The 101515-nt window shown below is 48.5% G+C and overlaps 32 protein-coding genes across 32 annotated transcripts; 16 read left to right on the top strand and 16 right to left on the bottom strand.

Moving 5' to 3' along the window:
* Nucleotides 1–13789: 13789 nt before the first annotated feature.
* FTJAE_8328 (GABA permease) lies at nucleotides 13790–15613 on the bottom strand (the record flags this gene model as incomplete). Its single annotated transcript, XM_037355132.1, has 5 exons — nucleotides 13790–13962; nucleotides 14013–14584; nucleotides 14644–14843; nucleotides 14905–15185; nucleotides 15262–15613. The coding sequence occupies 5 exons, from the start codon at nucleotides 15611–15613 to the stop codon at nucleotides 13790–13792; spliced, it is 1578 nt and encodes a 525-aa protein (XP_037204629.1).
* A 1485-nt stretch (nucleotides 15614–17098) lies between these two features.
* Nucleotides 17099–17539, bottom strand: FTJAE_8327 (adf-like domain protein; the record flags this gene model as incomplete). The annotated part of the gene is made up of 1 exon (XM_037355131.1): nucleotides 17099–17539. One exon carries the CDS (start codon nucleotides 17537–17539, stop codon nucleotides 17099–17101), a length of 441 nt encoding a protein of 146 aa, XP_037204628.1.
* A 3808-nt stretch (nucleotides 17540–21347) lies between these two features.
* FTJAE_8326 (pantothenate transporter liz1) lies at nucleotides 21348–23001 on the bottom strand (the record flags this gene model as incomplete). Its single annotated transcript, XM_037355130.1, has 3 exons — nucleotides 21348–22530; nucleotides 22585–22643; nucleotides 22690–23001. The coding sequence occupies 3 exons, from the start codon at nucleotides 22999–23001 to the stop codon at nucleotides 21348–21350; spliced, it is 1554 nt and encodes a 517-aa protein (XP_037204627.1).
* A 1278-nt stretch (nucleotides 23002–24279) lies between these two features.
* FTJAE_8325 (uncharacterized protein) lies at nucleotides 24280–24489 on the top strand (the record flags this gene model as incomplete). Its single annotated transcript, XM_037355129.1, has 1 exon — nucleotides 24280–24489. The coding sequence occupies one exon, from the start codon at nucleotides 24280–24282 to the stop codon at nucleotides 24487–24489; it is 210 nt and encodes a 69-aa protein (XP_037204626.1).
* A 690-nt stretch (nucleotides 24490–25179) lies between these two features.
* Nucleotides 25180–27356, bottom strand: FTJAE_8324 (uncharacterized protein; the record flags this gene model as incomplete). The annotated part of the gene is made up of 2 exons (XM_037355128.1): nucleotides 25180–27082; nucleotides 27142–27356. The coding sequence occupies 2 exons, from the start codon at nucleotides 27354–27356 to the stop codon at nucleotides 25180–25182; spliced, it is 2118 nt and encodes a 705-aa protein (XP_037204625.1).
* Nucleotides 27357–30554: 3198 nt separating this feature from the next.
* On the bottom strand, nucleotides 30555–31103 carry FTJAE_8323 (uncharacterized protein; the record flags this gene model as incomplete). The annotated part of the gene is made up of 1 exon (XM_037355127.1): nucleotides 30555–31103. The coding sequence occupies one exon, from the start codon at nucleotides 31101–31103 to the stop codon at nucleotides 30555–30557; it is 549 nt and encodes a 182-aa protein (XP_037204624.1).
* Nucleotides 31104–32118: 1015 nt separating this feature from the next.
* On the bottom strand, nucleotides 32119–34086 carry FTJAE_8322 (uncharacterized protein; the record flags this gene model as incomplete). The annotated part of the gene is made up of 1 exon (XM_037355126.1): nucleotides 32119–34086. One exon carries the CDS (start codon nucleotides 34084–34086, stop codon nucleotides 32119–32121), a length of 1968 nt encoding a protein of 655 aa, XP_037204623.1.
* Nucleotides 34087–35397: 1311 nt separating this feature from the next.
* On the top strand, nucleotides 35398–36675 carry FTJAE_8321 (UDP-glucose 4-epimerase; the record flags this gene model as incomplete). The annotated part of the gene is made up of 1 exon (XM_037355125.1): nucleotides 35398–36675. One exon carries the CDS (start codon nucleotides 35398–35400, stop codon nucleotides 36673–36675), a length of 1278 nt encoding a protein of 425 aa, XP_037204622.1.
* Nucleotides 36676–37593: 918 nt separating this feature from the next.
* On the bottom strand, nucleotides 37594–40658 carry FTJAE_8320 (family oxidoreductase; the record flags this gene model as incomplete). The annotated part of the gene is made up of 5 exons (XM_037355124.1): nucleotides 37594–38241; nucleotides 38294–38798; nucleotides 39414–39719; nucleotides 39769–40255; nucleotides 40301–40658. The coding sequence occupies 5 exons, from the start codon at nucleotides 40656–40658 to the stop codon at nucleotides 37594–37596; spliced, it is 2304 nt and encodes a 767-aa protein (XP_037204621.1).
* A 195-nt stretch (nucleotides 40659–40853) lies between these two features.
* FTJAE_8319 (uncharacterized protein) lies at nucleotides 40854–42344 on the bottom strand (the record flags this gene model as incomplete). The annotated part of the gene is made up of 1 exon (XM_037355122.1): nucleotides 40854–42344. The coding sequence occupies one exon, from the start codon at nucleotides 42342–42344 to the stop codon at nucleotides 40854–40856; it is 1491 nt and encodes a 496-aa protein (XP_037204620.1).
* A 433-nt stretch (nucleotides 42345–42777) lies between these two features.
* On the bottom strand, nucleotides 42778–44347 carry FTJAE_8318 (alcohol o-acetyltransferase 1; the record flags this gene model as incomplete). The annotated part of the gene is made up of 3 exons (XM_037355121.1): nucleotides 42778–42824; nucleotides 42872–44253; nucleotides 44301–44347. The coding sequence occupies 3 exons, from the start codon at nucleotides 44345–44347 to the stop codon at nucleotides 42778–42780; spliced, it is 1476 nt and encodes a 491-aa protein (XP_037204619.1).
* A 2350-nt stretch (nucleotides 44348–46697) lies between these two features.
* FTJAE_8317 (lysine decarboxylase) lies at nucleotides 46698–48215 on the top strand (the record flags this gene model as incomplete). The annotated part of the gene is made up of 2 exons (XM_037355120.1): nucleotides 46698–47551; nucleotides 47606–48215. 2 exons carry the CDS (start codon nucleotides 46698–46700, stop codon nucleotides 48213–48215), a joined length of 1464 nt encoding a protein of 487 aa, XP_037204618.1.
* Nucleotides 48216–48496: 281 nt separating this feature from the next.
* On the top strand, nucleotides 48497–50112 carry FTJAE_8316 (cytochrome P450 monooxygenase; the record flags this gene model as incomplete). The annotated part of the gene is made up of 5 exons (XM_037355119.1): nucleotides 48497–48920; nucleotides 49022–49207; nucleotides 49277–49563; nucleotides 49625–49749; nucleotides 49800–50112. The coding sequence occupies 5 exons, from the start codon at nucleotides 48497–48499 to the stop codon at nucleotides 50110–50112; spliced, it is 1335 nt and encodes a 444-aa protein (XP_037204617.1).
* A 1127-nt stretch (nucleotides 50113–51239) lies between these two features.
* FTJAE_8315 (capsule polysaccharide biosynthesis) lies at nucleotides 51240–52475 on the top strand (the record flags this gene model as incomplete). Its single annotated transcript, XM_037355118.1, has 2 exons — nucleotides 51240–51796; nucleotides 51848–52475. The coding sequence occupies 2 exons, from the start codon at nucleotides 51240–51242 to the stop codon at nucleotides 52473–52475; spliced, it is 1185 nt and encodes a 394-aa protein (XP_037204616.1).
* A 1650-nt stretch (nucleotides 52476–54125) lies between these two features.
* FTJAE_8314 (uncharacterized protein) lies at nucleotides 54126–55050 on the top strand (the record flags this gene model as incomplete). The annotated part of the gene is made up of 5 exons (XM_037355117.1): nucleotides 54126–54210; nucleotides 54320–54452; nucleotides 54505–54526; nucleotides 54577–54899; nucleotides 54942–55050. The coding sequence occupies 5 exons, from the start codon at nucleotides 54126–54128 to the stop codon at nucleotides 55048–55050; spliced, it is 672 nt and encodes a 223-aa protein (XP_037204615.1).
* A 476-nt stretch (nucleotides 55051–55526) lies between these two features.
* Nucleotides 55527–56171, bottom strand: FTJAE_8313 (uncharacterized protein; the record flags this gene model as incomplete). The annotated part of the gene is made up of 3 exons (XM_037355116.1): nucleotides 55527–55817; nucleotides 55873–56094; nucleotides 56154–56171. The coding sequence occupies 3 exons, from the start codon at nucleotides 56169–56171 to the stop codon at nucleotides 55527–55529; spliced, it is 531 nt and encodes a 176-aa protein (XP_037204614.1).
* Nucleotides 56172–60218: 4047 nt separating this feature from the next.
* Nucleotides 60219–60494, top strand: FTJAE_8312 (uncharacterized protein; the record flags this gene model as incomplete). The annotated part of the gene is made up of 1 exon (XM_037355115.1): nucleotides 60219–60494. The coding sequence occupies one exon, from the start codon at nucleotides 60219–60221 to the stop codon at nucleotides 60492–60494; it is 276 nt and encodes a 91-aa protein (XP_037204613.1).
* A 1056-nt stretch (nucleotides 60495–61550) lies between these two features.
* Nucleotides 61551–62198, bottom strand: FTJAE_8311 (uncharacterized protein; the record flags this gene model as incomplete). Its single annotated transcript, XM_037355114.1, has 1 exon — nucleotides 61551–62198. The coding sequence occupies one exon, from the start codon at nucleotides 62196–62198 to the stop codon at nucleotides 61551–61553; it is 648 nt and encodes a 215-aa protein (XP_037204612.1).
* A 1191-nt stretch (nucleotides 62199–63389) lies between these two features.
* On the top strand, nucleotides 63390–64329 carry FTJAE_8310 (uncharacterized protein; the record flags this gene model as incomplete). Its single annotated transcript, XM_037355113.1, has 3 exons — nucleotides 63390–63478; nucleotides 63565–63978; nucleotides 64104–64329. 3 exons carry the CDS (start codon nucleotides 63390–63392, stop codon nucleotides 64327–64329), a joined length of 729 nt encoding a protein of 242 aa, XP_037204611.1.
* Nucleotides 64330–65045: 716 nt separating this feature from the next.
* Nucleotides 65046–66616, top strand: FTJAE_8309 (murein transglycosylase; the record flags this gene model as incomplete). Its single annotated transcript, XM_037355111.1, has 2 exons — nucleotides 65046–65199; nucleotides 65250–66616. 2 exons carry the CDS (start codon nucleotides 65046–65048, stop codon nucleotides 66614–66616), a joined length of 1521 nt encoding a protein of 506 aa, XP_037204610.1.
* A 452-nt stretch (nucleotides 66617–67068) lies between these two features.
* Nucleotides 67069–68821, top strand: FTJAE_8308 (hexose transporter; the record flags this gene model as incomplete). The annotated part of the gene is made up of 4 exons (XM_037355110.1): nucleotides 67069–67252; nucleotides 67305–67720; nucleotides 67773–68382; nucleotides 68445–68821. 4 exons carry the CDS (start codon nucleotides 67069–67071, stop codon nucleotides 68819–68821), a joined length of 1587 nt encoding a protein of 528 aa, XP_037204609.1.
* Nucleotides 68822–69195: 374 nt separating this feature from the next.
* FTJAE_8307 (uncharacterized protein) lies at nucleotides 69196–69952 on the bottom strand (the record flags this gene model as incomplete). The annotated part of the gene is made up of 2 exons (XM_037355109.1): nucleotides 69196–69609; nucleotides 69656–69952. 2 exons carry the CDS (start codon nucleotides 69950–69952, stop codon nucleotides 69196–69198), a joined length of 711 nt encoding a protein of 236 aa, XP_037204608.1.
* Nucleotides 69953–72100: 2148 nt separating this feature from the next.
* FTJAE_8306 (amidohydrolase) lies at nucleotides 72101–73499 on the bottom strand (the record flags this gene model as incomplete). The annotated part of the gene is made up of 2 exons (XM_037355108.1): nucleotides 72101–73303; nucleotides 73353–73499. The coding sequence occupies 2 exons, from the start codon at nucleotides 73497–73499 to the stop codon at nucleotides 72101–72103; spliced, it is 1350 nt and encodes a 449-aa protein (XP_037204607.1).
* Nucleotides 73500–73866: 367 nt separating this feature from the next.
* On the bottom strand, nucleotides 73867–75856 carry FTJAE_8305 (uncharacterized protein; the record flags this gene model as incomplete). Its single annotated transcript, XM_037355107.1, has 3 exons — nucleotides 73867–74280; nucleotides 74339–75513; nucleotides 75790–75856. 3 exons carry the CDS (start codon nucleotides 75854–75856, stop codon nucleotides 73867–73869), a joined length of 1656 nt encoding a protein of 551 aa, XP_037204606.1.
* A 580-nt stretch (nucleotides 75857–76436) lies between these two features.
* Nucleotides 76437–78325, top strand: FTJAE_8304 (vitamin H transporter; the record flags this gene model as incomplete). Its single annotated transcript, XM_037355106.1, has 7 exons — nucleotides 76437–76564; nucleotides 76636–76729; nucleotides 76792–76916; nucleotides 76970–77231; nucleotides 77289–77552; nucleotides 77636–78043; nucleotides 78110–78325. The coding sequence occupies 7 exons, from the start codon at nucleotides 76437–76439 to the stop codon at nucleotides 78323–78325; spliced, it is 1497 nt and encodes a 498-aa protein (XP_037204605.1).
* A 1922-nt stretch (nucleotides 78326–80247) lies between these two features.
* On the top strand, nucleotides 80248–82562 carry FTJAE_8303 (alcohol dehydrogenase; the record flags this gene model as incomplete). The annotated part of the gene is made up of 4 exons (XM_037355105.1): nucleotides 80248–81170; nucleotides 81499–81587; nucleotides 81713–82121; nucleotides 82175–82562. The coding sequence occupies 4 exons, from the start codon at nucleotides 80248–80250 to the stop codon at nucleotides 82560–82562; spliced, it is 1809 nt and encodes a 602-aa protein (XP_037204604.1).
* A 1076-nt stretch (nucleotides 82563–83638) lies between these two features.
* On the top strand, nucleotides 83639–84398 carry FTJAE_8302 (uncharacterized protein; the record flags this gene model as incomplete). The annotated part of the gene is made up of 2 exons (XM_037355104.1): nucleotides 83639–83997; nucleotides 84047–84398. The coding sequence occupies 2 exons, from the start codon at nucleotides 83639–83641 to the stop codon at nucleotides 84396–84398; spliced, it is 711 nt and encodes a 236-aa protein (XP_037204603.1).
* Nucleotides 84399–85149: 751 nt separating this feature from the next.
* Nucleotides 85150–87030, top strand: FTJAE_8301 (beta-lactamase 2; the record flags this gene model as incomplete). The annotated part of the gene is made up of 4 exons (XM_037355103.1): nucleotides 85150–85669; nucleotides 85717–85833; nucleotides 85879–86137; nucleotides 86184–87030. 4 exons carry the CDS (start codon nucleotides 85150–85152, stop codon nucleotides 87028–87030), a joined length of 1743 nt encoding a protein of 580 aa, XP_037204602.1.
* A 270-nt stretch (nucleotides 87031–87300) lies between these two features.
* On the bottom strand, nucleotides 87301–88515 carry FTJAE_8300 (uncharacterized protein; the record flags this gene model as incomplete). Its single annotated transcript, XM_037355102.1, has 1 exon — nucleotides 87301–88515. One exon carries the CDS (start codon nucleotides 88513–88515, stop codon nucleotides 87301–87303), a length of 1215 nt encoding a protein of 404 aa, XP_037204601.1.
* Nucleotides 88516–89419: 904 nt separating this feature from the next.
* Nucleotides 89420–89623, top strand: FTJAE_8299 (cytokinin dehydrogenase 3; the record flags this gene model as incomplete). The annotated part of the gene is made up of 1 exon (XM_037355099.1): nucleotides 89420–89623. The coding sequence occupies one exon, from the start codon at nucleotides 89420–89422 to the stop codon at nucleotides 89621–89623; it is 204 nt and encodes a 67-aa protein (XP_037204600.1).
* An 82-nt stretch (nucleotides 89624–89705) lies between these two features.
* Nucleotides 89706–94558, bottom strand: FTJAE_8298 (uncharacterized protein; the record flags this gene model as incomplete). The annotated part of the gene is made up of 3 exons (XM_037355098.1): nucleotides 89706–93145; nucleotides 93207–93333; nucleotides 93404–94558. The coding sequence occupies 3 exons, from the start codon at nucleotides 94556–94558 to the stop codon at nucleotides 89706–89708; spliced, it is 4722 nt and encodes a 1573-aa protein (XP_037204599.1).
* A 5821-nt stretch (nucleotides 94559–100379) lies between these two features.
* FTJAE_8296 (uncharacterized protein) lies at nucleotides 100380–101299 on the top strand (the record flags this gene model as incomplete). The annotated part of the gene is made up of 2 exons (XM_037355097.1): nucleotides 100380–100620; nucleotides 100677–101299. The coding sequence occupies 2 exons, from the start codon at nucleotides 100380–100382 to the stop codon at nucleotides 101297–101299; spliced, it is 864 nt and encodes a 287-aa protein (XP_037204598.1).
* Between the last annotated feature and the right edge of the window lie 216 nt (nucleotides 101300–101515).

Here is a 101515-nt window from a genome sequence, read left to right as displayed (position 1 = left end):
AGGCAGCGGCAGGTGTGTATAAGGGGCAGGTAGGGTTGATTGATAGAGGGAGGGGGTGGGCATCATGTTCTGACTGTCTGTTCTGTCTGTCGTGCACTTACGAGATATCTGTTCTGTTACAGTAATCTTATCCGTACTCTTCTTGTGCCTTCTGTTGTATGTTTGACGTTGTATTATTGATTCTGTGCAGGATCCAATAGATAGACTCTCTCAATGCGGTGGAGTTCAAGTCGGGGTCGGGGACGACCACAATTCTGTTCTCTGGGGGGTGGGATCGATGTGGATAGAATCGAGCTCGAGTATGGAGTAGTGGAGAGGAGGAGGAGGAAGGATGGATGGTTTGATGAAATGAAGCTACAGTTCAATTCGAGAGAATGAGGCTTTTGATATTCCCTCAAAATGCGTGAATTGAAGTAATCCCCAAGATTATCAGAGGCGGCGGCGGCAAAAAAAATCAGGACCCCCCAACCAAGCCAGATCAAGACTTGGTGTTGTGGATTTTTTGTGTGGTGTTTTTTGAGTTGGGATGGCGGAGATTGGCGTCTGCCGATTTGCTGAAGATTTACAACTGGGCTTGACGGACGGGCAATAATATAAGAAAAGAGAAAAAGCAAGACTAATAAGGAAATAGAAAAAAGATTGACGATTATGATAATCAGTGTGTTGGTTTTTTGTCTTATGTATGTACGTTTGTAGATGGATGATGTTACCGGATGCTGATGGTTACCGGATGTGTAAGGATGCTTTGCAGGAAAACGTCAGATGGCGGCGGGACAAAGGAGAGAGGCGAAACCTGAGCGTGGGATGAGATGAGAATGGGAAATATCGGCAATTGATGTGAAACGCAGAAGCCGATGAAAGCATATGACAGACAAGACAGACAATGAAAATGAGATGATATGAGGTTTGTGGTGAGAAATGATTTGCACTGAACCTGATTGTAGAGAGAGTGGATATGATCTGAGCAAGGCAGTTCCAGTAGCGCAGATAGGTATCGTATCAAAATGCGAATCGAAAGATAAAAAAACGAAACTGCTAGGATGGCTACAGTCGAGGCGGAGATCCAATGCTACCGCTACCGGGGCATGGGTATCAAGTTAACGTTAGCAGATGGGGGGGGGCTCTCGCTGCTCTCTCTTGGTTTGGCCTGCTTCGGTTTGAGGATGCGCCGGAGGGTTTTTAGTGTATGGAGTACCGAGTGGTGAGTGGCTGAATAATTGAAAGCAAAATAGAAGAAAACGGTCAAAAAGAGAGTTAGTTGTTGTAAGCAGCAGTAAGAAAAGTTGAATGAATGTAGTAATGGTGACTGAATGAATGAATGAACGGATGGCTTTTTTGGCACAGCAATGATTTACAATGATGAGTAACTGAAAACAGAAAAGAAAAAGAGGAAGAAAAGGAAATGGGGAAAGTCAAGTCTATACAAATTCACAGAGACAATTGTTGGTCGTCATGGTGAGGATTCAGAAATAGTGAACCCAGAAAGTCAAACAGAAACAGAAACAGACCACTCTCAGTCTCTACTTAGGGGAGGAAAGAAAACACAGGACCTTGATTCTAGATGATAAAAATACTTAGGTAATATAGCCTAAGATTAGGATAACTTTTGATGAGTTTATTTTGACACTACATCTTAAGGTTCGCTGTTTTCTTGCCCCCCGAGGGTCTCCCCAAGGTTGCTCCCAAGGCCGTGTCAGATCATCGAATGAGAGCTCCCCGTGGCGCACGCCAAGTGAACTGAGCATTCTTGGGACGAGGTGGGGAAGCCAGAAATGTCTCTGAAAGAGAGTGTTGCATCCCAGTTAAGCTGACCTGACTTGCTTCAATGGTGAGAGTTTGATATCACCACGATGACGATAGAGCACGGTCTGGAGAAATGAAGCAACGTGGGGAACAGAAACACAGCTCTGGACCAGAGAAATAATAATGTGGACAGAGCATAAAAAAAGTGTCAAGGCTATCAACTGAGAGGTGGAGTCGCCCGTCGGTGACACACAGTGAGCCTAGAGCTAGAGCTTCAGCTTCCCACGCCTTTCCCCAATTGCTTGCGTGCGTGCCTCACGATCCAAAATACCTTACCTATTCCCTGGGCGCCCCCCATGTCCTCCTCCGTATCGTCCGCTCCGTATCATCCGGACGCGCCGGTCAGGGCAATGAATCAGGGCATGGCCTGTGTCAACTACCATTGCAGGAGCATTAGCTCTCGGTAGATGGGTTTAACAGAAAATCGTCAATCTCGATGTGTTCAATACGACATGGACAATCCTTCAAACAAAATAAAAAAGGCTTCACCGACATTGTGAGGCTTGCCATTCCGTATGTGCCATACGGGTGAGTTCCATGGCTTGCACCGCAGCCTTGAGTCTGAGCCTGTATCACTTGGGAAATTTCTGTGTGTTTATTTCCAAGGCAGAGCCCCAGCACGCACGGGGCAGAGCCTGTAGCACGGTAGCGAGGGCATTGATTCGAAGCTTCTTTCGGGTGCAGTACCATTGGAAATTCCGTGCATAAATTGAAGCAAGAAAAAAGAAGCCAGGCCAAGCTATTCGCTTACGAGGATTTTCATTTTGATAAGGGGGGGAGCACAACGTCCGTCCGCCAGGTCAACAAACGCAGTGCATGGTAACTCGTGACATCTTTGTCGTCAATGACGTATGTCGTCACAGAAACCACGCGCTCATTCTTTCATTGTCTCACCACACACGCTTTTTCTTTTCTTTTTCCTTCTCTTTTTTCTGTCTTGGAAGAAAACGAATGCTCCCAACCAACACATACACACACAGAATCTCGAGATGGTCTCAGCCGGGAGCCTCCCCCAGACTTTTCCGGTGCAACTGCAACACTGGTCCTGGGCCAATTACTAAGATCTACAAAACAGGACCTGAAGCTCCATAGCATGCCATTTGCCCAGATGCTGATCCATGTCAACAAACCATGACCATGCCGTGATACAGTATCATCCGTGCTCATCCATACCCGCTGTTATTTTCAGTGGGCGACGGACAAACCCCACGTCCAAACGTCTCACGATGCTTGTCGCCCACTGATTCCCCCCCAAATGAACGTGCGAAGTTCAAGTCCAAAAGGGCGGAGAATCGAAACTCCAAGACAAAGAAAGCAAAAAAAGCAAAAGCCCAACGCTCGTGGCTGACACACTTGGAGAGCCTCCAGATTGTTCGTTCGCGTATGTGGGTCTCAGCCATAGAAAGCTAGAGCCTCTTGTTCTCTTTTTTTTTCTGGCACTCTCCAAGATGAAGCTCTGAACACGGTCATGTCTCTTCACCCAGACAACTGAGCGCATGATTCATGTTGTCATGAACAAGTCTAAAGAGGCAGACTCGAAGTCAAAGAGTCAAGACCGCTTCTTTCCCGCTTCAATAGTGTCCAGACGATGGCGGCTGTCTTTTTGCAATGCAGATTACACCATCCCCAGACGAGACTACATCCGACATGCACGGCTTAGTCAATAGCGACTAGCATGTCAAAGCTTCCTGTCATGATTTGACAGAAACACGTAGAGGGCGGAAGACAGCCTCGCACTGGTATTGGCTGCACGAGTTTTTTTTTTTTTTTCTTTCTCTCCCTATTTCTCCACGGAGCTGCTACTGTAAAACATAATTGTCTGGCGCTTTGGGCGGGATACGCAGAGGGAAGAGAGATCCCCCACGTACTACGCACAGTAGTGTTGAGCTTGTTTATCCTACCGTTACGAAAAATTGAACTGAGCGAGATTAAAAAGAGTCAAATCCTAGATCGAGGCTCCAAGGGCGAAGCGAGGACATGGATAAGACCTGCACTGAAGTGGTATAGCGTTGGAGATTGCAGAGAGATAACGGGCCATGCACAGACCAGATCGCCCACTCACACTTCTCAGCCTCTCCTTAGGATGCTATTTCTGTATTGGTCCAGAAAATTTTCAACACCTCCAGGGTTGTATCCGAAAGCCTCCAATTGCTCCCCGTTATCAGCTTCAAATTTCACTTCCCGAGTCCGTCCCAGTCCAAATCGTTCTCGCCTATACTGACTAACAGACCGGTCGGTAGGTGGAGACAAATTCCACTCACATCTTTTCTCAATTATAATAAATATCCTCAAATGCCTCAAATACAACCGAATCTAAACGGCAACTAAGGCAACCCGTCTATTTCCCCCAAGAAGCTTGTCTTGTTCTGACTATTAATGGAATGACAGTAGGGTGAGAGAGTGAGTGACAGCGCTAGGGCCATATCGAGAGGATGCTAGACCCAACAGTGGGAAACGCCCCCAGAAGCTAAAATCATGGTGTTTTTTGTGGTTCGTTTGTCTTAACAGTTCTGGGTATGTTGTTGGGTACGCGAGCGTTAGCGATCTCACCGTGGCTTGCATCTTCACATGTCAATGTGCGCAACCGCTCATCGATGCTATCCCCATCAGTCACTTTACATACAAAGGACCCTGATCCCCAACCAACCATCAAAGTCCCCTGCAATGATGCGATGCCCACCATTCGAGACTCAAGGCGGTTACTGTTACAGTTTAAACGAAAGCTGACAGTCGCATCGCCACCGAATATGCTCTGCAACCGTTCACTATCCCCCCCAACAAGTGAAAGAAAGGGTCAGGCAATAAAAGCGCAACAACACCAAGAGTTTTCATCGCCACCCATTAGTCACATACTACCACCAACAAGTAAATAGCTTCTTCCCTTTCCGTCCTGTCGCATCCCCCAACTTACAGTATTTGCCTCAACCTTTATAATTCTGTTTCTGCCTTTTCTCACCGGGGATCCATTCTCGATGCACACCAACTCTACGGCAAATGTAATGTCGCACTCAGCGCATCGCGCCCGTAACGTACGGTTTTGCAAGACAACTGCAGGACGACCGTTTCTGTTTTACGAGATGTGATGATGATCCTTCAGACGGGGCTACGTTTCCCAGAGCGTCTATTTTGGAAACATGCCGAATATGCAATAAGCCATGTTTGTTCAACTCACCTGTTTATGACTGATCTGCTTTTAAAGTACCCTTGTCGTATGATAATGCGCGGGAGAGCGACAAGATGCGCAGCCAGATCATCAAAGACGATTGATGGGCGACGATAATCAGACCGGAAAAGGCCATCACAATATCTTGTGTAACTCACGCCAGAGCCTCTATTCATCACGTAACATACCGGTCCGATCTCGCTCTGGTCTTCTCACTCTGATGCCATCCAACCGCTGTAATGACATTGACACAACCTCCAACAGCGCGATGATTATCAGACTATCACACCGATAAAAGCACAGATAGCCAAACATACCTCAAAGCAGATCCTTATCAGTACTCGCACTCACTATCAATTGGCCTGGGCTCCTGCGCCCCGCGAATGCAATGAAGACATCTCCTGCGTTTTTCTCGCACGCCACACCCAGTAGCACGTAGCAGTAGCAGGGGTGGGTGTCAGCGTGCGCACACTGCATCGTCGATGTGTGTGAGCGAAACGGCGAGGATCTCTGTGGCTTGATTGGCTTTTTGGCAGCAGCGGTTCGCAGGGAGTTTCGCTAAGCATGCAAGCGTGGGCGCCATCCTTGAAGCTTGGACAGGCTTGGACAGGCTTGGACAGGGAATTGAGGGCAGGGATGAAGCATTGACCAGGGCGACATTCAACTTTGGTGGGACTGAAGCTGCAGACCGAGATTGAATGGAGTTTTGGAGTTGGAGTCGATGAGGCCAGGACATGGATCATAGGTGACAGAAATACGTACACAATCTTACAATCAAAAATGCACAGTGGCTGACTGACTTATTCTCGCACCTAGCTCCAAGATCTCGCCTTTTAGACCCCAACACGCTCTGAAGCTCAATATCAATCGCATCGTATTCAGTGACCCACACTAGACGCGCACGGTCTTCGAGGCGATGATTTGCAGTGAATGCCATTAATGGCATGATAGCAAGACACTCCAGTAACATTATGGTCTGGCGCCTCTGACCATGATGGCTTCCAGAGGCGTCTTCAATCCAGCCAACAATTGCCCTTTGATCTCAAGGGTCTCCCGCGTATCGAAGGAAGATCAATTACCGTCTCAGTATAATATAAAAAATCTTCAACACTTGTTCGCCACCTATGTTGTGTTGCATTGCACCCAATGAATCTAGACGCCTGCCGCTGTCCCCCAGGAAGCAGATATCCGAGCAATCACTGCCTATACTGCTATTAATTGTCTCGATTATAAGAACTAAACTGAATATGCAACTATCTCCAGCCCCTTGGGTATCAGAACATCATCCACCGGGCGGTTAGGTGGGGTCAAGGGTTCTCTAGGTTCGAGTTCATGGTGTTAACAGGACCCACGGGCCAAGAAAGCAAGCACAACATCAATGATCTGATTGAGTTGAGGGTATGCCAAGTAAAAACCTTCATCTCATCATGCCATGCCGAGGCCGTCCTTTCCTCTTGGTGTTTTGCATGATAGCCAAGCCTCGTGGGTCACAACCGCTCATCTTCAACACTTTCTGAGGGGATCTTCAAAGGGGTCCAGCCTCAAAGATGATGTCTGCTACCCTGATCGTCCGGCCCATGATAATGCCCAACCAAAAAGAGAGCTTGTGTGAGTGGATATACATATGTACCAAAAACCATTCCCGTACATTACGGAGTACAGTGATCTTCGTTGCAGTTTTGTTTCCGTGTGTACGCCCTCACCCTCACGGCTGGGAATAAGGGGAGACCCTTTATGTGGCGATAAAAACAAGGCAGAGAGCAGAAACGGGCAGGCGAAAAAGGACCCTTCATACATTCCACCTACGTAGAAGGAGAGAAATATCTCCGGAGTAGAGAAGAAGGGTCTGTCCAAATTGAGTTTACTTTTGTCTACGCTGCTCACCGACGTTACCATGGGAGAATGACGGTCGCCTCAAAAAGATACGCCATATACGCAGCCACATCCGCAATCAGAAGGATAAGATGAGAAAGTGAAATGAGATGTGCATCAGCTACATTACATTACAACACAACTCGTTTGACTAGAAGGGGGAGATGGATGATGAGAGGGCAGGTCTAACGATGATGACGCTGCGAGGCATGCTAATTGCGTGGTATTGCGTATGCTGTTGATGCAAGTCACCTCGTTTCTGAGAGTCATCACGCATATCTTGGCCTGCCGTCTTATCATTTGCTCCCCTCCGCCTCCATACGTACGTCTCGTTATCTGCCGAGCATCTGGGGAGATTTTGACGAGATGGAATTGGTCCAACACGAATGCGGGGAACGTTTTCGTGTTTCTTCTCCCTTCAATGTGATCTGCAACTCATTCTTCAACATCCCCAGACGCCGCTCGTCTCGTCTTATCGGTACGACTTGCGGAGTTGCACAGTCACCGTACAATGAGTGGAAGCAATTGGAGGAGACGGGTTTTTTAGCACTGCGATGTGCCCTTAAGCTTTACCGGATCTTCCGCCCCGGACGCTACCTGTTCGGAGTGGGGTGATGCCGATTGAGCCCCCCCCCCCAGCTTACGGAGTACAGTACCATTGAGCGAGATGCTAGGTAGCAACAAGAGATGCCTGCCGTGGTTTTCGTTTCACCAATATTGAATTGGTGATGGTTCATTCTTGGGAACTCTTTTTGCTCTTCGGGTGTCATCATCCAGAAGTAACCTGCACGTCACCCTACTTTACGGATACAGGAGCTCTCTCTCACTCTCTGCGCGTCTCGACAAAACGAGCATCGTTTCTCCAACCCCGCGCGAACCCCCTCTTTACAAGAGCAAGCCATGGCATGTTATTGCTAACGCACTATCGATGACTTTGCGCTGTAACCACATTTGGATGGAACAAGAAACGACTACTGCATGGTCATGTTACTTTACACATGATGTGCTATTGCCTCTCTCTCGGCCGACATCAAGAACCCGATATCCACGTGATGGCATTTCCAAGACGTGATTTATCGGACGTTTCGGAACCTGATATGATGATATGGGAAAGTTTGCTCCCCCTGGTAAATTTGCTTTTGCTTGGTATTAGTCTCTCATCTTGATGCGACATGATCTGAGTATGACAGTCCTTTGATACTCAAACATCGACTCATGGTGCGGGGAAGCTATTCATAGGCCGTACAAGTAGGTAAGTTCATTCGATACCAACTCAGCTGCCAAGAGTAATCCAGGGTCTTTATCAAGCATAATATCACTGATTTAGAAGTCGGTAACTACTCAATTGGTCGCTATTCGAGCTCTGTCAGAATTAAACACTTCCATAGAGAGCTTCCTACATCAAGAGCTGTAACTGCAACTGGACTGAGTGCACACAAACGCTCCCCCTCTCCGTTTCCCCCTCCCTGCAACCCTCCCCGTTATCATGGCTCGCTAAGCAACGGCCCCCTCCTCCACACCACCTTGGATGAGATCCTGGCTGTCTGGCTGCCAACCAGGCAGGGGGATCACAAGCAGAAACTGGGACCTCAACACCAACACCACGAGTTTGGCTGTTTGGCAAAAATACCACTGCCCTGTTGGTGTCTCGAGACTGCTTTCGACTGGTTTAATATCCCCGCTGATCGACCCTTGTCGCGTCCCCCTTGTGCAGTCGGTCAGATAAGGCCGGTGAATCGTGCTGTCTTGTATTGATGCTAAGCAGGTGCCGGGTTTCGAAGATGCCTCGAAAGATGGCTTGTCTTTCGCACGAGTCGTTAAAGCTCCTTCATAACGGGGCATGTCACATTAAGAATCCACAGTATTATTCACAGAGGCGCCGTCCGATAATATGGGCACTTTTGAACGCCCCCCCATGGATATGTTTGCTCAATTCGAACAGCTTCAAGGCAGCCACCAAGTCTCGAGATGGTTGCCCACCACTTGAGGCTCGGCCCTCTGATCAGCAAAACTTGTTCAGTTGTGGATAGTTTACCTCTCTTCTCGTCCAGGCACAGGGACTTGGTTCCCGACTTTGGTGTTTTATTCCTGGTATTATTCCCCCGACCACCAACTCAACAGAATTTGATGCTCGCCTCGCCTCAATTCTCTTTTTCCCCAGACCTGGTCCTCCCATCCCCTCCCCCGTGCTCCCACGGGGTAAGAGGAAAACTCAGACGTTTTGTGAAAAAAGTGACTGCTTTATGACGTATTCTGCACAGATGCTGTGATCACCACCATCGAGGTCTAGTATGCAAATCGTTCAAATAGTCGGATCAAGTGGAGTTTGTTGGACTGGGTGTGCACGGTTCTCTGCCTTGCAAGCAATTTCAACGCCAAGCATTTGTTTTAACAATCGACGAGGAGAAGCAACGAGCAAGTTGGAAAAGGCTGACTGATCCTAGAGGCTGGAAACTAGCTAGCTAGCTAGGTAGTCAGGCTAGCAGAAAGCAAGGGAGCCTGGTTGGTGCCGGAGGATCGTACAAAGAGCCTCTCTCGACGTTCCATTTATCTCGCTACGATACGATGGAGACATAGAGTAGAATCCACTTTCCGCCCCCTGTGAATGAGCCGCAGCTTTACTATCACATCAATGGTATGGGAGAATAGGAGTTAGAGTCAGAGTCAGAGTCAAATAACTAAACTAACCGCCATGACATACATGTCTCCGCTATGGAAGAGCCCTCTCATCTCCCTTCAACAGGTTAAACTCACGAGAAGTGGACTCCTGGTGAGTAGCAATATCCCTCATCCTTATCCCTTTTCGCTCAAGGACTGCTACGTAATTGTTGCTATTCGTAAAAAACGAACGTTGAGATATTTCACGCACTGTCACTGAGATGTGAGTGATTGAGATTCCACTTTATTTCTGTTGGCCTCGCTCTCGCACTCTCACCCCGCGCCATCAAGTAACCTTCCCCTCAATATCCAACGCGTGGACGCGGAGTTGAAGGTCCAAAGTTTGAAGTGGTGGCATACAGCATCACATCGTGCCAAAAAGCCACCACACGAAATCGGAGCTCGCTTCGCCGCCACACACCAATAACATAACACACAACGGTATTAGTCTACACACGCTATGCCAAAGTAAACGGCCGCCTCACTTGGTTGGAAACTGCTACTGTAACCTCTTCACCGCCTCAGCCATGCATCTCTGTTCTGCGTCCTCATGAGTCGCCCACATTGCATTTTCTTACTGTAGGTACAGAGTGGCCTACATACAGTACACACTACCGTACACTGCGCTTCTGTACATGCTCACACATACATGCAGGGAGGAACTGCTCCCCCCCGAGAAGGCGTGTCCCGCATTGCATTGTCTTGCAATATCGTGCATCTACCGTTTGTCAAATGACTGGTCGTGCTGACTTGACTTGTTCTGTCGTAAAGGGTCCCCCTCCTCGGAGGTGTTGCCCTCAGCTGCGGAGCTTATCTATCCCTTTGAACTCTACGTGCTGCTGTAGGGTAGTACTGTCACGAAAGTGTGCACCGTAGACAATAGGGTAACCACCACCACCAGTAGCAAACAATATTGAATATTGAGATCTCACATACATAAACGACCTTCTGTGCTGTAACGACGGCTCGTGTCATGTGCTAGAGCATATGACAAGTCTGCTCTTCCCCGGATGCCCCAGACTCCGTAACTTCCCCATCCGAGCGCTCAATGCACAGTCGGACTGACTCTCGGTCAAGAAAGTGAGGCGCTAGTAGGTGTTGAAAACTGTACGGTAGGTATTATCTTACCAAGTTCTAGATCTGCCTCTCATCACACCCACTGACAACGGCCCGGGCCATTCTGTGACTCCTCACAGAGGCCGCTGCGAGTGTCAGTTCAATGGCGACTGTTGTGCCACTCTGATAGCTAACCGTGAGGCGATGCTGGGGGCTCGACTGGACGAGAGTTTTGGTGGCGGCTGATGAAACTTTCCGTGGAGAATGCCCATTTCTCGTGTTTTCTTTGTGTTATCTCTACGTACAGATAAGGGTTCTGCTTAGTCTATCTTCCTGTCGGAATTTGCATTCCTTGTGTCCCAAAATCCTGATTTTGATATGTTGGTGTTCAGCTTTGCAGTTCGTTTATGTTCCCCAGATTTCGGTAGTATCGGCTCGTTGCTACCCCTACAGTACAAGGACACTTTGCCGTATCCTCTTCCCTGATTCGGCCGACCAAACTGGGAAGCCATCCATCTCGAAGAAACCCGGTGTAGCGTTTCCCAGTATCTGTAAGCATGGCGTGGGTTGCACCGACACGAGGGGCTAGAAACGGCTTTTCTTCTGTCTCAGGTAACCCAATCTGCATAAGAACTCTTCATCAGAGCTCGAGCGTCAGGAACGTATATAACTTTGGGTGGCACGGCATATGCACGGCAGCAGCCCCCTTCAGGCTTTGACCGGTTGAGTTCCACGGCTTTATGGGATGATAGTGGTGATTTGCTGGAGGGGAGAGCTGACGCTGATTTCAAAGGAAATCACCTGTTCTTTTCTGGAGAGGAGCGATACATCCTACGCACTTCTACCGAGAGGCGAGGGAGACCGACGTAACTCCGCTTGAGGGTGATATCATTGCTGGGGAAGTAACATGATCTTGCCACGCCGCTGTACATATCTTGGGAGTGCACGACAGTGGGTAAAGACGACAATGAGAGGCTCGTGAATGACTACCGTGTAACACTGACTGAGAAACACTAGCAATGACTGACTAATTCTAGAACGTAGTAACGTTGTTCTGTCACATGAGAGATTAATTCTCTGAAAACCCGGCAACAGTACCCAGGGAGTTGTCATTTCAAGTGATACAGGGCAATACAAGCCAAAGGACTCATTTCACGATCGGCAATAGTATAGGTAGACTACTGATGGGTCAGAGACGGAGATACTCATTGCTATGGACTAATGATCGGCATGTGACGGATGAGAAGCTCCGGAGAACTTCCAGTCGTGAGTCACGATCAGTCATGCCGGAAAGAACTGAACAAGGATCCTAAGAATGCTCCGGGAAACAGCAAGGATAGGGGCATTAGATCGAACTAAGTGTCTCATAATACCGCAGGAAACAAGAGTGTTGAATAACGATACATGAAGGACTTGTTGGGTGCCTGAGGCTGTTTGATATTGGTCTAGGTCGTCACGACAAAGCAGAGTCTGGATGAAATGTACCTCAAGTCTCTGCTATAGCAGTAGCATGGACATGGCAATATCAAGTTTTGGAGCAACAGTAGAGGCAGCTAAAATGTATTGACTTTGTCATTTTCCCCTGTAAAGCCCTAGGGGCTTGATGGATGTAAGATTCACGGGTCACCGTGGAAGGTTTGGGCAGAAGCCATATCATGAAAGGGAAGTATATATTGCTGTGATATGTTTTGGTAGCCTAGATTTCAAATTTGTGGCCAACTAGCAGGTCTATAACTGAAAGCTGGCAATGATTTGACTGCTCAAGTCGTAGACTGGCTGTTCGTGATTTTATATCGTGGAATACATGTATTCGAGACACTATAGATGCCCGAGGACCACCAATAGGGCTGAGTGAAAGTACAGGAAGGGCTTTACTGCGTTATGATCAGCCTTGATAGAGAGAAATGGTTTCTTGGACCGGTTGCGTGATCGTGTTCGATATCCTCCTAGAAAGATATACTGTCAACACACACGAGTCTGGACAACCACCAACTCTAAATTAGAAGATCACCTGGGAAATATGATATGAGAAAATGTAACAGTATCTGGAAGTTGTAGAGTTGAGCACAGTCGCGCTTGTAGTCGGCTGATGAAGCTCAACGCCCGTTACGTGAACAGTATCGCCCTGCTTGCAGCCATTCCACAAGCTTAGAAGCGACAAGATAAGTTTCAAATAGTATAAAGACTGAGAGAAGAAGTTCCGTACCCGAGACTACTACTGAGATATCCAATAATATCTTCGAGGAAGTCTAGTTCTGACAATGAGTGCTGGAAAGGTAGAAACTGTGCACTCTTGATTCTATATAGAATGGAATATAAGGCCAGCAATTAATAATACTCTGCTGAAAAAGAAGAAAGAAATGAGCTCTTCATGATATATGAAATAACGTTGCTCGACAAATTGTATCTGTACTGAACTCAGGTGCCAGCGTCGGTATGTTGAGTATGAACCAGACGGCCCCAGCATGACACTACAATCGAGCATTCTTTGTATCAGTAACTTCGTATTATATCTATATAAAGTTTAAGCATAACAAATATATCAGAGATGCCGTCATGCGAGGATTGGGATATCATTCTGTTCTAGATTCTGCACATCTCCGGTGCTCGACGTCGATGTTGGCGTGACGATAGCCTCGTCTTTGGGCCTACCACTTCCCAATGAGATCCTCACACAACCTCAAGAGTTTCAGAGAGATTGAGCGAGAATGATTAAAGTGAAGTGGGAGAGTTTACGTTCAGATTGAGAATGAAGATGCAACCTGTGGACAATCTGGGAGGTCGACCAGCGCGCATGACTCAATTGAAGGATCTGGCTCAAGAGAAACACATGAAGGACCGACTGTACATTGCATCAAGACTGTCAATGCCAGTCGTAAGGGTATACCCACGCCGGTCCAGACAGCTCCAGGTCTACGACACGGCTGCTCGTCAGTTAAGCATGCAACAGGCGGCGCACAAGACTACGAGCTACTAGATCTACTACAACTAAACAGCGTAATGAGACAATTATGTTGAAGCTTAACAATATTGAATTATGGATATCTTCTAGCTAATACCAAGAGCATCACAGACCCTGAGTACAGGCCGGGCGGGGGTATCAAGCACATCGCGCTGGCAAGCATAGGCACGAATTAAACTGTCGCACATATATACTGACTGATATTGATATGAAATGTCAAAGGAAGCGAAGCGCACTGCACTGTCAAGCATCTAGATCCTGCTTGCTTCAACAGCTTAGTCCTCGTGGGTAGGAGGACCAGCGTAGTTCTTGTGACCCCAAGCCCAGTACCAGATACCAGAAACCATGCACGCAAAGACGAAGACGACGGGGGCGTAGTTGACGGATTCGGGGGTAACGGGGATGGCGGAGGGCATGCAGAAGAGAGGCATAGCCAACAGAGACCAGGCTGATGAGGAGTTAGCAAGACATATCACGATAGAGGAAAACTACACATACCCAGAGCGATCCAGTTGGCGACAGCACCCCACTTTCCGAGGTAGAACTGTCCAGTCTTGACCTGCTTGCGACCAGTAGCGAGACTGATGGCAATGGGAGTGGCATAAGAAGCAGTCAAGCAGATGACACCGACACCAGAGAAAGCGTTGAAAGCAGCGTAAGAACCGAAGTAGATGACACCGAGGACGATCTCGACAACCATGCAGAGCATCATAGCGTTCAGTGGAACATCGAGAGAGGTGTTGACCTTGGACCACATCCTGGCACCGGGAATAGCACCATCACGAGCGAAAGCCCAAGCGCATCGAGAACTGGCAGTTGTGCAGCCGATACCGCAGATGATGGCGAGAACGATGAGAGGAATGAGGAGACCGAAGGCACCGCCGGAGCTGCCAACAGCGCTCTTGATAATGAGAGGCACAGGCTGGGCGGAGACGATGACGTCCTGGATTTCGGGCATGACGAACATGAGAGGGACGAGGAAGAGGAGACCGGCGAAGGTGTTGATGAAGATGGTGGCGACCATGGCCTTGGGGACCTGGACCTGAGGGTTCTGAACCTCCTCACACATGCTATACCATGTTAGCACGGTTGTTACGAGGTTGAGTTAGTTGGTAGACTGGGAACTCACGAGATAATCATTCCAGTAGAAGAAGTAGCATAGGCAGCGTGGAGGAGACCGACACAGAAAGACCATCCCTTGGGCCAGCCAGAGTTGTCCTCGAAGTGTGTGAAGACCCAGTTAGCATCACGGCGTCCGTTCTTAGCGATGGCAAGGATAGTAGCGATGATGGCGATGAGACCAGCGAAGGTCCAGAAGATGGCGGCGGTCTTTGAGCGAGGTATCAGCAACAATTACGTTCACAAGCAGAGGAACGGAGGGCAAGCATACATCAATCCAGGGAAGCCACTTGTTACCGAGCGCAGAGACAGCATTGCACAGGATAGTCAGGGCAAGGAAGATCAGGAAGACCTGGTAAGCCTCTCCCGACAGGACACCAACGCCAGGGCTCTTCTCGAAGACATTGACACAGCCGACGATGAAGAGGGCGGTACCGAAGTTGACGGCGAGAGTGATGGTGATGTTTCCAACTAGATAGAGCCAGCCACAGATCCAGCTAGCAATGCGACGCCATCGGGGAGGAGAGAGCATAAAGGCCTGGTAGTAAACACCTATAGTATCACGCGATCAGTTACAAGTTCACATTGGGACGCAAGCAATTGGGAGGAATAATATGTTTTTGTTTACCTCCAGCAGTAGGATAGACACTGGTGATTTCACCGAGAGAGCAAGCAACACAGACAATGATGAGGGAGACGGCGAGCCAGCCCCAGATGACGTTGACGGGACCGCCTCCAATCAGAGGGTAAACCAGGGTGGTAGCGAGACCGTAGGGGATGGAAGCGAGGACGAAGGACATGAAGGCGACCTGGAAGGTAGAGCGGTTACGCGACAGCTCAGCCTTGTAGCCCAGGTTCTCGAGGAGCTGGTCGGCGCCATCAGTGTTTCCGAGCGAGGCCTTTGAGCCTCGACGAGGCTTCTGCTCTGCGACGGGGTCCATGACTCCGGTGCTTGTGCTGGCCGAGTCGTGCTTAGACATAATCGGGAGGGAGAGGATGAAAGAACAACTACAACAAGGGTGTTGTTGTAGAGGGAGAGAGGTGAGAGGTGAGAAGAAAAGAGAGTGACACGCGATGCGAAAAGGCGTGGGAATGTGAGGGGATTTAAAAAGAAAGGAATTGAATCTGGGGAAGAGTGACCATTGAAGAGATTTGGAGTACTCCGTATGTTTAGTTAGACCGAACCTAGACAAGCAATCAAGGCATGGGAGAGGGGACAGAGAGAGAGTGAGAGTGGGCAAACGCTAAATTATCTACTGCAGTGTCGCTGCGGGAGTGGAGTTCTCCATGTGCGTGGGTGCGTGGTGGCAATCAACAGCCATCCACGGGGGCAGGGATTGCTCAAGCCAACGTCTGAAAGAGGAAAAGGTGAGAAAGGGACTGGAGACGGATGGAAAGCCAAGGGTCAGGTTCTAGATACGGGCCAAGGAACAGGGGGGGACGAGTGACTGATTGCAGCGACTGACAGCCAGACAGTGAAATTGTTAGTGAGTACAATGCTTACTCTCCTGTAATACAATGAGTGTACTCGAAGATGACAGCTCTCCTTAACAGTGGCTACAACGCCATCATCAACTCTCCCACCGAGCATCCACCGTCTGATAGGCTAACCGCGGGGCTGAAGAGGAAAAAGCGATTCATTCAACGACCGGGGAAACACGATGCGATAGGTCCCCTACGTCATGCTACTAACCTCTAAAGTGGGTGCACAAGACGGCCAAGCCGATACAAGGTTTCGGCGTCGACAGCTCAAACTGGAAGGAGATTAGTTCTGCCAGAGTAAAATACCGCGTTTCATAGGTTGGATCTGAGAGTGCCAATTACTGAGCCAAGCTTTCAGCCGTCTTTCATTTGCTAACTGTTAGCTACTGGTTAGGCGGTGGTGGTAGGTGGTGGTTGGCTGGTAGGTTTCACCCGAGGACTGATACAGATATTGGCAGACATGTGCTGCGAGCTTTGACGGTCGAAGAGGTTGCTTGTGAAACAGGCAGATCATGCACATTCACCTTACAAACTCACCCATCATATCTATCAAACCCCGAATGCCGGGATTGAATTGAATGCACCATCGATGCATCCCCAATCTCCAACTTTACCTAATCTGGTGAATATCCAGTATGTGATCGTCAGGGTATCAGCACCCGCGCCCTGCCCCGGCAATCCTGGCATCTAAACGTGGTTTGAGGGAGGGATTGATAGCCTTGGCCTAGTTATCACAAAGTTTGGGGTATTCAAGCTTCAAGAATCGTCAAAACATCGTTACCCCTCGTTTCCTTGATCCCTCGCCTTATTCCTATCTAAGAAGTCCGGCGACATTTCCGTGATAGATAACGAAAACCTGTCTATCTCCCGCACGCACGTGACCGGTTCGTCCAAGATAACGAGCCGCAAGAACGCTGTGTATTATTGATATGTACGGGTGCAAGATATGTACTCCGTGATGTTGAAGCTATCGTCGCGTATCTTCAACCCCGACCGCCGTTGTAATCAGCACCACCGGCCTTCCTCAACCGCACGACGATGTCCCCCTCATCCAGCTCGGACCGATCCCCCGTGGTGACCGCGATGCTGTGATGCGAGAGCACCCGCTTCACATCGCCGCTCTCGATGCTGACGCGCGCTTTCCGCATGACTTTGGTGTTCTCGCCGATCCAGACGACGAGCGCAAACTTGACGCGCTTGCTCTCCTTGTCGTTGGCGTACTCGACGCGCACGTAGCCGTACTGCACCTGCCCGTCGTCCAGCTCCTCGACCATCTCGGCCAGACCGCCCGTTCCCGTCTTGGTGAGGCTCAGCTTGTTCCCCACGGCGGACGCGTACGAGATGAGCAGCCAGTTTGTCTCGTCCTTGTCTGAGCGCACGGCGTCGTACGCTGCGCTGACTTCTGGTGCGTCGAGGCCTGACATTGTGATAGGTAGGTATGTTGCAGATATAGTAGAGATTTGGGGATCGGTGTCGGTGCGAATAGAGGGGGAGGCTCGGCGCGAAAGAGGGAATAAACTGGGCCTGGGGTACGTAGTGTGAGTGAGATCAACCAACAAAAGCTCTGTATCGGAAGACGGCAGAGGAATACATACCTGGAGAAAAGGGTTCAACAAAGCTTGGATCAGGCCTCAAAAGACAAGACAGACTCAGGAGTTCAGGGGCCCTCTCTCTCTGCTCGCTCTCTGCCTCTGCCTCTGCGGTTTGTTAGCCCCCCTGCACATGAAAAAAAGCCACGGCTCTACTGGGAAAAGCTCGGCTATGTACGGAACGCACTCTAGAAGCCCGCCGATCCATATTTTGTGCATTTGGCGCTAGAAGAGAAACGGAACAACTCCGTTCTGTTGGTCTCACGCCAAGAGCTTTGGTAGTCCAGGATTCTGACACGGTCAGTCACTCGTGTAAAAAAAAAAGGAGCATATCGTGAGGGAAACGTTGCAGCTTCAGCTCAGGGGCTGATCCGGCTCCTCTTACCGGAGACCCGTTCTTCTCGTCTGTCGTAACCTCCACGATTATAATCGTCGGAATATTTAAATATTTGCTTTTGTTGTACGTAAGAAGCGCGGGTTGACGACAGATTCCCTTTCCCCTCCCCCGTGGGACACTAGGAAGATTCATCTAGGCGACGATGGTAGGGCTTGGTGTGTTTTTGAGGGGGTTCAAGATGATACCAGGCACTGCACTGCAACGTTTTCACAGTACTCGGATACCATTTACTCGTCTGCTTTTTGCATAATTCGTAATGTCTCAAGATAATCACCCAAGGAACCAATAACAGACCCCCAATCAATTCTTTTCAACGACGATCACAAACTGCACTGACTGCTCAAAGAGACGGCAATAATCACTGACAGGACAGCAACAATCGGGCCGAGACCGTAACATTTGCGGGGGCTGCTTACGGTGCTCCAGCGCTGTAAAAAATCCACCGTCGCCCGCCGTTTCACTCGGAAAACTGAAGAGTGCCCTGTAGCGAGGCCCTGTAAGTGGATATCCAGCAGGACCGGGATATCCCATGGTCCAGTGAAATTGTTGTATAGAATCTGGGCTTTATGATAACTTTTTCGTAATGAGAAAGACGGGAAAATGTCTCAATTAATGGGACTCGAAAAACGTCAGAAATACGGCGCCCATCGAGATCGTAACGTAAAAAATTGAAGATCTCGGGTTCATCGCTGTAACACAGAGTAAACTCAATCAGGCGCTGATCAGCTTCTGCAAGTGATTTTCTTTACTTTTTCTTTTTTGCTTTTGAAGAAGAATTCTAGACTTTTTCTTTTTGAACAAGGGTCTTTTTTAATATTACCTGTCATATCGAGCTTGATCCTCCGAACTCAGTAATTTACGGAAATTGAGCGACCATTAAATCCTGACAGTCCAATAGTTGACCATTAGTTACTCTGTACCTTGATATCCCGTCTTTCTCGGTAGCCTGAAGAACAATAGTGTCCTTTTACTAGCAGGCTCTGGGGTGGCAATGCATCGTATGATGTGCTTGTGAACCAACTGAGGGATGGGTCTTTTTGCTGTGTTGGTTCGGACGCATGAAATGAACATACGACTACGGTGAGCTTGCGACGGTCTCGGGTTCGGGAGGTTGCTTCCGCGTGAAGCTTGTTCGTATATTTGTTGCCACTGGTGGCATGGATAATCGTGTTGGTTGACTTGAAACATTTAGATGTTAACGTCTGGCCTTTGATGACTTGAAGTCTCTGATTGAACCTTCATATGCTTTCGAACTTCTGCAATAAGCACTAAAGCTGCATGGCGCTTGAATGACCCCTGAGGGCTCATGCTTGGACAATCACATGCTGGGTATTTAAGCTTAAACACATGTGCAAGGTTGACTTGCATTGCTTCATCCTCGGCCCCCAAAGCCTTCAATATGCGAACCCCGAGACCTAACATCAAATGAATTCGGATATTCTTGGCGTTGTGATGCATCATGAACAGATCTCGGCATTGCAAGACCACGAAAGATGAGACAAGTTACTTTCATAACTAGTTGCTCCTCAAAGAGCAAAGAATATCAGGTTTTAATATGGGACATTGCAATACAATAGGTATCCTAAATTTAGTAAAAATAATTCTAAAATTATGCTGATTTACCCAAGTCTTCTTGCCATTGAGGATCAAGCTCCCGAGTTTTATTCCTCCCGTAGCTACTCACTCCTTCGCCCCTGAGGTAAAGAAACCTTAACGAAAGTCTTCTTGAAGTAAGCCAAGGGGACTTCTATTTTTAAAACTGAACCATGATCTTCCGTAGGGCGTTGAAACAAAGTATCATGGTCGAAGCTTACATTTAGCCCCTGATGTCTCGAGAAGAGCCTTGGGCGTTTCAGGGCACTCGTTGAAGTATTGGGCAATCTGGATAAAAAAGAGTTGCTGTAAATGTCGGGGAAAAGCTTGGATCAGTATTTGACCTTGAGGGATGGGTGTTGTGTCAAGTTGTTCTGGACTAAGCTGCTCATATGGACCTAGCTGAGTATTGATGTCTTTCGGCTAACAGGCGGAATCTGGATCCCAAGATCTTGAGTGAACAAATTGAGAGATGACTTAAGAAGCATGTCATGAATGAAGTCGGCTTTGCAAAAAATTGTCATAAAAGTAGCAGGATAGTGTATCTTGACGTTCACCGAAAAGTTGTCATCTGACCAAAATAGTTGAACCATATGCCAGAAAGGCGTTATACTGAGATCAGTACACGCCTAAGAGCTACTTATCGTTATTTTAGAAGCTAAGAGCTAAGTAAGATATGTGAAAGGCACGATTTTGTGTATCTGGCACTTGTTGGAGAGTTCAAGCAGCCTTCAACATCTCCCGTTGGAAACACGAAAGAGTGACCAGGTATTATTCTGGTCCCTTAGTTAACTTGGTAACAAGAGAAGTTACATAATAAAAAGTCTTTAAAGAGTTAGCTGTTACAAATCCTTTCTTGCATGTTGAGAAGTGTCAGAGAGACGACTCTTACCAACATACGACGCAACGATACGACATGTAGACTGGTATCTCAATGCTGGACCACGAAACACATGTTGCTTTATAAGTCTTCATCGGCATTTTGTTTTAGTAATTATCCTCTGGATTAAGTCTGGAAATCTTTCAGTTGCTGGGCCTCGAAACCGACTGAAACGACTGCTTCTGCTGAAGTCGATGTCGTGTCGATTCCACAGAACACTGATTTGAGTTACAGTGAGAAGGATATGACTAAGGAGTGCGGAGGGATAAAAGGAAATATCTTATGGCTTAGTCGCTTTAGAGAAGCTGTGTTCTTCTGATATTGATGCGTAAACCCAAGCAGCTCATACTCCCGCAATGTCCAAAACATCCAATACTTTGATAATAGCTGTAGCATTCCTATGCATGCTGTTATTTCTTGAAAGTCGTCTGTTATGTTCGCATCATCTAACGTAAAGTCTGTAGAATCACTGTGATCAACGTGACTTAGCCGACATGCCTGCGGGCGTTATGTTACACTTGGACCTGGTCGAATTAAGCTTATTTCTTAACCGACCAGTCTCACAGGTTTCATCTAATAGAGTTCATGTAGCTAATTACTTCTTTAGGAAGGAGCATGAACGTTGGCATTCTTTATAGACATGCGTTATTATGTTTGCTATGGCTTCTATCCGATCATATTTGTACTGGAGCAAGATACTGGGAAATTTGCTGTGCTGAGTCGTCGAGGGTATATCTTAAACTGAATTATCTACAAAGAACGACAAGATACTTCTACTGGTTGACCTTTGAAACCACTGAATCTGCAGTCTTCTCTCCATGCACTCCCTCTCGATCACTTGCTCCATCACCGATACTTCCAGAGCTCTCCTCATCAGACACTCTCGAGTCGATCGCAGTACCCTCAAAACCACCTTTGACAAGCTGGGGGTTTCTACGAGCCCACCATAGCAAGCCAAGTTGCACGAAAACCGATGCAAAAGACATTGCTGTAGCCAGTGGAAATCCAATAGGATATTGTGGTGCATCTGCCACTCTGAAAGCACGAAGGGGAATCGTTGCATGGCCGATATACACAATCATAACCGTGAGTGCAACAACAATTGCTCTCGCTTCTGGCTCCTTTCGCATAATTTCCGCAAACCACGCCATCAGCGATGGAGCTCCGGCGTTGGCAGCGTAGGTCATGAAGTAGAATGCCATAACAACCTTCTGATCTGAGGGCCAAGCACAGAGAACGCAAAGGAGGACACCAAAGGAAAATGTAGATCCAGTACTGATCTGCCATCTCCAGTGTTTCCAGTCCGACAAGCCGTTTAGGATAAGATTGGAAACAATCTGCAAAGCATAACCGCCTAGGGGAAGGACGTTGACCTGGTATGTGCTATACATACGGTTCCCAGCTTCATCCTTGAGACTTTCGATATAAAGGACAAAGTAAGAAGTCGCACGGTGTGCCCAAGCACTCAGCGCAAAGGCCACGAGGAAGAAGTACGTCACAGGATGAACGATCAACCTGCGCAGCTTCTGCTTCAAGATAGCCGGAGGAATAAGTTTCGACGTATTCGCGCCAAAGCCCTCCATACGCTCACGAGAGAATCTCTTCTCATCCTCCGTCAACCACTTGGCACGCGTGTACGCAGGCGTATCAGGAATAATAAAGAAACCAACAATCCCCTGAGCAATGGTGATGACGCCCGAAACAATGAACAGCCACTGCCAGCCGGCGATTCCATGAGCGCCGTTTAGGTTACGGTACAGAGCTGCTTGGAGGGCACCGAGAAACATGGCTCCTGCGACGTCGGAGACGTTGAAGCAGGCGATTCGGAAGGCGAGTTCTTTGGGGGTGTACCAGTTGAAGATGAGGGAGACGACGCTGGGCCAGAATACGGCTGAGAAGAGACCGAGGAAGAAGCGGAGGGCGTAGACGGTTGTTGCGTTCTGGGCTTTGCAGGTGCTGTTGTCTATGTAAGTGGACCATGATCACATAGGCGTATGATTAGAGACTTACACGATAACAAAGAGACCCCAGATGATCTCGCAAGTTGGTAAAAACAGAGATGGACGAACCTGAACTGATTAGCGTTACTTGCAGTGCTGAGTTTCTTTCACTCACCCTCGTCTGTGCCAACTGCCCAGGAACAAGACCAATGGCATATCCAATAGAGAAGTAGGTGTTGAAAAAGACCAGCTCATTACCGTACAGACCCAAAGCTTCTCGCATTCCAGAAACATATGCCTGAGTCGTTGCAGACTGATCCATCTCCTTCATGATACCAGCAATAAAAGTCCACGTCAGAAGAAGACAATCAAGCTTGAGAATCAAGACATGTCTAGGATTGCGAAAATAAGGTATCGCTTTAGAGATATGTTTAAAGATGCCCGTTTGAGGAGGATATGTCACAGTCTCAGCTGTATCTGTCGCCATGATCACAGCTATCTCTCAAAGAAATGAGTATATAAACTGATAACAAACAATTCAAAAAATCCATTAACGAAAAGACGGCTCAGGTTATATACCATCACGACCCTGTCTTCACATCACCAAACCATGACAGATGTGAAACTCGAGATAGGAATTTAGCGGGTCACTCCCGCGTCTGCAGTTCTCGCGTCATTCGCCGCCTAAAGAACGACATTCTCCCAAACGGGCGATATCCGTCGGCCAAGACCCGACGCTTGCAGGTTAAGCTTATATCTTTATTACCTGCGATTATGTGCTTTATTATCATGCGACCGTCTGCTCAGATCTATACCTGTTTCACGGGAGGAGGCGGTCCGACTGCGAATGTGAAGGCCTGACTGTGAAAATTAACGGATCTGGTAATTCTGCCGTGTTGTGTGTTTATCTCTTACAAGTGGGGGGACATGGTGTAAGCGAAAAATTATTGCCAAGAACAGGTATGTCGCTTGATATCGCGAGATTGTTCAGGGTTGTGTAGATAAACTCGCGTCCGAGTAAGAAGATGATAAAAGCTGATTGGACCCGAAGCACTTCAAGCTATTGCAGCATCGCAATACTACGGCATTGGCGTAGTCGATACAATGACGGGCATGGCTGCTTCAATCAGATCATCATGATAACAAAGTATTTTATCTTCAAGGGCGTAGAGCCTCACCAATGGTCCAACAGTAAGGCGAAAGTGCAAGTTCTTGTTGTTAGCTCGGATCTTCAATCTTCGTGGCCATCGATGTACAATGGAGACATAACTCATCATATATCCAAGAAGCATATTTTGAGGCCCCCCAGGCTGTGCACTACTCGCATCTCATAGGTAGCCTACTTGCACTTTGCAACACCACTACAAAGAATCGCCTATAGAACCTCGCCCATTTGAAAGTGTAGCTGTAATAGTTGCGCCACAGCGTAGACTATCACGCCCGGTTGATATGTGAAGCCGTAGCTATACCGGGCATCGGCCGATCACAGAGCGGCATCCATCCCGAACCGATTTCTATAAAGTGAGGTTCCTCTTCCTCGCGCAACACGAAGATATTGCTATCACTCATCCCTTCTGTATGTTTGTCATTGCCCATGTATTCCTCTTAAGAAGATATTAGCTAACACTACTGTCTTAGAAGTCAAAGAGCCTTGACTCGAAAAATACTCCGTTATTTACGTTGATAAACCGTCATGTACGTCCCCTTTTGTCCTATGCTCTGAATCTATTGAAGCCCCAGGCTGACTGGAGCTAGTCACACCAAGATGTCTTCAGAATGGACGCCTGAATACCAGAAGGAGGATAATGGTGCTCCAGTCTATGATCAAAAAGAGGAGCAGCCTGGTCCAGCATATGAGGACAACTCCGCTGAGGTTGCTTTCGAGGGAGGTAGCGATTCTGGAAGTGGCTGGAATACCGATGAAGCAAACGAGAGCTTGTCTGACAGCTCGTCCTCTGGTGGCTCCTCTTCTTAGCTGAGGCGCTTGGGAGTCTTTTGAGAAACATGATACATTCTTGTACATGAGGTAAAGGGTGAGAAGAAACAAATGTTATGTATGCATCAGGAGTGAGTGTAGTGCAGTGATAGATGAACCCCATGCTTTTGAAGGTCACGTCACCGGAAGCTGCATTCTTGTCTTGCCAGGCTTGGAAGACTTAGAAAGTTTAGCCTAAGTTTATGAGAGTCTTTGCTGATTTTGGTTTAGCATCCTTTTGTAAAGTCTCATGTTTCCTTGCTCTCTAGGGCTAAGTAATCAACATGGCTGTGAGTCTCATGCGACATCCATAAGGAGAGTCACATTCTTTACATGTTTCAAGGTTCGTCATCTGCATCGCGGTGACTGAGACATAAACAAGGCAAGAGTCAAATGAAACAGAGCATACCAAGCATGAGCCAAAACAAACAAGAAGCAACTGGGCAACATAATTGTCAACAGGTTTGAAGTCACAATGCAGGAAATGATAGTTGAAAGCAAAAAAGAGCGTCATTATTAGTTGACTACAGATAGGCTATTCCCCTAAACCCCAGTAGAATTGAAACTGCATTAAGTCTAACTACAAAGTCAGTGGCACAAGACAATGCCCCCATTTGTATAGTGGATCTTCCCAAAGAGAAAACCAGAAAGGAAGGCAAACAAGATTAGAAACTACTCAAAGCGAGTCGCTTAGAGAAGAGCGGCAACAGCAGCGAGGAGAGCAAGGGCGCTGACGGCCTGCTTGCCAGCGCTGCTGACGGTGACGGGGACGGTGGAACCGCTCTCGCCCTTGGAGCCGGAGCCCTCGGAGCCGGAGCTGCCCTTGGAGCCGGATCCCTCGGAACCGGAGCTGCCCTCAGAGCCAGATCCGCCGTTAGAACCAGAGCCACCGTTGGAGCCGGAGCCGCCGTTGCCTCCGTTTCCACCGTTGCCTCCGCTGCCACCGTTACCTCCAGAGCCGCCGTTACCACCGTTGCCTCCGTTACCACCGTTTCCGCCGTTTCCGCCGGAGCCACCGTTGCCTCCCTTGGAGCCACCACCGTTGGTAGGGCAGGTATCCTTGGTGCAGCTGGGGACCTCAGCCTCGTGGCACTCAGCGGGGGTACCCCAGGTGTTCTCCCAAGGCTTGTAGACGATGTCACCGCCCTTGCAGACCTCACAGTCAGCGGGGACGAAGAAGTTGTCGTGGTTGTACCAGTCCTTGCACTCCTCGGGCTTGTAGACAGTAAGACCGTGGCAGCTGCCGTTGGAGCAGTACTTGGGGACGTATTGAGATCCACCCTGGCAAGAGCAGGCCTCAGGGATGTAGACGATCTCGCCGTCGCAGTCCTCACCGGGGTAACCAACAAAGATGAAGACAACCTTGGAACCACTGCCGTTCTCGGGGTAGCACTTGCCGTTGGTGCAGACGTAGATGGCAGTGACGGTCTCAGTGGAAGTGGCAGTGGCATCAGAGATGGTGGTGGTGAAGGTGGTGGTCAGGGTAGACTGGTCAGTGACGGTAGCAGTGAGGACATCGGTGACGGTGACATCAGGGCCGTTGACAGCGACGTAGACAGTGAGGCGGATGGTGTTGGAGATGGCCTGGCGGGCCTGGATGCGGCTGCGGCGAGTAAGAGGAGCATCGCCACCACAGAACTCAGAGTCGTCACCGGGGCACTCGATGTCACACTGGTCAGAGTCGACACGGCTGGTGTTCTCACCGTCGATCTCGTCACCGGCATAGCAGTCCTCATCGTGGACACCAAAGTAAGCACGGCCCTCGGCAAGGCTGGCGCAGAGGTTGAGATCCATGGAGCCAGAAGATTGAAGGAGCTCGAAGGTAGGGAAGCCCTCGGTGGAACCGACACAGCCGAAGAAAGCAAAGTCAAGGATAGAGCCGGGGAAGCCAGGAGCAGATGTAGCAGAAGAAGTGGCCTCAGTACCAGTCTCAGTACCAGTCTCGGTGCCGGTTTCGGTGCCAGTGGGCTGGATGGTCTCGCCCTCAGAGTTGGTGGTAGCACCCTCGGAGTTGGTAGCAGCGCCAGTCTCAGTCTCAGTGCCAGTCTGGGTGCCGGTAGGGAAGACGGTCTCACCCTCGCTGTTGGTGGTGGCACCCTCAGAGTTGGTAGGAGCGCCAGTCTCGGTGCCAGTAGGCTCGATGGTCTGACCCTCAGAGTTGGTGGTAGCGCCCTCAGAGTTGGTGTTGGTAGGCTCAGCAGTGCCAGTGGTGTCAGTAGAGTCGCCACCGCCGTTACCGCCGCCAGGGTTGCTGGATCCAGGGGGACCGGCAGCAAGGTTGGAGACCTCGAGCTTGGAGGAGGAAGCACCACAAGACTGAACGAACTCGAGGGTGGGGGGGCTGCCAGTGGAAGGTGTGCTATCAGAAGACTTGGAGCCAGATCCGGTGGAGAGACCCTCGGAGAAGATGCTCACACCGTCGGAAGTGACATCAAGAGTGCAGTCGGTCTCAGCACGCTTCTGGGTCTCAATAAGCTCGACGAGAATCTCGAAGAGGATGATGAACAAGTCTCCAGCGGAGAAGCTTGAGAAGACGTCGTTGGGGATGCCAATGGAGAACGAGGCAATGCCATTGGGACCAGCGATGAGGGAGCTATGGGCTGGTTAGAGTTTGAAACTAGGGAGCGGGCCGTTGTAGATGTAGAAACTTACATGGCGATGCTTCCATCAGCGCGAGTGACGAACGAGGCACCGGGTCCGAGTGTTGCACCGCCGAGGTCGACGGGCTGAGCAGGCTCAACAGAGCCGGTGGGAGCAACCTCCGAGGTGGTGGTAGCGGACTCAGTAGCAGGGATACTGGAGTTGGTGAACCGCTGACCCATGACGCTCGAGGCCGCAGCCAGGAGCAGACCGGTGGAGAAACGCATGATTAGGTAGGCTTTTTTGCTTATTGAGCGAATGTATTAAGTGAGTGAATGAATTTGGTTTTGTAAACGAATGGACCTGGTCCTCGATGGGAAGATTGAGAGTGAGGATGAGATGAGAATATTCTGGACAAGAACACCAGCCTCTATATATACAAGATTCTTGCACATCACTTCGACAATTCCTCACTCCATGGTATTTGGAGTACTCACCCTTGGGAATATTGGTCTCCTGCATGCAAACATTCCTCATCCACGGTTGCTAGATCCGAAAACATGCAAGGGCGATACCATCACTCCACCCGGTGTGGACCAAAAGAGAAAATGTCTCACCAGCAAAGGCACGATAAACCAGTCTAGACGATAGTATTCCATTCTTCAAGGTTTCTGTCTAGCTATTTGCAGACTACCGCTCGAGCTACGACTTTTTTTTTGCTTTCGTATTTTTGGAGTGTGTGTTTTTGGATGTTGAAGATATGGGAGCGGCCCCCTATGTCTCCCTTGATAAGGCAATTTCACCTACGAATTCCAACAACGCTTGTTTTTTGGTAAATAATACCAGTATAGAGAAATGCATAAGCTTAAAGTGTTACTTTGTTTTGCAAGGCGTACCAAACTTTTGTTGACCAGCCACACCAAGTCGTTATCAAAGCACCATTGCAATAAAGTTATAACCCGCATATAACCTGTCCCCGACGAGTGATAACAAGAGACAAGCCAAGATTTGCAAGAAATGTACAATACCTTAGTTTAAAGTCAAACAATCCTTCCCGCTTATCACATTTCCCCATTGATGCCCGTGACAACAGGCTATACTGGCAGTACCCCCTCATCTGGTGGCTTCAGCAACAAAATTTCAAAAGGCATGTTCGGGGCTCAGACACGGGCTGTCCAGTTAGGGGAAGAATGCGTGTCACAACTGCACCTAGACGAACACAGCCAGTGAGATACCTGTGCCTTGCAGGAGGTTCGGACGCGTAAGTGGTAATTTACAGTGTTTCTCCTGCAATTGCTTAGCTAGGTATGTGGCTGGGAAATTCTTGTGTGTGGTTGAATGCTGCACTTGCGATCCTGCCGTAAGCCCTTTTGGATTATTGTGTTTGAATGGTTGCGGAGAGATGGTGTGGTTCAGATTACCGGAAACAAGGAACCGGCGATGGAGTCATTTGGTCATGTCTTGGTCTAACATAGTGTGTTGTCTCCAACGATCGAGTGGTGGATGCTTGTCATGAGAGCTATGGAGTATCGATCGGGTTCATTGCCAAATACTATCGTACAACGGTTCTACGACTGTTCATAATACCAAACCAAATAACAGGCCCAAGCTTCATTATTTACTCCGGCTGGTGACATGCATACAATACCATGTTCTGCACATTGAGATCTGGATGTCACTGATGCAAGGGCAAAAGAAATTCCGTGATTATCGACGGGAATCTACCCTACGCTAGTTATTTCAAGAAGACCGCAAGAGTGACAGCGCTTATTCTTTAGCGTTGGGGACTAAACGGCAGCCCAGTTGAGCGCCGTTTGCGGCTTGAACGTTTGGTGGAGCGTTGGAAAGCGTTGGGACTCGTTGGTGTTAGCGCGTCTAAATCACGTCAATCACTCGAAGCAAGGTTTTGTGTTATCACGGTAATCTTCGGATCCGGAAGTCAATTTGCATGTGCGGAATAGAGCCTAGTGATGGGTGCTTACACCTTGATGATTACTCAAGTCGTGATGCTGATTATTAGTTTTGTTAAGCTTATGGGCTACCACTCGGCAACCTGTTGTTCCGTCGTATAGCAGATGTGAGGAATGGGACGAAAGCATGCAGTGAATTGCCCGACCTGTACAGCCCTGTAACCCGCCTATCACAGTAGCATAGGATCGAAGTGAAATGCCCGCCTGCAGGATCTCCCTTTTCAACCCCCAGTCCCCTCCAGCCTTGTAAGGTGCACCTAGCGCCCGAAATCGCACGGAGATCAAACAAAACACACAAAACCCGCAGTAAATAAAAATTCCCCTGCATCGGCCAGCCCTTCATTTCTTGCACATAGGCGGGAATGCATGATATTGTGTCTCAGGAACAAGCTTTGGCTCCCGAGTCCGAGGCTAATTGGCGAACAAGAGAGGTGGTGAGACACTGCAAGGGTGGCCCCCCCCCCCTATGTCAAAGGAATGTGAAGCTGGGGAGAAAGAGGGGGGGAGGACGATTGGTGATCGTTGGAATGGGGTTATGAGATGTCTATGACGATGGGAATAATTGGGGATGATCTAGGGGCAGATTGGGAGAATGCGGAGATAGGAGAAGGAGGCTCTAACAATTACTGAGACATTCTCATCTTGCCTGCGTTTTGCTTGTTTACAATACTAACTTGGAGGAGAGCTCACTGTTGCTAATCGCGACAAAATGAACACTATGCAGTTGTTTTACCGGACATTTTTGCAGTATAAAAAAAGAAAGCTATAAGTAAATGTGCTATGGTAATTAATAGGACACGTTCTGGCTCACCCGGGGAACAACTCGAAGTGACTATTGAGCTACAGAGAATTAATTAATTGATCGATTGCTTCAAAGTATCAAGATTACCCTGTACTCCAACATGGTGTGACATTGTCTTGGAAGCGCGGATATCCGGCAACAGACTCTTGTCAATGACGAAAGTTGATCGCACTTCATTCTTCCAAAGGATCCTTCAAATGAAGCATTTTTGGGCAAGATTACATCCAAAAGCGGCGATATGTTGTGAGCACGAATCCCTCTTATCTTGCTTTGCCGACCCGTCTTCCCGGATTCACATCGCAAACGGCCTCGTGGAATTGACTTTTGGACTGTTTTCCTTGGCAAGCCATTTCCAGTTCGACACATGGTCTACACATGGATTCAATGACGTCGCACGACGTTCCACTGCCTGCGTTCCATTCATCGATCACGATTAAATTTAGTCTGTTTATCGCTTACAAGTGGAGGCTGCACGAGTCACGACAATGGGGTAAACAAGCTGGGGGGAGAGCAATTTGTATATCAAGCGATAGACTGCCAATTAAAGTGTACATTTCCATTTTCCAAAGCACATGAATCCAATTATGATATGATATCCATCAATATTTTACGCACCGCCCAAATGCTAGATGCACGCAAACATTATTTGATCCGTTTCCAAATTATCGACATAGAATGACCGAAGCAATAACATCCCAATGGTAAGTAGCTGCTTACAGCTGGAAAGCACCAGCAGCCATGGATGAGAAGAGCAGAGCACCAATGGCAAGGCCAAGGGTGTTGATGCTAGACTTGGGAGCGAAGCCAACAGCAGCGTTTCCACTCTCAGTAGAAGTCTCTGAGCTAGAAGAGCTGGTACCAGTGCTGGTAGAAGTACCAGAAGCAGTACCAGTAGAGCTCTTGTCATCATCGTCCTTATCATCGTCGCCGGAGATGACGCTAGCCTGGGCGGTAGCGGGGACGTCGGCGTCCTTTGTCTTTGTGGTCTTCTTGCTGCCGCTGCAGAAGACGTCGGCGTCGGGGGCGCCGTTGGCGAAGAGGCACTTTGCGAGGTCGCCGATAGTCTGGTCGAGGGCGACGCAGTAGAGGCCGCAGCCGTTGTAGTAGCTCACGATCTTGGCGTCACCACAGCACTTCTGCATGATCTCGGTGTGGTTGGCCTTGAAGGGCATGGCGCAGGTGTTGTCCTGGTTGGGGGTGTCATAGAGGTTTGTGCAGGCCGTGGGGACGGCGCTGGCGGTGCTGAGGGTTGTGGAAGACATGATGACGGGTTGTGTTTGTGTGTAGAAAAATAGTATATTAAAAGTTGCAAGAATAGATAGCGATTGTAGATGAAGAAAGAATTAACGAATGTTGGGTTTTGGTGATGGTGATGGGAGGAACAAGAAAAAGTTACGCGTCGGCTGAGGGATGGGCTTAGCATGGGACGGGCCAGTTTTTGTCTCTGGCTAGAGGCCGCTAGGACTCGCATTAAGGGGTTAATCCGGGGTCTTGGCCTATCAGCATCGCCACTCCAAATTTAGCAGCATGAGCTAAGGCTCGTATCAAGTGTAAGGATCCATCCATTGTGAGGAGGGAGGATCCAGTTGCTAGGCAACTTGGGAAAGGATCAGAGGCGGGTTTTTGCACAATGGACATACGTAAGCGGAGGAAATCGTTATGAAGACCATTAACAACTCTCCATCGGATGGAGTTGATGTTGATATAGTAGTGACTCTGATGATGGTGATGGTTGATGGTTGATGCAGCTGAAAAAGGCAAATTGGTATGATGTAACGGGACCACTTCCCGCTCTTGGTGGGCATGGAAGATCAGATCAGTTCGGAAATTGGCTGCATCATGCACAGACGATGGAAAAAAGTCAACCAACTTGGAAGCCTGATGGAAGCCTGACAGCGTTTTTGACGTGACGCCATATTGAACGCAGTGACATGTTTGGGGTAACTCTATAGAAACATCCCGAAAAGTTGAGTTAAGAAACGAATAATTGATGGTAACCGAGGAAGCTATTGGAAGCGTGGAGATTGCGATCGCTTACCTTCGAACACGGTGAAACTGCTAGCCTTGTATAAGCGATGCTTATATCATGTGACAGTCACGAACTGCAGCGTGGACTTGAGATCGATATCATTTAGATCGTAAGTAACATTTAAAGAAATATTATTTTATTACATCGCCAGCTGCGCGGTAGTGGCCACACACTGTTCCAAGTTCGATGTCTTTTACTCGGCCAAATTCATTCTGTGTATAGTCAACTCCACGAGCATCACCTCCCCATCAAGATGATCCAACCGCTGCCATTCCCAATTCATCAGCTAGCATCTTCTCCTTCTCATCCGCCAACCAAGCAGGATTTGTCTCAAATCTTGGGTCCAGCCAGAAACAAGCTTCATCTCCATCCTTGAGCATCTTTCGAATAGGTTTCGCTCTAACATGTCCCCCAATATAAAACAGCGCCCATCGAACAGCACCAAAGACTGACACAAAACTGTACAGCTGCTTGTAAACAGGATAAGTGGCGATAGTGACAAGCCCAATTCGCATATCAGGACGGTGCCAGCAACTGAGATAGTTGTAGAGAAGGGGAGGAAGACAGGCGACAAAGGCAAGACCGAAGAAAAAGATCCAGTATTCTTTATGTGCGCCGAGAGCGACCAGGACGGGAATACGAACCCAGTCGATGACTAGACAAGCGAGGATGTAAAGAAAGAGACCCTTTTGCATAAGAACTCCTTGGATGGTTCGTTGACCGTTCATGCGGAATAGGTGACGCATTATCTTCCAGATAAGACTATGTCTTCCCATTTCCCATGACTTGATCCTCTGCTTGCACCAGTTCAGCCCCGGACCAAGCACTGTAGCCGGAACTTCCGTCGCAAGCGTGACCTGCGCATCAAACGCAATGCCCTTCCCAAGGCGCATGATAGAGAACCCAGCATTCGCATCTTCCGCAATAAAATCCATAGGATGATACTTCGAAAGCAGCTCAACGAATATATCGCGATCAACGAACCACCCAGCCCCGTGGGGGAAGTTAACACCACATGTACGATCCTCAGCGAGTTTGACAAGACCAGCCATGCGGTACTCACAATCTTGCCATGAGACCATACCTAGGGGGATGTTACCATCTGCATCAGTGCCTGCTAGAGGAAACGCAACGGCGCGGAGATGGTCGTTCATGAGATGAATTGGATGGCGGTAGTTTTCGGGGAGGGAGACGTCGTCGTCTGTTGTTAGGATGTATTTGTAGTTCTTGGCTGCTAGGGAACCGACGAGTTGAGCTGCGTTTTTTGAACCGATGGGGGACCAGATGTAGACGAGGTCAGGATGCAGATTCTTGAGCCAGTGGCGGAAGGAAAGGTCTTGTGGATGGCGAGATCGGCCGTTATCGATGATGAAGATGTCTTGGGGTCTGAAATGGGGGTATGCGGATTCAATCACCTTTCGTAAGGCTTCGCGGTCTGAGTTGTGGCAAGGAATTACAAAGGCGGTTTCCCAGGCCTCCGTGACGGTCGCCACCACGCCTCGCTCTAGATCGCCAGGGCTCTTCTCATCCAAAGTCTCCTGCATAACCGGAGAAGAATGCGTCTTGGGAGGGTTGTATGGTGGAACTCTCGCAATAGATAAGATTATAAGAAACATAAGAGGTTCAAGAGTAAGAACAATAACGAGAACAGGCAGCATATAGCTTCGCGTCTGAGCAATGGCTTTTCCCATCCAACCAGTGAACCAATTCGATATAACAAGCGCAGCAACACAAGAACAGACGAATGCAAGGGCAGCGCCTTTCTTGAGCGTCATGGGGTAGATGTACTCTTTCGGGTGGATGAGTTCCCAGAAAGCCTTGAGTGAGAACTGATTATTCAACGAACGCCAGAATCTTGTCCATGGTGATGGCTTCTTGGTAGATTTAGGGCGAAGAAGATTGCTGGCGGGTCTTTCGTCGGAGAAGCTGCTTAGGGAGGAAGTGGAAGGACTGTAGATGCCTACTTTGCGAGCGCTTCGGTCTGAGGATATGGCTGGTGGTGGGGTGGATATTGGGCTGATGGAGGGGCTTGGTGGGGGAGTTGCGAAAGGGTTATTAAGAGAGTGTGTAGAAGGGCTGACGGGGAAAGTTGAATAAGGCTGATTTGGGTGAAGGTCTGGGACTGAGGGGTCTAGTCTGGCATTGCAGGGGAGAGTTAGATCTTCATATGAAGGATCTTCAATGCTCCTAAAGGGATTGTTGCTTTTGATAGCCATCTAAACAAATGTACTTCTCAAGTGTGATTATAGAAAAGGTAGGTAAGGAGAGGAGAAGACTGAATAGAGAAAAGAATCAACCAGTGGAAAGAGAGTGACAATATCCAAGAGCACGAGAACTTGTAAATTATCCCACAATAAGACTACCTAATAACTAAAAAGAAACCGAAAAAACATCCCCATCGGCGAACTTTTCCAAAAAAAAGAATTACCAACAGCCTTCATCTTTCCAGCAAAATCGTACGACGAGAAAACATCAAGAGCCGCACTTGCGGATGAGCCGAGGGTATCACAGCTGAACCGCAAGCTCTCCAGATCGGTCAGCATTGCCAAAAGCAGCAAATGCAGACTAGATCACGATGGGTTTTCCGGCAAGTTGAATTTTGCCAAAACCCCCCGATCGGTAAAGTGGGCAAAAGATAAAGTTTCAACGTCTGTCTAGGCCTGAAACCACATGGCGAATCCACCTCGCTTATAACCTTAGCCTTGTTCCCCGGGATGCCCGGCCGTTGAAGAGGTAAATTATCCACCTTCCGAAAGTACCGAGGAACGACGGAATCATGGAGAGCGGATTATTAACGGCTTTTTTCTTTTTCTTCTCTTCATCGGGTTTGGCTCGTGGTGAGGATCTGATTAAGAGTACATACGTCATCGTTTGCTTGAACAATATCTGCTCTTTCGTTGGTACATTGAATCCTTCCAAGTTGAAATACCAGTTAAATTGTCTTTAAAAGAGAATAACTAGCGTAATAAAGTCTTGATTTTTGCAGTTTACAATGACGCAGACTAAGTTCTTGATCATGATAATCGTTACGTCCTATTCCCAGACAAGGCATTAACAAAGTGACTAAGTGGATAAGCCCGTCAACATCACGAGATGAACGTGCACGCTGTTAGTGCAAACGGAACGGTACCGCAACGCATCTAGAACATAGGAGTAGAGGCCTCTGACGTCTGTATCACCTGTTTCATCCGTTCTGTTCGAGGCCGCTATCCCAGTTTCGAGTTACGAACTTCGATTTGCGCTGAAGCTACGATACGATGGGGTTCTCAGTCAGGCTGTGGAATCAATGAAAATTTTCTCGTTGTTAGAAGTTTTAGTCGGAGCTGTTGAGGAAATTGTTGCTGTTCGGCGTTGCTGTTCGAGGGTTGTTGTTCGAGATGGAGGTATATGAACCACTCTTGAGCCGCTTGAATTCAGGTTTGAAATAAGGAGCACCACTTGCACCAGGAAAAGTTCTTGCGTTGGCTGTCAGTTCAGTTATACCGTATACCCAATCTGTGTCTCCCTTTCTTCTCCCCGTCTTCATCATGGATTCCCTTGTACTGTCCTCAGGCACTACAACCCCACTCACAAGCACTGCCCAGTCATTGAAGTCATCTTCCCGACCAAGCACTCCTGCAACTGAAAAAGACATCCTCTTCAGTCGTCCCCCCTCTCCCACCCGTACAACCCCAGATGAGTATGTCCTCGTCGTCGGTGGCCTTGGCTACATCGGCAGCCACACAACCTGGGAGCTCCTCAAAGATGGAAGCAATGTAGTTGTCATTGATAACCTCAGCAATGCTTTTGTTCATGTTCTTGATACACTTAATGACATGACGGACCAACGCTTCAACATGAGTCGTCGTCGTCCTGAGCTTCACTTCTACGAGGCGGACTTTCGAGACGATGCTAAGATCCAGGAGATTCTGTCTCGTTACTCCTCCCCTTCTGGGTCACTTATCAAACGAGTTATTCACTTTGCTGCTTACAAGTCTGTCTCGGAAAGTATTGAGCAGCCACTCAAGTACTACGACAACAACGTCGGTGGACTCATCAGATTCTGCAACACTTTATCAAACTTCAACATTAAGAACCTCATCTTCTCATCGTCAGCTACTGTATATGGCTCACTCGCAGATGCTGGTGGTCGGTTGGTCGAAGAGTCTTGTGCTCACGCTACAACGGAGTGGCGCGATGCTAGCGGCAAGGATCAAACAACTCTTCAGGGGTGCACGGGTCTCACGAATCCATACGGACGAACGAAATGGATCTGCGAAGCTATCCTATCTGACTTGGCTGTTGCGGATCCAGAGTGGACCATCACGGCCTTGCGATATTTCAACCCTATTGGTTGTGACGAGTCTGGTCGGTTAGGAGAAGATCCCCGTGTTGCACCAACCAACTTGATGCCCGTCCTCCTCAAAGTCATGCTTGGCGAGATCGACCACCTGCAAGTGTTTGGTACAGACTGGGACACCCGGGACGGAACAGCTATCCGAGACTTTATCCACGTATCTGATCTCGCCAGGGGTCATCTTGCCGCCCTTGCGGTGAAAGAAGGCCAAGGCTTCCAGACTTTCAACATTGGTACTGGGACTGGCCAGACGGTCTACGAGGTTGTTGAAGCTATGAAGACCGCTTCAGGGAAGGACATCCCCATAGTGAAAGTGGGACGCCGTCAAGGTGACGTGGGAGTCTGTGTCGCTGACCCCGGAAGGGCCATGACTCAACTGGGATGGAAGCCCCAGAAGACATTGCTTGACAGTTGCCAGGACCTGTGTAGATTTCTGGAGGCGAATGGGACCAAGATTCAGCCGCAGTAAACAGACTAACGTTAAAAGGATATGGTTTGGGGCAGGGTACTTTTGTTGGGCCTTATAGATCGGGGACTTTTTTGTCTCACATTGTTTTATTCTTTCTTGTATGATTATGTTTCAGCTGGTCTGAGTAAAATAGAGTTCACTAGAGAGGCGGGTTTAGTAAAAATAGAACAGTCAAATCGGCGTTTTGAAACATTTTATCATTTCCAACTGTTTTTATGCAAGGGTTCCAGATCTAACTTCGGCGATTTTGATCACGCCCTCCACTCTCCAGCTGAGTCCGCATACACGAGTACCCTTCTAGGTATAGGTTGTGATCGAGACTCTTGTCGTGGGTCCATGATCTAGATACCCATGGATGGAGATCTGGCGTCTGGACCACTTGTCGGTCCGCCAGCGTCCAGGGATCCCAATAAGGTTTTATCATGCATAAGGACCTTTGCGAAGCTGAGCTCAAGGGTCTCTTCGGTAATCTCCAGCCGCATCTCACCATGTGGAGCTGAGGGCGGGTTCAAGACCCATGAAAGCTGAGTTAGCCTGTGACGCGTATGCGGTTTTGCCAGATCGGTGTCTTTATAGGGGGAGAAAAGGAATCTAGATACCGGTTTACGGGATATAAGGCCGTGCGTGGGCCGGATATCTGGGGAAGTGGCTTCTCTTGGCATCGGCCTGTCCGGCTTGACTGACACTCTATCGTTGACTCGAAACCCCTGAGTAGTATCCAGCAAGCTTTGCAAGGAACATAACCATAAACAACAGGTCTTATCGATTATAGAATATTATTCTTATAAGCGATCAGAAAGTCTGTATTGCTCAATGTGTTATTAAGAGATCTTGGTAGTCAGTTGAAAATCTCAATGGCGAGCTTTTGAGAACGTGGCCGCCTTTGCCAACGACGATAAGTCTCTGTCACGCTGATGGCTATCCTTTGTTCCTGGATCTGTATGAATTCCTGTCAAGCTCTGCCAAAATTTCCGTCTTCACGTCCTGAACTGCCCAAGAAATTTCCACCGCATCCCTCATCATCTGTACAACATCCTCTTCGGACAAGCCACACAACTGTCTTGCAAGCAGCATATTATGCATAATCCACGCGCCCTCCATGAATGGAGGGTCATCGCTAGAAATGCAAATCTTGACACCTACATCAATCAACGTCCGCATACGCCGTCCAATTTCCTCAAGATTGAAGCGCCGCAGATAAGCCCAAGGACAGATTGTCATGCCGATACCTTGGCTCGTGATAAGCTCTAAGGGCTCTGGTTTGTCTGCTGCGTTTAGGCCGTGGTCAATGCGATGTGTGAGAATTCCCTCTGAGGGCGAGATGAGCTGGTGGATGTTCTGATATGTGTCTTCCTGACCGACATCGCAATGCGCTGTGATTTTGAAACCATCCTTCTTAGCCTGCTGGAAGACTTCCTTGAATAGAACAGGAGGCCGTTTGTGTTCGTTTGAATCGAGACCAATACCAATAATCATGTCTCGATATGGAAGCGCTGCTTTATAGTGTTCCATCGCAGAGTCTGGGGATTGATCGCGAAGAAAGCACATGATCCAAGCGGCTTTGACCTAGCATTCAGCACTTTAGACTTGTACATCAAATCCAAGGTATGACTCTTACATTTAGGGTCCTGGCTGCCTCGTTTTGCGCATCACGAAGTCCTCCCATCATATCATCCCAAGAAACACCACGGCTGGTATGTGCCTGCGGGTCAAAAAACACTTCACAATATCGCACATTCATCTCCGAAGCGCCTTGAAAATACGCCATTGCGACGTCATAAAAGTCCTGTCGCTTTCGGAGGACATCGTGGCTAGAATAGTAGGCTTCGAAGAAGGTAGGTGGGATCAGAGACGGATCGAGATGTTCGTATTGGTGTCGCTGGGAAGATGATATGATGGATGCGTAGGCTTTCTTCAGGTCATCCAGAGATTTGATGATGGGCTTGTTCTTTCCCATGCGCACTTCTAATCCATTTATTTGGGCCAGTTTCCATCGAAGCTCTGGTGTGATCATTCCATCGATGTGGATGTGCATTTCGACCTTGGGGATCTGTCGTATGAACTCATCGTTCGTTGCTAGCAGCTCCTCCTTCAGCCTCTGCCGTTCTTGTGACGTAAGGAGTCTATTAGTGATGTCCATCTTCGCTTGAACTTTCTTCTAAGCCCAACCTACAGGTTTAAGGGTCAGAAAGACGCTCACCGAATTGCTCTGTGCATGCTGAGAGGATGAGTCATCGCAGGCAGTGCGAGATTGCGGAGAGCGGCGTCTGCCGCGGATAAGCTTGAACCTCCGATCTAGTCTTGGCCAAGCGATGGGGATTAGCCACGCCTGTCGGACCTATATATATCCTACTTATGATATAGTAAGTCTTTTATTTGGGTTATATTGGTACGCTTCTCAGCTTCATGAATGTAGGTTTCGTCGATAAGATCTCTAATCTTGCGCAGGGCATCAAGAGCGACTGAGTTAAGGTGGTTTTGGTAAACAGTTCCTCAGTAAATCATCATTGACCAAGTTCACTCCATGCCTCTATCTAGCCTTGTTGCTAGCACTACGAATATATGGCTCCAGCGGAAACACCTGTGCATCTGGAGTCACACCCTCATACAGTTCTGCCCACCTCTCACGCAGCGGCTCCGGAGTCTCCCAAGCATTTTCAGGGTCTCTCAACCATAGACGGAGAAGATGGCGCCTTGCATAGTCAGCTCATATTCAGTAATTTGAGGACTAGACTTACTGATGCGTCGGCGAGTCGGTGAATGCATCTCGAGCGTGGAATACGGCAAGGTTGTTGATGAATTGCATATCGCCTTTTGCAAAGTTTGTTGAAACGCTTAGTTGATCCCCCAAGAAGTGAAGTGCATCGAGTGCTTCGGCTTGAGCTTCTGAGATAGGTGGGATGTCGTGACTCCGTGGCAGTGCACCGAATCCAACAAAGTATCGGCGAGCGTACTGCAGGGCAACTCTCTCAGGTAGTGTATCGGTTGCCTTTTGATGATAGAGAAGCGGCCGAGTCGTAAACTTCTTATTCGGGTTTGCGAAGCTGAAAGTGTCAATCAACAGACCATTAAACATCATCAGAGTCTTCTTACTTCTCAACATCCCAAGTCTGCGACAAGGTATGAATCAAATCAGGCCTCGTTCTCGCCAGCTCATTGTAAACCCTCCACGTACTCGCAATCCTACTCGCACCGCCCTCCAGCGCCGTCTCTAGACAGAACAGCGACACAATATCACCCGAATCAGTATGAAAGACCTGTCTGTCAGTAGTATAAGCTGGACTTCCGATCACGCTTTTATCTTGACCAGCGCTGAGATCCTTGACGTGAGTGAGGACAACGTCGGCGGGTTTGCCGTCGAATTTGCTGTCCTGACGACCGCGCTGTGATGCGATGTGTGATGAGATGCCGACGTAGATTATTGCGTTTTCTTCGCGGGTGTAGTTATCTACGTTGACGCCGCGGATGACGAAGAAGCCGTGGCCTTTGTGTAGCTCATCGGATAACTTGCGGAGTTCTGAGTGTAGCTTGGGTAGAGGGAATGTCTCTGTCGAGATGTGTCCAAGTGAAAGGCCAAGATCTATTCGTGTTAGATGAGGGGTATGTAGCTGTCAATATCGCAGACCTTTGAAATGCCGCAAAGCCTGATCAATCTCGCCGAGCTGTTCCTCAGACAATTTAAAAGTCCAGTCATAACTTTGGCCAACTGAGTCGCCTTCCCAGACAAGATCTCCCGTCAATTGCTTTGGGAAGCCATCCGGGACCGAAGCCGGAAGGTTCCCCTCTTTGAGTCGCTTGGCTGTTCTGGCTTGGTAGTTTTCGTAGTTTGGAGCGTAAGCAATATCTGGCTGACCGGGCGGGGGTGCCGCAGTGACAGTTGTTGTAAAAGACATGATGTTGACGGTCAATGGGAAGTGATGTAGGATAGAGGTGTGAAGGACTCGCCATGATCGCCGGTAATAAGCAAATGGGTTGGAGGCCATTATTAATACGAGGCATAGCAAGTGGTGGTGGGATCTGCATAATGAGGTGATGCGTAACACTGATTGCACCATAGCACATAATACTCTCCAAAGTTATGCGAAAATGGAGAAAAGTTCAGTATGTAACCTTGCATGATGAGAGTTAATTGAAGCATATATCTGCAGTACTCGTTGGCTCTAATCATAGGAATACATTCACTCTCGGAACTCCTCCAACTCGGCCTTCCCATGATATAACGTCCAAGCCCATAGCGAATCCACAACCAGAATTGCCCCAAAACTGAACACAAGACTACCCCCAAACACAAACTTGTAATACCACCACGCGTTGCTGTCATTCAAGTCACTCACCTGACACACGATCGCCCAAGGCAGAACATACAGAAAATTGCTGGCGAGACTCTGATACAAATACCATCTCGGTCGCGTCGCCAGAAGGATCGTGGCAAGTTGAGTTGACATTGCGTAAAAGATATAACACCAGTCCAGACTTTGCCACATGTAAGCTGTGACCTCTGCGACTTCATCTGACCCGCTGATGTATGATGCAAAGGGCTTTGCTCCGAAGAGCGTGAGGAAGATGGCTATCGGGACCTCGAAAATGAGGGCGATAATTAATGATCTGAATGCTGGGCGCGCGATGCCACGAAGGTCTTTTGACGATGCTTGAGGCTTTCGTGTGCTGATGTCGACGCGTCTTCTCCAATCGCCCCAGTTGTGACCGATGAATTGCAGCGCAGTAGCCTCCAATGCCTGAACGGGAACCATGATTAGACCCCAACGGATGGTATTGAATACACCCCAAGCTGTAGCGTATACTGCACCTAGAGCCACGATGGTGCTGACCAGCCAGAGATACAAGGCGTTTCTGACAGCCGACTCGGTGAAGAAGATCAACCCAGGCGGGAGAAGGACTTTGAGTGCGTCAAAGCTTGGGCGTAGCTTCTCTTGAGGATCATGCGGTGTGTGCCTCTTGAATGACCAAGTATTCGACCAGAGGAAGTAAACAAGTCCTGCAAAAGCTGCGACAAGATTACACACCAGTTGGATCGTGCCTTGCATGTTGACAGTCGGGGTGAAGGAACCGACGTGAAACTTCGAAATGAGCAGAAAGTCGAGGATGATGTTAACGGCAAACTTGACGGTGCTTATCGCCAGTGGAATGTCAGGTTTGTCTAAAGCCCTCGTCGCTGTCGCCACTGCAGTCTCCAGCGTGCCGCTGAAAACGGTGAACGAAGCGATGCGAACATAAGTCAAACTCACATCGCGAACTTCCTCCGGCACAAAGCTATTCGCAAAAGACGAAGCAGCAGCAAGGAAGACAATACTCAATACCAACCCGATAACAGATTGGAACGCAATAAGGGTATGCGTCAATTGAAGACGCTTCCCCAGCGATCGCGAGGCCTTATCTCCAATGATAACCCACGCCGCTCTCGGCAATCCTTCATTCACTGCTTCCGACGCAGTATTCATGTACGTATACGCATCGGTGAGCACCACCATTGATGCATCAATGTTTGCGACCCATAGTTTGGATAAAGTGCCGTATAGAGCGGGGAGGATGAATGATGCGAGGTTGAAGAGGAGGGAACCAGTGTAGTGCGTGCGATGGAGGGATGATGATGAGAATGCGGAGGGGAGACGGCGGATGCGGCGGGTGATACTGTTGAGCATCTTCATCATTTCTGATGATCTCAGATCATTTTTGGAGAGATAAAGAGGAGTGTTTGTTGGTTTGGAGGAGCAGAAGGATGAGTGAGAGGGGAAATGGTTGTGTAACCGAAAATGAGGGAGAAAATACGACGTAGCGAGGTGCGAGAACCCCTCTTCAGCTGGTCGGCCTCCTGCATGAAAAGCGCAAGCACTCCTAACTAGCACAAGAAAGCTATCTTCATTGATAGAAGCGAAGATAACGAAGTCCTTGGCCGTTTTTGAGAAATAAAGTCAATATGAATGGCCTTGGTAACCTGCTGCGACGATAGCAAAATCAGAAAAGTATACGATCACTGATATCTGCCCCTCCTGGCCACAAATCGCCAGTCATCACAGAGGGTGTTGCCCGATATCTGAGAATTGCCTTCACACTACCCAGAGTAACCCCAAACTATCGAGGCAACTAGAAACCTCGATCGCGAGAGCGCTCTGAGACAAAGGCACAGATCGCTGTTCAGTTCATTCTAGATCTAGAGTCGACGAAATTCCTAGCTTACCGTCCTTCCCAAGTCCCAGCAACCACATTTCCAGGTCGTCTCTCACCCCCTGTACGAGTTCCGTCTCCAAGATTCCATCTTGCCATACAAAAGACACCATCATATCTCCGCCCTCAACGCTTGCAGCATTAACCGCCAGCGCAGAGCTAAAAACCGGCGCAAATTGGGCAAACATGATACTCTCCAATTCCCAGGGACCATTGGACGCCGGTACGGCGATAGAACCCAGATTGCTCAACGTCCATAGCTCCCGCCTCGGCTTTCCGTACCTCGCCTGGAAGATATCACGCCAGTCTCCAACATAACGGAAAAGATACGAGAACTCGTTATGGGGCATTGTGTCTGTTCTTCTCTTCATGTCCCGTCGCAGCTCGACCGCGAGCTTCCAGACGTTAGCATCACCACCCTGTCGAATCTTAGCCAGGACATCGGGCCCAAATTCCTGCGCGTGTGATGATGCGCACTTGGACATGTAAGTCTTGTTGAAGTGCACCTTTTCGGAAATCCACGGTCGTAGGCTGATAGCTGTGAGATTGACAAAGCCCTGTTGCTCGGTCAGTGGCGCGCGTCTCGCCAATGAGGTAGCGCAGAGTGCATTTAGAAGGTTTGTCATTGTAGTTTGTTCCTCGCGACACCTTCTAACTACAGCTTGAGTGACCACGGAACTCAGCGAAAGGTAGCGGATGTTGACGGCTTGAATGTCAGGGTTGCACGGCTTGCCCGCCCACTTCTGAAATGCGAAAGGTTTGACGCATGAAGGTGCATACATATTCCAGAGTTGGGATATTATCCAGGAGGTGTCTGCTGTGAAGTTGATGAGCTCTTCCTGTGGGTGAGGATAGTCGCGGAGAGGGTCAGTCAAGTTTACGATAAGACCTTTTTCCATCATCAGCACGACGGCGGGATCAGGATTGTTGAGAGCGTCAGTCAATGATATATGAAACTTTGCAGTGCTTTCCCCGTCGTAGATGGCGTGATGAACAGTCAAGCAAACTCGCAGTCGGCAGACGTTCCTATCCCCCAAGTTTGGTTCATGGAAGACCCGAACGTGCCAGCCCGGGCGCTTCGAAAGATCAGGCCATGGCTGCAACAGCAACTTTTCTAGATTCCTAGCCACTGAATCGACAGATGGTGCTTCCACCTCTTCAACCTGTTGAGAAAAGTCAACGGACGACAAGGCAACGAATTGTGGCTGTTTTGAATCTTCTCCAATGATTCCAACGCGCATTGCCGGCTGCTTAAGCATGACTTGGGCTACGGCCGTGCGTATCCAGTGTAACGTAGAGCCATTTTCGAACCTTGCCCTCGGAATGGTCAAGGTGGCGGTGTTTGCGATGCGGAAGTAGATCCCGAGCGCATGACTGGCGGTATATATGGATTCTCTGTTTGCAGTCAGCTCACAATAGCCCAGTATCTAAAATGTACCTACGATACGCTGCAGCTTCTGATGATATTGGTATCAGTCCTATTAGTCATGGCTGATCTTTGATGACGCGTTTATGCTTGTTGGAAAGAGAGACGTGCGGGATGGTAACCCCAGATTAAGCTCAGGTAGCTAATAAGACTCGGTTCACAAGGAAAGAGAAATGAAAACAAGAAGGGTGAGAAAAGCTGAACGAAGTAACATTTTCTGGTGCTGATATGATCTCTAGGCTCTATGATAAATTGTAAGTGAGCGTTCGTATTCGCATCTATCCTTGAGTTATGTCGAGGCTGCCGGCCATCCCGAGCCCCTCCTAATCCCACGCAGACTACGCCTAGCTTAGCCACTTAAAATGTACCATTTCCTACCGCAGTCGTGCTTTGTATACAACAACCAAGTATAGATCTAAGTATGTTCAATGGCCGAGGACGACTGGCTTGTGCAGGGATACTGATACGAGGCAGGTCAACCCTTTAATTGCAGCCATGAAAACAAGGCTCGGTATCTGACAAGAGACCAATACAGATTCAAAACTGAATTAATCTCGTTCGAATATTGCTCAGCGCTAGTTTCTGCATTACTCGCAAGGACTTCCTCTCCCGATCTTAAAGTTTCGGCAACATTATCTGTGTTTGCAGCCTAAAGCTTAACCTTGTAGGCCGCCATCATCCATAGCTAAAGCTTCGGCAAGGTTTACCGAGTGTTCTCGTTCGTCTATTGCCTGTTCTCCCGCGCATCACAGTGTTCCGCTGACAGCTCTATGACCCCATATGATGCCATGGCCTGGCATGTGAACTTTCTTGACGAGGGGGGGCGCGCCCATTCCATACTGTGAGCAGCAGCCTGGTTCCTTGTGCAGCTACTGCACAGGGGGCAACCCTGAATTATCTTCACGGCAATTTCAAGGTAGAAGTCGGGTTCAATGCCCCATATTGAAGGATACCAGGTGCGACCGGAAATGAATTCCGGAATACAAAAATACATAGCCCCCTCATCACATGCATCGGCGGAGTGTGTTCATGGCATCGGCAGTTGTAAGACGCGGTGCTTAGATGCTACCACACAATACTTACTAAAATGATATACAATCCCCTCCATCGCCTTCGCCGGCACTTAAGACTCCGAATCCTGCAGACTTTTGCCTGCCACGGATTGCCTCCCGGTGATGGTAACGCTCTAACCAATCGGCTTGCACCCCCTGATCTAATACCCCTGGCTACTCGGACACGTCCCGTGCCGAAAGCAACAAAGAAAGTCAATTTTGCAATGTCTTAACGAACACCTGGAATCAAAGCGGAAATGAGGCTCTTCCTTGCCAAGCCCCTTGCATCTAAGCCGCTGATGACCATCCTTGTTGAATGGACTGAACGCTCCGGCCACTTATATCCGGCTCTATCGCCGAGAAAATCCAGGCTTGATTCGTGTTACGGCCTACTAGCAGGCCTATAATATAGTATAATTTACCTACAAGTCCTGTCCCAGACAAATCCTTGAGTGAATACTGTGACAATCTAACCCGGGAATGCGAAAGGCGGAGTTATGTAAAACCAACACGGGGCCTAGATGAGCGCTCGCCAATAGCCTGGAAGCTTACAAGAAACCGGCCGCATGACATGTCAGTAGTGCGTCAAGTGCTGTGGCCATAGTCAGAGGCTGGGGCTATTGACGAAGTATACTTGCTGCTACCTCCTTAGGTGGAAGAAACGTTACAGATAGGGGTGGGATGTGAAGATATGTGAGTGTGAAAGTAGGGGTGAAACGGCCAGGCTTGAAGACCGACGACTTTAATCATGATCTGACCTACTTTGAAGGGTAGTTTACTAAAGCTAGTAGAGCGGAAGTTGGCCGAGCCAAACTCAACGCTGGCAGGCCCGCAGTCTAGGCCGATAGAATTGATTACTTTAGGAGTTGTGTAGGGTTTTTGGTGATATGATATGCATGTACAATGGGGCAAACATAGTATTTGTAGCACGAAATGGCTTGAGATTCTTTTACGATCAAACTTTAAACATAAGTTCTATTGCTGATGACCAACCTCTTTCGTTAACCTTGATGTTCAGTCTATCACACAAAGGCCTGCCTCGCTACCACCACCCTCGGCCTCGTATATGCACAATTTTGTCTTTTATAAACGGCCTAAGTTACTGCAGGCTTATGCGTGATGACAGGAATTCATCTGTACGCCTTGACTGTATCCTGAAACAAACAGGTTCGGGCTTACGTAGCTTTCTCCGTCAACGGCTCAGAACTCATGGCAGAGCAAGATATTTCCAGTGCGTACGGATATAAATATACGTATACTTCAGCGTGAAGTATGGTAGTCTATTTTCTATACGTGATACTCTCATACACACAACAATAACCCCATTCGTGCTACTAGCTTATCTTCATAACACCACCAGAATGGAGTCCATCAACCGATTCATGATTGGCGTTTTTGGCCCTACAGGCGCCGGCAAGACTAAATTAGGAGTCTCTGTAGCCAAGTCCATCTATGGCCAAGTCGTCTCAGTCGATAGTCTGCAGTGTTACTCCCCCGGGAGTATTGTCACTGCTAAGCCTACTACTGAGGAAACGGATGGAGTCGACCACCATATGATCGGATATCTGGAGGCTGACGAAGAGCCAACAAACTTTGTGGCAGAAGCAATCAACAGATTGGAGGAACTCCGTGACCATGGGGTTATACCTGTAGTCGTTGGAGGCTCAACATCGCTCACTTTGCCTCTCCTGCGCGATGCTTTGAACCGGGGATGGCGTATGGCTGCTATCAATCTGCTGCCTCACCAGTCTACCTATCTTAGCAACATCGAATCCAGACTGGACGACATGGTAGAGGCAGGCCTTTTGGAAGAGCTTTCAGGCCTGAAAGTCCTCGAAGACAAGCATCTGAACGGAAAGCCCGACTTTCACAGGGGTATTTGGAAGGCCATTGGCTATCGGGAGTTGTACCCATATCTGGCGGCTCGGAAAATGGACGTTCACTGTGATCAGCTTCTCAAGACTGGGCTAGCCTCGATGAAAGCAAACACCTTTCGATATGGGATTACGCAACTTGAATGGGTTCGCCAGGTACTTGGTCCGTTTCTCCACGCGGAGAAAATTGCCAACATGAGCCTTACGGTTGTTGACAAGACATCTTGGATCTCGGACGTTGAGAAACCTGCAATTCGAATGGCGAGCGATTTCTGCCATGCTTCAACTTCGATCAGTTTCCATTCTATCAGCGGATCAAAGCCTCGGGTCCTATGCATCTTGTAAGATGGCCTTATCTCCCATTGCTGGATGCAGAAAAAGCTGACTTTATTTAGTGGTGGCTCGTCATCTGGTAACGACCCGGCCCATATCGAAGCCGCCAAGTCTCTTGGCAGAGTCTGTCACGAAAACAACATAAAGATTGTGTACGGAGGCGGCACAACTGGAGTGATGGGCGCAATCGCAAGCACTCTCGTTGGCCTTTCTGGGCCAGATGCTGTGCATGGTATCATTCCAGAGGCACTGCTCAAATACGAAGCCAAAGAGTCGGGCAGACATCCCAAGGATCCTGCTTACGCCAGATACGGTAAGCAAACCGTTGTTAAGGATATGCATACTCGAAAGCGCTTGATGGTCCAAGAGGTGATGGAGGGGAGCGAGGGAAGTGGTTTCGTTGGACTGAGTGGTGGCTATGGCACTCTAGAAGAGCTCTTTGAGGTGATAACCTGGTATCAGCTGGGTATTCATGACCGTGGTATCTGTTTACTCAATACGGGCGGATTCTTCGACGGGCTCGTTGATTGGCTAGGCAACGTGGTTCAGAAAGGGTTCATCGGCCTAGAAGATGCTGCAATTCTTAGCATTGCCAGTACAGCCGAGGGGGTCGTCAAGTGCTTGGATCAGAAACCCGAGTTTTCTCGAAAGGGTGAACTAGAATGGGTTTAGATTACTATAGCCGTAACATCATATGCTTTGGCGAGGCCATAGCGGGATTTCCAAGTATTAGGGTACCACTCGGGCTGGAGATAACGTTACTACAGTCACGATGGGTGTCCCTCAAACAACCTTGTCACGGACGGATGCGTGGTCGTAGACTTACAAGCCTGTACGACGAGGGCCCAGAATTTATGCTGTCATAATATATAGCTCATAAGAGATGGTGCCGCGTGCAGAAAAACAATTTTCTTTTCTTCGTTCACTCAACAAACCCATTGACTTAGATTCCGATGGCTTCCTTACACGCTCACTCCTATCCGGCTTATTATTGCCTGTCATTCGTACTTGGCATTTTGACTCATCTGTTTGTTTTCCGCCGAGGCGAATGGAATCTCTACGTTTTCAACATCTTGCAAGCTTTTGCTGTCCTCGAAAGCATTTTAGTCTACATTGTTGCTCGAGCAGTCGAGGGTGGAGATTACACTGTATGGAAAGTCACTGCCATATCGTCTTACTTCACACTATCAGCCTTGATGGGTTTGTCAATGAGTATGCTCATCTACCGCGGCTGGTTTCACCGATTGGGTCGATTTCCAGGCCCCTTTTGTGCCAGGCTGTCTAACCTGTACATTACATTTCACGCCTTCAAGAAATTTCGCCTTTTTGAGGAGGTGCAGCAGTTGCATAGAACATATGGGGATATTGTTCGGATTGGTGAGTAATTGCTTTATGCGGATACTCCTTTCGCGAGCTCAAAAACTAACAAAGGCGGTGGTGCTCACATGTTACAGGACCTAGCGAACTATCTATCATAGATCCGCGTGCTTTGCAAGCTCTCCATTCGAACAGCTCCCCTTGTACTAAAGGCCCTTGGTACAGCATCGAACACCCTATCAAAGCTCTACAGATGACCAGAGATAAAGAGGAGCATGCCTATCGGCGTAAGGCATGGGACATGGCTTTCAGTTCCAAGGGTCAGTGCAGTATCTACGCCAGGCGAGGTAGGCTAACATGTTGAGAAGCACTTCGAGAGTATGAAGCACGAGTGGCTGGGTACACTACCCAACTAGTTGAGCAGATAGAGGCATCCCAGGGTGCACCGATTGACGCATCTTTATGGTTTAACTTTTATAGCTTTGATGTTATGGGTGACTTGGCCTTTGGAAGAAGTTTCAACATGCTCAGAAACGGAACAGCACACCCATTTATGGAACTGGTCCATTCTAACATGCTAATGGCAGGTTCACTGAGTCACCTGCCCTGGATTTTTCCACTTCTTAAACGCATTCCGGTCTTGAATCAGAAGAACCTCGAGTTTCAGGGATGGCTCAAGCAACAGGTCGACTGGAGACAGAAGGTACGCAAATGATAGATCCTGGCGGGCAGCTTGTGTGATGTACTAACGACTGGTATTACAGAATAAGCCAGATCTGCCGGATGTATTTTCTTGGATCCTATCTGACTACGACGCTCTTAACAACCCGACTGCTCAAGATACCATCAACTTACGCGGAGACGCTCAGCTTATCGCTGTAGCGGGCAGGTATGATGCCCTGTAGCAAGTGGAAGATGTTTGAACTAATCTTTCCTTAGCGATACTACAGCGTCATCACTTGCCTGTCTTTTCTTCGAGCTCGCGGTTAACCCAGAAACTTGCCTTGATCTCCAAAGAGAACTGGATCAATACTACGCAGAGCATGGCAAACTAGACCATTCAGGTCTGTCAAAGCTCAAATATCTGCAAGCTTGTATCAACGAATCTATGCGACTCTACCCGGCTATCCCGTCAGGCTTGCAGCGAATGACTCCGCCTGAGGGTCTGGATGTTGGCAGCACGCATCTTCCAGGGGATACTATAGTGACAATTCCAACTTATACGTTCAATCGAGGTAAGGGTGTCCGATAATGATGCTTTGGAAAGGACTAAAGGACGGCTTGTCTACTTAGATGAAAGACTCTTTACACATGCCGACAAGTTTATCCCGGAACGTTGGACAACAAAGAAGGAACTCACGAAAGACCCTTCGCTTTTTGTTCCATTCTCAATTGGTAATCGCATCCCCAAGTCCAGAATCTATTGGCCTAGCTAATGCCTGTGCTGCGCTGTAGGACAATACTCTTGTGTTGGAAAGCAGTTGGGCCTCATGGAAATTCGGTTTGTAGCTAGCCAGATCTTGCTGAAGTTCAATATTGAACTGGCACACAAAGGTGTGGCTAGAGACTTTGTTGCGGGTCTACGAGACGGCTTTACCTTGGCTATGTCAAGCCTCCACTTAGTCTTCACCCGAAGGACTACCTAGACCGGCCAAGGGAGGCGTTGCTGTTTAATGGATGGGATACTATCCTGCTGGAATTCAGAATCCCCAGCTCATCGGGACGCATGTCACTGTTGGCAGGGGAAGACATCCTGCCCTTTCACCTTTGATACTCTGGGGAGTGAGACTAGCTTAAGAATTGATATCATCCGTCTGTACAAGATGGTATTTACGGTCACTCTCTCAACTAAAATGGATCGCGTCTCGCTAAGGAGGCGTTTCTGCACTCTGTCCGGTATGCATTGTAACGAATCACTTACTACAGGGAGTCTGATGCCCTGTGGCTGCATAGGGGGTAGAAATTGCTCCGACAGTGTGCATAATTATGCTACGTTACTGCCGCGGAATGAGGACGAACGGCCCACGTAGAGTTTTGAAATGCTAACTGGCCGGCATATACAATAGGCGATCACTGGCGACAAGGGAAGCTGACAAGGGTGGCCTCAAAGTAAGTTCAAACCTAAAGCAAGGTCTTTTGGATGGGAGAAGAGAAAAGAGTAAGCGGGCAGGCAGATGCTTCCTCGGCTCGGCAGTTGGAAGATTGCGAATCTAGACGCTATGGAAGTATGTGTTGTATTACACCGCAGAAACACCCCAGGAGTGAAAACTTATAAAGGAGTAAGGCATACTTGACAAAAAAAAGATCTTCACCACCTCTCAAAGCGTGTTTGAATAAGAAGGCTCATTATTTCTCGTTTCCCGGACTCAAACTCGCGTCATGCATTTCGCTATACCTCCTGAGTATCAATCAGAACTTGAAGCAATTCAACCAGTTGACCTCAGATCCGATGAAGAGATTCTTTCCTCACTGGAGCAGTACAGGCCTGTTACTTCCGAAAAGAACATCTGGGCTTTTTGGGATTCAGGTCTACGGACAATGCCCTCCTGGTGCCAGCGAAATGTCATCGGTTGGGTGCGCATTTGCGGGCCTGATTGGACCATTCGAGTACTCGATAAGATACCCAGTTCTCCCAATCACGTCCTCAAGTTCATTGACAGGGAGATGCTGCCTGAGGCGTTCTTGAGCGGAACTATGGATGGCCAGCATGCCGGGCAACATGCTGCTGATTGTATCCGGGGTCCGCTTCTTTTCCGCTACGGGGGTGTAAGTATGGACGTTGGGTGCCTTCTCATTAGACACATCGATCGCATTTGCTGGGATTTGCTTGCAGATCCAGATTCACCGTACGAAATCGCGGTGCCGGTTCTGTATGGCCAGACGATTGCGAATCACTTCGTTGCCGCTCGGAAAAACAACATCTTCATAGAGAAATGGTAAGCCTTGAGAAGAACCCGATGGACAAGGGACTAATGATCATCGCTCAGGCACCAGCTCTTCATGCACTTGTGGAATGGTCGAACCCACCAGCATGGTATCAGCGACAATCCCCTGCTGGGATTCATCAAAGACATACGTTACGATGACGCTACGGACTTTCACTGGGACTGGAAGGTGCCGGTAACTCAATTTCTAGAGTACATTGCCCAGGTTCTGTGCTGGCAACGCTTGTGCTTAGTTCGTGATACGGGCGATGGCTTCAAAAGCTCTGAATACTGGCAGCGTAACATTCTCTGCATTGATGCGCTCAACGAAGTCTGGGGCGGCGAGAAGACATTGGGTTTCGATGGTATTGGTCCTCGGATGTACAAGCTCTTGACTATTCGTCTTGATGCCGATCCGGATTCGACAGACTACAAGGATGCGTACAAACTTGTGTGGCGATTATTGAGCAAATCAAGCTTTCAGAAGGTGACACGTGCGAAGAACCTGACGCACACACCACATCTTGGAACGTTGTGGGATCAGAACAAGGGGCAGGATTGTGTGCCGGGAACATTTGGGGAGCTACTACGGTACGGAGCGGTACACTTTCGTCAGAAGCGTGAGAACATTGAGCGCAAGGAGGCTTGTGAGCCTAGAACTCTCATAGAGAAAGGGCTCTTGGAGGCCTAGACAGTTCTCTACCTTAATTGTATGGTGACACGTTTCAACGTTCATGCAAATACCTGTCGATCACCGCATGTGCAAACTCATGTAAATGTGACAAGTAGATATCCTAGCCTACCCGGTGCGGTCCGTCCGGCTGTAATGCCCCGGAAGGCGGAACACTGGCCAGCATGTTTGAATTGGTGTCAATTGACTTCGGCTATCTTCTGTGTATGTTACATCTAGGCTTTTGGCCACGTAATGCATCACCAAGTTATCTATGCCGGTAGTTCTGGCGGACCAATCAAGGAAATGGAGGGGCCATGGGCGTTGGTTGAGTCGTAAGACTTGACGGCTTCTCGGAAGCTTACTGGCCAAAACAGCCCAATATGGATGAATGCAGATATGCCGGGCTGATATCGATGTCCTGTAGCAGCTATTGCCGTACAAACTCATGAATTGAGTAGCGCCTATAGGTATTTTAGTCCCTATCTTTAAAGCCCTATTAGTTAAACTAAGAATAAAGATATCTCTAACATTTTGCTATTAGTTAAATAGCCTTGGTAGCTTGGATCCCCTGGCGCTACTTAATTTCGTGACTTTGTACGGTATTGTTTTCGGAATCTGCAGCAGGTTTTCTTTCATTATCTCCCCTCGGTTTCCCACCATGGACCACGTTGTGTTCCTCTTAGCTAAGCTCAGTTTTAACAATCACATTATAGGTAGTCGAAAGCGGTGCTGTAACTGTGAAACCTTCTGTGTAAAAGGAAAGCCTATAAATAGTGAAGAGTAAAATAATTATAAGATAATTTACTAATAAAAGTGTTTAGTAGTAATGATATATCTAGGCAATAGTATATTATTTAATACACTAATGAAGTATTGTAAAGTCACTGGTTATGCTTGTATAGCATTCTGGATATTTATATTTTAGTATCTATCCTTATAAGTCAGATAAGGCTATTAGCTGCTGTCTAAATAAAAACATATTCTTAGTAAAACCCTTATGATAAACTGCACCATCCGAGTCACGACTTCATGGAGGCCCGACCATACACTTGCATTGCTAACCTGAATCGCCTTAGAGGATGAACCGATGTTGTCCAAGCGAAAGTACCTCGCCAACTTGCTCATAGATAGGCTCATGCCTTATATCTTGCACTGTATCATCCCGGTCTTTATCACCTCAACTGGAGGCTCTTCGTTCGGCAGTGCCACTGGTAGCGGATCTTGCAAAGGTGGCACTAAGGGGATGGGAGGAAGGCTCGAGGTTGTTGATGAAGCATTGCTCAATAGAAGTAGCAGTGTCGGTGCTGGTCTCTATAGACTTGGAGTTTGTGATGGGCAAAATCTCTCGGACATGCTCGACCATAATGTTCACTAGCTGGTCGGTTTAGACGTGTAGCAAAGGTCTGCTATCCTCCAGAGACTCCTAAAAACCTTCAACCGCCATCTTGTCGGAAAATCCCCGGCTCAGATCACCCTGACCTCACGTATCTTAGCTTGATTGGGTATGAGGCTACTATGAACAGGCCTCAGCTCAACCAATTTAACTTGTCTCAAACCTCATTTATTTGCTCACTTCGGTGCGCCTTAGCTGGTCGTCACACATCTTCTATTGTCTATCGAATCGATTGCTTGCAACCATTATTTCAAGTATCTCTTACATATTTCATCATGACTACTCCCCAGGTCTCCCAGGCTGATGCCAACCTTTGGCTCGCTTACGGCGTCAAACTCAAGAACACTTTCGCTCAGTCTTGTAATCTGGGCGACCAAAACCGCCTATAGGTAGGTATGGCTTCTGTACAATTTCTGTGCAAGTCTGTCATTTCTTATCCGCTTCTACATCGCACCACTCTCTTCTGCAGGTATCGCGGCCGGCAAGGGGGTCGACTCAGCCATTACTAACCTCGGCCTGCATGTTATTGGCGACACACTCTTAAGCCTTGATGAGCCTTTCTTCCTTCCTGGCCGACAGAGCTACTTCCAACGATGCGTTTCGTAAGTCGCAGTTCTCGACCTTTATGAAATAACTCGTTAAAAACAACAATAGGTACTCCAACAGCATTGAACTTGTAAGGAATCCCCCAACCAAAGTGCTACTGGTCTAAACAAACACTTGTAGCGCTCGGATAAAAACACTGGCGCTCAGGTTCGATACGATGATGCGCGTGAGAAGTTCGAGAAAGTCACCAAGTATTACACAGAGACCAGAAATGCTGCCCAGGTTGCCTGGCTTCAGGAGAAGAATGCCGGGTTTACCACTGATCTCCTCGATAAGTGGTCCTTGCAGAACTATCCTCAGTTGGAAATGGCACATAAATTCATGACGGCTGCCGCCCGTCTCTCAGCGGCGGCTTCTACCGCTATGGATGGCCCAATGGCTTCCATTGTTGGCCGATACCAGACTACTCTCACTGTCGCGAACGGCACGGCCGCAATCCATGGGTGAGTGGCTTAATTTGTTATCGTCTTTTCTAATCTCATCAGTCTGACCATGACCTGCTCCCCTGCGAGCGCCGATCAAATCGCTGCCGGTCTAGCTGGTGCCCCTATTGCTCCGTTCGAGCGTCCCGCATACACGATCAGTGCTCAGTAGCCCCAGTTGGTCGACAGTTGGATCGGCACATACGCCGGGAACTCCAAGAACCCCAAGAGAATCACTTTCAAGGCGAGCGACTCGCAGTCATCATGCGAGTACGCCTAACTTACATCGCGCCAACGGAAAAACTCGGGACCCGTCTGCCTTTAACCGTCTGGGTGACCCAGTGACATGCACAGACCAATTTCCGCACTTTTTGTTGTAAATTCATCGAATTAACCGGCTACCTACAATAGAGTTGTTCAGTCCTTTTTTTACTGACATGAACGAGTGTCACGTTGAGAGTATTGCATCACTAGAAGCATGTATAAAATCCTCAGGTAATGAAAGAAAGTAACGTGTTGCTAACTCAGATACTACTATTCATTTCTAGGAGGGAAAAACCTCTGCGCGGACTCAAAACCCTCCTAGAAACAACTTGACAAGGAATGAATAAAACAAAATGCCCAAAGCTTATCCCACAGCGGTTTCCATCAGTTGGTAACATTGGCGCGGTTGGACCAGTCGTCCTTGATCCTCCAGGTCTTGTCAACAGCCAACACGCTGTAAGAAACGCTCAGCTCATCAGTCCTCTTCTGGTAGAAGACCTTGAGCTGGACCTGGTTGTTAGTCTCGACTACGTTTGCAGTCAAGCCGCTCTTGGGTGCAATGTCGACCGACTTGCTCTTCAAGACTTGGCCATGCGACCACTTGGAGCCGGGCTTCCCAACACGGCTAAGTTCGCGAAGTTCCAGCTTTGACTGGTCGACGTAGAAGACACGGACCTAGATCAAAAGGAAATGTAAGCTTCGTATATAGTTTTTATAGTGCTTAACTGACCACATCCTGCTCTGATCCATTCTTGTAAGCAACGGCAGCAAGAATAGGCAGCTCCTTGTTGACATAGACATAGTTCCCCTCGACTTTCAGGTTTTCAGAGTTGTACTGCTCATCCTGGGTCTCGTCCTGAGTCTTGCTGGTCCAGTAGGAAATTCTGTAATCCTCTGTGACATGGAAAACAATGTCTTGCTCGGCGACGGGTGTCGCGACGGTAGCAACGTCCTGTGATCATAAGTCAGAAACGCAGTTATGGGTTAGATAGATGCTGGATGTGCTTGTACCTGAAGTTGAGAAGACATCTTGGGTGATGAAAAAGGTGGGTTTCTTAAAGAATTTGGAGTAGCTGAAGTAGGGCTTGTTGGGTTGTGTGTGAAGGAAGAGAGATGAGTGTGAGCTGTTTCGATGAGATGATGGAGGGGATCCGTCACGCCTTTTATAATTTTCTCGCCGTCCCATTTCGACTCTCGATGCTGCTTCTCAAGTTTCTGGGAGTCTTTGGCGCTGCGCGTCACAAGCCTAATTGACATCAGAACAAGGATCAAGCAGGCCATACAGAGAAGACACACTGAAACGAGCGTGATAGACAGAAGCAGTTGTGGTAGCCATGCTTCCGACCCGCAAAAGGGCGTAAAGTCGAACATCATACCTGGCTTTGGCTTCATGTTTGGTTGTGGGCACCCCGAAAATATTCTCTAGTGGAAGCTCTTTCTTGTACGCATATGTAGAGCGGCTGCAGTATTCATTCAAGCCACTTTCTATGTCTCAAACGCAGACTTGTCGCATAGTCACAGACTAACGAGGCATACGAATTCAATTTCAGCTCACCACAGTCTTTACAGCCAGCCACTTGATCCCTATCTCAGACGCATATCAGCTCACTAAATGTGCTATATCACAACCTCTATCAGATATCTCAGTTGCTAGTTGTGATGTGGCTCATGTCCATGGACGAATGTTAGCGTATAATGTCGCAATGGTCACAGGTGTACAAGGTCAACTAGAGTCCAGATCACGGAGATGGCTTGTCGGCAGATGAAATCTCTAAAAGCTAGTCCCGTAAAACAGCTCCAGCCAGCCACTTGATAGTATATCCTATACCCTGTAGAGACAGCGGTACATCGCATGTGTGGATCACTGTCGCCCTTTGGAGATTAATTAGAATCACCCATCGTAGACTTTGGTAAGTCTCTTGCTTGGTAAGAAGTTTACTGTATCAGGTTAAAGACATAAACATGAAAAAGGTTAGGGCTTGTGTAGCTAACATTACCCAGGTCGTCTATCTGAGGCTGGTCTAAGTCATCCTTCGTGAGCTTTTAAATCTCTACTAATAGCCAATTGCGTTGAGCCCGCACTTATATTACAACAAACACTTGACTGCTATCGATAGTGATAGGCCTCGGGCTGCGAACCTTCAGGAGTTTCGCGTACCGTAAGTTCTGGGGGTTATATTACCAGTCATGGCTTGCAAATAAGCTAATCGCAATGATGAAGGTTGATTGCGTAATAAGATACATCACTAAGCAGGTACTAGCACCAGCCACAAACCGAAACTTAAACTCGCCAAGATATGTGACTGTGACACGGGGCACCGGGTTCTACTTGCGACTTGGCTAGCCTCGAACTATTGGCCTCGGCTTTACTAAAATACCGCGTAGCCAAGGCTTAAATAGCCACTTTAGCCATTCATGGATTGCCAGCTCGCCTCTTACAGCCACTTACAAGCATTCTCTCAAGCGTCCTCTTGCGTAGCCTATCCTTCTTAGTCTGTTGAGCAACACTTCACTTTCTTCGTAGTATGATGAAGCGGTGACAGGTTGAACTGAGCTAAAAGGCACGCGCCATGGAGGGATAGTGGCTTATTTGCTGTTAGGCTTTGCGAGTAACAACTTGAATCAGCACAAGCAAGTGTTTTCTGTTGATACAATCAGAAAAGCATTTAGAGGTAAGGTGCGCTATTGTGTGATGAAATCCGGCAATATACGGGCGCGGTCGCTAGAGTTGCATCTGAAATTTGGATCGTGAATCGTTATAGGGTATTCCAGAGCCAGTACAGATAAAGTGAGCAAGCAGCTGAGATGATACCATTTCTGCGGCCTAAGTTCCTGTCTCGCTTGGCTCTACTCTTTTGGTCTCTAGCTCTGGTAAAACGAGCGCTGAGATGAGACATGTGGAGTGCAAGTGATGTTGTTTTCGACTTAAACGCTGTGGCATGAACTATACAGTCCTTCTTAGCTTATCACGCCCGTATGGCCATCATACGCAATGCAGTGGGGCTGGTCAGTCGACGGCTAGCAGGCTACACGAGAACCTCGCAATTAGGTTCACGGTCTACCCTCATAGGCAGATCGTATATAAACCAATAAGGCGAAACTGAGGTCCCCATGTGGCTTGATGTTTACTTCACGAATACCTCAAACATACAGAATATTATACAGAATGAGTTGCAGAAGCCATGTAATGACTACTCCTCTCTGAGCTAAGAGGGACTACGCAACGGGCCGCTGAAACAACTTGGTCATCCGACTCCTCCCGCCACCAGCCAGCCACAACTGCCGAAGCTATCCCCACAATAGACTCCAGCCAGCCACCTCCACGACAAACGAGACCATTTGCAGTAACTGGTTCCCGTAATAGCCTCTTTCAATGCTCCGTAGTCTAAGCCTTTCCTCTCGCGTCTTTTTATGGAGTCTGCAGGCCGGTGAACATACGATGTTTAACGCATAGACCGCCCGATCTGCCATCCTTCCCCTGTCTCATGTGACAACCACGCGTGACGGAATTGACCCGCGGTTTGTGGCGTGCATAAGCGTAAGGTTTATTGAAAGCAACAGTTTCGGATGATTCCAGGCCTTGACCTAGGATACGACGTTATGTAGCTATGCACTGCCGGTACTCGCTACAATGAGAACCATAGCCCACGAAGTAGACATAGTTTATTATGAGCTTACCTCATGAGACATCGTGAACCAAGTTGCGCAATTATCAGGGCGCGATAGAGGTAAGATCCAGGTCTGTCATCAGAGCCTCGCGGAGTAGCTATCATCAGCCCCTTCTTCAGTCGTGGCATCTGTTAGCTAGAAGACGTTGCTTCCGATATAAGTACAACGCGCTTTTATGACTGCACCGGGCGATCGAATTGATTCGTGTGACAAGAAATTTCTCCTCAGGCTCTAGTCCCTTTCATTGACCAAGAGCCTCTCCTATTCTGGAAAGAAAGGGGCTGGCTGAACGTTGCCTTGCATGTTTCCATCAGGACATAATACTTGATATACGTTGCTGGAATGTTATATCGGACCCTGGTTGTGTCTCAGTCCATAGCCTCGTATCGCAGCTACAGCATGGGGTACCGGAGTCACAGGACAGCCATAGGAGCCCTTTGTCCGCCTGCTGCGCTTAGTCCACAGGTCTCAAGCTTTTGCCATCACCAGCTATAGGCAATGGCGCTGCAACTCATGATAAACAGGGCCAGCTGAAGCGACTGTGGAGAGCTGAGCTGCGAGATGGCGGCCGACGATCTGTCCTGTACTTGCATTCCCTTTTTATGTCAAGGGCGTTCGATAAGGGCAAAGGAGATGCAGCCTGTCTAGCAAGAGACTCCTCGAGCGTCGCTCTCGGTGGCTTTCTTCTTGCTGTCGTGCTTTACACCTCCTGCATCATCTCGTCATCTTCTCTATCCTCGTTGGACCACTAGAGCGCCAAACATGTTGACCAACTCGTTCCTGCAGTTGGCTGTTCTGCGACAATCCTACCTAGGCTTACTGTCGCTGGTGCGTTCTTTATTCTCTGATCTTGACACCTCCCTCTTTGATGCACTACGACTAACAATCAATGTCGCTTTTTGGATCCGGCTGCTGCTTATGGCACTGTTGCGCAGCCGTCACTAGAACTACCGGACGCGGTTTCAAATACTAGCTCGACTATCGAGAGCGAGGCTCCCCTCGAAGAGTGTGACCCGACAATCACGGTTTGCGAAACAACAGCAAATGTCAAGGTCGCGCGCACACACAATGTCACAAGCTACGTAACAAACTATCATGTGCATGAAGAAAGAACGGTTGGCAAACTATTGAATGGGGGGTGATGTATCATACTGACGCACTCACAGGAGTTGTCTCACGTCTACCCGTACTGTCGTCTCGGTCGTTGTCTCAACGAACACGACAAACGTTGAAGGTATGACCCAAATTGAAGAGTCTATTCTGAACTGTACTGCCAAAGCAATAAGGTCAATGCCGTGACACGATCGTCTACATAGAACCAACGCCACTCATCGTAACCGTTGATGCCAACACCACTACTACTCGGGAGTTCGTGCCCATCACCAATATTTCATCCGTTGCTACGTCATGGTTCCACAAAAGAAGATCTCCCAACGTTTCATCAAGCGGACAAGCACTGGCCTGGCTCCTGGGCCCGGTGACGGCTCTGCTTCACCCCCGTCCAACGCGCCATCCCAGCAACCTCCGCCGGCCACTGGGTCTGGAGGTAACTACAGTTCTGGCCAGCCTGCTCTAAGTATTCCTGCTGTTGGAGGATCTTCGGGTCAAGGTAGTGGGAGTCAAAGGCATGTTCATGTCGATGAGCACTTCAACCAATGTCCTAGGGACTTTGCCGACGGCTGACTAACAGTAGATCGTCTAGTTCCGCTCCCTCTTCTTCTTCCCAGCAGTCGTCCTCCACCATCGAAAGCGTGTGCGGGAGCATATATGGAACGACCTTTAGAAGCGCTTCTCAAGCCTCAGGAGCTTCAGCTAGCTCAAGTGTCTCAGGGGTCTCACGTGCCTCAGATGTGTCGGGTGCTTCCTCGTCCACCTCGTCTTCGACCTCGCGAGGCACTCGGTGATTTAAGATTAGTGATCAAGCTTCATGCTGATGGACACAGTCTTGTGGACATCAGGAAGTATTAGTCAGTAGCTTAGGTTTGATATTGTGAAGCATGACATGGAGCAGTGTATATTCTCACGTGCTGTACCATTCTTTGTAATTAAGGAGTGTCGTTTAATCTTGGCCTCGTGTATTCCTGCTCAGATATGGGCCATCTTTAGTGTTATGGCTGTGCTATGCATAAATATTATTGTTTTGCCTCTCAGCCTGAAGGCTTTCGTCATAATACCTATATAAATGATTGCTGCGCATTGGGTTTAGCTTTTGCTGCCAACACAGATGATGAGCTCACGAAAGCTATTCTGTCACTAGAATTAGGGTCTATGCACCATGCACTAAGCATACCCTCTTTACTTATATTTTGCATCAAGTTAAGCGAAAAAGGAAATGGTTCTAGATTATCATCGTTCTCCCGAAAGATATTCCGAGGATCAGTCTCTGGATGTACTGGTCAAGTTAGGTATTATAAATGCCTTAAACAAGCTTCCCGCGGGAAGTCTGCCTCCCGGGTCCTGTATTTCTTATCTTATCTCTCGCTCGGCCGCGCGGGAACTTCGGATTTCAGCTGCTCTGAAAGCAAATCCCTTACTTACAACGACACCTTTGATATAGTCTACGGACAGGGTTACTCCCGCACGATATCCCTGTTAACTGTCGGTAAGAGCATTGGGCATTATTAGGGTTATTAAATATCATATACCGAAAGTGAAGCTGGTCAACCTAGGAAGTTTCGCATTAGACTAATGAGGAACAGGAGGCCCAAGCATGAGATAGAAGATCTTTTGGCATTAAAACTAAGGCCAATCCAGACTCCCGTCAGTGTCAGGCCTCTTCATGGTAAACTCAGCTGGCTGAGTTACATCCATCATGATTGGCTCCTTGTTCATCTTGTCATCAGTCCTCTCAGCCAACGGCTTTCGGAGAAGCTCTTCCACACTCCCTTCAAACCATTTCTTGATGGTAGATTCTTGATCAATTCCAATTCTGTAAGTCTTTCCGTTGCCGAGATTCCCCGCCTTCCACCATTTCCAAACTTTGGGTTGCGCTTCGTTTGCCTCGCTGTATTCCTTGGCTGTGCTTCCTGGCGGAAGTTGGATGCGTCCTACTCCACTTTCCATGCGTGATATAGATGCTTGTATAGGATATTTTTGTCCAGGATATAGTGTTAGGAAACAATCTTTGTTCTCTTCTCGCAAAGACCCTTCGTGGTCGGGGCCGCACATAAAGATCCTGTTTCGGCGAGCCTCAGTGCCGGTCTCCATGTCCGTGAAGGTAAGGCCGCCTTTATTCATGGGTGAGTCGAAGAGACGAAGGCCTTGAGTTGGGAACGTAATTGGGCGATTATGTTGGAGGAAAAGGTTAATGGTGATGGTATGGTCATGATCAGACTCCAAGTCAAAAATGGGAGACGAGGTGGAAATGTATGCTTCGATAGAAGGCATTATGAAGTGGTTTCTGCCGATAAATGGTGTATAAGCTTGGAAGGATATGTTTTCGAGTAAAGATAGGATAATCACAGACGGGAGCTATATCCTGTATGAGCTTTGACAAGTGACGTAATCATTTAGGCATCACTTCAGTGGGTGTGAATGTGAGAGTGATGTGACGTGTGCTGCAATTAACTCTGACGATTCCAGGTTCAACTTGGAGCTTACCTCTTGAATTTCGGCTTTTCAGGCTGCAAGAAGAAGTCGACGGAGGATTTGGACCCCACGGGGATGTTGGACGGCAGTTGAATTGGCTGATATCTGTAGGAGCTGTTGGCCGATCCTCCTTTATTCTCATTGGCAGAGACCAAACCTTCTGACTATCACGCAACACCATGAAACAGCGTATATGCATGTAGAATCCTCTGTTGGTTCTGCTCGCAAAGAACGCCTGATTCATGAAAACCATGAGAGGTGCTCGGACTGCAATGAGGGATTATCTAGTCAAAAGGAAGCAGAGTGACGTTGTAATTGCGAATTGATTTTCGCCGCAAAACACGGATACGAGCCTTGGCCTGGAGGGTGTACAAGCCTTTGGAAATGAGGCCTCCTATTTTGGCAACGTAAAAATCAGAAGGCACTCCGGTATATCGCGCCGCAAGCTATGGACCGATAGTGATTTACTCAAATTCGAAGCTGAAAGGTTTCATGAGAACTCTTTGGCTCATCTAGTATCTTGGCTTCCAAGAGATGTTGCTCTAGACATCGTCTGGACCCATATGAATATCGTACCAGCAGTAGATTTTGCTAGGGAAAGATTACGATGCAAGCAGAGGGTAACCAACATGATCAGCGGTCATAGCACTCGATCTATTTCTGACTTGACCATGTCAATGCCTTCGATGTTGGGGAGCTTTCCGGGTCTGCTGGCGATGTTGCCTTCAAGAGAGTCCACGACCAACAAGCAAGATGCCTGTTTGAATGATAAGAGATGACGAATTCCTGCATTACTGTGGTCTTCTGGTGGTCAGAGATTGAGGAGCCTGAGAGGTGAGCAAGATACTTGAGGCAGTTCTATCTAATCCAAGCGACAAGCTTGGAAAATGGCTATTTAAGACCATCCTTCTCGCTGTTAATCTTAGCTCTGTAGCACCAGAGCAAGCTTTAGCAGAGCAATATATCATTATCGTCTACTCAATACTTATCATGTACTTTGGACGCATCATTACCGCCTTGAGCCTTCTAGGTGCCTCAAACACCCTGCCAACCCAGGATGGTGTTGTCCTACGCGGAATGTGAGTTCTCCTCTTCTCAGGAAGAATCACCAGGGTATTCCGTGCTTTTTCTATCTTAGACATCTGACAACACATAGTGAGACTAGGTCGTTGCCTAATATGGCATGGGATGATAGTCTCCCGGATGCAAAAGCACAAATGGAGAAATTCCTGAAAGCATGGCCCCAAGTCATCGTCATGGCCAAGTTACTCCATCTGAAAACCGATCCAAGCCTCTATCAAGAAGTCTTAAAGCACTACTTTGAGGAAAAGGATGCGTCCATAGTGGAGAAGGTTTGGAGGGGACTCATAGGTGCAAAGGGTCAAGATGATCAGGGTGACGGCACAGGTAATCCTCTCATTTTTGACATCGTCCTCACAAACAAGCCTACCGACAAGGAGCCCTGCCTCCGAAAGGACAATGTTAGACTTGCATGGCTTGAGCCTGTCGGCGACGGCACTCGCGCTGTAATGAAGATATATGACAAAGGCTGGCAATTTCCAACCATTGACGAAACCTCGTGCGATAACCTGGGCGACGAAGTCAGCGGCAAGATGAGTACTCTGCCAGGGATCATACTCCACGAATTGACATAAGGGATCTCTTGATGCGGCATCTCAGCTTTTCACGACTGACATTATACAGAGATTTCCAGCCTCTTGTGGATTGGGATATTCTTGATTACACATATGGGCCCAAGAACACTCGTTCTGCAGTCACTAATGACGATATCGTGACCATTCTTAACGCCGATCAGTACAGATGGATGGCGCAGGAGTACTACTGGTCACTTATATGTGACAAGACGTTCAAGGCTCCTACTAGCAATGCAGATTACCTTGACTGCCAAGGCACTTGCGTTATTCAGTAAGGGAACTGAAGGCGGCTCAAAAATCCGACTATTATCTGTTGTAACTCCCGTCAGTTGGGATGTAGGGCCAACTTGTTTTGGGCCTGTAACGGTTTCTCATGTTCTTGTATTGGCCATCGACATTGAATCCACGATCTTGGGCAGTATCGACACGACCATCGACATTGGAAGGGTGAGAGTGTCGTTGCTGTCGTCTGCGTGGCCTCCGGCCATTTTCACTCTTTTATCATAGATAACAATTCTGTCATTTCAATGAAAATAACTGTTTAATCACACGTAATTTTTGTCTAATTTACTGTCTTACATACCTCGCTCAAGCAATTTGTACCGCAAAAACTTAATGTAGGGTAGACCACTTCTGTTACGACCTGTCATTTGTTGAAGAAAACAGCGATCAAACACGCCGTGCCCATGGTAAATAATATTATATCATCACCCCGCATTTATTGTGCGTTGAGTCAGAGCACTCTTCTACAGTAATCCACGCGTTGTCTCTGATGGGTCGATAAGACTGCCTACTTCAACCATCGTCCCCTCAATTTAGCGCCAGCCGATTGGGTGGATAAATACATTCAGCCCAGCCGGATATCACCAACATGCATTTGTCCACGAGGTGCGGGAACATAAGTATCAACTCAGCTGCCGATGCCAACTGCCATCTCGAAAGGGTCAAGCCTGCGAAAAAAACAAATCAGAGACAATATACTGCAGCCACAATGTCGCCCTCCAACCCCATCATCCCTGGCTTCTCGCCCGATCCGTCCATCGTCAAGGTGGGCGAGTGGTACTTTCTTGTCAACTCCACTTTTCACATGTTTCCTGGTATTCCCGTCTACGCTTCCAAGGATCTTGTGTCGTGGAAGCAAATCGGTAGGTGACCCATGTCTTAATGTGTGTACGGTCCATTGATGGCGATGTAGGAAATGTTATTAGTAGACCGGGACAGGTTATTCTGAAACAATCTGATACTGAAGTCAACCGTATGCCCGATGCTGGAGAGGTAATGCTCGCGACTGGCGGCCTTTTTGCACCAACAATTCGGTATAACAACGGTACTTTCTACGTTGTCTGCACCAATGTTGTGAGAGCGACGGAGAATACTCGCTATGCGCTACAGAACTTTATTGCTACCACGAAGGATATCTGGTCAGGTCACTGGAACGACTTGATCTGGTATGACTTTGATGGCATTGATCCCAGCATTCTGTTCGACGATGATGGAAAGACGTATATCCAAGGCTCCAAGTCGCCTGGCCCATACACCAGAATCGCTCAATTTGAGATTGATATCGCAACTGGCAAGAAGTTATCTGAGGAGAAGATCCTCTGGGAGGGGACCGGCGGTGTTTATCCTGAGGGACCTCATATCTACAAGCGAAATGGCTGGTACTGCCTTATGATTTCCGAGGGAGGAACTCATGAAGACCATATGATCACCATGGCTCGATCCCGCGACGTCTGGGGACCCTACGAGCCATGTCCCGAGAACCCAATCTTAGTCCCGGCAAGCAAAGACATGTACATTCGTCACACAGGCCACTGCGACCTGTTTGAAGACGAGAACGGTCAATGGTGGGGCGTCCTTCTCGGAGTCCGCAGAGACAAAGATGGAAGATACAACATGGGACGAGAGTCCCATCTCACACCCGCAAAATGGACCGATGATTGGCTCCGTCTTGAATCCGTTGAGGCTGAAATCAACACATCCCGACTCGCCAGTGCAACCACAGAGCAGGGATTGACAGCAGTGCAGGGCGTGGATTTCCTGTACATCCGAGACCCGGTTTTGCAGAACTACGAGATTGACAGCAGCACGATCAGTGTAACATCATCGCCCGTCGATCTGTCACATCCCCAGGAATCACCCAGTTTTGTGGGTAAGCGACAGCGTCTACACGCAGGTCAAAGCAGCGCAACATTCAAGATCAACGCATCGTCAAAAGTCAAGACTGGTCTGGCAGTATATAAAGATGAACACCGGTACCTGCGGGTCTTTTACGACACCGCTGAAAGAGCGGTAGTTTACGAATTCGTCAATAACGCCAAGGATCTTAAAAAGACGGAACAGCGCGCTCTGGACAGGGATGTTGACACCATCCAATTCCGCTTTGAGTACACTGAGCAGGAATATCGGGTATTTTACTCAACCGGTACAAATTGGGAGCATATTGCGACGCTTGATACGCTTGATATGACGGGTCCAGACTTTGTAGGTCCCGTTATCGGCGTGTTTGCCTTGGCGCAGGAGAGTGTCACGGTTGAAGTCGTCGATCTGCAGGTAGAGTAGATAAGACCTCCCAATGCCAAGTCAATCAAGATTGAATTCGGCTCGGCTACGCTTTGTATATCCGGTTCCAGCCTATTGGTGTGATCGTGACTCCCAGACACATGATTGTTGGTCCTTGATTAAGCTTTCAGCCTAACATTTAACCGCAAAAGCCCAACAGGCTAATTGACTTCTACGCCCGCGCGTGTCTATCACAATAATTAACCGCTTTTCGCCAATTGGACATGCAAATTCCCCATGGGGATGATTTTCGTTCCTCGTAGCTCGGATAAAGACAGGCGGGGAAAGAAGCTTCAATTTGGGGTAGGCCGAGCCAATCGCTGAGCGTGGAGGTCCGTTGGTTTTAAGCTCTCTGATCGTCGAGTCAGTGATATAAAGATACTGCATCTCCCCACTGTTGATCCCTTCTCTCAGATCTTCACTCACTGGTACTGAGGAACTCTACAGGCATCATGGGTCTTCTCACTCCTCCTCAGCGGACCCAAAAGGTCATTCCTGATAAGCCAGCAAAGGGACATTTCTTCTTTGCTGGCAAGGAATTTGCTCGTGTGCCTTGGTGGAAGAGGTCTAACATGCGCATTTTATACTTTTACATTGTTATTCTCATTCTTACCAACACTGCTAATGGTTTCGATGGTAAACCTCACTGCACCATGGCATCGCTTACACAGTTTGCTAACATGACCAGGTTCTATGATGAACGGTCTTCAGACCCTCTCGTATTGGCAAGAGTACTTCAACCATCCACGTGGTTCCATCCTTGGTCTGTTCAACGCCTCTATGAGTCTTGGCTCTCTTATTGGTCTTTTTGTTGTCCCTTATCTGGTCGATTGGGCTGGCCGTAAGGTCGGTGTGCAGATTGGCTGTATTCTTATGCTGCTTGCTGTTGGTCTTCAGGCTGGAGCTCAAAACTTTGGAATGTTTGTTGCGGCACGTATCATCCTGGGCTTCGGTGATTGCATCGTTCTTGGCTCTGCGCCTCTTCTCATCGCTGAGATTGCCCATCCTCAAGATCGTGCTATTCTTGTGACGCTGAGTGGTGCTTCTTATCACTCTGGTGCTTTCATTTCTAGTTGGGTTACATACGGTACCCTTCAGATCAAGGTATGCCATTCCAGCACAGCGAAGAAGAATGTGTTTACTGACATTTTCTCAGAGCAACTGGTCCTGGAGACTTCCCAGCCTTCTCCAGTCCATCTGCAGTGTCATCATCCTCATCGGAATCTTCTGGATGCCCGAGAGTCCTCGTTGGCTGCTCAGCAAGGACAAGCACGACGAAGCCCTCAGGGTCCTCACTCACTACCACGCAGAGGATGATCCCGAGGACGAATTCGTCCAGCTCGAGTTCAGTGAGATCAAGGCCGCCATCGCACTTGACAAGGAAGTCGGACAGACAGCCTGGGTTGACTTCCTCAAGACTCCTGGTAACCGGAAGAGAATCGGCCTCATCACTGCCCTTGGTTTCTTCAGTCAGTGGAGTGGCAACGGATTGATCTCTTATTACCTCAAGGGTATCATGGATGCTGTCGGTATCACCAAGGCTGAGACTCAGCTTGGTATCAATGCAGGTATGAAGACGCAGGGTTTGATCATCAACACCGCTTTTGCGTTCTTCATTGATATTTTCGGTCGTCGACCTATTTATCTTACCTCGACCATCGGAACTTGCGTCATATTCACTTTCTGGACCATTGTTTCGGCGCGATACGATATTGACCCCAACAAGGCTCTTGGATACGCCTTTGTGGCGCTGACCTTTATCTATGGTCTCTTCTACGATATCAAGCGAGTACCCCGCTCTAACGTACCCTGCATTCAGAGCTAACAGTGTGCAGGTCTGGTCTCATGGCCAACTATACCACCGAGATTCTGCCCTACGGTCTTCGTGCCAAGGGTTTCACATGGCTCAACTTCTGTGTCACCGCCGCGCTCTTCTTCAACCAGTACATCAACGGTATTGCTCTTGAGGCTATGGGCTGGAAGTACTACACCATCTACTGCGTGTTCCTCGGTTTCGAGGTGTATGTCATTTACTTCTTCCTCATCGAGACCCGCTACACGCCCATGGAAGAAATCGCCAAGTACTTCGATGGCGATGCGGTTGATGTTGGTGAGGTTGCTAGGGCTGATATGAAGGAGAGAGGTGTTATGATGACGGAGGTGGATTCCAAGGGACCTCGTGCCACTGAGATTGAGGCTCGTTAGAAGAATGAGATGCCTTGGTGAAGATGAGGCTGATGACAGGACAACGATGGAGGAAGGCAGCATATCATGAGTATGCCCGAGAAAGTATAGATGCTGTTACTTCTTTTAGTAGCAATCCACTTCTCACTGGAGGAATCACACAGCTCCCGATTCAGTACAGTGACAGTCATTAGAGAGGCCAGTGATTAGGTATGGTTCATATTATTGGGCCGAGAGATACCTCTAGCGTCCATCCCAGCAGAATATATATACAAGAAACTTTTTTCATATGAACCATTAAGTCCAGCTTGACACTATCAACACACACAAGAAATAAAAACAGCCTCAGAGCCTCTAGCTCTGTCCCCACCACTCCATCATGCTACTCGCCCGCCTTAAAAGTTGGACTTGGCCTTGGTGACGACACCAGACTTGAGAGCAACGTCCTTGACGACGACCTTCTTGTTGTTGACGCTGGTGACGCGGACCCAGGCAGTGTCGTTGGGCAGCGTGCCCTTGAGGATCCACATGTTGGGGTCGTTGAGCGTGGTGGCCTTCCAGGTCTTGCCGTTGTCGCTGCTGACCTCGACGGCCTTGACGCGGTGGGTGACGTTCTCGATGGTAGCGGCGAACCAGTACTTGGAGGCGCCACCGTGCATGTGGACTTGGAGAGGGGACTTGAGAGGGCAGGCAATCCACTTCCACTTGATACCGTCGACACCGCCGCCGGTCATGCCGTTGGTGAGCTTGCTCCAGGTGGCGGGGGTCATGTCGAGATGGTTCTTGTCGCCGCCAGTCTTGTTGGTGACCTAAGCCAGTTAGACAACGTTGTTCTAGCTGTGTAATTTGACTTACCATGATCTTGAGGGACTTGCCCTTGTAGGAAACCTGAATGCATCCACCACAGTTGGCGCCATCCTTCCAGATATCCTCAGAGACACAGGTAGATCCGTCAATGCCAGCGGGCAGGTCGTAGCCGACAAAGCTGCAGGCGCCCTTCTGCCAGCAGTCCTCCTCAGTGCAGCCATCGCTGTCTCCGTATCGGGTGCCGAGACCAGTGAAGGTAGGGTTCTTGGAAGTAGCAGCGGCGTTGGCAACCGTCGAGGCTGCGGCCAAGAGGGTGACGAAGTAAGTAGAAAAGCTTCCGAACATGTTTGCGTTGATGTTAGAAATGAATGAATGTAATGTAATGTCAAATGTGACGTTTTGTTGTAAATGAATGAATGAAGAAATAAAAGGTTGGAAAAAAATGAATGTGTTGATGAGATTAGATGTTCGTTGGTGGTTAGAGCGTGTCTAGTCTTATATACAAACCCAACATTCCAGAACACCACCAAGTAATTTCCTTGCTGATGAGCTGACTAGGTTCACGATGCTGACGAGGTTTTTACTAAGTGCATCGATCCCTAGCTGTTTCCAATGCCGAACCCCTGTATTTCCCAACTGCCATATCTCCAGAATCGGTCTGGACTCACAGACAAGAGAGGGGGAAATCGAAAGGCACAGGCGTGATGGTTTCATTCAACGATCCGTCTAATATCACGATCGTGTTATTGATGCCGGTTTACCGTGATAGTTTGCGCTACTGTGTTTCAGACTTGACAGTTTTGGCGGGATGCCAATCAAACTAAGCGGGTGCATCCCTGTCAGGCCTCGATAGCCGGCTGCTGCGGAGGGAAGGCCGTTGGACCGTTCGTGCGGCTCCGAAGGGTAGTCTTCTAGAAAATGTGTTTTTATTGGAGCGCAAGGCGATTGTGGATGGTTTAATGTTTTATTACGATACGGGATATAGCTTAGCGTGGGTGTAAGCGAGAGGGTGAACGAGGGTGAACGAGACCAGTAAGAAAAGGAAATCCAAGCCACAGCTGCACTCTAATTGAATGCCGAGTTCCACGGCATAACTTTACCCTGAGACTTAGCATTTGGATGCACTGACTAGATCAAGAAAATGGTTACATCGATCCGATCTCGCAGACTAGCAATACTTTAAGTGAGACAATTTGGTGGATCCACGAAGCATTTGTCTGGATCATACATAAACTGACTCTTCAGAGTAGCATTATATCCACGATTAATACCACATTAAAACCGTTGAGATTCCAATATCCGACAGCATGGCATACGTGGGTCTGGCTGAAACCGCGGCTTGGCAAACGAATTGCCGGGCGATTGAGATCAATTTGCGAGAAGTTTCGGGGTTTGATTGAAGAGCTGAGATGATTTTATCTTTGAGCCAGGGGTTTGGGGGCCTACTGCAGTGATGCGGATATCGCTGCTGACTCTCACAGCATGACACTGTCCCTGACACTGCTGGGCCAGACGTATGCAGACAAAAGGGGACATAACTACAAAGCGTTGAGTGAGTATTGTTAGACATGGAGATGGTGGCTACTGCGGCGTACTGGCGGAATCTCGGGAGTTTTTTGCAGCTACAAGATGCCCAAGTCAATGACAAGCTACGGATATAAACTTCAGGTCGTTTCGTTACAGTGCGACTGGGATGAGCCCGGTCAAGCTTTCTAGCGGCAATATGCAGGTTTCGCATCGCCAAGCACGGATGATGTGCCGGTGTCTTGGTACAATAAACAAACCGAAAATCTATCGAGGCTTCAAAGATGCTGATCGTCACATCCCAAGACAACCTTTGTGAAAGCAAACCTGGATTGATCAACCTGCATAATGAAGAACAGGAATTGGGGTGACTTCAAACTGTTAGGGGGGACTGTCAGGAAGCCCTCCAAGTATGGGCTGATGTAATATACCAGGCACGACTCGTCACCAATGCCGCTTACACAGTAACAAACGATATACTCCGTAATTTCAGCTTCTAAATGACTTCTCCTTCACCTGAAACTTGAAACCCCCTGGCAAGGTTGGGTGACATCCAGTAGCGGGCGCCAAGATGCGAAACGTGGGGTTTTCATCCCAAGTGCTCCCCTGTAGGTTCTGAGATAGTGTCAGCACCAACAGCCTCAGCCGCGAATCTTGGCCAATATCATGCCTTTCTCAGTTCTGTATGATTGAACGGATGGATTCCATGAGAATATCGTTCATGGATGTCTTTATGTCACAGCGAATAATGCAGAATTTGTCACATTTCGCAGGGCGGTCAAGAGAGAATACTGTACTCCCAAAGATTCATTCTGCTAATGGGTAAAGGGTACTGCAAAGTGCAAGCATCAAACAACGCTGGTACCTCACTCTCTATATTGCGTTTTATAGACTGTTCAACCTAAGCAAGTTCTTTCTTTTTTCGCCTTGGGCATAAACTTGCTAATACATTTGCATTATAATGTCTGACTATTGATATTTCGTCATGTCCTCTTCAAAAGTCTCCCTCATCCTCTTTGCAAACTCGTCATCTGCTAACACCTTGACCCCTAATAGTGCAATTCCCTTTGCTGCCTTGATAGCTGCATCGAACGCGGCAGGCTCCCCAGCCGCCCTTGTAAACCCAGGAGCATGCACGTTATCGGTCGGCAGGGTTGGGATGATAAACAGAGGGTGCAGCGATGGACACTCGTAGCTCACGTTTCCAAAATCTGAGCCACCGCCCGAGATGTGTGGATCGCGCATATCGCCGTGGAAGTGGCTATCAAAGTGCCGTGACATTATATCTGTAAACTCGTTGCAGAGGGGCTCGTTGGAGTGAAGGTCGGCGTACGTGTCCATTCTGTCCAAGTGGTCCATCGTCAGCAATTTGGTCATGATAGCGGGCTGGGAGTATACATACACTGACTCGAACTCAATCTTGCACCCAGTCGCAAGGGCAGCTCCCTTGAAGCAGTTTCGCACCCGTTCCTGAAGCTTCTCGTTCTCTCCCAGAGTGAGGGTACGCACGCCAACCTCCACTACGCTTCTGGCCGTAATGATGTTAGTCATTTGTCCTCCCTCCTTGATGTAAAGATTGAGGCGGTCTGTAGGTCGAATTTGCTGGCGTAGCATGCTGATCGCGCTGTAGGTTAACGACGCGGCATCTAGCGCGTTAATACCATTCCATGGGACTACACCAGCGTGGGCCGGCTCGCCAGTGAAGATACCTCGGAAGATGGCCACCGACCTACCACCGACGGCCGCAGCGCCATCAGGTTGAGGAATGTCCAAAGGCGTGCTCGCATGAACCATGAGTGCAGCATCGACATCCTTAAATGCGCCGGCATGAATGAGCTTGATCTTGCCACCGCCGCCCTCCTCAGCAGGGCAGCCTAGGATGCGTACTCGACCTGGGGCGCCAGATTTCTTAAGAGCAGCAGTGATGCCGAGAAAAGAAGCTATAGAGGCGGCGGCAATGAGATTATGTCCACAAGCATGACCGACGCCCTCAAGGGCATCATACTCAGAGCAGATGGTCACCAGGCGACCCCCCTGGCCGCACTCTGCGACAAAAGATGTGTCAAGGCCATAGGCATGTTTTTCTACGGCGAAGCCAAGGGACTCCAAAAGAGCTGTGATGTTATCGTGGGCTTTAAACTCTTTGAAGCATAGCTCGGGGTTGCTGTGTATCTGTAATGCGTCAGTTGGTGCCTGGTGCAAGCAACGAGGAAAGCCATACCGCACTGTTGATCTCTCGTAGAGGACCTAATTGCTGATCGACGGCATTGAATACTACGTCAACGGTGCTCTCGCTATCCACTACAGTGACAGCTTCTGTCTCCGTGCCAGGATTAGTGGTCTGTGTAATAGTGGTAATGGTAGCCATCTTATCGAGCACGTATTGCTATACTCGAGGAGATAATGGGTAGTCGACTTCTGAAGGGGTTGAGTAGCTGCTCCGTGGTCTGCTGAAGCAGGAGCCAGGTTTAGATATGAATACCAACAACAACATTCATTCAAGCTTGTCTCCAACATCCAGAGGAGACATGATGGCCTGGTTATCGCGACCGACCTCGGTGACAGACGGCATCATCGTCTAAAGGATCCACCGTCATTAGCTTCGTCGTCTAAAAAGGCACTCACTATGTGGGCCTTGGAGACCCGCTCACCCAGATACCAGAGATTCCAATCTAAGGCCTCTTCGATCGAGGGTCGTTTCAATTCCCTTAACTTGGGATTCCGGAGCCGCCATCTCACCAAATGCCGCTGGTATCCGAGGCCATCTCATAGAGTGTCCAGATACTGAGGTGCTGCCCCATCCGAGAACGCCTATCTAGCGCATGTTCGAGCACCAATCTCCAGCGCGGCCCGAGCTTGCTTATGATCCAGTCCTTGTGAATCGGATTATTGGTCTCAATCACAGCCGCCAGAAGTGCTCTTCGTAGATCTTTGAGATGGACCTTGCGTATGGTATGCTGGGCTGCCTGCATAAGCATGGCCAAAATGTCCTGGATCCTACCTTCAGGCATGCCTGCGCATCGGTAATATATCATTTTCCACGCGTAGTAGATAGTCACGAATACAGCAGCGCTTTCAACGAGATCGCATGCCGAGTTCGGATTGTTATCGTCAGGCATCGTGATCATCTGGAACGTAGCAGAAAAGTCCTGCGATAAGGTAGCATCAGCACGTGTCAAAATGGTCAAGTCCTGAGTGACATCTTACCGTCTCTATGAGATCTAGCTTTTCCTCTATCTCCGCGTTCCTCGCTTCTGATATTGGTGTGCCTGAGCATTCATCTGACATGGCTGACCACCCAAACTCTGTAATCTGAAACTGAAGCTGGAGCATGCGAACTAGCATGTCCAGATGTTGAGCCGAGAAGACGTCGTCCAGGCGTTGCTCAGTTGGGTACAAAGTACCCCAGTTCAACTGCAATGCTGGCCGCGAGACCACGCATAGTCGTCGGAGAAGTTTCGGACAGTCCGACATGTATCGCGCAACTTCGCCAGCGCAGCGGTACCCCATCGCATAAACATCCTCTCTGTAAACCCATAAAAGCAAGCGACACAAGAAGCTACGCATAGAAGGGGTAATGGCCGTAGCTGCCTCCGCCGTCGATCTGGTCAACACATCCCCTATCGATGAACGTTGGAGATAGCGCACGACAGCCTGACTGAGCTTATGCAGCTCTTCCTTATCAACAGCGCGCTGATGGGTGAGGTAGACATAGTGGAAGTAGAATGTAGCGAGGGTCTCAACGTGGTCGACAGGCTTGGCTGATTGCCGTATGGCTTCTCGGAATGCCGACGATGCCCGAGTGAAGTGAGATAACGCCAGCGCTGATTCTTGTCCACTAATAGTAAGACCCTCGGTATGGCGTCGAGCATCGAGATCTTGAAGCGCGACAGCAACTGCGTAGCGCAAAGCGATGGCGCTGTAAGAGACTTTCTGTAGTAGGAGCACGGGGAAAGACCAGGCGGCGGCCTTGGAGGTATGTACCAAGCAGAATCCATTCTGATAGTGGCCCAGAGCCTCATATTCCTCATGGCCAAGAGTGAGGCTGTCATGACCTAGAATATGGATCTGCGACAAACCAATGTGGTTGACAAGGGACAGTGATCCTGGAGATAGGTGCGTCACGAGGTAATCCATGGCTCCTCCATTATCTGAAAAGGGCGCAGTTCCTAGAGCTGATGATTCTGGGGAATGAGCCCATGCAGGAGCCGATACCAGACTGACGGGAAGAGATGGGCCTAGCACCTCGTCTCGCGGAAAGTCTCGCGGAAACTCAGACGATGTGGTATCGCCAGGTAGATCATCCAAGACAGCCCAGCTTGGTGGATCCTGGCTGTTGCTCGGGGGGCTGCGCTCCTGAACAGTAGATCCATTGTCATCAGCTACAAGACCTCTTCTAGGTTGCGAGATCCGAGGTGATGACGACGTTGAGGATGATCTCCTGGAAAACGAAACGGCCTCGAGAGTCCAATATGGACTACAGCTGAGATTCAGCCGCTCGCACCGCCGGCAGATGGGTAGGCGCTCATCACACTTGACATGCTTTGCCCTACACGTGAGACACCCTAAAGTAATGATAGACGTGCAAGGTCAGCATGACGGCCTCAGCAAGGTTATCGCGGGTTCGCTGGGATACGACTCTCATTTGCTCAACGCACCTAATCTAGATCGCCCTTTGCTCTGTCGTTTCCCCACCTTAATTAGCTGTGCTGAATCACCGGGCATCGTTCTCGTGCTACTGGATGATCCAGGTCGTCGTCTCGCGTCGTCTGAGAAAGGTGGAGAGGTGATTGTTGACGACGACGACGCCTGCCAAGCAGAACAGGACTCTCCTTTCAGCCGGAGAGCGCAGACGAGGAGGAAGGGGTTGTAGGTAGAAAGTGGTGGCGTGACGAGCAGCGCTGGGGAATTTGGGTTGCTGGGCTTAAAAGGTGGATCAACTGGCGATGTATCGGGTTAACCGGTCGTCTCCGATTACACCGGCTATCAGCTTCGTCGTCTACGGTTATCCAATCTAACCAATCTGACCAGTCCCCGTCTGACTAGCTAGTCGATTTCGATAAAGGTGGTGGGGTAATTGATAACCGAGTTCCTGTTTAGTTTATCGTCTTGTTATTAGTGTGAATTGGTGGAAATGCTTGAGCTAGTCTAGTCTAGTGTCGCTTCGGATGCCATGTTGCTGGGATAGATATAAAGGATCCTACTCCACCTGTCAAGCAATTGCTCGTCAGTATATCTCACTAAGTATATTGAAAGACAGCCAAGTGCCAACTGTCACGTTTAACAGCCTAATATAGAAGACAACATGGCTTCGCATCCGGACACTAAACCTGAGGTTGCTGATGAGAAGGCTTTGTCGGTGATGGAACAGGATGATGATCTCCCTATCTCCAACGTTGAAGAACAGCCTCTAGTCAGGAGAATTGACCTTCAGTAAGTATCTGAACAGTGCACTTCAATACCGAATCTACGGATTCCTATCCACTGACACAAAACCCGCACAGCCTGATGCCTATCCTCATAGCTATCTACATACTGCAGTATCTCGATAAAAGCAGTTTGAATACTGCCTCTCTCCTCGGTATCATCCAGGATACGGTATGTTGGTGTTGATCAGAGACGAGTTCAGGATTGTGACCACTGACCAAATTGCATTGTAGAAATTAGTTGGCCAGGAGTTCCCCTGGCTTAATAGTGCTTTTTACTTTGGATATCTCGGCGCCACATATCCCGTCTCCGTACTTCTCGTGAAGTTCCCGATTGCCAAGGTCCTGGCAGCGTCCATGTTAGCTCACTTTCCCCCCTAACCACCGGCCAAGGCTAATGATTGTAACCCAGTTTGATATGGGCGGTGGTTCTCGGCTGTCATGCTGCTGGCGAGAACTTCGCAGCCCTTTGCTCCTTACGTGTGCTTCTTGGTGCTTTTGAGGCCACCATCAGTCCTGGCTTCACACTCATCACAGGACTCTGGTACAAGCCGTCAGAGCACGCGAGGCGTCATAGTCTTTGGTTCGTCGGTAACGCCGTAGGATCTCTTATCGGCAGTCTGATTGCTTATGGCTGCACCTTCATCACTGGCGGACCTCTCGCCCCATGGAGAGTAAGCCTAACTCTTGTCGAACTTGTTTTCTCACGAAAGACTGACCGGGCGTTTTAGTGGTTATTTATCGTTCTCGGCATAATCACAGCTGGCTGGGCTGTCGTTCTGTACATCTGGCTTCCGGACACGCCAGCGACAGCCAGATTTCTCAACCCAGCTCAGAGAATCTGGGCGACGCAGAGGCCTCAGGTGGCTCAGAGGAGTTTCAAGACGAACAAGTGGTCAAATGCACAGCTATTCGAGGCGATGCTAGACCCCAAGACGTGGTTTCAGTTCTTTGTCATCACTACAGTGTCCCTGAGTAATGGAGTAATTGCTAACGTAAGTCATACACGCAGCTGACGCTCAACAACTCTACCATACGATACACTTGGACTCTGCTAACACACATGTCACTCTTATAGTTCAGCTCTCTAATCATCAGAGGCTTGAACTTTGACTCCCGACAGTCGCTCCTCCTCGGCATGCCTCTAGCTGCCTACAATGTGATCATCGTTCTCCTTTCTGCGTCGCTGGCCGAGAGATTCCGCAAATCTCGTTGTCTCATTGCCGCAGGTGCCTCGGCTCTTTCACTTGTGGGCACCATTCTGGTCCGTCAGCTGCCATCCACAAACAATGCTGGTCGATACATAGGACTCATCCTGTGCGCGTCGTGCGCTAACGTATTCCCCATGATGCTGAGCCTCGTCTCGAGCAACGTGGCCGGCTTCACCAAGAAGTCAACGGTCAACGCTGTCTTCTTCCTTGGATACTGTGCAGGCAACATTGCTGGTCCACAGTTCTTCATTCCAACAGAGGCACCAAAATACGGGGTAAGAACAGATTCTCGCCCTTTCTTGTTCGTATGAAGGCTGACTCATTTCTGTGTGTTCCTGCAGACGGCTTTTACTGCCTTGTTTGTGATCTTCTGCATCCTCATCGGTTTGATTCTTGCCTTCAGGCAATATCTGGCCTGGGAAAACGCGAGGCGCGACAAGGCTCAGGGAGTTTACATTGATGCTGAGTCACCAGATAGAGATGCCATGCCCGGTGCGGTGATGGAGGCGACTGACGAGACGGACTTTGAGAATAAGAATTTCCGATACTACCTCTAGGCTCTAGCAATCACGCGACCGCAAAGAAATACGTTACTTTTTTCTTGAAGCTCCAAATAGCTAATTAAATCCCATTTCTCGAACTAGAAGATTATGAAGACCTTTTATCCACCCCAGACAAAAGCTCTTGGACGTGTCCCCAATTTTGACAATACCGCTGTAAATAGGCGCGAATAGCAGGCATCTCATACGCGGCACGAATATCTATCCACCACCTACATTCACGTGCCCTAGTGTACCATAAGTATAAGAGTGTAAGAGCTATCGGATCTTTCCCCTCCAGTAACGTTTTAAGTTCGCCCCGTATCTTGGTTGAGACCTTCATCGCTTTGCCGAGTGTAGTCTGGCCAGCAGGTATTGCTAGCATTTCAGACAAGCCATGTGCAACCCTGAAATAAGGATTGTTATCTGCCGTAGAGGTTTCCTCAAGCATACAAAGCTGTCTTATCTCCACTGGTACACCATTAGTCCCTTTGATGGGCAGGGACTGATGCATTGTAATAAAGGTGTCAGCCATTGGCGTGAAGACACTCGATGCTCGTAGTGGATTTAATAATTGCCATAGTCTCATCTTTCCCGCTCCAAGTCGTAGCCATTCAAGGTCTGAAGAGTCTGGCGGTCCAAGAGGCCAGGCTTCCTCCAAGGCACCCGTATTAATGGACGAGAAGGCTAGGATGCTAAGCATACCTGCTGCAGCCCAGATAGGATCCTTGTGCTCTTCTTCGATAGGTTGGCCCAGAGATTTGTTAAATAATGAAGTGCATTGAGACCAGTGGTAGGTTTCGCAAAATGTTCGACGACGGGATGGCGTTACTCCAAGGTAGCGATCATGGACAGCCGTCACGGCCAACATACCATGCAATAAGAATGGGCGCTGTAAGATAATTGTAAGCTGCTCAATTACTACTCTGGGTTTGTACTCACTTCGAAAGATAGCTCCATTATATGGCCATTGTTTGTCTCTACAGTCTCCAACCAGCCGAGAGACTGCAGAGTTCTGCTTTGGAAACGACTGAAAAGGTCTTGGTCATGAGCATTGAGCATGTAGAAAGTTGTCTCATCTGCTACCCATACACAGCTACCCATAGACCACTGTGGTGACGGACTTGTAAGCTGCTTTGGCATGTTCTTGGTTTGTTCCTCGGGAAGTGACTGGAAATCCGGTATGTTGAACCCAAAGTTGCATATGACGCCATAAATCCGACACTTGTCGCAGCATGGCCTCGTTTCATCACACTAAGTCGTCGAAGATAAGTCAACAAAGGTTTAAGAGATAGACTCTCCTCATTGACTCACCTTCACCTTCCTCAACTTGCAGTTCCGACAACCGAATCGCGACTTTCGACCACGTTTTATTCCCCCCCTCTTGGTGACTGCAATAGTCGGTGAGCTCATAATTGATAAATATTTAATAAACTACTTGACAGGCTCTCGTTCGCTGTTCAAGGTCTTGATGTTGATAAGCCGATAAAGAATGTTCTTGCGGACATTAGCACGTTCTTAAATCCGACCGATCAATAACTCCGCCCGGACTAGACTTGATGTGATCTCCATTTATAACAAGCAAATTCCCACTAACCTCTGCTCGGGATTGCGCCATTTTGATTGGTCGACGATAGTTCCACCTGTGATCAAAATGTCCCAGTCAGACAAGAGAAGCATCTTGAACCAGGTGTCTTTACGTCTAAATTGGTATCGTCTTTCGTCATGAGAATAGTTAACGGTGCCGGTAATCCGAGAGAGCTGAGAAGTATGGCAGAAGAGATAATGAATATAAAAGCAGTTCATGAGCCACGTCTTTTGTTCTACACGAGACAGTGCATCCTATTCTAGTCATCGAAATTCGTAAAGAAACAGTCTTTCAATCATCTACCAAGCTGGTCTTTCATTTTTAAGGCTATCCATTCAAACTACCTATCATCATGCGTGTTTTCGTTACAGGCGCAACAGGCTTTGTCGGCTCAGCTGTCGTCAAAGAGCTACTAGCTGCCGGTCACTCTGTCCTCGGCCTAGCCCGCAGCGACAAAGGAGTCGAACAGCTCAAGACTCAAGGCGCCGAAGCCCTTTTTGGCACAATTGAGGACTTGGAAGTTCTCAAGAAGGGTGCTTTTGTGTCTGATGCCGTCATTCATCTGGCATTCGTGCACAACTTTGCCGATTTTCTTGGTTGTTGCGTCATTGACCGTGCGGCCATCACTGCTATGGGCTCTGCTTTGGTTGCAGCCGGCGGAAATCGTGCCATGGTCATTACTTCCGGTACCATGATGCTCACTCAGGGAAAGCTGGGCTATGAGGATGACGAGCCTGATATGAGCCACCCATTTGCGGCAGCTCGTGGGGCGTCTGAGAAAGTGTGTCTCGATTTTGCCAAACAAGGTGTTCGAGCTAGTGTTGTTAGACTTCCTCCTACGACGCATGGAGCCGGAGGAGTTTCTGGGTTCATGGGCCCGTTTGTGAACGTTGCACTTGAAAAGGGCGTCTCTGCATATGTTAGCGAAGGCCAGAATCATTGGTGCGCTGGTCATCGTGATGATGCGGCTAGACTGTACCGTCTGGCTATCGAAAAAGCAGAGCCTGGGTCCGTTTTCCATGCAGTTGCCGAGGAGAGTGTCACCGTCAAGGATATTGCTACCGAAGTTGGCAAACAATTGGATATTCCTGTTATCAGCATTCCTCCAGAGAAGGTGCCGGGGCATTTTGGCTGGTTTCATTTCGGAGCTTTGGCTGACAACATTGTCTCGAGTGCAAAGACTAAAGAGGTGTTGGGCTGGAACCCTACTGGACCCACGGTTCTAGAGGACATCGAGGCTATAGTCGACTTTACGAAGTCTCATTCAGGCCAGTGGTAATATATCATAAGAAAGACCTAATACCACTTTTTACTTTCTTTATATTCTGTTTCTGTACTCCGTATCACTCGCGGCGTGGTCTAAGATTCCATGATAAAAATAGTAGGGGCTTTGCAGAGACTATTGAGTTCACTAGCCATTTCTGTAGGCTTAGCGCACGCTTAAATCAATAGTTCCAACTCGAATCTTCAGCCCAACCAAACATTGGCCAATTGATAATAAATGATAAGTGTGCTTTTTCTCTTCCCCTTTGCTTCAGCTTCCTCTCTTCTTCCCCGGCCGTATTTATTGTCATTCATTTGGCGCTTCTGCTTCACTTTTTAGTCACTCATTACCATTGAAATTCTGCTGCGATGCGTGTTTATACGACCCTCGGGCCTCTAATCCTCAGCGCTGGGCTTTGCGCCGCTCGCGTAAGTGCCTGAGACGACGCGTTGTCACCGAAGCTCATTTCATTGCTAGGCTTGCGCGCCCCATCCCTGATCAACTACAGCAACGTCGTCATGGTCCAGCGAAACAGATACTGCGACGGCTGTAGGATCTGCCACTACGGAAATCGCAACGACGACTATTTCTGGAGTGGCTTCTGAAGAGACTACCACTACTGCTGAGTCTGACAGCGCCGTCGAAACCTCTGTGACGGTGTCGACTTCGGCTTTTGAGACGTCGACTTTGGAGTCATCAACCTTGGAGTCAACAACCTTGGAGTCAACAACTTTGGAGCCATCAACTCTGGAGTCATCAACTTTCCAAGTTTCGGCATCTGCCGCTGAGGCATCAACTCACACGACCGAAGACGCAACGACTACCACAACATCTCCCGCCCAGAGTGCACAGACTCCACCCAACGGCGACTTCGAGGATGCTACCCTCGCACCTTGGGAGAGTACCGGAACCACAGCAGTCCTCGTCCGGGGCCTTGCTTGCTACCAAGGGAGCCAGTGCGCGTACGTACCCCCAGCATCCCCGTCCACCTATTCCTTCTGCTAATCAGCCACAGAGAACTCCCAGGACCGTACAGTGGAAACACAGCCAAAATCTGCCAGCGGGTAGACATCCAACAGGGCTACGAGTACACTTTCGCGGCACATCTCGCACAGAGCTGTACTTATTACGACGCTGGAGAGAGAGAGGACCTCGACTGCGACGACAACATCAACTCGGTTAAACTCTCCATCGATGGGGTGTTTGACTCGGAAGTGCAACCAGTCAGCTGGGATAACCAGTACCATGAATACTCCAACACGTTCCAATATACTGGCCCAAGTATTGACTCGACTGATCTTTGCGTTTCTGCCATTGTCAACCAGGGCGAGAGGTACGACTTCCTTGTTGATAGCGTTTCTCTCGTGCGCGGGAACTCGGTACTTGTCCCCGAAGAGACTTGAGGCGCGAGATGTGGTACAATGGGCGTCTGATAGAAGATTTATGATTGATTGAGCTATGGCTTCTGGCTTTCGAACAGAGCCATGCTTGATGTCACATATTACCCAGCATCGTTCACTTTATATCCTCCGAAGCAAGTTGCATTTTATACTATAATGCAAACATATTTCCAAGAAATGGATTCCGTCAAAGTCGCAGCTTCCTGCCAGATCCTCTGCCAGACTTGATGTCCTCGTTTGCAGGCATGTTGCTGTCATTACAGAGTAGACTCCCCTAGAACAATTTTAGAATCCCCGTACATATCGGAAGCTTGGCAGGTTTCCCCGTGGGGTTTCAGTGCGACTCTAAGTAATTTCGGGGTTCTCTAGAGATACAAATCCCATCCCCAAAAAGTCTATAGAACTCCGACAGACGTCATTTAATAAGATACGTCGCTTAATGTAGGCATACGTGAACACAGGAGGGATTTGTCTCCACAAGAACGCCCTGGACACTGACGAGAATCTGTTCGGGGTCAGAGAGCTAATTAATTCTTGTCATGGATAATCGAGTTCTGTCTCGACGTCATTAGTGTTCGCAATGATCTGGATGTCTCTCTATCCTTGCGGCCTAAGAGAGAAGAAAATCGATGTTGCTAACAATGCCATGGGGCCCAAGATTCCTTGATCTGTTAATCCAATAGTAAAGTTGTATCTCAGATGCGTTTTTGCTTACTTATTTCAGGCACAAAGGTCCATTCACACTCGACCATGTTATCTGGGGCTGAGATACCCTGGTCTGCAGCCCATCTCAACTGCGTTAGAAGCGCGTCAAATGCAAGGTACACATCATGAGTCCCCACAACTTCACAGATTTCATCAATCTCGACTTCAATAGCCTCTAAACTATTGGCATTAGCGCGGCGCCAACGATTAATTCGCGTCCAGCCGACACCACCTTGGGAGCGTTTTTGACAATCTGACAGCGGGCTTTAAAAAGGAGGCGCAACGCCCTCAAAAACGTTGAACCTGTTCTGCACCCTCACACTCGCTTACTTACGCTGTCTCAGCCACTTCCACTCTTTTAACCAATCGCTAAAATGGTTCGCTGTTCTATTATCGCTGTGGCTTTTGCCATTCTCGGAACCGAAGCTGGCCCCTGTCGACCCACGACCATGACGAGCGTTGCTGAGGCCTCTTCGACGATCGCTTCCGATACGACGGTTACTTCTTTGGCTACCACTGCAACAACTGCCCTTGTGGAGACGACTTCTACCGTCTTGGAAGATACCACCTCCACTGCCGCCGCAGAGAGCACGACGACAACCGAAGAGCCCGCCTGCGTCGAAACCCAAGTCATCGTCAACCCCGGCTTCGACGACAGCGCCAACAGTAAATCGCCTTGGTCCGGCGACGGCTCGATCATCACCGACGGCGCCAATTCCGCTCCCAATGCCATGTAAATCCCACTCCATCTCTCCATCTCACCCGCGCTAACAGCACTCCAGCTCTTTCGTCTTCTCCAATGGCGGCGGCGACGCGCAGATCTCCCAGACTCTGACCAACCTCGACGGCACCTACCGACTGAGCTACAACTGGGGCGTTTTCTCCGGCGTCAACGTCGGCGCTGGTTTCGGATGCAGCATCATTCCCAAGATTGGAGACGATGTCCTGCCTGGTGTATATCCCGACGGGTACAGCGGTTGGACTGCCGAGAGCAAGACCTGGTCAAGCGGAAGCAGCGCAGTTGCTCAGGCTGACCTGTCGCTTGTTCTGCAGTGCTCTGGAGAATATGATCAGCTTACGATCAATGTTGATGACATCACTTTCACCAAGCTCTGCGGTCCTCAGGCTAGTTAAGTACAGTGCCAAATTATCCAGGCGAGGAGGCTCTAGATGATGAACCTTGTGTCACACATTAATTACTCGCGGGAGGATTTAGCTCTGCGTGATATATTCTTTTCGTTTTTAGACGGAGTGATGCTGTCTAGATAAGCTACTACTATACATATTATATTAATGAATGACATGAGTCCATCCACGCGCCCGCGCAGAACATCAGCTCCCTCGGATCTAAAAAGCAGCCAAGAATTATATAAATCTCTCCGTAGGAATGCCCAACAGGAACCTATCCACTCAGTCCTTACGTCACTCAGCGGCTGTGAATAGCCTAATTGAGCCGCACAGCTGACACCGTCTTACCGCCAAGACACCATGATCTCCCACTGCAAGATCTCGATATATGCTTTTCTACAGCTTTACAGCCCCACGTTATGTGATTTGTAAGTCATAAACGCAATAAATCTTAATGGACGTGGGAGGTAGAATCCAAGAAGGGTAATCGAAGCCCTGATCCGGCGGTTTTCCTGCCATCGTCTTATGCCTCCTTCGTCATCTTCGAACGCCATAAGCTTACGTAGGATATCTCATGACTTGGACTTGCGGGGGAGTAAGCAATATTGTGAATCATCGTGATTCCTTTGTCCGCGGAGAAGGCTTAATATTGCTCCGTTAGCCGTTGGTCTTCAGAGGACTTGATTTAGTATAAATGTAATAAGTAGCTCATTGCCTGCTATTCCCGTTTTCTCAGTCTGGTCGAAGCTCAGTCGATATGAAGCTATTTCAGTATTATCTCTACACATCTCTCTTTGTGGGGAGCTCCCTCGCAGCTCGTGGAGGCCACTGTCCCCCTCTTGGTCCAGTCCTTCCTGCCCCTGTCCACCCTTCCAACCATGCTTCAGTCAAGTCAGCAGTAGCTGCTATCGAAGCAAGACTGGAAGAAGAGACAGCTACATACAACCTGTCCTCCATAGCAGTCGCCATAAAATCAACCTACGAAGATGACTACATGTTCGAATTTGCCAATACGCCCCCAAATGTTGATCCTCGGGGAGTTGACAAAGTAGACTCCGACACTGTCTTCCGCTTGGCCAGTCTCTCCAAGGTATTTCCCGTCCTGGCTCTGTTGAAACTTCACAAGGTTGATCTTGACGATGCTGTTACGAAATACGTTCCTGAACTTCGGGCACTGAACAAACAAGCTCGAAAGCAAGATGCTGTTTGGGCAGTTGACTGGGATGAAGTCACCATCGGGGCCTTAGCATCTCACATTGGCGGCATACCAGCTGACAGTAAGTATTCATCTAAACAAGAAGTGATGTTGTGCTAATATGTCTAGTGGTAACTGATGTCGAGCCTTATGGAGACTGGACAAAGCTTGGCTACCCGCCACCTGATCCATCCAAAAGCCTCAACTGCTCAGGTCTTTTAGGTCTTCCAGAGTGCACCAAAGAAGGTAAGATCCCATACCTTCCACGATTGAAACCTGCTAATTAGACAGATTTCTTTGCAAGGTTCGGCGAGAGGCCTCCTGTGTACGCACCCTACGCCGTAAACCCCGTTTACTCAAACGTGGGGTTTGCCATAATGGGATGGGTCATTGAGAAGGTTAGTGGTATGCCTTCCGGAGAGTTCATCAAGAAGGAAATCTGGGTTCCTGCTGGAATGAAACACACATTTGACTCAAAGCCCGATGACTCCTTGGGATTCATCCCTGTTGATGATGAGTGGTGGAACGCAACCCTTGGCTATGGTGATCCGTAAGTTGACCCAGCTGCTATACATCGGGTGACAAACATTGACCAGTTTAACTAGTGCCGGAGAATATTACTCTTCTATTAATGATATAATGGCTTTTGGGGACGCTATCCTCAAGAACAAGCTTCTCAGTCCCGCTGAAACAAGAAAGTGGCTGAAGCCTGCTACAAGCACTTCATCAAGAGGTATCTTACTTGGAGAACCCTGGGAAATATTCCGTGCCGATAACGTCACCAAAGACGGCCGCCTCATTGAGTTCAACACTAAAGCCGGCGACATCACCACGTACCACTCGCTCATGGTGTTGATCCCAGACTATAACCTCACCGTCACCCTTTTCAACGCTGGTCCGGAGGTCAGTGGTGGTCTTCTCCAAACTCTCTTCACAGGAATCGTAAGGGAATTGCTTCCCGCGGTGGAAGAGGCTGGCAAGGATGAAGCGGCCAAAGTCTATGGTGGTACATACACTGACGCTAAGACGAACTCTACTCTCACTCTCTCAGTCGATGATGAGCCTGGATTCCACATCACGAATTGGACAGTCAGAGGTGTTGACATTGCGGGCACGTATCTCAGCATTGGGCTACCACCGACATTTCCGACACCACCGGGTGAAGTCCGCTTCCGCTTGTATCCTACTGGCCTGCAGAGTGATACAGAGTCATCCTGGCGAATGATGTTCACTGCTGGGTCTGAGAAGGATAACGAGGAAGCTAATGCGCTCTTGGCCTGGCCTGATGGGAACTGTAATACCTGGGCGTCCTTGGATCGCATTGTGTACCAGCTGTTGTCGCATGACCATTTTGTGTTTACGGAGGCTGGGAAGGATGGTGATAGGAAGGTTGAGAAGCTTGAACTTGTTGGTTATAGAGTTGAGTTGCAGAAGGACGGTTAATACCTCACAATTCATGATTACAGTTGGGGGTGAGACTGGCACCTACGTAAGCAACAGAAAGACGTGACTTCGCAAGTAAATAGTCTCAGCCGTTGACAGAACACTGTATTAAGAATTCGAACGTGCATAGCTACTTCGTGTATGTATAGGTAACGATGAGGATAGGTTGACGGACTTTCTTTTTCATCCATTCATTTTCCCGGACGAACTAATAACGTGTCTCACAAGTTCGATTCCTCGTGTATTCCAATACCATCAATAGTTCCTCCATTAAGAGGACGGATAATCAACCTCGATAGGCTGAGAAGGAACCAGCGTAGCCAGCGACAGATGCGGCCATGTCAACCCACAGAAGTTAAGGTTCACAGTCTGCGAGTACTGAATCTGTGTATAAGTCACAGGAATCGTCTTAGGGCCGGTGACAGGACCAGGAGGCGTGACAGAGAATGTCGGCAGCGGAGGAGTTGTCTTGCCCTGAATCGGCTTATAAGCTGGCTGCAGAAGAAGAGGCTTCCCTGGAGTGTAGTCCTGAACCGTGATCTCGGACTCGACAATCTCAACCCAGAATGTAGACTCCATCTGCACGGCGTTTGCATTAGGACCTTGGTTACTAGCTCCGACGAGGAAAGCGATGTTTGCTGTTCCGCCGCCTGGTGTTGGAGCAAACTGGGTAGAGACTGTGAAAGTGTTGGTCTTGGTGATGTTGAGCTGACTGTTGATGTCGAGAAGGATTTGAATCGGATTGTTAAGAATCTCCTGGGTGATGGATCCTTGCTCAATGAAGAGACTGAGATCCTGAGGCAGACGCGCTGTGTTATTCGAAGAAACTGTCTGACTGGGCATGATCTGAAGATCCTTAGGGTTTCCAATGACAAAAGGATTAATTGGTCGCGGGCCAATGTCCGGTGGTCCATCCGTTACGACTGGAGGATTACCCTGTGCGTTGACGGTAGTTCCATGAGGAATAGATCCGAGCCTAACAAGCGTATTTCCCTCCACTGGATTATTATTAGTCTGAGGAACATTCAACCAAAACCCAGTCTCAGTGTGAATACCCGTCTTGGCACCATCACCTCTCCCCGTAGCAGTATTGGTAACATCATTCACAGTCTGAAGATACGTGACACCATTGATGATAATGTCATTCTGCTGTTCAAGACCACGATTCGGAACTTTTCCCAACGGGTTAGAGAATACGAGATCCTCTTGCGTCAAATTGAGTTCGAGAACTGAGACATTGGGAGGAGTGGGAGGGGCAGGGAGGACGGGATTGGTGAAGGTAGTGGTGGTGGGGGCGACGGAGTTTGGGCGGAAGATGTTGTTGAAGCCAGTTCCTGTCCAGGCTCCGGTGAAACTGGCCAAGATACCCAGAGGAGGATCGGGGTCGTCTTTTGGAGGTGGAGGGGTAGGATCGAAGTTGACTTCGTCGTATTGGAAGTCTACGCCGAGATGGATACCAGCACGCGATGATTCTTTGGGGGCCATTATGCGTGTTGTGTAGTTTGAAGGGTGTCTGAGTGTATTGAGATTTTTGGACTTGGCGAGGAATATGGATTTTGTCTAGGAAACACTCACTGAATTTATACTCGCTCAAAAGTAGTTGATTGTCCTCGCGTTGCCGGTCTACCGGTTTAGACACATACCGACACTTATCTAACTTTCAATGTGCACTTCACATGCCTCTTCACAGACGATCTATACCACAGCAGTACAAGCCTACCTCAATAGCTCACTGAAAGTAGTAAGGCTCTTCATCCGTTGCCATACTACTCAGTGTTAAGGTTCATCTTACAAGCACAATTGCCCATCCAACGTGACGCGGCAGAAACACGCTAAGAACTTCACATATCTCAATCCAGATGATCTACCCATATTTACGTTCAGTGGCTGACTGAAAACGGTCTCAGCATCCCCTCCTAACCAATAGCTAGCGTTGAATTGACAAGCTGAACACCTGTGGCTTACCGGCACGTCAACTTCCCCGCAGCCAAGAATGAGGGCGCGATCGAGTTCTTGCGCATACGGCCCGTCCCGGTTAGTCTAGATCGGCCATACTTTAGTGCGCTTTGCCATGTTGGTCTGTCACATACCTGCAATGAAACGGGCACTCAACCAGTTTTTACTTGTGATTATTGGTGCTTGGCATGTGAGATGGGAGCTGAAAATATTAGAATGCAAGTGTGCAAGAAGAGGCGGAAGATGCATTCTAGTTGTTCAGCTGAGTGGTTTGGCTACCTGTGCGATATTTCACATGTGAGATGGCCTCTCATGGAGGTTTGGGTAATAGGTATGAAGAGAAAACGTCATACCAGCTACCTTTGTTCCGTATCGCCCAACAACTCATCACAAAAGGCTACTTCTACTCTCTTTGATGACTATTGCCATCAAAATGGAGCCATCCTTCCAAGGCAACCAATTCTTCCCCGGCACAGCTGCCTACAATCGTGCCAACAACATCTACGCTACGTCAACCTATGGTGTGAGCCGCGACATGAACCCTTCCGAGATCCTCCAGCCCGCAAGTGTCGAGGATATTCCAAACGTCGTAAAAGCTGCTGCCCAAATGGGCAAGCCCCTTACCACCAGACTATAGTTAATATCGAGGTATACTGAAAGGGCTTTTTGAGATAAACCACATATTAAAAGATCGAAAGTAAGCAAAGAGTGCAAAGCAGCTAGAAGCTAAAAAAGTCCGATATCGCATGACCCACATCATTGAATGCATCTCCAATATCGTTTCCTACGTCCGTAACCACATCGCCGGCATCATTAAAGAAACCTCCGACATCGTTCATAGCATGGTCAACAGCAAATACAACGTCGTCAGCTACATGACCGACTGCACTACCGGCATCGTTGAACACCGATCCGATATCACTCATAGCATCGTCAACCACTAATACGACGTCATCGGCTGCATGGCCGACTGCACTTTCAACATCGCTAACGACGTCGTCAATCACATCGACAGCGTGCTCAACACCTTCCTTGATGTCTGCAGCTACCTCGACGACACCTTCGGCGATATCCTCCGCAACCTCGAACACTTTAGCTTTAATTTCGTTAAGGAAATCGCTGGCAACATTCTTGATTATCTCCCATAGATCACGAAAGATAGCCTTGATAAACTCGGCCAGATTGAAGTTGGGTTGCCAGTTAATATGCAAGTTAATATCCTGATCGAGCAGTTTCCCTTGCACATTAACAATTAGGGGAGGGCCGTTCGCAACCAGGCTCGAGATCGATCCCGAGAATTCGATCTTGGTAATATTGATGAGGTCTGCTGCGGCGCTAGCAATCCACCTGCCAATATTTAACCCAACGCTCATGATATCGTCAGCAAAGCTAGATGAGTCTTGCTCAGCAAGCTCACAGGCTTGCCGGGCAAGCTCAATGTCAACCGTGTTGTTCAAGGCTGCTTGCAAGGCCTTCTCGGCCGAGATCACGGCAAGATGTTCTGCACAATTGAACCTGTCGTCGAAAGCCTTCCCGGCACCAGACACCATGAGTTCCATTATTTCTTGACTATCCGCGAGTGCGGCTTTGGCTTGGGTTGCAGCGCCCCGCTCGCAAGACCGCTTTTCGACATCTTCTAAGGCTTGCGCTGCGCACTGCACCATTTTGTCCTGTTGCGATTTGAGCTCTTCAAAATTGGTCCTGGCGATTGTCATCGCAGCGTCTTCGATCTTTACGAGGCTTTCCAAAGAAGCTTCGTCTGTAGCGATTGCGGTTTCCGCAGCGATGAAATCTGATCGCTGAAGGATCAGTTCCGCCGCATGGAAAGCAGCTCGGATAGCTTCTAACGCCGAGGTCGCGGCCAATTGCTTAGCAACACTAGCCGCTTTCTCTGCTAGCAGAGGCGGCATATCCAAGAGCGATGCGTTGAGCAGACGGTGGTCAATGTCTTCTAAACCTTCCTCAATCTTGTCAGCCACGGCGACAGCTTCTTCCAAGCTCCTCCGAGTCTGTTCAAGATCAGAGCGAGCGCTACCAAACTTCAACTTGAAGGCGTCACGCTTTTCAATAAGGCCACTCTGTGCTTGGCGGATCACCTCTTGACTTTGAAAGTGCGCCTTTTGAAGAGCTATCTCGGCTAGATGAGTAGTGGTGGCCGAGTCATGACGAGCTTGATCTAGCCTCGCCATAGCAGCAACAATGGCGCTAGCATAAGACTTTTCTGCCGACGCGACCTTGTCTTCAAGTTGCCCCTTATAGCTCTGCGCATCGTATTTGGCACTATCCAGTGCAGAGATGATATCCCGTTCCTTAAGCTCCCAGTTCTGTCTAGCTGCATAGAGGTTACTACGAGCTGCTTCGACGGCTGAATTGAACTCATTTTCCTTATCCGAAAGGACCCTCTTAGCTTTGTTGAAATCTGTGTGATCGCGTATTGATTTGATCTGCTTGTCCAGCATATCAATGATTTTATCGAGGATATGTTGCTCCATTAGACCATAGATTGTGAAGTCGGCATTTGCGAGCGATGAGAGATCCTTAAAGTTAACTTCACCGGCCAGCTTAGCCTCTAGCTTGAACTTGAACCAGTCTGACAACGACACTTCTAAACCGAAGTCAAATCTTGGCTTAGGGTAGACCTCAGCCTCGAGATGAACGGCAGCCGACAGTGCCCAGACGTCGACAGCACCATCAATGAGGACTCGTTGGATAGATGAAGATAGCTCTATATCCACGATTGGGTACTCGCCCGTGGCTCCTTTAACTTTGAGAGGTCCTAAATCGAAGTGCTCGATGGTGGCCATGATCTTGACCATTTTGCCAATAGTGCAGTCGCACTTCGCTCTCTTACCAAAGATAGTTATGTCACCCTTGAGTGACGCACCTGGGGGATAATATGTCTCTCCAATTGACGCGCCGGTAGAGAGATATAGTTGAATATCGTTGAAGTGCAGGAGGTTATCTGGCTTTGGGAGCTGATACTCGCAAATCTGAGAAGCAAATTCAACAAGGTCTACAACTCCTAAATCCTTCACGGCTGCGACAAGGATTTGTTCCTTGGGGTTCTGACTGAGCTTCATGGCAAGCTTGGCCTCCTTTTGTCCAATCATAATCTGCCCGGCGAGACCAATAGTACCCGGTAAACCGGTCGTGAAGAAGGTAGCATAGACGATGCCGAAATCAAGGGCACAGCCCTTGACAGTTATTTGCCTGCCGACGTCGCAAGGATTTGTCCAGTCCGTCAACATCTGCGCGTACGCAGCTGCACCGGAGTAGCTTGCTTTAAGTCCCAGAGAGAATTGAAGGGGATCGGGCTGCGTCTCTAAGTTTAAGTTGAGGAGGGCCTTGAGGATCATTTGGAACTCGAGATCGGACTTCACAATCTCGATCATGAGTGGTCCAGTGTATACATGCTTTCCAAATGTCATGGTCCTGTCTGCAGGGAAGATAATGCTCAGCGCAAATTGTCCGTCGACCAGGGCAGCGCGGAAAACCGTGCCCTTGACGCTACCGCGCATAAGCTCCTCAAGCTGAGGAAACCTATCAATACTAGCGCAAAACTGGATGCCTTTGTCGACCGGATAGTTGATTCCCTTGTAGGATCCCAGTGGAGCCTCGTGGTTAGACGCAATCAAAGCCAGATGCTTCAATGAGATGTCCAGAAAGGTCCCCTTTAGGTCCGGGACTATCTTGCTCGTCGTGACGTCGCCTTCAACCTCGCCGTAGATGGTCCAGCGGAAATCACCCTCTGGAGTCTTTTCTGTGTGTAGCGTGGCCTTAAGCTCTACGCTGTGCATATTAACCTGACCATAGATGTCGACTTTGGATGCTCGTGCACACTGAGTGTCGAGCTTGCTGGAAATGAAGACATCCAAGCATGCGGACTTGATCAAAACATGCTCAAATTCGATGTCGCCAATGCTGCCTTGCAGGACGATACCGTCTCGCGAGAATTCCAAGCAGCCATTTGTCGATGTGTGGCCGTTGATGGTCACCTCGCCACGGAGCGCAAATCCTTTGGATGAGATGCATAGAAGCATGGATTGTAAAGTAACGTCATGGGAAAACTTGTCCATCTCTATTCCGATCAGTTCGTGGAAGATCTCGCCAACATCGTGCAATGTCAAATCGCCGATGTACGCCTCGAGAGAATAGTAATCTGTGTTGTAAAACGTCCGTTAGATAGGCTGTTCAGTAATGCTTGTTGGGGAGTGCTTTACCTTTTGAATAGTAACCGCGCACGCCAACCTTGGTATTCCTTAGATCTAGGTTCGCCGCAATTCTCACGGAAAATGCCGTTTCCTTGGAGAAAGTTTGGATCTCAGCTTCCAGAGAAACCTCAGACAACTGGGAGAACAATTTACAGTCAGAAATCGATTAGGTTCTACTATGATAGCGAGAATTATTTGCAACCTACATTGAGATCTTTAATGCCGAAGATATCTCTCCACTCATTGTCCTTGAGGCGAAGCTGTAGAAGCCAAGAGTGTAGGGATTTTCGGAGGTAGTATTCGACCTGTAGGGGAATAACGCTGCCAGGAACACGAAGATCAACCTCGCCAAAAAAGCCGTATTCGAATTGCCAGGTGCTGATTCCTCCCATGGAAAGGCGGTATGTTTGGTACCCGCTTAACTCGACGCCAATTTCTCGAAATGTCAGGATATCGAGCACGTTGACTGACACATGCTCTAAAGAGCCACGCAGTACGAAGGAAGGGGGGCTTAGTGGGATCGCATAATCTCGACTTCCACCCAGCCAGGTGCTGAAGCGGATGGCTGGTTTCTCCTGATGGAAGAAGTCCTGAAGGAAGTCTGAGACGGGTTGCATGGCTCCCCGAAACGCCACGTCGGTCTCGAAGTAAAGTCCCCTAGTCCGTCTGCGGAGGCCATCCAGTGTCACCTCCTCTTGGAAACCAAGGATCGGATTCTCGAGTGAGATCATATCCCACTCACTTCCTTTGAGGGAGGGTATGAAAGTCCCCAGCGATATGGCTTCACCTGCTGCGATCTTGACCTCCTCGTTGTATGGGTGCAGCAAGCTGCCGGCGTGCTCGTACACATAAATCTTGGATGGGATGAGGCCAAAGAGCTTCAGATCACCCACATAGGCTGAGTTGGAAAGGCTTTCTAGGGAAACTGGAGCTCCAGTGACTGTGGAGTTCAAAGTCGTAGATTTGAGAAGGAAAGGATCTGCTTCCTTTGGCAAAGGCGAAGGATCTGGGGTGGGTAGTCCATACTGCGACAAGCCATCAGGAGTCAGGCTAGAAGCTTTGTTTGGTGAGAAGTGCAAGGCAACCTCCTCGCCACTTGCATCTAGGGCAACCGGCCGAATATTCGTCACCCAAGCTCCGCCAATATCAAACCCAGGTGACGAGCGATCCTGTCCGATGCTGTGCAGAAGTTGTTGGCCCACTTCGCCGATGAGTGAAGTTACGGATCCTTTCACAGAGCCTTTTAGCTCTTGCACATGTTCACTAAGAGTTTCTGGTTTCGAGATCTTCAACGGTGGGCTATCATTAGTGTCATCGTTGGAGAAGGAGCGCTTGCGTTTCAAGATACTGTCAATATCCATGGCTGCAGCTTTGTGGGACTCGTGTGAGTCTCTTTGCGGCACACGGGGCAACATGAAGGGGACTGTTGGAGTGTGGGGGAAAAGGACTGATAACAGCAGCTCCCGGCCATCGAGTCCGGGCACACGATACGCGAAATGGCCAATAAACGTTGGACTCCATGCCTACAGCTTCCGTGTGACAGGCTTCAGGCTCAGCTTGCGAGACAATTGCCAAAAGAAGACTACTTCACCCGAAGGGAACGCAACAATGTTGTCAACGAAATAGATCTAGACTACAATATCGAAAGGTTTCGATTCCTGGTACTGTAATTATCACATTCCAGACTTTCGTTTTGCTTTTTCTTGTGTGGGAGGGGGCTTAGGTTCTCTCTGCCAGAACAAGCTCTCAACCACAAAGAACAAGCTGCATGTGATACGTCGAGAGCCGCAATAGGAATAACATTAGGCTTGTATCTTGGTACCGTAGGACCTCATAAGGTTCGGAACGACCCATAGATCCAACGCGCTATCTTTCTTTTGACCAGAGGCGTAAATTAGCGTGATACCAGATCTTTTCTTTTTCTGTTATACCAATTAGAGGTGCAGAATAAGGAGAAAGTGTCCACAGGGCGTTCTGAACCTCATAAGTTCCCACGGTAGTCAAACTCCGCTTGCGCTGCAGCACATTAGAATTCGAGGAGCCTGGATCCGTTATTACGATTGGCACCCTAAACTCTATGGCGAGTTGGAGGTAATCATTGACCTGAAAACGGATGCTGTCAATCACATAGAGGTCCTCTTTTTTTCATAGGAAAGTATTGTGGCGTCTGCGGTTGCGCAGCTTGGGCGAAATGCAGCCATGAGGCTTTGCTAACGGATCGGGTCGTGCCGAGATAATGTCACGACTTAATTGATTGATTCAGGCCAGCCCCCTGTGAAAGCACAGCGAATATTCTCACGACATTAGGGTAGAGAAGTCTCTCTATTGCAATGACCTTATACCCAATTTAATGTCTTGTAGCAGCTCGTCACAGCCTTGGTTCAGGTATTCCAAACAGTTTCCGTTAACCAGATCAGTACTACTCAGCTTTCTACGGAGTAGTCTGGACCAAGTGTTCAGGCAGCCACATGTATACTTTAGCAACACATGATAACCATCTATATCTAGTTTCAGCTACGCCAACAAAAGCCACGAGCATGACTCGAACTTTAATTCGCGACGTTTCGAATTGAGCTGTCTTGTCTAGTCCAGGATGGACCATGTTTTCAGCCAGCCACATGCATAAAAGCACCAAATGCTGCCCCCACCCCCCATTCACACTTAGCCACGCCGCAAGCAAACATGCAGTACAAGAGCAGCGCCGCCACTTGGCTGCATGCCGATCTTCCAGGGCCCGCGATACCACCGTGAGTACACGAGGGCTGACTGAATCATGACAAAAAGAGACGTCACTGTTCTCCCACGTATGTATTGAAGAGGCAGTCCAGCTCCTGTTGGGAACGCTCTGCTTATCTCGACCTGGCACAACTCCCAATCTGTAGCCCGTGGTCTTAACGCAAGCTTTGTTGCCAGAATACTTATATCTTACAGAACTTTGCTCAACATGGTGACGACGCGGAAGAAAGGAAAAGCAGCCGAATCATGGAATCGGCACATGAGAGGAAAAGAAAGCCTTTGGTACTGGGGGAATGATACGCACCGCTGTATCGCTTTTGAAGCAAAGGACTATTTTGCCCCAAGTTCTTTCCTTCAAGGAAAGACTGTCTTCGTGTCTGTCGCCGTCGTTCTAAGCTTGGGCTCCATGAACGACGACAACGAGATAGACGAGGAGGAAGGAACTGGCAGCATGGAAGAGGAGGTTGCGGGTAGCAATGAGACTAAGTCAGATGCACATTATGAACCAACAAAGAGCCTTGGCTAACTAGCGTTCATAGAGTCTCCGAGTGGTCGGACGAGGCGCTCATTAGCGAAACTCCCACGAACTGGGAAATGAGTAAGGAGAGCAAAGAAAAAGCGGTCACAATTGATGCTTGGCTGGAAGATCACAGCTTCCACAAATTGACCATTAGAGTAACCCAATACCCGTCAAACCCTGACTCCTGGACAGCATATGTTCGTAGAGTCTTGGGCATCGGAAGCGGAAGGTCTTTCAAACCGACACGTCAATGTTATATGCCCCTAAAGAAGCCCCTGCTTGTGGAGCCTTTAACCAAACACACAAACTTGATAACTGGCCGATTCGGCCAGACTGTCAATGAGTTTTTGAATGACTTAATCAAGGAGGCAAATACAGCCAATACCAACAGCGAAAATGCCCCCAAAAAAGAAAAGCGTAACCTCGACGACGGACATTGGGAGCTGCGACTTTTTGACCACTCACTCAAAGATGGATATAAAATGGTAAGATTGACGATCCATTTGTTGCCTTCCAATTATCTCACCTTATTATTCCACAGATGTCAATAGATCCATTCGAACTTTACTCAACTTGGATTCACGAGGATGACTGGCACTCATACATGACAATGCTGGCAGAAACACAAACGAATCCCATCCGCAAATTTATATCCCTTAAAGATACAGAGCCCTACAGAGCCTTGGATTCGCTGATGTTTAAGGTGGGCGCGCGTGACCTCATGATACAGGGCGAATTGAGTGCCGAAGAACGAGCCAAGCACGGGCTCAGACAGGATCAGTCGGATGATGACGCCAAAGACATGGTCGCCCTGAGCTTGATCATCCGACTGAAGGTAAGCGAAGTTCTTAAGAAAAGGCGACTCCTGGGTCTAGATTCTCAGGTCAAGAGATACAAATTCTCCAATGGGACAACCATGATCCAAGTCGATCTAGACGCTGCCACGATGGATGCGTCAACTGGTAAGCGTAAGTCTCAATACACTCAGGCTGCAGTTATGGGAGGCTTTTCAGCAAGCAAGGTAAGAATAACAACCACAAACCAAACGTCTCAGTAGCTGACCATTGTGATAGATAGCTACGGGCTTGGGATGGGAACAGAAACGCCTGGAATCTGGCTTTTTCTCTAGTGAGGTCCGTAAGAATTTGACTCTACATCGCTGGCCAAACTGCTATACTGCTGTTAACACCAAACGCACCACAGTGGCTACATTTATCAGCATTTTCCTGGGGCGGGTTTTTGCCGTCAGGCGAAAAAGACGGGTTCTCAACAAGCCAGAACTTGGAGAACCTGATATTTGGTACATCCGAGACCAATTCCCTAATGACGAGGTACATCAAGAACATCATATCAACCTATACACCTTGTGCTAAATTCTTTCGCTTACGCTTTTGCCGCTTACAGATATGAGATGGCGTGGCAAGGTTTCTACCGCTACGAGCAGAAAGCTCAGGATATGATTGACCAGGAGAAAAGAGGGAAACCGACCCACCTACGAGGAACACTGGACATTGTCTGCAATGACTTCACAGAGCCCATCCACTGCGATTACTATGACCAAGACGGAAAGTACAAGTTCGGCGCATTCGAAATCCCAAACGATGTAGTCAAGAAGGCCGAAGAGGCAGCCAAGAAGGCAGCCGGAAGGATTGTCAGCGGCCAGTCTCATCCACAATTGGTGTGCCAGGCACACGATCCGAGCAATGACCGGACGGAGAAACGTTGTCAAGATCCTAGAACACTTGGAAACATCGCAACTGACGCCGAGATGCTGGCGCTTGCGCATGACTTTCCTATGGTGGTGTATTCTTTGACTTACACAATCCATTCAGATTTCATGTCGAGAATCTTGGGCTCAAGGCCAACAGTAAGCTTCCAGTTCTCTCCCTTTCGGAGGTCTCTATACCACCAGGCGGAGGCGGTTCTCGACGCTCTTGTGTGGGAAAGGCTCAAAGAGAAAGCGGACGAGTTGCTGAAAGTGGAGATTGAGGAGATAGGTAAAGAGAAGCAAGGTGGCATGTCTGAAGAGGGTGTAGACATGACGTTTGATAAGAAAGCAGACGACGTGCTTGGCCAGATATCAGTTGGCATGTCTGAAGAGGACGTATACATGGTGGTTGACAAGAAAGCAGACGACATACTTGAAGAGAAGTCAGATGAGATTGGCAACGATGATATAGAGGCTCTTGTAAGTCAAGTGTCCACAAAACCGCTATAGTCTCTCAGGTTCTAATGGTCCCACGGGTCGCACGGAGAAAGCAGCTGCTTGAAGAGCAAAGAAGCAGGAGCAAGCAGGAGCGTATCCAGTCGGACGGCCAATCCCAGATAATGAAAAAGAATGGCGATCAAGGTCAGACATATATCTCATCCAAAAAGGAGAAGAAGGAACATGCTTTTACTACGATTAATAACAGTGTTAATTTTTTTTAAATAAGTATACTTATAAAAGTATTATTTAATCTTAATTACTCTCTTAAGGTATCTAGAAATAATTATATATTAAGGAGTTTTATTCTGTTCTATTTTATCTTTCAAGATTAGAAATAGGCCTATATTTATGCCTTTAGATCCTTATCCATCTTATACTGACTGTGTCTTCAGCTGCTGGAACTATTTATAGGTAAGAACTGACCAAAACAGGTTTCAGGGGTTAATAAGCTTATCTTGGCATTGTATTGGATGACATGAACCCTGCTATAAACAATGGGACGACATGTTTTTCGACGGCATTGGGTCATTTAAAAGGTCAAGGTAAGAATCCTTAGAATGTAGGGATTTTAGCGGTCTGGACAAACGCTCGTTTCCCTATGTATTGGCGTGATAATGTTGTAGAGACTGTGACAATCTAACGCAAGCGACTTTATTAGGGCGACCATGGCGAATTTCTCAAGTCGAACACTATTGAACAAACTACTAAACGAATCAACCAAGTATGCCAGAAGTCTAATTCGATCAAGGAAATCAATTTTCTTGGTTTTCAGGCAGCCGAACTGCCGGCTGCATTTTCACGGCTTACCCGGAACCTGGCTTGTGGCGATCCCAGCCAATCAGTGTGATCTATCAGGCTATTTGTTAGTGGGCTACCCGAAAACTAGCATTCGACTGGTCGCAAAGAAAGTAGCTTCTTAATCTTTACGTCCCAACCAAATGGCCAATCACGCATCCCGTCTCCCATGGATCGACACCTAATCCGATGGAGTAGACTACAGCGACATTATGCTTCCTTCCACCCAACTCCCTGCCTCTTCTATACTCTGGCCACCAGCGAATCTGACAAGAATTCGAGCTGATGGTACAAAAGGCATTGCCTAACCACGGTACCTTCACGGCATTGAGATAAACGCCTCTTGCCAGAAAGTTAGCCAATTACGACTACGTTTCCCATTTCAGCGTTCAGCTTTCAACTTTCATTTAATTACCTTCCACATCTGGAAACATAAATGTCTCACTGCCTGGCCACTTAACCGTGTTAGGTTTGACGCTTCGGTGGTTGTCCTTTGTCCCACTTCTTTATGCAGCACGAAGTGAAATGGTACCCCAGAAGCTAGAATGGCAACAGTCAAACTGCATATAAACATTTTATTGCATTTGGTCCTAATACTTAATTTGCGCATTTCTTCATTTACTAAATTTTCTGAGTCTTTGTGCTGTTATCAAAACCCTAATAGTCATGCTTCTATAACAGATCAGAGTCGGATCATTTTGTTTGCAGCTCGGTCTTAAACTTTAATAACTAAGCTTAGCTCGGAGATCGGCGGCACATGATTTGGGGACAAGGGTCCTGTTTTGATTACTAGCCCCTGTCGATTGGTTAGCTTATAAACATGTTTGCCATGGCATCACTCCTCGTTTTGCAAATGCCTTCCTTATCTTAGTCTCTCTTGACCTCCGAAGGGCCCGTCATCAATTACCACTTTGTCCTCAACATGCTCTCTATACCAGTATTCGTTCTAATAGTGTTAATACTCGCGAATCACGCATATTGCAAGACTAAATTCCTTCGACCTCCACAATACAACGAGACTACCAGCGACCACGATTATGGAAATAATCCACGGTTTGCTGTCGGTTATCCGATCAAGCTCCTTTGGGAAACAGATGCTGAGCCAGTCGAGCTTTCCTTGTTGCAATTCAGTGAGCGTGGTGGCGGGATGAAGTCACTGGATGGTAAGATATTCCTAGCACTTCGTAGTAATTTCTGGCAAGCTCACCTAACGACTTAGCTTCTCTCACCGAGTGGAAAGCTGAGCGAGATGTCTTTGAGGTCACCGATGGCAATGATGACTCGGTGTACTGTTTTTACTTACGCGATTCGAAACAAGATGTGGTTACGTCACAATATTTTAATGTAACTGCCTTGAAAGCCGACGGTACCAACACCGCTTTCAAGCGAGAGACTGCCATTTTAACATCAACTACGCTCTCTCTACAAACGGAAGTCTCCATAACAGAGCCAATTTCGACCTCTACGTCTACAGATCAGCCTGTGCGCTCAGAAAACTCTTCAGAATCGGGGATGTCCAAGGGTGAGATTGCAGGCGCAGCTTGTGGTGGAATAATTGGCGGTCTCTTGCTTTTTGGTCTTATCGGATGGTTGGGTTGGAGACGGCTAGCAAGGAACAAAAAGCATGCGGATATCCCGCTGGTCTCCCAAAACTACGGCTTTCAGCCGAAACCTGAGCTGCCTGCAGACGCCGAGGTGCAGGATATGTCACCGATGTCACAAAATCAACCATCAGAGCTCGATGGCTGTGAGCTGAAATCTGAGCTGGCTGGAGACACCCAGGTTCAGAAAAATCCTTTAGGTTATGCTAGAAGTCCTGGGGGTTTAAACGAAGCACCTTAACTGGAGATACTATAGAAGGTAGCTCTTTGCTCTATTCACAGCCCTTATAGTAAATCTTAAAGGCTATAGCTATTTATAATTTAAAAAAGAAAAAAGAAATTTAAATTATAATATTTATAAGTAAAAGTTTATAAATTAAAGACTTTTTAAAGTATTAAAATCTTAAAAAGTATTAAAAAAAAGAACTTATAAAAAACTTATAAAAAAACTTATAGT

Source organism: Fusarium tjaetaba (assembly GCF_013396195.1).
Source record: "Fusarium tjaetaba strain NRRL 66243 chromosome Unknown NRRL66243_c0000178, whole genome shotgun sequence".
Classification (NCBI taxonomy): Eukaryota; Fungi; Ascomycota; class Sordariomycetes; order Hypocreales; family Nectriaceae; genus Fusarium; species Fusarium tjaetaba.
Note: the sequence above shows the minus strand (reverse complement) of the source record. Positions and strands in the feature narration are given on the sequence as shown.